We start from the raw sequence: 144,179 nt of genomic DNA, 5'->3' as shown, positions 1-144,179 counted from the left end.
CGATTAATCGTTCTTTTTCATTGTATTACTTTTGTAAATAACAAAATATATTTTTTAGTTTTCAATTTCTTTTTATATCGAACCATTTTCAACGTAATGTTTACACCACTGATAATGTCTCGTATGTGTCGATACTAGCCTTAATTGAAACATAAGTACTAATACAACACCTCTAATCTTATAAATTACAAAAAATTACAGATTAACATCCTGAAAATACTCTCTGAACATGCCTATGAAGGCATTTTAGCTTATTCTTCATGAAAAAAAAAACCAAGGTTTAGAACAATTTTCAACTCAATTTTTTCTCCGCTTACAATGTCCTGTATGTGTCGATATTACACTTGATTGAAAGATAAGTTATGATACTACGTCTCTAATCTTATAATTTATTAAAAAATTAGACTAACTACCCAAAAACCCCTTTGAATATGTCTATCAAACCATTTTAGCCTTTTTTAATGCACAAAACAAGCTTTGGTACATTTTTCAACGCAATTTTTAAACCGCTTACAATATTTACCATGTGTTGATATTAGCCTAAACTAAAAGATAAATTTGAATAATACGCCTCTAATCTTATAAATAACAAAACAAATTAGATTAACCACTCGAAAATACCCCTCGAACATGCCTATAAGGCTATAAACACTTGCAATGTGGGCTAGAAATGCATAAACCTTGCATTATGTATGACACGATGTTTCATAATACAATCCGCGATAAATTGCTCAGCTCAGACAGTTCATTTTAATGTGGACTTCGCGCTTAGCATAACACGAGATTATTTATCCAAATATTAAATTGTGTTCTCTAAAAGGTGTTTCTATGTCAGACGGGATTTGTGCCCTAGCGAGATCCTTTTACGCGTTATGCATAGCGCGAAGTAGTAATACATGGATATTTTGAGGGTATTTTTCCTAATAATTCCCGGTGGAGATCATTTTCCTAATAAATAAATTTTTAGGTTTTTTAATACAAACGCCGAAAACTAGGGATATGGGTTTTTAGATATTATTTAGAAAATGGGATAATTTTATTATAATTTTCAAAGTCGTTGAGATTGAAATAAAAATTCATACAAAAAGTTGTTAAAATTATATCTGTTGTAGTTTCTATAACACGTTTTAACACAAATACAAATTGAATAATAATTATATATATATTATTTTTAATTATTTAATAAAATATATTTTTGATTCAAAAAAATAAATGTACTTTTAAAATATTATATTTAAATATTTAAAAAATAAATAATGCAAGGTTTAATATTGTAAAGTTATAATTTTATAAAATCATATTACAGAAAATAAAATCGTGTATTCTTATATATATATATATAGTAACTTCACTATCATATTACAGAAAATAAATTATGAGATCATCTATTAGGTGTAGTAACATTGCAATCTCGTGTCATATAGTCTTCCTTTGAATGGTATCCATAAAGAAAAAAGAAAACCCTCAAAATGGTAGCTATCCTGCATTGACAAATAAAGGGGAAACAGCAGCAATGTGCCTGAAGCCGGCCTACCTAAGCTAGGGTAAACCAAACTGCACCTATTCCAAAAATCACGCTTTAGGGCCTGGCAACTCATGGGGAAAACAATGAATGGTATTGCCGGCAACCCCCTTTTTCCTTATTACCAAAAGTCACCATTTTCACCTCATTTAATAATCAATCCAAGCAGATTTTAAATTAACTCATAGGCTATATATATATAAGAAATGGGTATAAATTAAATTTTAAAATGGAAGCTATCAATAAAATGAGTTATTTACGTAAAAAAATAAATTTTAACTTGTATAACATGAACGGATGCGTTAAGCCCCAAAAAAGCAAGTGCATCCTCATTAATTTTTAATTTTTTTATATAATTAATTTAGTATATTAAGGGGAGGAGAAAGAAAAGAAAATTTACATGCTAATATTTTTTAAGAAAGACTTCTAAGTTTGTTAGTCATAAGGGTGCTAATAAAGTTTAAAATCAATTTGGGTTGAACTATTTTCTCTAATCCAAATTACAAGTATCTTCAACCTAAGACTAGAGTCGGGATGAAGTTTCACTGAAGTCATAAATCATAACAAATTGAGTGTTCAAATATAGTTATAGAGGTCTATATTTCAATTTTAAAAATTAAGGGGTCCAATTTAATTTGCTTTAATTTTAAAATTTATGGAGAAGTATTTAAACTAAAATAACGGTAGAGCATAGTTTAATTTGCCTAGTTTCAAAATTAAAAAGAATCTATAAAGCAATTTGACCCTAAAAATAGTTGGGAACCAAGACTTAATTTACCTAGTTTTAAAATTGACATGACCTGGAAAACAATTAAACCTAAAAATTTGAGAGTAAAGACTTAATTTACCCAACTCCAAAATTAAGAGGGGCTAAAACGTAATTGTCCCCTCTCAATAAACATACGCCTCAACCTTTGGGCGTTCTTCCCGAAAAATCACTGGTGACCGGTATATTTACTGATCTAACACCGGTCAGATTATATTTCTCGATCTAACACCCTTAGCAACAAAGTGCGTCCCCTGCACCGTGCTATATGCTGATTTGGCGCCACGTGGGGTAAGGCGCGCCCCCTGAACCGCACCTTATGCTGACATGGATACACGTGGATAAAGCGCGGGGTGGGTGTGTAATTACACCTAAGGCGCGGGGCAGGGGCCGCGCCTTCCTTGTGAATCTGACACGCGTCAGGAAGGCGCGCCGCAGGTGTAATTACACAACTACCCCAATTTTAATACCCCAAACCTCCCTATAAATTACTCCATCCTCAATCACTTTCATCACACCAAATTCTCTCAACTACTCTCAAATACTCTTATAATCTCTTCTAAGGTATATTTTCTTATATTTTTAATATTTTGTATTTAATTTATTTAAGTATTTAATTTATTTAATTTTTTTGCAGATATAAAATAGCAGACGATTTACTTCGCTTGGATGCAAATCATATATCTCGACACTTTGCTGATACGGTAACATTTTAACTTTTTAATTTAATTTAAATTATTAGTGATAATTTGTTGATTTATTTAATGCATGATTATTAGATTAAGAATTAATATTTGTAATTATTTAATTTTAGGAGAAGGACCGTGTATTAGATCCTTTTATTAGGAATCTTAAGTTAGTGATACCTAGCTGTGTCTTGTCGTATTTAGTAGAGGTTGGATTCGGTTATATAGGTAGATATCAGGGTCACTGTAAGATAGAGCCATACCTGATTTCTGCCTTAGTAGAGCGGTGGAGGCCGGAGACCCACACATTTCATCTTCCGTGCGTAGAGTGCAAGATTACACTTGAGCATGTTTCTATGTACCTGGGGCTTCCGGTGGATGGAGATGTGATATCGGGGATCGCAGATGGTTCCTAGAGTGCTTTGTTTGGGATAATCTAGGACGTGTCCCGGAAAATTTTAACGGTGGTCGGATATCGTTAAATTGGTTTGATTTGAGCGAGGACGTGTCTGAGAATGAAGTTAAAATGTATGCACGAGCATGCATACTGCAGCTGATAGGAGGGTTGTTGATGCCGGATAAATTGCACAACCAAGTTCACTGTATGTGGTTGCGACACCTTGGTGACTTTCATCTGGCCGGATCACTCAGTTGGGGCTCAGTAGTTTTGGATTTCCTATACAAAGAGATGTGTCGAGCCACTAACTACAGGCGTAATGCTAACAGCGGATGTCTCCTGCTGCTGCAGTCTTGGGTATGGTATTGATTGTCCTTTTTATGTTTTGTTGTCAAGAACCCATTCGTATTTCCACTACTATTGTGGTAATTGTAAAACTGATTTCGTATATTAATCATTTTATACAAAGTATAATAATTTTTTTCCTCGAATAGGTGGTCTACTGATAGGAAAATTCATCAGGTAGCTCATGATGATTTAGAAAAAATTAGGGTGCTCATCGATCAGCAGGCTGGCACACAGGTATGAATTTTAATGTTTAAAAATCGATTTTAGATTATAGTTATATAATTAGATTATTATTTTGATACAAATTATATATATTTGTTTTAGTTTGAATGGGTGCCATAGTCTACTGATGCATCGGTGCATAAAAGGTATTCGATGTATTATTATTGCTGAGATGCATCGATGCACTCCTTATGCATCGATGCACCAATTGCATTCGATGTTTTTATTTTAAAATAGTGCATCGATGCATTACTAATGCATCGATATACATTCAAACAATTTCTGGGTTTTAACCTTGATGCATCGATGTACTATGAATATGCATCGATGCACTCTGCCCAGAATCCTCTTTTTGAACCCGAAAATTCTTTCATTTTGGATTAAATCCTTCATGTTTAATCCTCTTTTTTCATTCTTAACTATAGTACACATCCTTAAACCAAATTATACTCATTTATTTCATCTTAAACCTTCAAATACTATCCTTCATATGTAATTCAAGAATTACATTAATAAATCAACATGTTTGAATTCCGCTTTTAACACTTCGTATATCTTAACTAGATTGATGACAAGTCAAATATAACTTTCAATTCTAGTTATGAACTCTATTCCAAGATTTCATTTAAGAACTTCAAATCTTAAATCTCTCCTAACTCAATCATCATTTGATGTTAAGATAACTTAAGCTTTCCTTAACCTTAGTTATCATCTAATAATCAAAACCCAATATTAAATTTAATAAGAAACTCAATAATCAAAAATCTTACCTTTGTTTTGGTTCACACGCACAAGGAAGAAAGAAGAAGAAGAAGATAACTCTGGAAGCCTTTGTTGTTCTCTCATTTTCAACCCACTTGTACTCATATATATCCTTATCCTTTCTTTAATTAATTTTCCTTGCAAATGACTCTTTTGCCCTTCCATTCCTTCTTCCTTTCAATTAAATCCTACACAATCATTTACATATAAATCTTTATACTATTCATTCATTCTATTTTAATCACCAAAATCTGAAACTTTCCAATTTAGTCACTAACCCGGTATTGAGGATGTTACAACTCTCCCCCTTAAGAAAATTCATCCTCAATTTTTCATTATGCAAAGAGGTAGGGGTACTTAATCCTCATGTCCTCTTCACATTCCCATGTTGCTTCCTCTACTTTGTGATTCCTCCACAAGACCTTAACCAATGGAATAGTCTTGTTCCTTAGTTGTTTGACTTCGTGAGCTAATATTTGAACAGGTTCTTCCTTATAAGTTAAATCTGGTCGGACTTCAATTTCTTCAGGAGTCACAATGTGAGATGGATCAGATCTATATTTCCCAAGCATTGAGACATGAAAAACATTGTGTATCTTTTCCATTTCATGTGGTAAAACTAACTGATATGCTACTGATCCTACCCTCTTAGTAATCTCATAAGGTCCAATGAACCGAGGACTCAACTTTCCTTTACGCCCAAACCTCAATACTTTCTTCCACGGAGATACTTTCAAGAACACTTTATCTCCGACTTGAAATTCAATTTCTTTCCTTTTTAAATCAGCTGCAGCTTTCAGATTATTCTGAATTACTTGAATTTTCTCTTCCGTATTCTGAATCAACTCAGGACCAATAACTTCTCGATCCTTAAGTTCATACCAGTTCAAGGGCGTATGACATCTTCTTCCGTATAGAGCTTTATAGGGAGCCATTTTGATGCTTGACTGATAACTATTGTTGCATGCAAATTCAAACAAGTGGTAAATACCTTTCCCACGATCCTTAGAATTCAATAACACAAGCTCTTAGCATATCCTCCAGAATTTGAATAGTTCGCTCGGATTGACCATCAGTTTGAGGATGAAACGCTGTACTGAAGTTTAACCGAGTTCCCAATGCTCTATGTAATGACTTCCAAAACATTGATGTGAATCTAGGATCCCGATCAGAAACTATGGAAATAGGTATACCATGCAACCGTATAATCTCTCTAATATACAACTCAGCATACCTATCCATGGAGAAATTAGTTCGTACTAGAATAAAATGGGCTGACTTAATCAATCTATCCACGATTACCCAGATTGAATCTTTTTTGTTTGGAGTTAAATGCAAACCCGTCACAAAATCCATCGTTATGTTTTCCCATTTCCATTAAGGAATTGAAATTGGTTGTAACAATCCTGACGGAACTTGATGTTCATCTTTGACTTGTTGACAAGTCAAACACTTTGATACAAATTCCGTAATGTCTTTCTTCATTTCCGGCCACCAATATCGACTCTTGAGATCCATATACATTCTGTTCCCTCCCGTATGAATTGTCAATGGACTACAATGAGCTTCCGTTAACAAATCATTCTTTAATTCATCATCATCTGGAATTACTAATCTTTCTTGATAATACAAGTTCTCATCAGACTTAATCTCATAATCCGTACCCTCTCCATTCTTTATCTGTTGTATCCTCTTTAAACACTTTCATCTTTAACTTGCAATTCTTTAATTCAATTTAGCAATACGGGCTTGACCGTCAGTTCTGTACAAATTGCACCATCTTCTCTTAACGATAATCTAGCATCAAGAGTTCGTAAAGCTGCAAACGTCTTTCGACTCAAGGCATCAGCTACCACATTTGTCTTTCCAGGATGGAAATCAATCACCACATCATAATCCTTGAGAAATTTACACCCATCTTCTTTGTCTTAAATTTAACTCTTTCTGAGTCATCAAGTATTTTAAGCTCTTATGATCCGTATACAAGTAGCACTTTTCACCATACAAGTAGTGATGCTATATCTTTAAAGCAAACACTACTGACACCATCTCTAGGTCGTGTGTTGGATAATTTTTCTCGTGCGGTTTTAGTTGTCTCGAAGCATAGGCCACCACTTTGCCTTCTTGCATTAATACGCATCCCAAACCACTATGAGACGCATCACTATACACTATAAAGTTCTTTTCAGACTCGGGTAGAACTAACACTGGAGCTTCTGTAAGAATCTTCTTTAACTTTTCAAAACTCTCTTGACATTCTTGAGTCCAAACAAATTTTACTTCCTTTTTCAACCGTTTAGTCATGGGTAATGCTATAATCGAAAAGTTTTTAACAAACCTTCGATAATAACCAGCTAACCCCAAAAAACTTATAACTTCCGATATATTCTTTGGAACTTCCCACTCCATAATAGCTTTAATCTTTTGGGGATCCACTCGAACTCCTTCTGCAGAAATTATATATCCAAGGAATGCCACTTCATTCAACTAGAATTCACATTTAGAAAATTTAGCATAAAGCTTCTTGTCTCGTAAAATCTGTAAAACAATCTGTAAGTGTGAACTATGCTCTTCTTCTGACTTTGAATATATTAAAATATCATCAATAAACACCACAGCAAACTGATCTAAATACGGTTTGAAAATTCTATTCATTAAATCCATAAAAGCAGCTGGTGCATTCGTAACTCCAAACGGCATCACGATAAATTCATAGTGACCATATCTTATTCTAAACGCCGTTTTTGAAATGTCTTTTTCTTGAATCTTTAATTGATGATAACCCGAACGTAGATCAATTTTTTGAGAACACTGAAGCTTCCTTTAATTGATCAAATAAATCGTTGATTCGGGAAGTGGATACTTGTTCTTGATGGTCACTTAATTAAGTTGTCTGTAATCGATACAAAGACGCATTGATCCATCTTTCTTCTTAACAAATAGAACTGGAGCTCCCCAAGGTGATACACTTGGTCTAATAAACCTTTGTCCAATAACTCCTTTAATTGAATCTTTAATTCTTGCAATTCCTTTGGAGCCATTCTGTATGGTGTCATTGCAATGGGCGTTGTTCCTGGTATTATCTCAATCTGGAATTCTACCTCTCTGTCAGGAGGTAAACCTAACAACTCTTCAGGAAATACATTGAGAAACTCTCTGACTATAGGAATCTCTTCAATCCTTTTCTCCTTGGTTCTAACATCCAGTACATTAGCAATAAACCCTTGACATCCCTTTAGCAGTAACTTCTTTGCAGTCATCACTGAAATCACATTTAGTAATAGATTACATCTTTCACTAAATACAATAACTTCTATTCCTTCGGAACTTCTCAATGTCACTCTTTTCAGTCTACAATCGACATCAGCGTAATAACGATATAACCAATCCATCCCCAGTATCACTTCAATTCATCAAAAGGTAATTCCATCAAATTAGCAGGGAATTCAATTCCCTGAATCCGTATGGGACACCTCGGCTCACCATATTTACCCGAGTACTGTGCCCTAATGGATTCGTCACTATTACTTCATTGCTAGTAGTTTCTAAAGGAATGTTCAATTCTCTTACTAACGTACTAGTAATATATGAATATGTAGACCCCGGATCAATCAATACAATAATACCTTTGTCACACAATAGAAAGGTACCTGTTATAATATATGGGTCATCATAATCCTCATTGGTCTTGAGGTTGTACACTCGAGCAGTGGAGTGTATCTCCTGTTGAGTAGAGGACTTTGACTGACTTCTTTCTCTGCCTCTACCTCTTCCCCTCTGGGCTACAGAAACATACCTCTCTGGCTGTACAGATTCATTGGTTGACATTGGACAATCTCGAACGAAATGTCTGGCGTCTCCACATCTAAAGCAGACTCCAGAAATCATCCGGCATACCCCTAAATGATTATTTCCACAATACGAGCATTGTCTGGCTTGACTCTGATTAGTTCTCCCAGTTCCAGATTCCACTGACTGAGCATTGACTGTCCCCTTTTTGATGGGGCGGAACTCGAAGAAACACCGTTCTTTTGACTGTCTGAGCTCTTGAATTTTCAAACCTCTCGTTCTGAGCTCTTTCCAGAGCCTTGGCACGGTTAACTACTTCTTGAAATGATGATAAATGACAATCAATATTTCTTTTAACCGAGGACGTAAACCCTCTACGAACCACTCATAAGCATCCTTTTCAGTAGAACTAGCTCGGCAGCAAAGCAGCTCAACTTATTGAATTCACACTCGTACTCATATACAGTGTGATTCCATTGCTTCAAATTCATGAACTCTTGCTTCATTTGACGAAAAAATTAATCTCCAATGTACTTATGCTTGAATTCTTCTAAAAATAATGACCAAGTAACAAATAATGACTAACAAATTGATCTTCAAATTCAACTCTTTCGCAACATTCATTTTTGGAGTTGAAGTAACAGGAGGTTGGAAACGCGTCAATACCGCGTCTAACGTTCTAAAGAATATATCTTGATCATTGACAGGCATTCCAGAGGATGTCTGTTCTTCACTCTGCCTGGCCAGGGCAGGTGAATTACTGCTTTCAGCGGGTTTATCGTCTCTCGCTTCATTTCTAAATCTACTTTGTCCGGACATCTATAAAAATACAACCATATAGTTCTATTAGAAAAACAACATACTTACTATTCCATCAGATAAGAAGTTTCCACTATTTTGTTGGCATGTATACCTTATAAGACACTCTAGACTTCGGTTTATGCCGAGAATCGACTAAACCGTAGCTCTGATACCATTAAATGTAACACCCTTAACTCATATCCAACCCGAATACAAGTCTGAGGTGTCACATTGACATTTCAAACTTTGACTCTTATAGAAAATCCCGAGAATTTTTAAAACTTTCATTAAAACGAAATACATTAATTTACATAAGACCATAAAATACAAAATCGATCAGAGTATTCGTAATTAACACTTATTACATGCCAACACTCTATACATAACCAAGTGCATACTTTGTCAATTACTTCTGATCTGATCTCTTAGTAGTATTGTTGTCCGTGCTACTTCTATTTCCACTTTTCCTGATTCTTGGTACCTACGTGTAAATCACTTACACGCTAAGTCATAGACTTAGTGAGGCAATAAATGAATATGCAACAATAAACTTATGAATGTTCATACTTACCATTGGATCATGACATTTCAATATGCATGTATCTATCGCACGATAACATATAATACACATACAAAACTTACCTTCTTGTATCACTTTCACTGTAAATCGGTATTTCAATTGCTGTTGTTGTTGCCCATGTATATTATTGAGAATAGAGGTATGTGAGTACATTGAGGTTGTGCACTAATGCTGTCACCACAGCTCGTATCAATTCTCTCATGGGGCACCGAACCTTAGTTTAGTATTCGTCCCGTAGGACAATTATCTATGTCCCGTAGGACCACTACATCCAGAAGAACTACATCCCGAAGGACTATTATACCCTCGACTCTTGGCATGCCAATTACACATATAGTTCTCATATCATATACTATGGACATTATTCTTATATTTCATATGTTCATGTACTCATATCATTTCTCTTGTGATCATGTATCTCATATCACTTCATATCATGTTCTCATATCACATGTCATATCACATATCATATCACATGAACACATATATGTCTTATGCATGTATCACAATAATTATCATGTATGCATGTTCACAACTATTGTATTATAAAATCAACATAGGGATTAGACTTATCACAAGTCTTATTCCATTATAATATACATATAGTATGCACCTTAGCTTTGCTTTGATTCGATTTTAATCCTTTGATCGTTCAGGAATAAGCTTACTTTTAGTATCTACATAATCACACATGGATTTATATCAGTATTATAACTAATATACTATAATGGTTCACTCTTTAGACTAAGAGAAAAGTCAATTTCATATTTTAATGAAGGTATGCATCGATGCACTACTGATGCATCGGTGCATAAAAGGTATTCGATGTATTATTATTGCTGGGACGCATCGATGCACTCCTTATGCATCGATGCACCAATTGCATTCGATGTTTTTATTTTAAAAGAGTGCATCGATGCATTACTAATGCATCGATACACATTCAAACGATTTCTGGGTTTTAACCTTGATGCATCGATGCACTATGAATATGCATCGATACACTCTACCCAGAATCCTCTTTTTGAACCCAAAATTCATTCATTTTGGATTAAATCCTTCATGTTTAATCTTCTTTTTTCATTCTTAACTATAGTACACATCCTTAAACCAAATTATACTCATTTATTTCATCTTAAACCTTCAAATCATATCCTTCATATGTAATTCAAGAATTACATTAATAAATCAACATGTTTGAATTCCGTTTTTAACACTTCGTATATCTTAACTAGATTGATAACAAGTCAAATATAACTTTCAATTCTAGTTATGAACTCTATTCCAAGATTTCATTTAAGAACTTCAAATCTTAAATCCCTCCTAACACAATAATCCTTTGATGTTAAGATAACTTAAGCTTTTCTTAAGCTTAGTTATCATCTAATAATCAAAACCCAATATTAAATTTAACAAGAAACTCAATAATCAGAAATCTTACCTTTGCTTTGGTTCACACGCACAAGGAAGAAAGAAGAAGAAGAAGAGAACTCTGGAAGCCTTTGTTGTTCTCTCATTTTCAACCCACTTGTACTCATATATATCCTTATCCCTTCTTTAATTAATTTTCCTTGCAAATGACTCTTTTGCCCTTCCATTCATTCTTCCTTTCAATTAAATCCTACACAATCATTTACATATAAATCTTTATACATTCATTCATTCTATTTTAATCACCAAAATCTGAAACTTTCCAATTTAGTCACTAACCCAGTATTGAGGATGTTACAGCCGCCACCATCACAAATGACCCCTCCTGGAGGCTACTATGGGTATATATTTGCAGATCTAACTTGGGGTTTATATGCTGGATATTTGGCGGGTTCAGCCTCATCACTCATGGCCGCAGTACAGACACCTCCTGTACAGTTTTCACACTCAGCGATGTATGGGTTTTATGAGTTTTCCCAGTTTTCGCAGGCCGGTGGGATAGTCAGTCATACACCTCTAGGGTCCTTATTTTATGGAGGTACTTCATCGTCATCAGCTCCTCATGTACCTACTCAAGACGACGACGACGACGATGATGGTGATGATGATGAGAGCGAGGAGACACAACCAGTGATACGAAGAAATCCTCCTCGAGACCGAAAGCCACCGCCCTGCGGAACACATTCGCATCACATGCATCGATAGATTTTATTTTTTATTATATTTGTATTTAGTTTATTGGATTTTTTAATTGTAATTTTTTATTATTTCTCATTTAATACTTACTTTATTTTGTTAAATTTTTTGGACTTTTTTTTAATGTATTTCAGTTAATTTTTTTTTTATCATTTAATATCAGTTATTGTAATTTGGTTATCATTTACCATTTAATACTTATTGTAAGTTTGTTGTATTTAAAATTATTTTGAAATACCAAATTGTTATCAGTTTAATAAAATTTAATGATTTTGTTTGATAACTTTCTTAAGTTTGTCACTTATTATCTCTTTTATTATAATCACATATAACGCAATCGTCCAATCTCGTATTATTGTATCGTTTTTTTAATCTTCATCAGCGATTATCGAATGACATTAACTTGAAGTAAATGCAAATTAAAGTACAAGAATTATTATTTAATAAACAAATACATCATTTCCTCATCAATTGCTACTTGATGGCAACAGAAGTGGACATGTTTTTCTAATGTGTCCTAGGTTTCTACAATGCCCACATCTTCTGTCTTGTCTAGATCTTTCTCGAATATCCATATCGCAATGAATTCGACTGGATTTTGGACGACCACGCTCCCTCAATAAACTTGGATTTGGTACAATCGGAAGCCAATCTTGAACCTCATCAGGGTCTTTGTCATTACCTATGGGGGAAACTCAAATTTGTATACCTAAAAAACTTCAGATACTAGGTATACGGGATCCACAAAATGGTTATAGTCTTGGCGTGTATGCGAGTAAGTTGTTATCACATGAGAGCATGGATACTTAAGAGCTTGAAAAAATCCCGTTGTCGCACGTTCTGTCCCTTAGATTTACTCTTAACGACACAGTTTCAATCCCTTAAAGAGGTCGCGGCAACACTGCGACACGAAATATTTAATGCCTTCTAGAGAAGCTTGTTACAGACATTCCATTTGATGCATAATTTTTTTCTGTAGATTTGCAACTAATCTAGGGTGATAGACATGACCGCCTTACATCCAGGTTTGAGCTTGTCCCCCGAGCTTCGCAAAAAGCACCCCAAACAAAAATATATAGTCTTACCAAAGTCGCTACTGGTAAGTGACGTGCACCCTTTAAAGTTGAATTGATTGCCTCTGCTAAGTTGGTCGTCATGTGTCCATATCGATATCCACCATCATATGCATTCGTTCACATTTCTTTATCGATGAGGTTGATGTAATCGTATATTTCCTCGTTCTTCGCCCGTAAATCTTGAAGCATTGATTCAAACGTTCAAGGAAGTAGTTCGTAACCTGATCAAAAAATATATAACTTACTAACTTGTTTTCTTTGCAAAATTAAAACGATCGAAAGAAAACAAACTACATCAGTTTCACTTACCCATACGCACAATTAATTGACGCTCATCATTATTCTTGTACCTTCTATGGTAGTTCGCAACAATGTGTCGGAGATAATACATATGTTGGAAAAAGGGTGGTTGTCACATTGGACCCAAAGACTCCATTGCTGCTTTGATCCCAGCTCTGCGATCTGAAATGACACAGATGTTTTCCCTCGTGATAACACGTGCACGTAAATTTCGGAGGAAAAAAGCAAAAGAATCTGTATTTTCTCCTTCGACAAGAGCAAAAGCAACTGGAAGAATGTTGCGATTGCCATCTTGGACAACTGCCAATAATAAAACTTGCTTGTATTTTCCATACAAGAAAGTCTCGTCGATTTGGACCACAGGCTTTCAGTATTTGACAGCATTAACGCACTGTGGGTAAGTCCAAAAATCGGTAGAATTGGCATCGATCGTGGAGAACTCGATCATTATGGTATGCATAGGAGGTTTCAAAGTCCACAATTATCCCAGGATTCAACCTCCGCACCAGTCTAGAAGTTCGTTGTAAGATGCATCTCATTCGCCATACAGTTTGACAATGACATTTTGTTTTGCCAACCAAGTTTTTTTATAGGAGACAGTGTACCCATACTGTGATTGTATAGCTGAAATCAACACAGCAATAGCTATTTGAGAGCTTGCTTTTACCATTGGCATTATGGCTTAGCATATCACTTCAGAGTCCAAGTTGGGATGATCTTGGTTGACCCCTCCAACACAACATGTGTGAGGACCGTTGTATATTGTTAGTTCCCATATGTTGTTTTTTCTCTTCCTTTTCGATACGTGAACCATCCAATTGCATCCGTTTTCGGGTCGGGCATAGTAGCATACATATTTTTTGGTCGTGGATCGGTTGCCTCTGGACTGAACAGAATTACAGATATTGTAATTTTATAGCCATCACCGCTTCTTCTTTGCTTGAAAACTCCTTGCCTACAAATAACTCACCATTATTTATTGATGAATAATATCTATAGTCACCGAGATGAGGCATATACACAGATTCTAGCCCGTATATTGCACCATAATCAGCTTCATACATGTGTGCATGAGGGTCAGTTTGTGCCACATTTCCTGGAACTTTATCATCATCGGATTTAAATTACAGTGATTCTGGGTGAATGAATAGTCCAGTCTCAGCACCATCCGCACCAGGCTCACGAAGCGGTTCTTCTAGTGGAGATGATGATTCCTCCATGCGCTCCACATTTAGGTCGAAGAACCTACTACTTGCACGCCTTCCCCTTGAACTAGAAAGCATATCGACATTGAGATCGAAAAAGCTCGCAGTCGAATGCCTCCCCCTAGAGCTTGAAATCATCGTGTCAAATGGAAACTGCACAGATGGTTGCGTTGATAACATCTCCATATTAATGTCAAACGGATTTGTAGATGAATGTCTTCCCCTTGAACTGGACGCGATGTTGCCATACGGATTATTCGTCGACCCACCTCGGTACATATCGTAAGGAGTTACGGATGAATGTCTCCCCATTATGGCATTAAAATCATTACACATTACTGTCGTCGGGCTATCAACTTGTTCAGCCAGCCCATAGTGGAAGCTTAATGATTGATCTCGAACGGCACACACTTGAATTAAATTTGCATATATCTCAATATCGGCGTCTGAATAATTACTTTGAGCTTCAACCATCATTTTAACATCATCATTGTTCAAAAGTTCGAACGCTGTATAAGTTAATGGCAACAATGATGTTGGAAATCTGTACTGTAACGACGACATTCTTCTACTACTTCCAACATGAATCTTCCTCGAAATCTTTGTTATCAGCTCCTCAAGAGTTATGTTTCTCTTCAATGATATTTTAACACGCTCATTTGATACGAAAACAACGCCAGTTTCATCTTCTCGAATTTCACCATCATAATAAACAATAGCTGAAAGTCGCGCCATTCTTTGAGTTTAAAACTGAAGCAATATTATATATGCAAAAAAAAACAACTGAAACAATGCTGATTAAATAAATAATATATGAACGAAAATACAACATAATAAAATTTTTACACATAAACGTAAATAATTTAAATAATATAATTTTATATTATTACTTGTATCGCAAAACTATTTCGACGTATATTTCCGCTTTCTAATTTTACAAACACAGAAATTAATTGACAACAATTAGTATAATATTTTTTCAAATAATCATAATAAACAATAAATATAATAAAAAGTTATCACAAAATTACCTTATAACGAAAAATCGAACAAACTTCTGAATAAAATATGAGAAATTGTCTGAATTATTGACTCGTTGACGGAATTGTTGTATTAATTTATAAGTTGAGAGGAGAGATGTGAGGAACTTAATCGGGGAGAAGGGTATTTATAGCCGATCTTCATTATTTTGAGTTTAGTTATTTTATTTTATTTTGAGTTTAGTCATTATATTCTTTGTAAGATTATTTTATTTTATTTTGAATTTAATACAAAATTTATAATATTTATTTTGTAAACATATTTTACAATGTTAAATATGAAGATGCATAAATTAGAGAAATTATATTTGAATTCAGCAATTAAATAAAGGGAAACTAATTGTTTAGTACCTAAAGTATCACTTATGTTCCGTTTTAGTACCTAAACTTTTAATTTTTTCAAAATCATATCTAATGTTTACTTTTTGTTTCATTTTAGTACCCATTGTTAACTTTTTGTTTCATTTTAGTACCTAAATTTTTAACGGCGAGGTACTAAAATAAATAAAAAGTAAATTTTATGTATGATTTGAAAAAAAAATAGAAGTTTATGTACCAAAATGAAGTAAAAGTGATAGTTTAGATACTAAATATGTAGTATACCCTTAAATAAAATTAAAAAATTTATTTAAAAACATGTTATTTTAGTAAGAAAAAAATCAATTTTTTTGATGGAACCTACTCATCATCACGTAATCCTTAGTCTTAGTAGATGAGAGATACGACTTTTAAAATAAATTATAAATAACTACTCGTTTCTTATTTACACTAACAAAGAAAAATAAAGATTGATCTTGAAAAAATTAATATAAAAAATATTATTAATTAAAACTTCTAATAAATTTTCCCACTACTGATGTTAATGAAACATGTGAAGATCCCAACACGCAAACGGTGTGTGATTCTTTTTCCTCTAGCACTTTACCCACTCCCACCGTCGATACTTAAACAATGCACCTTCGTCATCAGCGTCACCATTGTTGCCTGACTCAGGAGGCCGTCATTTCAACGTCCAAACACCCCCCACGCGCTCCCTCTACGGAGATTGGAGAGATAAGAACTTTCTGGGACCCACACGCTCGCTACAAGAATCTGTCGGCAGCCATCGCGTTATAGCAAATCTTAAACGGTTCCTTTTGTGGTTTTCTTTTCCTGGTTTTCTGTTTTTATGTTTCTTGTCGTACTGATAGAAACTCCGTGATCCTGTCGCGGACGGCGGCGGAGGCCGTTCAACGTTGTCTGTTTTCTTTCATTGTAATTCATGTTTTATTACTCGAACGATTCTTTATCTAGTGTTTCGCATGATTAATTTAAGGGTAAAGTATACCATAGGGCGTTGAGTTTGGTTATTTAACTTTCACAAAATATAAAATTATTAAATTATGATAAAATAATCGCTAAAACGAATTATAATTATAAGCGTTCAATTATAAAATAAATATAATGATGCGTTTGACGATTAAAAAATCATTTAAATATTATTAGTGACTTTCCGTCTTAATTAATTTATTATTAATACCGCCGTTAGTTTTGGTGTGTTTTCTTGGACGGTGGCTAATTCCGTGGTCCCGATGTAGAAAACGCAAAATAGACGTTGCCTTCCAATGGAATAATACATCTTGGCAAGTTTCCTATAAAAAATACAAAAATCCTATACATGTATGAGAGCAGACAAAACAATTCATTCCATGCATTACCCATAACATGAAGGATCGTGGCGCCCATGACGATGAATTTTCCTGGAAAAAAACGGGGATAGAATGGTGGGTTATTTGAGTCCCTCCGGAAGTTGCCTTGTAGGGTCGGGTTCTTTAACCTGACATTGAGAGGTTCTACGTTATCAAAAAAAATATTTAAACCAAAAGAGAGGAGATAAAAGAATCTTGTAAATATTGACTTTAGATAATTTCACATCTTATTATAATTGTCAAACAATGTAGAATTATGTTTGAAGCCAATGTAACATAACCAAGGCAAATATCAGTGGTTTAGTGTGTAATTAAATATATTGAATCTTAATAACATAAATTGGATAACATAATTCAGATGATATTTGTATAATAAACTCCTCCATTACATAATTTAAGATGTATTTTTTTATGCAATAACTTAAGACGTATTTAAATCTAAACAATGAGAATATGATTTATTTTGTTTAATTTCGAAAGTAATTGTTTAATTTATAATTAATACAATTAAAAAGTAATTAAACTTAGAAATGTGGACCTCGTTGTTTTATTTACGTAGTTTCAAAAACTAATAATATTAAGAAATACAGTTTAGAAAACTAATAAGATTAAGACATTATTGAACCAAAAAAACTAAAAACCATAATTTAATTTATTTAATTTCAAAATTAACATAAATCTAAGAAGTAATTGAACTCGTTCCATCTATGGTTTCACACGTGGACTAATCGGAGGCTTTAGAGGATGATATTTACCATTGATTAACGTAATTGATATCTATATTTGTACAAATTGATCAAGAGTTGTGGATTAGATTGTATTTAGATATGATTGATTAAAATGATTTCGATAGATAAATCTGTACGTGGCCCAATAATACGTCGTGGAGGGAAGTTAGGCATGTTAATCTCACCAAATAATTTCTGGACATATAATAACATTAGCCAATTAGAGAGAGAGAGAGAGAGAATTAATTTTTTATTTAAAAGAAAGTTGTCACCTCATAGGAAACGAATTAATGGCAATATTATATATAATGCAAAGCCGGCAGCCGCCCCACACTCTTCAACCTAACCTGACCTTTCCTTATTGCTATCCTTTTATTTGGGCCCCACATTCCACTATTTTTTTATTTTATCAATTTTATATTATTTATTTCAGAAAAAATATAGTATTCATATACACTTTATCCTGCAGCGAGAAACGTGGCGCAACATGAGGCATTGATAATAATGACGGTGGGAAAACGTAAAGAAAAGGAGGTCCCACCGGCACCCACAGCTTTTAACGCTAAGTCGCAAATGCCCCCGACCCGCCGTCGTAGATGTCTTGTTACAACACGTCACCGTTCCTCATGTCTTTATAATATTCACTTAAAATATGAATTAATATTTCATAATATTCTTAAACTAATAAGATTATTTTTTTATAAATCTAATCCAAATTTATTTTAAACCTAATCGTTCAACTTTCTTCCTTTCATTTTATTTTCTATCAAATCAAGTCAAACTTTTACTCCAAAACAAATAATTAGATTAACAAAAAATTTAATTAAAATTATATTAATATCCAATTTTAAAATGTAACTCTAGTTTCTAGAAAGATAACGTGGATGCATAGTACACTTTGATTATTTTTTAAAATTATATATAACGTAAAGTTTTATTTTGTTCTAATTATTTATTGTTAAAAAATTAATAACAATGATAATGTGATATTTTTATAATACTTTTAATTTTTACATCATTATATTTATTATCGGTTGAATAAAATCAATTAAAAACAATAAAAGAAGAATGCTATATAAATATAAAAACAAAAAACATATTTAAAGATCAGTGAAATTTTTTAATGAGAAATGATTAGAATAAAAACAAATAATAGTATTAAATATGATTTAAAACATAATTAAAATATCAAAAGATAAGCTTAAAAAGAATGAATGATTAAATACGTAATTTACCCTATTTTATTGTTTATGATCAATAAAATGAACGTAAGCCGTATGGCATAATCGAGTATATATTAGTAATAAAGAAAATATTTTATTATAAAAAATCAATAATTGTGGGAAAGCGAAATCTTTGACTATGAGCCTTATAGGCATCGATGACCGAAGACCGGACCCACAGAGAAAATGCGGCAGCCGCGCTTCCACACTTCCCACTAACAGCGGTGGCTCCCTCGTGGGACCCGGTCTTGTCTCCTTTTGATTTTTTTTTCTCATTACAATGATTAGTGTTTTGGATAGCGGTAGACATACGGATTCAAAAGGATCGGACGGTAACACGTGCAGTTAATCACGGATCTCGAGTTCTTTATTCCGATAATAATTTATGGATTAAATTTTTTAATATTTTAGATTCAAATGAATTTTAGTTTGATTATTAAATTAATTTTTACGGATCTACTTTTTTTTTTAATTTTTATTAATCGATTGTTGCGTAAATTTTAATGTTGGTTATCGACCGTCGATTTTTTTAATAATAATAATTATATCTTTGTACCATATTTATTCCTATATGTGTGATACGTATATCTCTATCTTTGAGACATGTTTATTTTTATCTTTGAGACATGTTTATTTTTATCTTTGTGACACGTTCATTTTTTTCGTTCGTTTTTTGATCTTTTATTTATATTTTATCATGATTAGATTTGACGACGACACAGTTTGATAAAGATGCTTTTTTGGGTAGTTTCTAATGATATTTGACTCTGATTTGTAGTTCTCGATAGTCTTTTAATAGCTTAATTTTCTTTTATACTTCATTCGGTGATGCATCAAATTTGTTCGTATCTACATTTTTTGAGTTTTTTATTGATTTTTTTTTTCATTTTTCCTGAATTGTCATTATATGATTTATAATTGTTAGTTTCCATGTTATAATAAAATGTCCAAATTACGTATTTAATTTACGATGATATTTGTAAACTTTTATTGTAATTTTAGGTATTTTAACCTTTTAATAATATTAGCAGGCCTAATGCTCCCTCAGAGTTTCCTCCTCGTTTATGATCCTGGTTCGTTCTTGCTTGCTTTTAAGTTCTCTGGTTTTCGTTTTCTGTTTTCTTTGCATGGATTTACGGTGTTCGAGTCTCGATTGGAAGAAGTTGTTCGTGGGTTCAAAGGAGCAATCCCTTGATTTTTTCCCTCCCGAGTCTAGAGATGGGGTGACCACTGTTATTCCTCCGCCTGAGGTGATCGATGAAGGCATTGCGGATTGGAATCACGCTTTGGTAGGTCAATTTATTGGCCCTGCTCCAAGTTATGGCTCTATGCAACGAATCATTGAATCAATTTGGGGGAATTCTTCACAAGTCAAGGTTAGTGTAGCCGGCCCTAACCTATTCATTTTTCATTCCTATATTCTGATTTGAAGGAATGGGTGCTGGATAATAGACCTTGGCATGTCCATAACAAACCATTAGTTTTGCGTAAATGGGTTCCTGGATTGCAGAAGCTAAGTTTCGATCTGTCTTGTATGCCAGTCTGGGTGCAGCTTCATAATGTTCTCCTAGAGCTTTTTTCTCAAAAGGGGTTAAGCTATATAGCTAGTGCAATAGGTAGGCCTTTGTACATGGACACCATAACGGCCTCCAGACAGAAGCTTGAATTCGCTAAGGCCTGCGTGGAAATAGAAGTTGGAGGCATTATTCCTGACTCTATTTCTGTTATTTTAAATGATGGGTCACCAGTGATCATCAGGGTGTTTGTGCCCTGGCTTCCTCAGGGTTGTACTGTTTGCAAAACTTTTGGTCATCATGCTAACTCATGTACTGAGGCTCAACTGTCTACTCAAAAGCCTAAGGAGATCCAAGTTTGGAGGAAAAATGAGTTGGCTTCTTTGGTTACTGGTACTAAGAAAATTCAAGCAAGTGCCAATGTTTCTAATGCTGAACTTAAAATTGCTAATAAGAAGGTGCATTTTAGTTCTGATACTCATTCTGCCAATGGTCAGTCAATTGAATTGGCACAATATGTGGATTTTCAGGTCGGTACTGCTATGGAGGCTTCAGTTAAAGACTTGCAGGAGGGCAGTGAGGTAATTGTGGAGACTTCGGATAATGCCTTGCAAGAGGGTAGTGGGGCAATTGTGGGAATGCCACCTGACAATCCTGCTCAATTCCTGCAGAATGAATCTATTCCTCAGAATGAATCTGTTTCTTGCCTGACTGAGATTAGCTCTAGAATTAATCCCTCGCATGATGCTCTTCCTGGTGATTTTCCTTCTCTTCAGGATTCTTTGAAGAAGAAAACAAAAGGGAGAAAGAAGGAAACTGTGGATTCCTTTAGTAAACTGTAGGGTGTTGCAGAGGGGCCTAGGAAAACTAGAACTGCTTCCTTGGGGGTGGCTATGTTGCTAAATGAGATAAAGACAAAAAAGAAGGATCACTTGGAAAAAGCTAAGAGTACTATAGTGAATTCGAGTGTGGGTGGTCTCGTGTATTCCATTCATTCTCAATGATTATAGGGTTTTGGATATGAGGGGGATAAACAATTCCCTCAAACAGCTGAAAGTGCTTAGAAGATTGGATAAAGCTGGGGTGGATGTTATGTGTTTGATGGAGACTCGTATTCGGAGGGAAAATGATGATATTTTCTCTTCTTCTTTGATTGCTGACTGGAATTTTGCTGAGAATTATGACTTTATTGATGGGGGTCGAATTTGGATATTTTGGAGGAAACACTTGACGTTTTATGTGTTGCGGAAACATGATCAAGTTGTTACTATTTGGGGGATAGTTGATGGGCATAGGACAGCTATTACGGCTGTTTATGCCAATAACATTGGAGTTGCTAGAAAGGGACTTTGGGAACACCTAACCTTTGTTGGGAATGAGGTTGGAACTTTCTCATGGGTAATTGGGGGGGACTTCAATATTATTGCAAAAGCAGAGGAGAGCTCTGATTTTGATATTATGGGTATTCACTGCACCCCTGACATGAAAGACTTTCAGGATTGCTTGGAGAATCTTGACCTCATGGACCATCCGTTTATTGGGCCATTATTTACATGGTCGAACAAGCAGGATGAATCTTATTTAGCTCGTAAATTAGATAGGATGTTAGTCAATGATCAGTGGCTGCTTGATCACCCTGATTCTTTTGCTGAATTTGCTGCCCAGGGAGTTTTTGACCACTGCCTTGGTTTACTCTGGTCACACAAGGATGGCATGACCAAGAGACCTCGCCCTTTTAAATTCTTTAATTGCTGGACCAGGCATGAGCAATTCTTGGGTATTGTTAGAGATGCTTGGTATGGACAGAGTGGGGATAATTCCATGAGCTGCTTGTTCCTCAAGTTGAAAAGGCTCAAGCCCCGTCTAAAGGAATTGAATAAGGAGTACTTTTTTGATATCTCTAGCAGGGTAAGTAGCAAAAAGGATGAATTAGAATTGGCTCAAATTTTTAATCTGGCTCACCCAGAGCAGCGAAAAGTTGATGATGAGAGGAGGATTCAAGCTGAGCTAGTGGATTTGGAGATTGTAGAATCTATTTTCTACAAGCAAAAAGCAAAAGCTCACTGGCTTAGGGAAGGTGATTTAAACACCAGATTCTTTCATCAGAGGACACAAGTAAATCAGAAAAAGAATACAATCAGATTAGTTATGGGTGAGGATGGACAGATATATGATACCTTTGATGGTATGGCTGCAGAGTTAGTGAAGTTCTTCACTAATCTTATTGGCTCCACTGACCCTTTGGTTAAGGGTTCCCCTATTGAGAGTTTGAAAGATTTACTGAGGTATTCTCTGCATGATGGAGCTGTTTCTTTTCTCACTAAGGAGGTTAATAATTTGGAGATTAAAGAGGCTTTATTTAGGCAAGGGAATGACAAAGCCCCGGGTCCAGATGGCTTTACTTCTGGTTTTTTCAAAGTTGCCTGGGAAATTGTGGGCAGTGACTTTATTTGTGCCGTGAGGTATTACTTCCAAACTTCTTTCTTGCTGCCTACTTTTAATGCTACAACTTTAGTGTTGGTTCCAAAGTCCTCAAATGCTTGCTTTGCAAAAGATTTTAGACCGATATCTTGTTGTTCTGTAGTCTATAAAACTATAACTAGAATCCTTGTGGATAGACTTGTTCCCTACTTTCCTGAAATGATTTCCAAGAATCAGACAGCTTTTGTTAAGGGCAGGAATATAGTGGATAACACTTTGTTGGCTCAGGAAGTGGTTAGAGGATATTCTAGGAAAAATCTTTCTCCTCGGTGTGCTATTAAAATAGACCTCCAGAAGGCTTTTGACTCTGTTAATTGGGATTTTTTGCTGAACATTCTTAGAGCAATGGGTCTTCCTGAAATGTTTTGCAATTGGATCAGTGGTTGCATTACTACTCCTATGTATTCTATTTCTTTGAATGACAGCCTGGTGGGGTTCTTTAAGGGTGCAAGGGGGATTAGGTAGGGTGACCCATTTTCACCCTATCTTTTTGTTATAGTGATGAATGTGTTGTCTTCTCTCTTGAATATTGCTGCTATGAAGGGTGTTTTTAAGTATCATCCCAAATGCAAACGAATCCAACTCACCCATCTTTGTTTTGCGGATGATCTATTGGTCTTTTTTCATGGTTCCTTTGAATCTGTGCTTGGAGTCCAAAGTACTTTGGAAATGTTTTATGAACTTTCAGGGCTTAAGTTAAATGTCTTGAAAACTGAATTCTTTGCTTGTGGCTTGAGTTAAAACACCCTTGATCAGATCCGGTTAGCTACTGGCTTTAGAGTGGCTCAGCTTCCAGTTTGGTATCTTGGGGTTCCCCTAGTCACTCGAAAGCTCACTGGTAAGGACTGCACTGCTCTGCTTGAAAGAATTAAGGACAAGTTGAGCCAATGGTCCACCAAAAAACTTAGTTTTGGAGGGAGATTGCAGCTTGTTAAGTCGGTCCTCTTCAGCATTTTTAATTTTTGGTGTAGGCAGCTTATCATACCTAAAGGGATCATTAGGGATGTTAAGAGGCTTTGTATGCGGTTTTTTTGGAAGGGTTGTGACGCCTCGGCTAGAAGAGCCCGTGTAGGCTAGAACCAAATTTGCTCCCTTAAGTCTGAGGGTGGTTTGGGACTTAGGGATCTTTCTCTTTGGAGAAAATCTTGTTGTCTGTTGCTTATAAGAAATATCTTAGCGGAGGAAGGCTCATTGTGGATCGCCTGGGTGAAAGCTTATTGTTTCCAATCTGCGAATTATTGGGAAGCAGTCTGTAAACCCCACTACAGCTGGATTTTGGCTAAACTTTTGAGTCTGCGAGATCTTGCGAGTAATCTGTTTCATCCTGGTACTAATTTGCGCCTTATTAATGGCAAATGGGTATGTGACTGTATTAAAGTTAGAAGGGAGAAGGTGAGTTGGCATAAGCTTATTTGGTTCCCGTCCCATATTCCCAAGTTCTCCTTAATCTCGTGGATGGCCATCCTCGATCGGTTGCCAACTAAAGACAGGCTTTCCCGTTTTGGTTTAGCTGTTGATGCTGCTTGTTTGGTATGTGGTTCAGACTCTGAATCAAGGGATCACTTATTTGTTGCTTGTCCTTTTGCTATGGATGTTTGGAACACTGTTCTAAGCCTTTGTGGTACTCGTTGTGCTGCTCTTATCTGGGATCAGCGCCTTAGCTGGATGGTTGGAAACATGAAGGGCAAAACTTTTCGGGTACGGATTCTAAAACTTGCTTGGACTGGTTTTTTGTATTATACTTGGGAAGAGCGTAACTATAGGCATTTTAGAGGCATCTCAAGCTCAAGTGAGGTAATTGTAAAAAGAATTAAGGAGGCAGTGAAAGCAAAATTGTATAGCCTTAGTTTACATAGAGTAGATGATGGTAATAGATTCTTGTACATAAACTGGGAACTGTTTTAGTTCATGACAGTTCATTTTGTAGCAGCTAAGCTGTGGTTTTTTTGAATGGAATATAATTTACTTATCCAAAAAAAATATTAGCTACTTTTATTCTAGAAAAAAGAGAGAAACAAATTAATTAAATATTTTTTTATTAAATATATAATTGGGGTAGAGAATAAGGGCTAGATATGAATTCTAAATTTAATGAGTTATGATGTAATATAATTTAATAATTTGTTTTGATTTTTTTTAAGTTAAGTTTAATATTTTTAAGGTGAATATTATTGATTCGGTCTGATTTAATTTTATATTATAATTATAATTATTATATATGTTATGTAGATTCTTATCTTATCTAATAAAAATAAGATTATATATATTTTTATATAAGATGGATTAGAATGTAATTGTAAATTTTATCTTAAAATTCGAGTTTATAAGATTATTTATATATTTTAGGAGATTGAACCTCCTTAATTTTAGATTATATTAAATGATAAATGAAAAAAAGTAAATTTCAGGTGGATTGAAAATTTATCCTGACCTATTTCATTATCCCTACAAGGCTTTCGAAGGTTTTATAAAGGGAAATTAAGTACCATTATATATAAATGTCCGAAGAAATTGATCTTACATTAACTCATCGGAAATTAAAAATACAGGAAATAGTTAAAAACAACAGACAATATCTAACATTTCTCTGTTGCAAAAAAGGGGAGATCAACTTCATCTACGTATTTAAGGTCGCTCTCGCGTAATTTTTAACATTCTGCGGGGTTTTTTTTCATAAATAAAAGTGGTTTTGTGGGGGCTAAAAAGATTAATAATTTCAACGCATCAAAAGGAAAATTAGTGCTTTCCGGCTCTAGACATCGGCGATGGCAGGCTGGTTAAGATCTATATCGAGAAGCGGACGCCGTTTGATCTCGTCGTGGTTTAGATCAACGATGGACGATGAATACGAGTCGCTCTGTACCTCACCACCGTTGAACGTCTCATGATAATCACGATGATCGAATCTCAACAGTTGGAATTGCTGTCCTTTCACAACATTAGGCCGAGCCAACGCATCGAAGTAAAAAACTTGGGGACTCGCCATGACAGCCGGAACGCCGTTGTCGAAAACACCAACGACCGGCGAAAAAGGGAACCGAACGGCGGGAGATCCGTACCCGGAAACCGCCCCGCGTCTGAGGTTGAGATCCAATGGGGAACAATCGAGCTTGAGTGACGTCGGCTCACGGCTTGATGACTCCACCGTGCTACTCTGGCTAGAGCTCTGATTGTTGTTATTATCATTATTGTTATAATTACTTTCAATGTTGAGAATTTCACCGGGGAGGGGGAAATTAGTCTTCGCCTTGGCGCCGCGGAACTCCCTGGCGGCGGCGTCGTAGGCTCTGGCGGCTTCCTCAGCCGTATCGAAAGTTCCTAGCCAAACACGGCTCTTTTTCCCTGGATCTCTGATCTCAGCTGCGTAACGACCCCATGGACGCTTACGTACACCTCTGAAATGAGCCTCTTTACTATCTCCGTTGCCGTTTCCCTTTACGTCCGCCGTTTTTTCCCTCGGCGCCATTAACGTATTCCGATTACCCCGTTTTAAGAAAGAAAGTGACGAAATTTGTTTGTGCTTTGTAACGAAGGGCGGGAGGGCGAGTTTTTATAGAGTGGGAGGACGAATCGGCGAGGAATTGAAGGAAGCGAGGTGGCACAGTCAACTAATAGATTTGACTGACTGATGGCAGTTTTGTAAATTTAAGCAAACGTATATTACGTGGCTTGTGGGTTGTCTTGAAGACAGCATACCTATCTGTCTCTATCATCATTATTATCATCTAACGGCAGTTATACTACGGTTGATTGTGTGCGGTGGTATGGGCTCCTCTCATTCTCTCAACCGGCGTGTCCATTCAACACTCTACTTTTCTAAAAAATTGTATCCGAAACATTCATCCAATAAATATATCTATATTGTAAAAAATTAATTTAACTCAGTTTTCATAAATTGTTATCATACTTATCGACATAATATTATTGACTACGAATATTATAAATAAAAAGCATTATATTATTGAAATTTATGTAATTTTTAATTTATACTGCTGAAATAAAATTAAAAAATATTTATATAAATGCAGAAAACAAATTTTATATTTATAATTAATTTCAAATTCATGTATTTCATTGTATGTACTTTTAAAATTTTAATGATATTGGAAAAAAGGTAAACTATCTTATTAATCACTACATCAATTTTGATTATTAAGTTTTTCAATAAAATCATCACTGATATAATAAATATTCTTTTATTAAGTAATGCACCAAAAGCAAATTTTAGTGGTTAATAATTTAGTGATCAGTAGAATAATTTTCTATTGTAAAAATGAAGCGCGTGAGACATTGAGGTGAAAGTGACAAAAGGAAGTTGAAAAGTTGTCGGCATGTTTCGCTAAGGCGCCGTGCGACTTTAAAGCTAAAGCCACGCCATCATTTAAATTCCCCCTGTTGAACCGCTCGCAACGAACGAATGATGTTCTCACACCGCCCAATCAAATCTCGACATGTTACTTCCGTTCAAATTGATGGGCAGTCTAAAAGCCACATGAGCAGACTCGGACATCTAGTATTGATCTCACCCGACAGGCATCTTCCCCCATTCCCTTCATTCTTTGAGTGTAGTACACGCTCTTCATTAAGCAAAATTACTCCACTACCCATCTTAATGGTTTCAAATAGGCTTTTGGGTCAAAGTTGTGTATGATCAAATTGTTAGAGGATATCAATAGTGCTAATGCAGTGTGCTTTTAAAAGCATCATTTAAATGAAGTTTGGTGATCAACGTGTGTGCGCGACTAAAAATGTGGATAATTTTACAAAATTTCAGGGACTAAAAGTTTTTTTAAAAACATATAAAAAAATTTAAAATATATTTTTTGGAAAGGGGATGATTCTGCTACCTCAGGAGCTTGGGGGTTAGTTGGGGACAGGTTTGCACTCTTCGTTCTAAGGGAGGACGTAGGCTTAGGGACACTAGGAGTTGGAATAAGGCTTGTTCTCTTTTCTTAATTCGAAAAATTCTGGCTGGTGAAGGGATTTTATGGGTGACTTGACTAAATGCTTATGTTTTTAAAAGAGTGGACTTTTGGCATGTTCAGGGGAAGCCGAATGTGAGTTGGATTATCAAGAAGTTCTGTTTTGAAAATTGGACCAGATCGGTCGGTTTAACCGGCTCAATCGAGAACCTTTGCTTAGTCCGGTTCAATCTAAACCGGTTGAATCGCTATTAGTGAACCGGTCAGAACCGTTGAACCGTTCGAACCGGACCGGCTGAAAACTGAAAAAAACCGGGAAAAATCGAGATTTTTGTTTTTTTTTTAAAAAAAATTAAACCAAACAACATCGTTTGTTAAACGAGCCAAGTCGAACTCGAGTATTGCTGAGCTCGACTCGAACTTGAAAACTTTAAAAGTAAACTCAACTCAACTCAAACTCACAAGCTAAAAATTATCAAGTTCAACTCAAACTCGAAATATAATATCGAAACTTAAACTCAAAAAGGTTTGAACTCAAAAAAAAATTAGAAGCTCGATTGAAGCCTAAAATTCGAGTTTGATTGAAGTGAAAGAATAGTTCACTCAATGCTCACCAAAAGGCTCCATGATTTTGAATGCCAAATTATCTCTATTATTTATAGAAGTTAGTTGTGATGCGCTTCTATGTTTCTTAGTAATGTGAGATTGTTTTGTTCTCATATTTTTACTCTTTAAACTTTTAGGATGCTCTTCTATGTTTCTTAGTCATGTTGGATTGTTTAAAAAAAAAAATTAAACCAAACAATATCATTTTGTTATGATTTTTAACCCCAAATTTGTTTTTTAATTATAGTTTTTATAATTATATTTATTATTTAATATGTTTTATCTTAAATATTATGTTGTAGTTAATTTGAATCATTTTGTTTCACTTGATTTTATGGTTTTTAACTTATATATGTTATGACTTGTGATATAAAAAATTATTTTTATTAAATATTTTTGTATTTTTATTTAATTTTTTAAATAATTATGACGTCGTCCGGTTATTCCGACCGGTCGAACCGATTCGACCTGTTGAATCAGTAAATCTGTAGCATGACCAGTTCGCTAATCGGTCCGGTTCTGAAAACCATTTACTTGACTAGAATTGAAGCTCGTCCCTCTTTGAATCTGCTTCTAATTTTGATTCTATTATTGTTAGTTGGATTTGGTTGACGATTAGAGAGGCGGGGGCTAAGGTGCCTTGGCATAAGGCAGTGTGGTTCCCTATCACATCTCTAAATATGCAATTATTGGTTGGATGTCAATCTTGGACAGACTCCCACCAAGGACAGGCTGTTGCATATGGGAATTGAGGTGGACGTAAAGTGTGTTTTTTTGTGATGATGCAGAGACCATAGATCATCTCTTCTTGTTTGCCCTTTCTCAATAGGTGTTTGAGAAGCTATTTTGGCAAAAGTGTAATCTTGCCCGTCGTGCTGGGATGCGGAGCTAAACTGGGCTGTTGCTTGTCTTATGGGTAAATCTCTACTCGATTTATCCTTAAGTTGGTTAGGAGTGCTTGAGTTTACTTTGTTTGGGATGAAAGAAACAAAATGTTATTTAAGGGTGTTTGTATGGATGCCACTACGATCTTGATACTGTTGAATTAAACTTCGTCATACTTGTATAGATACGAATGATGGTGTAAATAGGGATTTATGTTCAAGTTGGAGGAATACTTGTAGGGTTTAAGGTGTTTTTGTTTGTTGGTTTCTTTGTATTTTGTAGCAGTTTTTACTGTTTTCTTAGATAAATAAACACACTTTTCCGCACAAAAAAAAATATCTAAAATATATGATGATTTTTAATTTTTAAGATGAAGGTGATTATCCATGTTCGTCCCATTTGATCCATCCCCGAACATAAAAATTTCAATTTTAACTTAAAAAATTGTGTTATTAATGAGTTTTTCAATTATAATTATTTTTATTTTTTTAATTTTATATTAACCTATTATTTTAGGCTCCACATGTTGAAGTATTATGCATCGTACGATGTAAAAGGGCCACGTGACATACGACTGCCAAATGCATGGATGAAGGGATATAGACATTTTCAAATTTTGATGCCATTTTTGAATCCATAGAGTTTCACTAATTTAATTGTCAACCCGATTTGTTTTGATGTTGCAACTGTTGGGGAAATTGGGTTATTTATCACATGAATATAGTTTTAAAATTGACCTAAAACGTCAAGATTAAAACTACTAAAATTGCACGACGGACTAACCCGTCAAACTATTGAATATTGAAATATAATAGAAAAACCCAATAAAAATAATAGAGAGAACACACCAAATTTACGAGGTTCAACGAAAATATCATCTACTCCTCAGACACCACCAACAGATGATAACTTCACTATCAACAAAATATTACAAAAATGGAATTCCATAAAATTCCCAAAATATTACAATGGCATAATAAAGAAAACAAATGGGAGGGAGAACTTGTTGGGATGCTTTCAAGTGAAAGTGCTTCGACCTATTTATAGTTGAGTTTTAAAGACCAACCTTGCAAATAACCTAATCGTTTAGGGACCAAAGGATAATTTCCCATGTACACAAGTTGGCAACTTGCCAACTTATCCACTTGCAAATACCTGGTGTCCATCCAAACCACTTGTCAACTTGTACCAAAATCAAACTTGAATTCTTTAGTGGTAATAAATTTAAATTCTTTGATGTTTATAAAATCGAACTTAAATTCATGTCAATTTTAACTACCATTTGAACTTTATCCAACTTGTATATATATAGGCCACACATAACATCAAATTCATAAATAGGGTTCACCAGTCATTTTAATTTCGAAGTATTTTAACATCAATGCCTTAGGCTTGTTTTGACATGCATGCTTCGTTTCCTATCCCTCCTACTTCCATAAACAGCACATTCCGAATATATACAAAATAAAAATGGAAATTAGGAAATGGGGTTGGGTGGGGGATGCTGTCCGGGTAAGATACCAGGACTATTGCACGACGAACATGGAGGAGTTGCTCGACGGCGATAATCTACATGTGTTTCGGTTGGTTAATGCATGCCGAGAGACTCACTACTTGAAATTGGGCCATGCCATATGCAAAAACAAACCAATCTAAGTGGCCGCCTAATTTAAAGAAGTTGCAATTTAATTTTAGGTTTTTTTGTTTAATAGGACAAACAATTTAATTAATTAGTACAATAGATCATATAAAAATTTATTTATAAATATACTACATTTATTTCAGTAACTTGGAACTCGTCTTCCAATAAAATTATTTGTCACGATGTGATAAAATTTAATAAAAAAATTATAACTTTTTAAAACTCATCACTTTGATGTAATTTTTAAAACTCATCACTTTGATGTAATAAGTTTAAATAAAAAAAATATTTTTTATTAAAACTCATCACATTGAATCTCCCGAATATTGTAACAAATATCGTAGGTCTCAAAATAAATTTCTATATGCCATATTTTCTCAAATAATTTACCCGTTTACCATGTTGGTAAAAAAAACCTTAATCTTCTTCAGTTGGGTCCTCCACCACCGCCTAAAATGTTCGATTTAAGTTGACAATTGCAAGTTTGGTGACACTTCAATCCTATGTAATGAAAACCTTGTTCCACCAAAATCTCCTTATAGAAATAATGTTAGTTTAAGGGTACACTAAATCACTTATTCCAAGTTTTGCAACATTTCCTCTGCTTCGATTCGATCATCATCACAATATCACCTTCCACACGGATGAACCGACCGAGACTGACAAGTCCATCGTCTATTCAAAATTTAAATTTTTTATATATTTTCTTTTAATAATTTGTTAACGTTCTCAACAAAATAATTTATAGATGATCTGTAAATATCACTTTCAGCCCAGTCGAGAAGATTGGATCTCAAACAGGACGTCTTCATCATGTACGAATTTATTCAAAAACAGGAAATCAGACGAACAACAGTAAAATAGGTTGGATGCCATCATTTCGTTTCAACGATACGTAATTATCACCACATTCATATGCTACAAAATCCAAGTTATAATCAAATATTTACAAAGCACGATCCACATTGAAAACTTGCATGGAGAGAAATGAATCCTCTTCCAAACTCTGGTTTCCCCCTTTGTTCTACCACCCAACAAATCCCAAGAAACTGGAAAAGAGGAGAAAAGAGCCAAACAAAATCATAAATGAAAACATCAGAATCAATAAACACAACAACGACACTAAATTACTAATTGTAACGTTAGATTAAACCTTGATCTGACATAATTGCGTGACAGAATCAGATACTCGATACCCAGAGCATAGTTTTAGCAGGTGAAGCTTGTAAAATCAGAAATTTGAGATCGTTTTTCCCAGAACCTTGTTTTAAGAAATAATAGTACCAATAATTCTGGGAATTTGGAGAAAAAAAATGAACGAACCTGAGAGAACGAACAGCAAGGTGATGGGAAAGAACATGGAAGAAGAAATTGGCACCGTGAAGGAACACCACAACTCCGGTACACCCCAAGACGAACAGCTCTATCATCGTTGCAAATCAAATCACAGAACCCAAGGAAAGTCGAGATACAAAACAGAAAGAGCAGCGGCAGAGGCAAAGCACTCCCTAGATTCTTATATAATTGGACTTTGCTTGATGATCATCTAATTAAATAAAGACTGTCATAGCGTGCTATTAAATCAATTTAGGTTAATTCCATAAGAGTCCTCAAACTATAATCTATATTTTTATGTCGACCCTTAAATTTTAAAACATATCCATTGAATACTTTTATTAGCTAATCATCAGCTTAGGATTAAATTCTAATTCGGAGAAGCATACAATTTTAATTTCACAACACAAAAGAATAGGAAAGTATTTGTAGAGTTTATAAGCATTTACATTATATATTTTATCAAATATGTTTTTCAAAATAATAATAATAATAATAATTCCATAATATTTGATATTAAAACGTCTCTTTAACTATTTGGTTTTAGGTTGAGTATCCTACCAGACATAATAGATAAAATAGACGATCAAATAAAATAATTTAAATGAACAACCATAACAATGATCCATAATAAGAACATCATAAAATTAAAGGAAAGATAATACCATGTCTTAAAAAGGTGAAAAACACATAAAAATATTCCAAGTTAATTCTAGATATATTTAAATATAGTATAAACTACAAATTAATACCTAAATTACTAATTTTAGTTCTTTTAGTACATCAACTTTCAATTTTTTTGAACTCATACCAGACATTTAGTTTTTGTTTCGTTTTAGTATCTCTTCATTAAAAATTTAATGGGTGATTTGCAGCACCTTTCTATGGGTAGATTGCATAATTCATCACTCAACTATCTTCTAACTCCTATTTTGGTCACTAAACTTTAAATTTTTTAATATAATTACTTAACTTTCAAATTACTCCTAATTTAATCACTCTAACTTTCAAATTTAATAATTTTATTTTTTAATTATATGTTAATAAAATAATAAAAATGCATGTCACAAAAATTATTAAAAAAAAATTAGAGTGATTAAAATAAGAGTAATTTGAAAGTTGAGTAGTTAAATTGAAAATTTTTAAACTTTAGTACCAAACTAGGAGTGAGAAGATAGTTTGCGTGATGAATGATGTAATTTATCTATAAAAAATGCATTTTCATTAGGTTTTCAACGAGATACTAAAATGAAACAAAAACTAAAAGTTAGCTGTGATTTTGTAAAATTGAAAGTTTAGGTATTAAAACAGATCAAAAGTGATAGTATAGGTACTAAAGGCATAATTTACACTTAAAAATGGATCAAACTGTATAATATAATTGTGGTCTGCCAACAGCCATTCCGGGGGTTTAGGTCTTAGCAATAGCCACAAGCTATGATAAAGTTGTGACCGACCCGCCGCCACCAACCACTGGTGTTGCACTTCTGGCTCTGTCTACTTGGACTTTTGGTTTTCATGTGGGTTGTTGGTTTGCAAGTGGTCCCCTGTTTTACTTTATCAAGCCTTACACTTTGTATAATTGGTGGTCGAATCTTAGTTTTAGTCCTTACCATTACTCAAATTTAGAACCTAGTTCTTATACTTTAATTAGATATTGTGTCATTTTCTATCATTAATTTGTCCATTAATTATCCTGGTTAGAATATTGCCACAACTTTTTAGAAAAATCTTCATCCCAACTCATTACCTTGGAAGAGAGACGGATCCCAACTGCTTATATTCGGCGATTCGTGATATGTATTGTAGATTTACTACATACGTCAGGACTACAGTTGGCGACACCGAGGCATTTTCGGTGGAAATCGGACTCTACCAGGGGTCGGCTCTTAGCCCTTACATCTTCGCCTTGATTATGGACGATATCTATTGTGCGACACCATACGGTGTTCCATGGTGTATGCTTTTCGCTGACGACATTGTCCTAGTTGCTAAAACAAGAACTGAGCTAAATAGTAGACTGGCTACCTGGAAGACTGCTTTGGAAGAAAAAGGTCTAAGGATCAATATTGCAAATACAGAGTATTTATGTTCAAACTCCAATGGGAACCAAAGCGATGAAGATGTAGAGCTATGCATAGAATGACACATTCTCCCCTCAAAGGATTGTTTCAAGTATCTAGGGTCTATGATACATAAAGATGGGGGTGTGGATGATGACGTTACACACCGTGTAAAGGCGGGATGGCTAAAGTGGAGGGCTGCTACCGGAGTTTTGTGTGACAAGAAGGTGCCTCTAAGACTTAAGGGAAAATTTTATAGAATGGCAATAAGACCAGCGCTACTGTATGGATCAGAATGTTGGGCAATCAAGAAGGATCACGTAAGGAGGATGGAGGCCGCATAAATGAGAATGCTTCGATGGGCTAGTGGTAGGACTCTGTGGGACATGGCACCAAACTCTGCTATTAGAATGTCCTTAGGGGTGGTGCATGTATCTGAAAAATTGAGGGAGGGAAGACTACGGTGGTTTGGGCATGTCCTTAGGCGACAAACCGTCGGATGCAGTCAGGAGGGTAGAGTTGATTATAGTCGACGATGCCAGAAGGAGAGTACGACCAAGGCGGAAGTGGGAAGACTGATTGAGATCTGATTTGAAGGATTTAGCCCTTACCGAGGACATGACCTCTCATAGGAAAGTATGGAGACTTAAGACCAGGGTAGCCGAGTAGTGCGGGTCATATCCATAGGGTGTATCATCTCTGTCTTCTTTTAATGCTTAGGTAGAAATTTTCACAACTTATACTTTTTATATGTTTCTGTCATTGAAATTTATGAAGGCTTACAACTATGGTAGCGGAGAAGTGTTTGCCTTAGTTAGGTTTTAACCCATTTGACTTCATTCATTCTCGTTGCTTGCTATCGTTGACTTCTGTGTATCATTCTCTTCATGTTTCCTCTTTTTAATTTTAGTCGGGTCTTACGTTTCTGTCTATATGCAGAGCTTTTTATGCAGGGATTTATTTGCAGGGATTACTTCCCATCACAGACGCGCATATGTAGACTGCATATGAACACTGTTTCAACTATGTATTTATTTATTTATTTATACATGCATTGCATTTTATATTTATTTTTAATTTTCTGACTACCGGAGGTCTTTCACGGAAGCTGCTCTCAACCTGGCGTTAGGGGCAGCCTACTACCCTACCTCCCTCTTACCCCATTGCATATGAGAATAGGGTTTTGTTGTTGTTGTTGATACATATCAAATTGAAATACAATAAAGAGGGACCAAAACCACAATTTGACCTATAATTCATTAAATCTTTGTTAAATATGGACGTCGTTTCTTTCTGCTCCAAATAGGATATTATTGGGATGCCGAGTCATCATGATTTCAGTGAGTCTTATCCATTTATCAATTGGATAGAGCCGGGTGGATTATTATTAACCCAAACGTACGCTATGTATCGTATTTGTTTTGGAAAATTTAATTGCAGTACATCTGGATAAATATAAGATTCGAATATAATAAATTTTGACCTAGTTTAATTTTATGAGATTTTTTTTAAAAAAAAACTGAATCAAAATTATATTAGATTGTTTTTTTTAAAAATTATATAGGATCTAATTTAAATTTAAAATAATTTTAAAATTTGATTCGAAGATAATAATATAATTATCTTATATATATTTAAAAAAGATTATAATAAAATATCTCTCTATATATTTCAGGTAAATTTCTATTTTATCTAATAAAATAAATTATGTATATACCAGGTCAAGTTAAATGTGAATTTTACTTAATAATTAAATCAAATTTTGAGTTATATTTTTTTAAATCCAGATAAAATCGGGTAACATATAAAAGACAAAATACTTGAATCAATGAAAAAATTAACCTAATTCAACCTATAATTGTCCCTAGTACATAAACATACGTGACATTTAAATAATACCAGTATATCATATTTCCCTTGAAAAATTAATTGTTTTTAATCCGAACGTAGGAATAGTTAAATTGAAGTTTCATCGTTTAATTAGCACAAGTGAAGTATTGTACAATAAATAGACTTTCCCTTTGTAAAGAATATATTATTTAACGTGATGTGATTGGAATAAAACGATACAATGTTGGTGTATTAGCACAATTCTTTCATAAAGTGGGATATCATTATCATCCCCATGTTTTCCCCTTTGTGTTTTAGGCGCACCGGTATAACGTGACAACCCGGCAAACTCTTACATGCCGTATCTTGTGGGAGGAGATGCGTGGGGCTTTGGATTAGTTATTTGTTGTCGCTCAACCAATCACCAGCTATGGAAATTTCAAGTTAGAAAGAAAAAGCAATGTTTTGTTTAATGGTGGGACGAATAGCCTCAAGAGTCTTAAATAGACTGCAAAGGGACCTTATTCAAGTAATCGGAAATCAACTAAATGAGTATTAATGTAGTTGACTCTGACGCTATTGAAAATTCATGGAGATCGTACTACTCTAATATCACATTTTGCCCCCCCCCCCAAAAAAAAAAAAAACTTGACCACGTTTCACAATATTCCCACTAGATCTTTATTGTCCATAACTTGACAACTCTCCCAACTTGGTCATGGAACTTGAATCTTTAGTCCTTTTAGTGATGTGATTCAGCCATATCACTTGAAATTTTTTTCTTCAGAAAAATGTTTCTTTATCCAAGTGTCACAATATCCAAAAGTTGCCATGTTCTAAGACCAATATGGACAACAATAATGTTAGGGACCAAGTTTGGACAAAGTGCTAAAGTTCAGGGCATTACTCACTCTACATCAAGAAGATATCAACTCTACTTGAAACCAAGGATGGTGGATTTATTATTCCGTTAAGCATGCTATCCATGGGAGCACCTTTGATAATCATATAAGCTACAAATTATTCAAGGGAGAAACAGGAAGAAGAAAAAGAAACACGAAACCGGGTGATATAAGGTATTTAACTTATTCAGAGAAAAGAAAAAAATTGGTAAATTTTCCATCTGATACCTACTTCCAGATGCTCAAAGAACAAATGTTGTAATAAAATCAGATTTTCACATTCGTCCAAGAAGAATACATGCATCAAAGTCCTACAAAGTTGGTCGAATTTTCATGGAGATGAATAGCACCGCACATCCCAACCACAATCATCCATCTACAGTAGAAGAAAATAGGTGCATGGTATTAGAAATTTGTTACCATTTTATCCATACTAAAGAAGATCAACAATGATAATCGTGTTTCAACTGCATTTTATAAAGGTTCAGATCACATCTCTATTATTGACACAGAAAATGAGAGGATTTGGATACAGAGAATACAAGTTAAAAGAAAACGAAACAAGCCAATGGAAGCAGAAGATTGTATTCTAGGAAGGCTATAGGTTCAAAATCTAGGGTTTGGTACAGCCAAAGTCGATATATGCATGAAATCCAATCTGTCAAAGACAATACTCAATATGAAAAATGCTTATTTCCTTACAGCTCCTAAATATTTAGATCGGTTTATTTAGCTTTTACGGACATTAATAAAAATAACAAGATATCATCATATTCATAATCTGATCCTACTCGATGATAAGAATGTTAAATTTATGAACAGGAGAAAGTATCTAAAGACCCTACTAAAGTTTTATTCAACCACCTTGTCTTAAGAGTGCATTTATCAAAAATGTTGCCCGAACTCTCCACATTCGTCATACATCATCATTGCAATCTGGGTGAAACAACAAATCATTATTGGTTTCATATCCTACTTATACTGGCACGAATAAGAACATAAATAAGGTTTAGTTCAAGTTAAGTTGGAAAACTTATGAGTTATTAACCATCATATAACAATCTCCTCAATTATGCATAAGCAAAACCCATATCATCTCGAAGTGCTAGATTTCATGCATTTTTTTTCTTTGAAAAGTTGTAGTAAATTGCATCACCGAGAGCCTTTTATCCCTTTCCCATCCACAGAGTACGTCAAGGAGTAAGCAAGTCTAAACATTCAAAAAACAACATGGTTCACTTTTCAGAAGGTTAACAGTAATTTCGGGAACAATTAGCTTATTAATTAAAAACGTTTAACAATCTTTCATCTTATGGCTCTAAAACCATGAAATTATAGGGAATAGCATTCAAACTCTTGCCATTTCACAATTATGATCAACTGATGCACTGAAGAAAAATTCAGTAGCAGCCCCAAAAAGTTTTAAAAAGAAAAACAAATACAATTCACTCCCTCTCTGTGCCTTGTCCTTCATCTAGTCTTGTATTGGCCTACAAAACGATAAAAAACATTTACATTCTTCCACTTATTTACAAGAGAGAGAAGTGATTATTTTACCTATCCAAAAAGGGAAGAGAAGAAAAGGGAGATGAAAAGGGGAGTGCAATATGCAACATTTGGCTATTGTTTTTGAGTGGTTGATGTTCGTCTATGAAACTTCTTGTCGGCCAGCAGACGCTTATGCTTAGCAGATACAGCCTACTTTCCCTCATAAATTCTAGTTACAATAAAAAAATTCCCCTTACTGCTATTTTATTGCCAGCACCTCTTCTGGTTACAAGATATCCGATAAATAACAAACATAGCAATGAAGTACTGAAGCTTATCATTAGGGTAGTTAATCTCAATTCTGTAATTAGTGACTCTTAATTCAAGTTTCATTCAGTCATTAAGAACGCAAGCTTTCTCTATCAGAAAAATAGGCAGACTTCCTATGTACTTAAAAGTTAGAAACTTCGAATGCTTTAATACCTAATAATTTAAATTTTAAACATATCAAAACAAAAAAAAAAAGTGTAAAGAAATACCTTCAGCGGTCCAATCGGGTCTCCGGCGAGAAACAGAAAGCATGGAATTCAGCAGAGCTGAAGCAGTGGCCGTGTGATACGGCAGCATCGTTTCCACACAGCAGCTCAGCTCAATGGGTAACCTTTTTTTTTCAAATTTATAAAGAAATATTCAATTAATTTATTTCCCAGGAGATAAAAGATACGAATTTAATATCCATTACCTGAAAATACGAGCAGGGAACGGATTCTGCTTGGAGATCCGAAAGGGCGAGCAAGCGGGTCGCGTCATAGGCTTGGCAGAACCAGCGAGTCTGGTTGCCGCGGAAGCTCGCGAGGCCGCGGAACGGATGACGGACCTGGCGGCGGACATTTTTGGTGGCGGGGATTTTGGAGGTCTTCGGGTTTGTTTGTACAAGGGTTTAGGCTTTCGAGGGGTTTTGCATTTAGATGTGTTTTCTGTGTATATACTCGTATGGTAAGATTGTAGAATCTGTAAATTGATGATCTATTGGGCTTTCAAATGATGGGCAAAATACTCCTTTGGACATTTCATTGCCTTCATCAGCTAGATTCATTATTCAAATCAGGTTGTAGGTTCGAATAATAACATTTATATGTTTTTTAATTAAAATTATGATAATAGTTAGTTTAAGAGGTAAACAGCTTAATATCACTTAAGTAGGTTTCAAGTTTCAGTTATTGTGTATGTATAAAATCCTTGTTGGGAGAAAATTCTTGTTGGGAGACTCGTCCACTATGCGACGAGAGTCGGTTTGGATTAGACAGTGCTAAGCTTTAGAATCTGTAATGTTCCGAATTCTGAGTTAGTAGTTTAGGTCAACTAGAAACCCATATTTTGAGTTCAAATGACCCATTATAATAGTTTGGACCAAGTTAAGTGACAGTGGGCTTGGGTTGGGCCCAAGAGAGTTAAATAAAGGTGATGAATATTTTATGAAATAAAAGAAGAGGGACCAAAAGTGCAATTTACTCATTATTCAAATTGAAAGCTAAAACCCCCTATTTTATGTCTTTTTACGTGAACCACTCCCCCTATCAGTTTATCAAACACTCTTCTCTTCATCTCATCTCATCTCATCTTTCTTCTCTCCTCCTCCTCCCTTCAAGTGAAAGTTTCAAGTATTTCAACCCTAGTTGAGTTTAGATAAGGTAAGCATGATAATCTTCAATCAAAGAGTTTCAATTTAAGCTCCATTTATCAAGTTTTACACTTAGTTTCCAAAAATGAGTTTTTGGGAGGTTTAAGAGAATCTATGGATTCTAGCTTGTTTTTAATAGATTCAAGTTATAGGAAGTGTTCTTAACTTTAATCCAACCACTTAGTTAAGTTAGTAATTAATTTCCTTACCTTTGATTAGTGAAAGAAATGGTTCAAGGGCAAGAGAAAAAGAAAAGTTATCTCTTGGGTGATTTGAGGGCATTTATAGCAGGTAACACATTTACAATTTATTCATACCAATTGTAGGTCACCAGTAACGCATTCTAACTTAAGAGCTGAGTTGAAGCATGTTGAATAGTTTCATGGTAAATTCTATGTTTTAGTGTTTATAGCATGTTTCAAACCCTTATTTATGACCCCTTAATATCACATAAAACAATAATAATGATTGGGAACCTCAATAGAACAATTTGGGTGATTTTAAGTGCAAACTTCGAGTACAAGTAGGACATTTTCGAGTAAGGGTATCGCTACTATGAGATTGGTACGATACCCATGGGTGGTATCGATACTAGGATTGCAAACCAAATTCCAGAATAATTTGGTGTTGATACCCTGGTCAATATCAATACCTTAGCTTAGGAGTATCGATACTGGGATGGGAGTATCGATACTACCCCTCCTTATTCCTTAGTTAAAAACATCTAATGAGTATCGATACCTTAGGTGCATTATTGATACTCTAGAGTTAATATCAATACGGAGGTGATTAATATCGATACTAGCCAGTCGAGAAACATTTTGGAGCAGTCAAGATCCAGACCGAGCTGCTGAGCATAGTACATTTCGAGTTATTTCTTTAGAGGACATGTATATTTGTAGACCCCTTTTTGTATATTCAAGTCATAGCTTTTTGTATATATTTTCAAAATATATTTTTTCATATTGTTAATAATAAATTTTAAATAATAATGATTCAAATTTAAAAAAATCAATAGGTAACAATTTAAGTGGGATAGATGGAGTATTTTTTGGTACAACTTAATAATTAATATTTATAGGGTAAACTACATGTTAAGTACTTATGTTCATTTTGGTACATGAATTTTATTTTATGTTTTAAAATATTACCTAACATTTAATTTAGGTTTCACTTTGGTACATCGTCATTAAAAATTTAACGTTGATGTTAACGTGTCACCATAAAGTAATGTCACATCATAATTGAAAAAGTAAAAAATATCACATCAACAATTCTAATAATTTTTTTAACGGGGGATAACAAATTGAAACATAAACTAAACATTAGAAAAAGTAAAGTTTAAACATCCAAACAAAATAAAAATAATAATTTAATACTAAACATGTAGTTTACCCTTTTACATATATTATATATAGATATGTTTTTATTTTTTTAAAATTTTTTAGGGGGCCATGGCCCAACTAGTCCTTAAAAGTTTCGTTGCCTAGAACCAAGAGGATATTGGTTAACGGATAAAATACTTGCTCAATTCATTGACCAAAGTTATAATAATCATTGATCAATTAATTAAATTAATTCAATTAGATCGATTAATTTAATTAAATCAAAATATACACACCCAAAATGTCAAAATGCAAACAATAGCCAATACATGGGCCTTCAACAAAATCCCCTGATTTTATGCCAAGGTCATAGTCTTAATATTGGTGTAAATGAACACGTTATTTGATGACATGTTTATATAAACATTCGTTTATATTCACTTTTTAAACAAGTGAAAATGAATAGATGTGTTTCGATTCATTTGTATTCACGAATAAACTTGTTTAAAAGCTGATTCATCTGTTCATTTATCAACTCGTTTACTCATTTCTCATTTTATTTTTATATTTTAAATACTGGTGAATGTAGATATTGAATTGAATACACAGTAAACTTTGGAATTCAAATTGAAAGCTTAAGGAGTTTAAGGACTATTGTGTAATTTCACCATTTTTCTATACATAAAAGCGATCATGTTCAAAAAAAATAAATAAACACGTTGGCGAACGTTAGACAAACATATTGATGAATACATAAACGAATATGTTCGCAAACATTAAGTAACATGTTCGTCAATATTAAATGAATCGAACACGAACACATCGAAAAAAATAAACGAATATAAATCAAACATAAATACTTTTAAAGTTAAACAAACAAAAACGAACACGACTTCAAGTCGGGTTGATTTACACCCCTTACACCCCTAGTATTCGGCAATGGATCTTGCTTCTCCAACCAGCCTGGCAACAAGTTGCAGCACTTTCTTCCCAGCGAGGTGGAATAATTGGATAAGATAAAAAGAGAGTAGGTGATAACATTAAATCCCATAATAATATTCTACCTCATTCTTGTCCCTGCTAACTTCCATTTCAAGCAAAGCAGCCCATTTGATCATAAATTAATTTTATTTCATAACATTAATCAAATCGAACCAAACACACTTCTAAAAACCGTTGGATAACTGCTAAAATAGATAGTATTATGAAAAGAAAAAGAAAATTTATATTCAAATTTCAGTGATTATAATAGATAATTCAATATTTTAAACATAAATCATAATATTAAGGACCGACATAATAGAAGTAAATAATAATCTAAAACCAGATAAAAATAAACTATATAAGAAAATTGTTAAATACATGCTTCCAAAAGAGCATTAAATTATTTAATGGGATTAAAGAAAATAAACTGATTTCAAAACCAAAAAAAAAAAAAAATACACATATTTTAAAAAAGTAAAAGGTTAATAATCAAGTTATAATAAAGGGTCTTAAAAATATAAAGATTTTGACCCTATATCTATTCAAAGTGGTCCATTTTTTTATGTACTTTTATTTTGTTAATTTTCATTTTTAACCGTCCGATTGAATCTCCAGCATCATGATTACTCCCACAATCATATGCTCCTATTTCTTTGGATAAATATCAAAATTACACACAAATTTTGATCAAATATATAAGATGATACCTAAACTTTGAATCTGATTTAATATTACACATATAAAAAAGCAACGCACTCACTCCTTTTTTTATATTGGATACATATAATTATTTATTTATATATAATATTTAAATATAAAATGAAGTTACATTGATAATAATTTATTAAAATTCAAGAATCATATTATACATTTTGCAAAAGTTTATATGTAATTATATTATTTATCCATTTCCTTTACATTGGGTTCCATACATTCATTGAAACAGTACTGGTCCCAAAATAATTACTTAGCCTCACAATTTAAAGTTTAAATCAATTTTTTTTTATAAATATATAAAAGGTCAGAACCTACCCTAATAAAAAGTATAGTATGAACATTAAATCCACAGATCCCATATGTTATATAATAATGGACCTGCAGAAACATTAGTATTTAAATTGTTACAAGTTCATATGTTAAGTCAACAAAGGCAGAGGACCAAAGCGAGTAAAGTTGTAAAGGAAAAAAACAATACATCCGCCATTCACGGAGAAGATAACCAAATGGAAATGGATGATTTTTCACTTTCTCTTATTTAGTTATTTACTTTTCCTTTTTTAAATTTTGGAACTATATACGTTTTTTTTAAATTCTTTAGTTTCCTGCTTTTACTATGATGGGTTAAAACCCTAATTTTGGATCCTCTGGGCTATTATTATTTCATTGTTTAATTTAGGACCACATGCAGGTTGACTAAGGATGATGGAGGGTAACAGTTTGAGAAGGGAACGATGTTTGCTTTTTCTAGTCTTGGCTTTGAAAGTCTTAACAAAATCAACAAACCTCACCTAAGTATAGTTTGTGTGGACAAAACAATTAATGTACTAAGACTTTCGAGGTTCGAAATATAAATTTCCAGTTTGATAAAATATATTTCGATTTTTGGGTGCAAGTTGGACACAAATCAAAGTGGGCTGGTGTCAAAGGCATGCACATGCATCAATATTCAGCTATTGAGTGGAGTGCCCGAGAAAGCACTATCAATAAATTACCACTAGTCTTATTCATACATGGTTGTATTTGAGTTTAATTTCTAAGTGCTCTACTGTTGATGTAAACCATGTTACTCGTCAAGCGAGAAGAAGTCAAATTCGAGTTTTACATATGAGGATGTGGGGATTTCTTAAACAATAACAGATACAGAAATGTCACTCATCAGATATTCATGAAAGATTAAGATTTTGGCAAGATTATGCTTGATGACAATCATGAACCATCACTGTCGATTTGACTTTAGATTGGCTCGATTCAGAATATAATTCGATTTAGATTGAAAAGTTGAAGAACAATAGCATTGAAACATACTTACATTTTTATTCAATACATTGTTTCATAAAGTAAAAGAAATAAGAAGCATATAAGTCTCTCATATAATATCTTTTAGCATATCTACCTCAAAGGCAAATGTTGCAAACCCTGAAAATAACAAAGATGACAAAGCAAAACACAAGACCCAATAAATACTCTTCAGTCTTCTTTACTAGTAAAGTTTCATACTTTTAAAGAAAAAACCAAGCAGTTCCCTTCCTTTCATGGCTCGAACTCTTCATCGTTCTCCTCGAACTCCTCTTGGTTCTGGTTGTTCCTTCCCATGTTGTTGTAACGGTTCTCATTGAACTCGTTCCTGGAAGCGAATTTCCTCGAGTTCTCGAACTGGTTCGGATAGTAATTGTTCCCGTTTCTAATATCGTGGAAATACTTACCGTTCTCAAAGAATCGAGTATCGCTCATGCCTTGCTTCTCACCATTGTACCCATTGTTGCCATTGTAGTGGTAGTTGTTGTTGTTGTTGTTCTCCTTGGTGCTCCATCCTTTCTCTGTGAACATGGCTTCTCCATAGGCATTCTTGTTGTACTCATTGTTGCCATTGTAGTAGTTGTTGTTCTTCTCCTTGGTGCTCCATCCTTTCTCAGTGAAAGTGTCCTCTTCATTGTTTCCATTGTAATAGTTGTTGTTGTTGTTCTGATTTTGTTCGGTGCTCCATCCTTCCTCGGTGAACCGAGTTTCGCCGAGATTTTCCTTCTGGGTGCTCTCGACGGCGCTCTTGCTGTGGAAGTAACCGTCTTTGTTGTTGTTTGTGGATTCAGGGATCATATTGTAGGGCTCATCGGGGTGGAACTTAACCGGCGTGACATAGGGTTGATAGGTTCCTCTGTTGTTGGTATTGCGGCCGTAAAGGCCGTAGCCATTCTGGGTCTGGGGAGTGAACCTCGGCTCTTGCTGCTCTTCTTTGACGGTGGGCTGTTTTCATTGTTGTTTCCCTTGGGATTTTGCTGAAGAACTCTCTGGCATGGATCTGGATGGAGAAGAGGGAAAGGAGGAAGATGATAGAGAGGCGTTTTGGTGTGGAAGCCATGGCTGAGGAGGAAAGCTGAGTAATGAGGGGAAGGTGATGATGATAAAATGGTTTATATAGAAAGGGGAATGGGTTTGTTTTCATCCGGTTGTTCAAAATTTTCTACTCAATTAGCTGCAGATGGGACGGGCAGATGGTGATGATTGTGGCCCCTTCCATGAGAGAGGGAGAGAGAAAACCTTATCAAAGGAGGGCCATCACTTTGTGGTTGCTACTTTTAATATCATAGGAGTTAATTACATTAAATTTCTTTAAATTATAATTTTTATTCTAAATTGATCATTAAATTTTAAAATATTTTATTATCAATTCTTATATTATGATTTCATTTTAAATTGATCTTTAAATTTTAAAACATTATATCCATCCTCATATTATCAATATTATTCCATTTTGATCATTTCATTAACATAACATTATCTCTATTCGATTTTTTAAGTTCATGAGAATTGAACTTATATCATTCTAAAATAAATTATTACATTTTTTAATATCTTGAAAATTGAACTCATTACCTTCTAAAAATATTAATTTGTTTTCGAAGGTTCTAAGAATTTTTTAGAAGTTCATGATTTCAATTCTTGATATTGATAGTTTGAGGATTGACATAAAATCTTTTAAAGTTCATGGATCAATTTAGAATATAATATAATTTAGGGATCAAAATTAGGGATGGATATGGATTGAGTTTTCGGTCAACCTGACTTGACTCGACCCAACACAAATATATTTATACTTTTTTTAATTTTATTAGATAAAATAGGGATCTAATTGAAAATATATATAGAGAGGGGTGTTATTACAATTATCCCTAAATATATAAAGTATAATTACATTATTTTTCAAGTCGAATCGAGTATTTTTCACCTTAAATTTGAACCCGATCAGATCAAACTTATTCTCTAAAATATTTGACTCGATTAGACCTGAACTTAATTTAAAAAAATAACCCAAAAAAATATAGTTGTATCAAAACTCATCGAATTTGAGTCATGTGTCCATCCCTAATCGGTATAGACTATTGTAAAACATATATACTAATTTATATAGTCCTAATTTACAAACATCATGGGCAATTATCTCATGTTTTAAATTAGGGTATAACTTTGGATCAAGGTGTACATTAATAAACGCTCACAATAATCAAAGATAAATTCCTATTAAGTTATGATAATATTATATTGTAAACTAGCCGTATTGCCGTGTCTATTTTTATGGTCCATGCTATGATGTTTGTCATTCATCGTGGACAATAATATTTGTTTGTATTCAGTATTTACCTGAACTATTCGATTGAATTTTAAATTTTTATATGAACCATTTTATTTTTAAATGACTAGTTCATATACTTCTATAATTTAGAGGAATATTCAATATATATAATTAATTTACACTTATTATTTAGAAAGTGATTTCAAAAATCAATTCAAATTCAGATTCTTTATAATTCCATCTCCTCGTTGTTGTAAAATGTGTAAGCTTTTCCACTTAAAGATTCCCTCGTGTGACTAGGGTTGTAAAATCGGGTAATCGTTCAGGTTTCAGTCGGATCCTGGTAGGTCGGGTAAAATCAGATATAGGTCAAGTCAGGTAAATTTGACACCAGATCCAGATCGGGTTCAGGTCAGGTCAAATCAGTTCGGGTTATTTTCATGTTGATTTGACACCAGATCCAGATCGGGTTCAGGTCAGGTCATTTTCAGTTTGGATCGTTGTCAGTTCAGGTCCGAATCAGTTAAAAAGCAGGTTAATTCAGGTTCGGATAGACTTCAGGCGGATCTCGTTCAGATCGGGTCACATCATTGGCAGATAAAATTCAGGTTTTAGACTTTTGATTTTGCGACTTGAAGGACATGATCGGCTGTGGATGTCAAAACCCACCACTTTCCATTATGTAGAAATGAAGGTGCTTTTTGCTCGATATCCTTTGTTCTATTATAATCCGGCTTTTTGTTGGGTTGTAATGTAAATAGTACATGATGGAGCTCGAAGAGAAACATCTATTTTCAGGGGCAAGGATCTAGGGTTAGTTAATGGAAATCAATAAGTTGGAACAACTTCGTAAGTCTATTTTTGATATAGAAATAGAAATCGAAAGGCTCCGCTTCAAACTATTTTCAAATCAAAAAGTAAATTGTTGGAATTGGTAAAACTCTTTCGATCAAAAGTGTATCGTGCGGGAATTAATCGTTCATATGATTCTTTGATAGAAAGAAAAAAGAGAGAAAAAAAAAGGGCATGTTGCTGCCATTTTTGAAATGATTAAATATTGTCGAAGTAATGTCTAAACCCAATGATTCAAGAAAAAGATAAAAGATCCTAGAACAAGGAAATACCCTTTTCAATTTTCTCAACAACTAGATTAAAATGAAGAATCAAAATAGATTCTAAGCGAGACAAACAAAAAAGGGGTTAGAGACCACTCAATAAAAGAATGCCCAAGGATTTTTTTGGGGCATTTTGAGAGTTATTTGACTTGAGTTATGAGAGTACGAATGCTTTTTTCTTCTTTTTTTGTTTGCTAAAAAAAAGGCAGTTTAACGGTTGAAATGTCTAATTGATTTGCTGGTTTATGGATCTTTTTGACATTCTAATTCCATACATAGACATAACTTTAAAATTAATAATTAATCATTTTTTTCTCGAGCATTTATAACACGACCCAAATAAGCTTCACTCACTAAATAAGCTGAAATTTCACCCCGACCGTCAATAGGCTTAGCCAGGGCATTTATAACACGACCCAAATAAGCTTCACTCACTGGTATCTGAGCAATTTTTCTTGTTGCTTTTACAGAACTTCCCTCTTGTATCATCAAACCGTCACCCATTAATATAACACCAACATTATTTGATTCCAAGTTCAGGGCAATCCCTATTGTACCTTCTTCAAATTCTACTAATTCACCTGCCATTACTTCATCAAGACCATGAATACAAGCAATGCCGTCGCGCACTTGAAGTACGGTACCAGTATTTACAATCTTTACTTCTCTATTATATTGCTCAATACGTTCACGGATAATATTACTAATTTCGTCGGCTCTAATAGTTACCATGACTATTTCCTAATTTTTTTTTGGAAGAAAAAAAATAATGCCTACAATAAGTAAAAGGTAAAAAAAGGGCTAATCAGTTATTTCTTTCATCACCCCAAACAAGCCAATATTAGCGCTAATGGTACGTAAATGTAACTCGTTGTTTAAAGAACTATTCAGAGTTCCTAGAGCTCCTTGTAAAGCTTGTTGTAAAACCCGTTGTCGGACTTGATTAATCGCTCTTTGTTGTTCAAATAAATGGTTTCATTTTGTAATTTTCTAATTGTTCCAAATCTTATAAGTTGAATTAATCAAATTCAATTTTTCTCGTTCTATCTCAGAGTATCCATTCACTCGAAACTGATCCGCCTCTATTTCTACTTTCCGTAAGCGAGCCCGGGCCTTTTCCAGCCGTTCAATAGCCCCCTGGCAACAAGATCAAGTTGGTAAGGATTAAAATATCCCTTCATTTTTCTATTTATTTATATGATGGATGATCATAGAGGGGCCCCTTTACCATTCTGTATAAATAGGCTATTCTATTTGTACATATATGGAAGAGGGGCGCATTCAATCTTTCTTTGTCCATTAGTTTGGTTTCCTTTCATCGCGGGATAGAGCGCAGTACAACAGAGAGTTGTATGTTGCGTTCGGGAATGATGAATCGCTCCCGAAAAGGAATCTATTGATTCTCTCCCAATTGGTTGGACCATAGGTGCGATGATTTACTTCACGGGCGAGGTCTCTTGTTCAAGTCCAGATGGCCCAGCTGCGCCAAGGAAAAGAATAGAAGAAGCATCTGACTCTTAAATTATTATTTAATATTATTTAAATAATAATTAAATAATAATATATAATAATAATTAATATATAAAATTAATATATAAATAATATATATTATAAGAATTATATAATAATAAAATATATTATTATATTATTCTTAATAATATATTAATAATCTTATATATCTTAATAATACTATATAGACTTAATAATTCTATATAGAAATATAGATTTTTTTATATACAAATATAGATTTATAAATCGAAATATATTAATATAAATATTATTAATTTATATTAATTAATACTAATAACAAATATTATAAATTAATAATTGATAATAACTTGTAATCTTTGTCGATATCAATGGTGACTCATTATTTCGATGAATCATTTCTTCGGACAGAAGAAAATTATGTAAACACTTACTCGAAATCTCACTTATCAGATTCCATTGTGGAAGACATAATTTTTTCTGAAGAATTCGCCATGATATATCTGATCCATGCATAATATCATGAAAAATGGATACAAATTTTTGACTGCTACTTAGGGTGCGTTTGGTTCACGGAATGTAAGATTACCAGTGGGAATAAAAGATTACCAGGGAATAGGATTACTGGGAATGTTGTATTTTGTGTTTGGTTGGTTTAGCAGGAATGTAAGATTACCGTGTTTGGTCAAAGGAATAAAAGATTATTGGAATGTATATTTGACCAAATGTCCTTATTATATATTGTATAATATTACAAATTGTAAAATATTTATATATTTTCTTTAATAAATTAATTCATAATATTTATATAATTTTTTACAAATTAAAAATATAAAAATGTTTAATGAAAGGGTAAAAAAATTAACCCCTAAACTTCATATAAAATTTTAATTATAGACTTTTTTTGTAAATCTAAAATAATTTAAGGATAAATTTGTAATTTAACCTTCGTAGAATTTTTATTATTCAATGACAGAAGAAGGATATTTTTGAAAAAAAATAAAAATTTAAGGGCATTTTAGTCCAAAACACCGGTAATGTTACAATACCTAAGGGAATGGAGGTAATGACATTCCCAGTAATATACCCCAAAAAATTTACTATTGGTAATAAAACATTACCGGGAATGAGATTCCCAGCCAACCAAACATGGGAATGTGGGATTCCCATCCCATGGGAATCCCACATTCCTTGAACCAAACACCCCCTTAGTATCGACAAAAGGTCTGAAAAAGTATCTAAAAATATCAAATTTAGATATTTGTACCCTGTCGAAGTAAGGAACCATAGCATATATGTTTGGAATAGATTCCGTTTTAGGAGAGTTGAAAAAGCACTATCTCGTTGAAAGGTTCTATACATCCACCCTTTCTCAACGCATTTCTTTAGACAAAAACTCCGTTTTTCCGCTTTTCGGATGGTAAATATTTCTCAGAACATGGAGTGTGAATCAAACCCATGTTTGAATTGAAATTGAGATACTGATGCAAGTTCTTCTCTTCTAAATCAGATACAGATTGAGTTCAAATCGGGTTAATTTTTATTTTTGGATTAATTATTTTCGTCTTTCGCGAACGTTGAATTGCAATTTGTAATTGTATATGATTTAGAGTAAATTACTAAGAATATAATAATCATTGTTCAATTTTATGAAAATACAAATTAAGAATTAAATTGAACAAATATGAAATTGCAAATAAAAATTTAAATAAATTAAACAACACACATTGATGAGGGATCAAATCGAATAATTTTAAATTGTGATGTTGAAATTAATACAAAAAAGTACTAAATTATACCCATTTAAAAAGTTATGGGCCAATTAAAAAAATAGAATTAAGTAAAAAGTCTGGATCAATTTCATATGCAAATAAAATTTGGAGGACTAAATTGAACAAATATGAAATTACAAATAAAAATTTAAATTAATTAAACACACACATTGATGGGATCAAATCGAAATAATTTTAAATTGTGATGTTGAAATTAATACAAAAAAGTACTAAATTATACCCATTTAAAAAGTTATGGCCAATTTAAAAATAGAAATAAGTAATAAGTATGTGTCAATTTCAAATGCAAATAAAATTTGTAGGACTAAATTGAACAAATATAAAATTACAAATAAAAATTTAAATAAACTAAACAACACAAAAGGGATCAAATAGAAATAATTTTAAATTTTGAGGTTGAAATTAATACAAAAATATACTAAATTATACTCATTAAAAAGTTATGGCCAAATAATAATAGAAATAAGTAATAAGTATGGGTTAATTTCATATGCAAATAAAAAGTAGATGACTAAATTGAACAAATATGAAATTACAAATAAAAATTTAAATAAATTAAACAACACAAAAGGGATCAAATATGAAAAATATTGTAAAATGGACTAAATTGCATTCATTTTAAAAGTTGAGAAAAACATTAAAATAACTAATATATATATATATATATATATAAACTATATAGTTTATATATAAAGTATATGTATTATATATATAAACTATATAGTTTATATATATATTATGTATAAACTATATATACCATGTATAAACTATAATACTATATAGTTTATATATGAACTATTGAACTATATAGAACCTACATAGTTTATATATAAATTATATATGAATTATATAAACTATACAATTTATATTTATATATTATATAATATAAATAATATATATTGTATAAATTATATAGTTTATTAATATAAACTATATAGTTTATATATATATATATGGTTTAGGGTTTAGGGTTTAAATATTCAGGTTTAAGTATTAGGATTTAGGGTGTATATTTATATTATATAAACTACATACTATAATTTATATTTATATACTATTTATATACTATTTATATAAACTATAGTTTATATAAACTATAGTTAATATTTATATATTATATATAAAATATAGTTTACATATGAACTATATATATAATAAAGTTGATATTTATATGAACTATATTTTACATATAAACTATATAGTTTATATACTAACTATAGTTTACATATGAACTATATATATAAACTATATAGTTTACATATGACCTATATATATATATATACTATAGTTGATATTTATATACTATATAGTTTACATATGACCTATATATATATACTATAGTTTATATATATATATATTATATATATAAACTATATATACTATATAGAAACTACATAGTTTATATATAAATTATATATGAATTATATATAAACTATACAATTTATATTATATATTATGTATAATTATAAATAATATATTGTATAAATTATATAGTATATATATATATATATATATATATATAGTATATGGTTCAAGGTTTAGGGTTTATATTGATATTGATATTGATATTGTATAAACTATACAATTTATATTTATATATTATGTATAATTATAATAATATATATTGTATAAATATATAGTATATATATATATATATAAATATATTTTAGGGTTTAGGGTTTATATTTATATTGATATTGATATTGTATATAAACTATACAATTTATATTTATATATTATGTATAATTATAAATAATATATATTGTATAAATTATATAGTTTTTATATATATATATATAGTAATATGGTTTAGGGTTTAGAGTTTATATTTATATTTATATTGATATTTGTATTTGTATCTGTATCTATATCTGTATCTGCATCTGCATCTGTATTTTATTCGTATTCGTATTACAATGATGCTTGCTGAATTGATGCAATGATGCTTGTTGAATTGGTACATTGATGCTTGCCGGTTGCTACTATCTATTACTCACTAATGCCCTGTAAATTATTGTTGTTGGTCTGACTTAAATCAATTTTTGAACCTTATAAATTCTTATCTAAATAGTTACTCATGTGGAATTATGTTGGTGACATTTTGACTTTTAAAATTAGAAAGTTGCCTATAATTAAACATGTTAACATCATTTAGGTATAAAGGCTCGATGATGTTATTTCTGGTAGTATAGTTAGGCTTTTAACCTTGTAAAACCTTCACTATAAGAACTTTAACTATAAGATCTGAGAGCATTTATTCAAACATAAATTTATTTTTTTAGTTGATTTTATTGTAATTTTAGTGTTTGTAAGTGTAATAAAATTAACTTCATTTATAAATTTTTTGTTTTAGTATTTGTAATGTTATTCAAGTTTCAAATCTTTAATAAGTTCATCATTTCAACTAATATCTTTTTATTTTAAATTTCAAGTTAAGTTATACTTAAATTATTAGTCAATTTTCACATTAAAAGTAAATTAGATTTATGAATATTTTAACTAAATTTATATAATTTAATAAAATCATGTTCAATAAGAAAATATTTAAATTTAATTTAGTGATTATAAATAAAATTTATAATATAAGAATTATAAATAATATAAAGAATTTGAATTAATATAAAAATCAAATTTATAATATTCAAATTATAATGTAAGAATTATAAAAAATATAAAGAATTGTAATTAATATAAAACTAAATTTAGTTATCATAAGTTTATTATAAATTTAAAATAACATAATTATATTAATTGTAACTTATTACTTATAAGTCAGTATAATATCAAATTACTTTAACGTGTCATATCATTTACAAGTTGAGTCAATTACAGGTCAGGTTCATAACATGTCAGGTTGAAAACAGGTCGGGTAATACCAGTTATTTACCAGGTCACTCTCGGGTTCGGGTATCATATTTCCGGTTAAATTCGGGTTCAGGTCGTTTTTCAGGTCGGATGCAGGTCGGGTTCAGATCCACAATTTCCAGGTCCAACTCGGGTTCAGGTCAACACCAGTTCCGACTCAAGTCGGTTTCGGATCATCACAGCGCATGTCAAAAACAATTTTAACTCGAGTCGGTTTTACAGGTGGAGTGAGTTTTTTACACCCCTACGTGTGACATCCATTACTTGAAATCACTAGTACTGTGTGATCATGTAATTTGCATATAAAACTTTTGAGTATTTCGTATCTTCTAAGCAAAAGCTAAAAGTTCACATTATTGCAATATATTAATAGCCATTTGAATTCTGTTTGGTGCACAATTTAATATCTATTATACTTAAATTCTAGATTTAATCCCTATAATTTAATATAATTGAGTCTTTTGTTTCTATAGCATCATTAAATAGTTTAAATATGTAATATTATTAATTATTTCAAATAAAATAATAATGCGAATTTTTTTTATAAATATTAGAGTTAATTGTATATATATCTTCAAACTATGATTCTCATTTTAAATTGAACCTTCAATTCTTAATATTCTAATTTCATCTTCAAATTTTGTCTCTCATTTTAAAATAGTCCTCAAACTTTTGAATATTCCAAATTCATCTAAAAATTAGAACTCGCATTCCAAATTGGTCCCCGAACTTTTGCACACTCCAATAACATCCCCAAAATCATTCAAAAGCTTGGAGACTAATATAAAATAAAAATCATAATTTAAGGATGAATTTAAAATATTTAAAAATTTCAAGACCAAGTTAGAATAATAGTTATAATTTGAGAATGTATGGTATAACTACTCTAAACATTACATCTATAATAAAAAGATTCATGTTAGCACGAACCAAGTTGCTTCAGTGGTTAAATGAATGCTTGTTACTTCTAGAGGTCATGGGTTCGAACACAAGCGAATGCAGGGTATTTGAGCATTCATTGTCAAATGATTAAAAGTCTTTAAAACATATACCACAACTTATAAATTACCCTAAATTAATAAAAGATCTATGTCAATTTTTAATAGTCAGGGACACAACAAAAACAACAACTTAGAGTTGATGGATCATTTTATAACTTTTGATAGTCAAATGACTCAATAAAACAACATCATATAATCGTAAGATCATTTATATACTTTTCCTTTAATTGAAATAATCCATGTTTTATTTATGTAGAGTAATTAAAGACGTTACAAAAGTATATAAATCAGATTAGACCAGATTAAATATTGAAACTAGACCCTAAGATTGATCATAAAATCATGTTTGTTTGTTTTTTTGGTTCCCTCCAATTTGAAGGTTTCACCTTGACTAATCTGGATCGACCCGGGTCGTACACCTAACTTTGGTGGGTGAGCCTCCCAACAGAGATTTTCTGCATACATAAGGACTCGAACCGGAGACATTGCTTAAATAATATCAAGTTGCTTACCACTTGAACCAACCCTCTTTGGTGATCATAAAATCATGTTTTAATCGCAAAATGAACCATTTGTATATAACCCCATTTCAAAACCGTTTTCCTTTTCTCCTTCTTCGGTTATTCTCACTAAGTTGAATAGTTATAAGATTTAAATAAACTAAACAACACAAAAGGGATCAAATCAAAATAATTTTAAATTTTGAGGTTGAAATTAATACAAAAATATACTAAATTATACTCATTTAAAAAGTTATGGGCCAAATAATAAATAGAAATAAGTAATAAGTATGGGTTAATTTCATATGCAAATAAAATGTAGATGACTAAATTGAACAAATATGAAATTACAAATAAAAATTTAAATAAATTAAACAACACAAAAGGGATCAAATATGAAAAATATTGTAAAATGGACTAAATTGCATTCATTTTAAAAGTTGAGAAAAACATTAAAATAACTAATATATATATATATATATAAACTATATAGTTTATATATAAAGTATATGTATTATATATATAAACTATATAGTTTATATATATATTATGTATAAACTATATATACCATGTATAAACTATAATACTATATAGTTTATATATGAACTATTGAACTATATAGAACCTACATAGTTTATATAAATTATATATGAATTATATATAAACTATACAATTATATTTATATATATATAATTATAAATAATATATTGTATAAATTATATAGTTTATTAATATAAACTATATAGTTTATATATATATATATATATATATATATATATATATATATATATATATATATATATATATATATATATATATATGGTTTAGGGTTTAGGGTTTAAATATTCAGGTTTAAGTACTAGGATTTAGGGTGTATATTTATATTTATATAAACTACATACTATAATTTATATTTATATACTATTTATATACTATTATATAAACTATAGTTTATATTTATATATTATATATAAACTATAGTTTACATATGAACTATATATATAATAAAGTTGATATTTATATATGAACTATATTTTACATATAAACTATATAGTTTATATACTAACTATAGTTTACATATGAACTATATATATATAAACTATATAGTTTACATATGACCTATATATATATATATATATACTATAGTTGATATTTATATACTATATAGTTTACATATGACCTATATATATATACTATAGTTTATATTTATATACTATATATTATATATATAAACTATATATACTATATAGAAACTACATAGTTTATATATAAATTATATATGAATTATATATAAACTATACAATTTATATTTATATATTATGTATAATTATAAATAATATATATTGTATAAATTATAGAGTATATATATATATATAGTAATATGGTTCAAGGTTCAAGGTTTAGGGTTTATATTGATATTGATATTGATATTGATATTGTATATAAACTATACAATTTATATTTATATATTATGTATAATTATAAATAATATATATTGTATAAATTATAGAGTATATATATATATAGTAATATATTTTAGGGTTTAGGGTTTATATTTATATTGATATTGTATATAAACTATACAATTTATATTTATATATTATGTATAATTATAAATAATATATATTGTATAAATTATATAGTTTATATATATATATATATAGTAATATGATTAAGGGTTTAGAGTTTATATTTATATTGATATTTGTATTTGTATCTGTATCTATATCTGTATCTGTATCTATATTTTATTCATATTCGTATTCGTATTACAATGATGCTTGCTGAATTGATGCAATGATGCTTGTTGAATTGGTACATTGATGCTTGCCGGTTGCTACTATCTATTACTCACTAATGCCCTGTAAATTATTGTTGTTGGTCTGACTTAAATCAATTTTTGAACCTTATAAATTCTTATCTAAATAGTTACTCATGTGGAATTATGTTGTTGACATTTTGACTTTTAAAATTAGAAAGTTGCCTATAATTAAACATGTTAACATCATTTAGGTATAAAGGCTCGATGATGTTATTTCTGGTAGTATAGTTAGGCTTTTAACCTTGTAAAACCTTCACTATAAGAACTTTAACTATAAGATCTGAGAGCATTTATTCAAACATAAATTTATTTTTTTAGTTGATTTTATTGTAATTTTAGTGTTTGTAAGTGTAATAAAATTAACTTCATTTATAAATTTTTTGTTTTAGTATTTGTAATGTTATTCAAGTTTCAAATCTTTAATAAGTTCATCATTTCAACTAATATCTTTATATTTTAAATTTCAAGTTAAGTTATACTTAAATTATTAGTCAATTTTCACATTAAAAGTAAATTAGATTTATGAATATTTTAACTAAATTTATATAATTTAATAAAATCATGTTCAATAAGAAAATATTTAAATTTAATTTAGTGATTATAAATAAAATTTATAAAATAAGAATTATAAATAATATAAAGAATTTGAATTAATATAAAAATCAAATTTATAATATTCAAATTATAATGTAAGAATTATAAAAAATATAAAGAATTGTAATTAATATAAAAACTAAATTTAGTTATCATAAGTTTATTATAAATTTAAAATAACATAATTATATTAATTGTAACTTATTATTTATAAGTCAGGATAATATCAAATTACTTTAACAACGTGTCATATCATTTACAAGTTGAGTCAATTACAGGTCAGGTTCATAACATGTCAGGTTGAAAACAGATCGGGTAATATCAGTTATTTACCAGGTCACTCTCGGGTTCGGGTATCATATTTTCGGTTAAATTCGGGTTCATGTTGTTTTTCAGGTCGGATGCAGGTCGGGTTTAGATCCACAATTTCCAGGTCCAACTCGGGTTCAGGTCAACACCAGTTCCGACTCAAGTCGGTTTCGGATTATCACAGCGCATGTCAAAAACAATTTTAACTCGAGTCGGTTTTACAGGTCGAGTGAGTTTTTTACACCCCTACGTGTGACATCCATTACTTGAAATCACTAGTACTGTGTGATCATGTAATTTGCATATAAAACTATTGAGTATTTCGTATCTTCTAAGCAAAAGCTAAAAGTTCACATTATTGCAATATATTAATAGCCATTTGAATTCTGTTTGGTGCACAATTTAATATCTATTATACTTAAATTCTAGATTTAATCCCTATAATTTAATATAATTGAGTCTTTTGTTTCTATAGCATTATTAAATAGTTTAAATATGTAATATTATTAATTATTTCAAATAAAATAATAATGCGATTTTTTTTTTATAAATATTAGAGTTAATTGTATATATATCTTCAAACTATGATTCTCATTTTAAATTGAACCTTCAATTCTTAATATTCTAATTTCATCTTCAATTTTGTCTCTCATTTTAAAATAGTCCTCAAACTTTTGAATATTCCAAATTCATCTAAAAATTAGAACTCGCATTCCAAATTGGTCCCCGAACTTTTGCACACTCCAATAACATCCCCAAAATCATTCAAAAGCTTGGAGACTAATATAAAATAAAAATCATAATTTAAGGATGAATTTAAAATATTTAAAAATTTCAAGACCAAGTTAGAATAATAGTTATAATTTGAGAATGTATGGTATAACTACTCTAAACATTACATCTATAATAAAAAGATTCATGTTAGCACGAACCAAGTTGCTTCAGTGGTTAATGCTTGTTTCTTTAGAGGTCATGGGTTCGAGCAGGGTATTGAGCATTCATTGTCAAATGATTAAAAGTCTTTAAAACGTATACCACAACTTATAAATTACCCTAAATTAATAAAAGATCTATGTCAATTTTTAATAGTCAGGGACACAACAAAAACAACAACTTAGAGTTGATGGATCATTTTATAACTTTTGATAGTCAAATGACTCAATAAAACAACATCATATAATCGTAAGATCATTTATATACTTTTCCTTTAATTGAAATAATCCATGTTTTATTTATGTAGAGTAATTAAAGACGTTACAAAAGTATATAAATCAGATTAGACCAGATTAAATATTGAAACTAGACCCTAAGATTGATCATAAAATCATGTTTGTTTGTTTTTTTTGGTTCCCTCCAATTCGAAGGTTTCACCTTGACTAATCTAGATCGACCCGGGTCGTACACCTAATTTTGGTGGGTGAGCCTCCCAACAGAGATTTTCTGCATACATAAGGACTCGAACCGGAGACATTGCTTAAACAATATCAAGTTGCTTACCACTTGAACCAACCCTCTTTGGTGATCATAAAATCATGTTTTAATCGCAAAATGAACCATCTGTATATAACCCCCATTTCAAAACCGTTTTTCCTTTTCTCCTTCTTCGGTTATTCTCACTAAGTTGAATAGTTATAAGATTTAAATTCGATGTACAGATAATGTATAAAAAAATTAAATAATAATATATTATTAAAAATGAAACTGAATGTTTATTTTAATAAACAAATACTATATTATCATATAATTCATAATTTATAAAATTATACACAGTAAATCATCGAAAAATAAAAGGAAATTGTGAACAGAGGGTAGCTATAGGTTAGGAATTTTAGAGGAAATGGAACGGCGGGTGAGGATGCGAAAATTAAGGAGAAATTGGTGGGACATTGAACAATGACATTTTGCTGCTCTCTCCATGTGCTTCTCTAAATGGTCTCTACGCTCACTATCCTACTTTATGCGTTCAACAATGGTTGCTTTTATTAATCTAGCGTGATTATAAGTGATCGTGTATATTTAACCATTTAGGGGGTGTTTGGATGGGGGAATGTGGGATTCCCATGGGAATGGAATCCACATTCCCCCGTTTGGTTAGCCCGGGAATCCTATTCCCGGTAATGTAAGATTACCAATAGTGGATTTTTTTGGGTATATTACTGGGAATGTCATTACCTCTCTTTCCTTAGGTATTGTTGGATTACCGGCGTTTTGGACTAAAATGCCCTTAAATTTTTATTTTTTTTCAAAAATATATTTATTCTGTCATCGAATAATAAAATTTTTACGAAGGTTAAATTACAAATTTATCCTTAAATTATTTTAGATTTACAAAAAAAAATCTATAATTAAAATTTTATATAAAGTTCAAGGGTTAAAATAAAATTTTACCCTTTCATTAATTTTTTTTTATTTTTAATTTTGTAAAAAATATATAAATATTATGAATTTAATTTTTTTAAAGAAAATATATAAATATTTTCCAACTTGTAAATATTACACAAATATATAATTAGGACAATTTGGTCAAATATACATTCCAATAATCTTTTATTCCTTTAACCAAACACGGTAATCTTACATTCCTGCTAAGCCAACCAAACACAAAATACAACATTCCCAGTAATGCTATTCCTTGGTAATCTTACATTCCCACTGGTAATCTTATATTCCGTGAACCAAACGCACCCTTAAGGGTAAATGTTTAGGTACTCTGTAATTATTAATGCTCAAACAAATGACCTTTAGAAATAACAATCGATCTTTAATTATAGAGGTAGTTTGGTGTTTAATTATACATTATTCATTTCGTATGAATTTGTTGATCATTAAATATTGTTGATTCTTTAATATAAAAAATGTTTAGGTATTTAATTTATTGATTAATCAATCTATATTAAATATTGTAGATATTTATTATAATTTCCGTCCCACTTAAATTATCCCTTATTGACTTTTGTTGGTCATTTTTTTTCAACTTTGTCTCATTATTATTTAAAATATATTGTTAATAAAATATGAAAAAAGATATTTTACAAACATTCAATCTTGTAGTTTTGAAATATATATTTTATAAAATTTAATTCTTTAAATTATTTAAAATAATCATGGTCAAAGTTTAAAAATTTTGACGTTAAAAAATCAATAAATAATAAATTTAATTGGGTAGAGACAATATAAAAGAATTCTTTCAATCTAGTTTTATTCATTTACAACGTAAGAAACTGAATATATAATGTTACTTACATATGCATAAAAATAGAGCTTCATTCTCATTTGCATCGTTAGAGTGCAAGATTTGCAACAACATCATGAATGAGGGCAGCTTAGATATGGTTTCATCCATCCATATTCTTTAATTGTAATTCAATTTTGATTACCAAATGTTTTTAATACAATTTAAAGAGCCTCTAACTGCTGCCAAAACCAAATGCATCATTTTTTTAAAAAAAAAAAACTTAGGTGTAAGGAGGTGTAAACCTTTTTGAAAAACTCAATTAAGTCTTTAAATTTCTTTTACACTCAATTAAGTCTTCATATTTCAAAATTTCATTAATTCACCTCTTTAATCAATATTCATCGTTGAATCTAACAATTTTTTTATCAATCAGTAGTTGATATTGTTAATTGATATTTTAATAAATTTATTATTTATTAAGATTCAAAATTGATGAAAAGATTTAATTGATTCAATTTCTTGATTAGAAAGTTTAATTGATTTAATTTTTCCTTTTTGAGGGTTCAATTAAGTAGGAAAAAATTATGGATGCAATTGATCTTTTAGAAAATTTGAGGACGCTTAAAGAAAAGAAATAGAAAAAGTGAAAAGGGTTATAAAAGGAAAAGAAACTTCCGTCCATAACGATTTTGAGTCACCTCTGTGATTCACCAAGCGTTGAAAAATCAAGCAACAATGACTAAACCAATAAAGAAATCAAAACCCTAAACTAGGCAAGTGGGAAGGTTGGAGTTAACGAAGACTTAAAGTCTAGTGTAAGATAGATCTCGATTAAGACACTTTGACGTTTCTTGGACGACAAAATGAATATACATACACTTCACATTTTTAGGGTTAGATCAAATAAAATCGATAGGGTACCGAGTGCGTTTATATTCTTTTTAAAATTTAAAATCTTATATAATTTAGATATTTTTATTGTTGATTTAATTTCACGCTGTTAAAATTTTAGAAGTTTGTATTCTCGTAATTTTTATATAATATTTTAAGTTCATCTTAGCCGACATGTAGTCTTTTAATTCAATGTAAATATATTAAAATTCAAAATTAAAGGGAAAAATATGTATTTTACTATTTCCCCCCTTTTCTTTTTAGCATCAACTTTTTTTTAATGATAAATAAGAGTTATTATTAATAAATATTGCCTCAGTAACAAAGGAACCTTCTACCCTTTGATTAAGTGAAGTTTAGTAGCGTGATTTTCGGTAAACGAGCATTCAGCCATAAAAAGCATGTAATCACCGGAGCTGGCATTCGCTATCAAACTCGTATCTATTTTTGCCTAATATAATCATTGATATCTGATTTATTATTGATATATTAATTTAGATTAGATTTTACAAATATTTATTTTAAAAATATTTCTTTTCATGTAATTTTTTCATTCACAATATCAAAGTTCGAATCTCTACCATTGTTTGAGGACACTTCATATCACATACCAACTAAAAAAACCCTACAAAAAAAGCCCCCAAAGCGATTAGTGTAGTAAAATAAAAGGTAAAAATTCAAGGCAACAAGCTAAGGATTAGACAAGAAATCTCAACTAAAACCAAACACCATGAAACGTCTGGAATTAAAGTGAATGCGAAAATGGTCCTAAAATTGAGGTGAAGAAAGTCCAAGGTAGCTGCCTGGAAATTCCAACTAAACTCCCAATTCACAAAGCATATTTTCTGCCGGTGTTGTTGGGGTTTGGTAGGCTATCAAGTGAAACTTCATGGGTGAAAGTAGTTGAAAATCAAATAAATTCAAAGTTATTAGTTGGGTTCTGTGTAAATGAGGCATCCCCCATCACCTATACCAACATTTAAAATTAGAGTTGTTGTAATAAAAAGGTGGGTGAGCTTAGGTTGCTTAGCCTCTACAAAGGTCAAAATGCTACGATTTAGATTCTTTGTAATACGATAAATATTGGGGTAAGCATACTAAACGTTACTTAATATACTCAAATAATCATTCTAGTTATTGAAACTTTAAAAAAAATACAAATAATCATAGCAATGTTATAATAAGTGTACAATTTTGATAGATTTAATGATCATTTTATAATTTTTGAAAGTTCAATAATTTAAAAGATCGACCTTCAATATACTTTACCCTAAATACAGGTAGCATACATGAAAACACCATGCGACCAATGAGACAAGGATGTTTCAGTATCAAGAGAGTTTTCTAATAAGAGAGATGGGGATGGATCATATAGAATTGAATAATGGATTAATCACGTTCGAGTTTTAAATTGAATGCTCGAGTTCCATCATTCAAGAATCAAGGCTCAACTCGTTTTTAATATGTTATTTTCTTTATCTTTTATATAATATATAAATTTATACAGTTTGGAAACTAAATATACCATACTTCGGATGAAGAGGGTAGAAGCCAGTGGTCCAATATAAGGGGCTAAAAGAACACAGGATAATAATTATGAGAATAATTCGGTACGGCCCCCTTTATGATAATTGTCACAACCAAAGATAATTACCGACAGGCGACGCATGCATGCTGAAATGATTTGATCTTCTTCATTCCAGCCAAACATCTGCTCATATAGTTCATCAGTTGGTATCATTACTTTGCAGTAGTCTCTAACTGTTATGATGATGCATAAAACCAAAATCAAATACTCGCAGGGTCCAAATTCAAAAGGATTTATCTCAGATATCGATTAATTAAATAAATAAAAAATCTTAGATATCGAAATGTATTAATCCGGAACCCAATTCATGTCGTTGGCAACCGTTGATACGAGTATTATACACCAACCCGGTAAGGGAGGGTGTGCATCTGCCGACTAATCTTTCACCTATTAGTTGCAAAACCTGATCCTAAATTCCAAATGACAGTAGAGAACATAAACTGGCAACAAGCTGGGATGATTTTCACAATTTCAGGGTTAGCCACTACTATTGAATGGAAGATTTCCTCGATCTAGTTTTGCCGTGATGACAGCGCCATCCAAGCACTCAGTACAGGGAAGGTAATCAAAGCAGATGCCTGAAATTCCCACCAAAATGAATTACACGAGCAATTTAAGATCCCAGGTCCAGAATAAGACAGTAGATATGCAAGAACATACCAGAAAGAATACAAGTTCATCGTTGGCAAAGGTTGCAGTGAATTCGTTTCTTCGCATTTCTTGTTTGATGAAACCTTGCAGCTGCCAAGAAACAGACAAGAATGAAGACATTTGTTTATTCCAAAGGCAAAGGTTCCCAGTGAAGGTATGTGCGTGTGCGCGTGAGTGTGCATGTGCGCGTGTATCTTTGGACTTGGGCAATATTGATGCATATTAACTTGTAAAGTTGAACCTGTTTCTATCATTTTCCCCATAAATTTGCAACAAGCACAAGGAATACATAAATTGATGATATACAAATTGCCAGTAAATCTAAATCCTTAAACCGTACAGCAAACCAAATTCTGTGCTTCGGTGACGAAAACTAATCTGTTATCACTTACACAAGAATGCAGAATTCAAGTTAGAATACATGCAAAGAGATGGTTGACAGATGATTCAAATTGGATGTGAAAGACAGTTGACCCTTTCTAACAAATTATCTCGGGGATTTGGAAATTAATTTCGGCACATAGCTGAAATTGTTTGAGGCAACATTACGCAGGACTTTAATATAAAGCCAACAAAAGTTCATGATCTAAGTCATCAAGGTTCTTGTACTAATTTTGAAAAAAAAAAATTTGGCTGATTGAATCGTGATTATTGACAATCTTGTTTGCAAAACCGAGCAACACACATCAATGGTTGGAAGAGGCCAAAAGTTTCCATAGATTCAACATGTTTAAGAGTAAAAACTGGTTTAATAGAAAGAATCATGCCTTGGAGTTCACACAGAGCCACATGCAATAGTGGTCTTTCCATGGAGCATCTTTTATTGTTGGAAACTTTCACAATGTATACTATGAAGTTCACATGTAAAGACCTTCAAGAGTGACATGATTATTTTTCAGATACATCAATCCTACAAAATCCCATTGCAAAGTTAAACATACCTCATGGTGATACTTTTTAGTTGCTGAGTAAAGTCTTCTCAATTGTGGAAGAGCTTGAGACATGTAATATTTCATGGTAGACCCTAGTCCAAATGAATAATGTTCCAATGCCCCAAACATCTTTGGAAGATGTATTTCAGAAAGGTCGCTAATGAACTACATTTGCATAAAGATTAGATTTGAATAAGACACGCATGAAAGATAAGCATGCAGAGGAATATCATTTCTTTTAATTAGAAGTAACTGTCGACAGTATAGTTGTTCATAATGCTTTGATAGAAAAAATAGTTTTACTAAAAAAAAATATCAAATGTCTCAAGACAGGAATAAAAAGTGTCCGGAAGAATATGTCAGCTTAATATATTACCTTCAAGAATGTGCATCTCATATACCTTTTCCTTTGATATTGCAATGCCCTAATCTGTACAGCAAAAAACAATGATGCAAATTAAAATATTTAATATAATGGCAGGACTTTATTTTCCCTTCTTTTAAATTTCCTTACGAATTAACATATAACTGATATCACTAGCATCCAAGGAAAACAATACTTGTGCAATTTGATGTGCTTGCTCAAGATGTTGAATCTGAATCCATTGTTCTGTAACAACTTCTGCTGTCTAAAAGCAAGGGAAAGAAAATCAAAGTGAGGAAAATACAAAATAATTTCAAGATCAAGCATATCAAGAGATAACAAAATCAAAATAAAATAAATATTTTCAAGTCTTCTACACAACAATCAAGGAAAGACAAATTAGCTGCTATTGAGTTCTGACAAGAATGGTCATTTCCATTAACAAATTAATAAGAATATCTGGAGAAAAGAAACAACTTTCTGTTTAAAGATATACATCTTAAAGGCAACCAGAACCCAACACCCCCCGGCGAGGGGCATATCATAAAATTGGAACAACAATAAGATGGGTTTTAATGCATTTTTTCTGTTATCAATGAATTTGATTTTTAAAATTTATAAAGGTTTTAATACATAGAAATGCTCAGTAATTCAGAGTATTAGATGGTCACAATGTCAAACAAACTTGGAAGTGATAAAGAAGAAGTCGTCTTCATTATTCAAAAGCAGACAGTCTACACGGCAATGAAATCGGTGAAAGTAAAATGCCAACCTTCTCAACTTTTGAGGTAACAACTTTGAGCCTATCCTCAGCGTCTTGTGCTTTCAATTCCAAAACATGAAGTTCAAAGTTGTTATTTCTCGAAACATCCCAAAGCAAACGTACCTAGGAGCATGAAGCCTACAACTCACGTCAGTTGCTTATGGCAAATAAACCAAGCATTTATTACCAATCATCAATAACATCAGGCAAGGAATCCAATAGGAGAAGCAAATGGAATAGAGATTATATTTATAACAAGCCATTTAAAGCGAACCTCCTTTTGTAAAGCCTTAAGCCTTTCATCAGCAAGTAATGACTCATCCTGCAATTATATGTAAAATAAAATTTCAACTTGCAATGTCCAAACTGAATAACCCCTAGCTCAGTACACTGTACAATTCAATCTTCTATTTTCAAATTACTCATTTCCCTTTTCTAGACATCAATTGGGGAAAGACATGCAATCTGGGAACTTTTGAGATCCCCATTTCAGGATCGTAAATACGGTTATCAATCCAGATTTATTCTGATTTAAGTCTATCACAGCTCTTCTAGATTTATTCTAGCCTACATACTTTGTAATGCTTAATTCTAGTGATAGTTATTCAGACGTGTATTATATCTACTTGCAATTATACTGCACTTATAAACTAATAAAACCAAAGCTTCTTGAGAAAGAATTGAACCTTAAGACTGGACAGAACAGACTGAAGATAAGCGATCTTGTTTTCCATGTCCTCGAGAAGCTTCTCGCGTTCTTTGAGAATAAGGGTTTTAGCATCGATCCTTTCAATTGTTTCATCGATAACAGATTCTGCAATCATGTTTACAAGCATGAAGGAGTGAAGATTAATGTTTGTATTTGTTTCTAAGCTAGTATTTAGAAAAGAAATTGAAAGCGAATTTTACCCAAACGAGAGAGGTCTAGCTTGGCGTCATCCAGTTCACGGATCAAGAGATTGCGGTTGTCATCATTTAGTTGATCTTGGGACGCGAGAGAGAAGAAAAAGAAGAAGAAACAGGTGAAAATGGAGGGAAGGATAATCGGGTAAACCGCCATTGCTGCCTTGCTAACAAATCTAGTCTTGGAGATGGTAAGAGAACGATCAAGGCCCTTTCAATATTGCTAATTTATTGCTATTTTTTCGATCCAATCATCAATTACAGATCAGGGCAGAGCCCATTTCAATATTGTGCAAGTACTCTTGAAAATAGGTTTACCAATATTATTTTAAATGTTAAATTTTCCGTTAATGATGTTAATTTATCACATATGTTATAATATGATATTTTGAAATTTATTTTCTTTAAAAAATTATTATATTTATAAAAAATTAAATTCTCTTAAATTATAAAATTTTCTAAAATCCTCAAATATTAACCTTAACCTCCGTTGTCGCCTTTCCGATCATAATCATTGTCGTTAATGTAATCCCTGCTATCATTCTAATCATACGCTGCCGCATTTGTCGTTGATTGGCAGTTGAATTTGCGTTTGTCACAACACAAGGAGAGGAATTAGGGATTTCAAGTTTAGAACGGGGGATTCGATTGAAGAACTGGGAATTGAGACTGAATGAGAAGCGGTCAGGCACGTGGTTGTTATAGAGGGACCCAAAAGATCATGTGGGCTATGTCATGGATCAAAAGAACATGGTGTGGGCTGTGTAGGATTTAATGACCCATGAGCCAGATGACATCTACAAGCAGCAGCAACGGTTCAGTTATCAAGGACGTCAAACTTTCAAATAAATAATACAATCGGTACAAAATATCCAAACTATATATGCACTATAACAGACAAATGAGAATTTTATGAATGAAATAATGAATTCCTTTTCCTTCAAACCTCTTTTCTCTCTAATTTCTCAAACACTTTCTTGAATCTACAAGTCGTTCGTGACAAATTGTTAATCAGTGCAAGTTTTTTGATCCATAAGTAAGATTTTTTTTAAAGCTGGGGAACCAAAAGAAAACTTAGAAGATGGGGGAAACAAACCCAATCGATACATGTCCTTCACCCGTTGAATCTATAGAGGAGGTGATTCCAAAGTGGTAGGAAGCACAAAATGCTTGTTGGGAAGAACGTTTTACTGATTTGGAGGATAGTTCTGCTTAAACTCGTGGCTATCTCCAACGAATCTTGGCGTTGATGGCCAAGAGTGGTGAAGATGTGGAGCAGTTAACACCTAAGAGCAGTAAGAAGGTGGAAGAAAGAGCCTTTACTAAGAGTGAAGGTAAGAAACCAACTTAAGTCACTGTGCTTATTGAACATGAGAAATACTCTTTTAATCCTAATGAACTGCGGCTATTGGCTTCTAAACCATTATTATTTCAAGATAATCAACAAAGTAAATAGGGAAATACTGTGAGAGAAGTTAGTCATAGTGATTTGGTGATTGACTTTAAGCAGAATGACATAACTACATTGAATCAATCCACTGAACTTTTTTCTCCTAGACCTAAGATTGAACTACCCACGTTTAATGGTGAGAATCATAGGGAATGTTTGGGTAAATGCCATCGATATTTTTTAATTTTTGGTGTTTCTGAAGATCAAAAATTAGAAATAGATGTAATATATCTAATTGGCAAGGTTGCTACTTGGTTCGATGGATACATTTTGAAAAAACATATAGTTTTTTGGCATGAATTTGCTGCAAACATTTGCCATCTGTTTTTATAGCGAAACTATAATGATGCTATCGATGATTTTAATATATTAACCCAAAGGGTTCGGTTGATGAGTATCAAGATAAGTCTGAAGAGCTCAGATCTTTTATATTGCAATATAGCCTTTTTCTGGAGGAAAGGTATTTTGTTTCGAGCTTCTTGAGTGGATTAAAGGATGAGATTAAACAAAAAGTTAAGGCACATGCTCCTATATTTGTAGATGCCGTATTTTGATTAGCTAAGCTGTATGAGCTCACATGTGAAGTTGAAAATAGAAAGTTTAAATATTCTCTCACAACCAGTTTTCCTAATCAAAATTTTAATTCCAGGACTATTCCTATGCCAGTGCAACTTCCTTCTAGGAGAACACCTCAAGCTACACCAAGCCTAAATAGTCTTTACTGGAATTTTTAAGATGAAATACTTTGTGTTATCGATGTGGCGATAAATTCTCCCTGGATCATCAATGCAAACTTAAGCAGCTGAACTTTATGGAAGACCTCGATAATCAAGAATAGTTAGTCGCTTCTAATGAGGAACAAATTATTCAAGGCGATATTCCTTAGGTTGAACCTGATTATGAGATATTAGTTAATGCTTTAACTAGTCAAATAAGTCATAATACCTTGCGTATTTAGGGCTGTATCAAGGGTAAATCATTGAATAGTGGTAACACTGATAACCCCGTGAAAAGGCTATAATTCATGCCTTTTTACCTAGGTTATTAGTTGTTCAAAAGTTCATCTCATTGCATATAGTTACATTTAATACATTCATTCACAATTGGTGGTGTTTTGTTGACTTGGCTTTTATTTTTCTGAAATTGATGCTGCTTGAGGAAAGTTTGCTTTGTTGTGGTGATATGCTTAAGGAAACTTATGAGAAAGGACGATTATGTTGTAGTATAAGGGACAACATTTTTTGGTGCACTAGAACACAAAAGTAGATGATATTTCAATTTGGTAGCCCACATATGACACCTGCCAGCTGACATCACACGTGAAGGGTATATTCCCTTAGGGCAACATTAAAAATGAGGGCACAAAACCCTAGAAGTCCCCACTATATAAAAAATGGACACCACATTTATGAAGAGAGGGGGAGAGTGCATGAGATAAGAAAGAGAAAAAGAAGAGACAACCACTCTTCAACCTTCTCTTCTCCATCAAGGTGACCTCCATTGTTAGAGCTTCAAGGGAATAAAGCTTGTTGGACTTTGAGAGAAATAGCAGCGCTTAGGGCGACTAACAGTGTCCACTGTAGCTCTCGGCTTGGGAGTCTTATTCCTTCCTTTTGTTACTTTTATTTCCTCTATTTATTTCTGAAATGGGTTATATTAAACAAATGATTATGGATGCTTGTTACCCAGCCATGAATTATCTTAAGTTGGCTTGGGTTTACTTTGGATGACTACATTTTCCTTTTGATGAATGTAATAGAAATTTTCAATTTACCTTCATGCTTTGTTCACTATTTTATTGCTTGGATATGTAAGAGCTTTCAAGAGATAGCCTTTATCTTTGTTTGATGCTTGATTTCGAGAGAGAGTTAAGCTTAAATCTACATGAACAATGGGGTAGATCTGTTAAGTAAATCCCTAACTTGCCTTAGAGATAAGGAATAAGTTTCAATGACTAAAAGGAGTGAAGCTTAAACGATAATATCTTGTTAGGGTTTATGCTAAGAGGTATTACTTAAGCATTTTTCTGTCAGGTTTCTTACTAGAGATAGTTTAGAAACAACTTAGAAAACTCTGTCAAGCATTGTGTGGGCTGGAAATTGTTGACATTTATTAAAGGAAAGACATAGGATTCCAAGATAAACCTAGCCGTTTAGTCTTATTGATAGTTTTCGTAGTGTGAGGTTATATCGTGGTCTTGTTTCTGCATCATTTCCCAATTTACATTCTCCTGCTACAACATTTTCCTATTCATTGTTTGCCACAACAATTACTTAATTTAGACTTGTTACAACACCCAATCAATTGTTTATACTATCTTTAATTAATTTGTCAATATTTTACGTGAATAATCTTAACTTGAATTCCCTCCAATTCTTGTAGAGACAATATTTACTCATCACTTTATTGCTTATTCGATTGTGTATACTTGCACATATTTGCGTATCAAATTTAGTACACCCACAAACACAACAAGTTTTTGACGCTGTTGTCAGGGATAGATCCCGGGTCACCCGCGTGATAGTCGAGAATACTTACCACTATACTACAACGATACCTTTGAATAATCAATAAACTAGGTAAAAAACACAAATTATAGCCTTTTTATGGGGTTATCAACCACCCATAGTTTCATTACTGATAGATGGTCTAATGAGGGTATTGAATTGGAGCAAACGAACCCATTAGCAATCACTATGGAAAATAGTGAAAAGTTGTACATCACAGCTAAAAGCAGACAACTAAGGTGGGAATGCACGGATTTCAATTTGAGCATGATTTTTGTGTTTCTCTAAGGGGTAATGACATAATTCTTGGTGTAGATTGGCTAAAGAAATATAGCCCTATGTGGATGGATTTTAAACATGACTCTTACCTTTCAGAGTGCATGTCAAGAGATTACACTGAAGGGTGGACAAATTACTCCTATGGTTAAATTGATATCAGGCAGTAAGATGCAAAAATTGGTGGAGAATGATGTAGATCTTTGTGATTAAATTTGTATGTTGGAAAGTGCTATTTGTGAGATATTTATTCCTATAGGAATTCAAAAAGTATTACAAGAATATCAAATGGTCTTTAAGGAACCTATTGGCCTACCACCTTAGAGAAAACATGATCATTCTGTTATCCTGAAACCTGATGCTGAAGCAGTTAACATTAGACCTTATCTAATGTCATTTCATCAGAAAATTGAGATTGAAAACTAGTTGTTGTAATGTTATCTTCTTCTGTTATTAAGACTAGCTAGAGTTCGTTTGCCTCACCTTGTTTGCTGGTCAAGAAGAAAGATGAGAGTTGGAGAATGTGTATTGTCTACAGGAAGTTTAATGCCATAACAGTGAATAACAAATTTCCTATTCTTGTGGTAGAAGATCTATTAGACAAATTGACCAGGGCAACTTACTTCTATAAATTAGATTTGAGGTCAGGCTATTGGCAAATAAAGATTACAACGAAAGATATCCCTAAGACAACCTTTCGAACTCATCATGACCATTTTGAATTCAAAGTGATGTCCTTTGATTTAACCAATGCACTTGCAAATTTTTAGGCCCTGATGAATAACTTATTTGGTACTTATTTGAGAAAATTCATGTTGATCTTCTTTGATGATATTTTAATCTACAGTTTAGACTTACCGAGTCACGAAATGCATCTTAAGACTGTTCTAGAGATTTTTAAGAATAACCAACTTTATGAAAAAAGAGTATTTTTTTGGGAAGCTTCAAGTTGAATATTTGGGACATGCTTTTTTTCAATAAGGGTGTTGCTATAGATTTTTCCAAGCTGTAAGCAATGCAACAATGACCTTTTCTTCAAAACTTGAAGTCATTAAGGGGTTATTTGGGACTCACGGGCCAATATCGAAGGTTCATTAAAGGCTATAGGGAACTTAGTAAACCTCTATTTACCATGCTGAAGAAAGACAAGTTTATATGGTCACCTAAAGCTATGTTAGCTTTTGAAAATTTGAAGGAAGCCATGCGCAAGGCCCTACTTCTCGCTTTGCCTAACTTCACAAAGAATTTCTACCTTGAAACAGATGCTAACTCTAAAGGCATCGAACACTAAAAGTGATAACATTTATAATGTTAGATATCTAGATTGACGTCATAGAGGCTAGATGAGTAGGAAAAACACCCCTCGTGGTGGAATTGGATTGTTAAGTAGCCCTGAATGGCGTTTTTCCACTATTAAGGCAGTGGAAATGGTGGAGCGTTTTCGATGAAGTTGATATACTGTCAAGAACAATTTCAACACTGCAGTACTTCTATAATCTGAGAACGCCTAACGGGATGGCCGACCACTTAGCAAAAGAGGTATGCTCGACACTGCAGTACTTTTATATTCTGAGAACGCAAAATGGGATGGCCGACCACTTAGCAAAAGAGGCATGTTGAGAGATGTGATGTTCAAAACATGGTGGTAGTTGTTTGTGTGCTGCCATTGTGTGTGGCTTGTACTTTGAAAGCCTCGGGTCTGTTTTGGTGTTGATAACGGGTGTGGTCTTTGGGTGTTGGTAGTGTCGTCTGCAGCTATTGCTTATCATTGTATTGTGATGATTTTGCTGGTGTTGTGTGTGTTTGCTTTAGGCTGCAGTGTCGTGCTCAATTGGATGTTATGGTTGTTTGCTTTGACTGCAGCTTTTGTGCTAATGGTTTTGTAATTGCCCATGTTAGTACTATTTTCCTCGTCAAGTTTAGAAGGTTTTAACGAGGCTGTTAATTTTGGTCTACCTTAATGAAATGCTTTTTGCTGAGAAAAAAATTGAAATTGATGGGAAAAAATTTAGATACATTTTACGAAAAACGGAATAATTTATACAATTATTTTTATATTAATCCTATTTTTTTTTAAAAGGGTCGAGCGAGCAAGAGAATAAGTGCTACTTGGACAAGTTTTCCATCGATCTGACAATGAAACGACGAGTTTTCCATTGTCTTGTACGAATAAGAATACTTGAAACTTTGAATCTATTCCAGCAATCCACACCATATTTTTTTTATTCTCCAAAACATCCTAAAATCATAGTTTAATAATTGACTAAAACAAAGATAAAAAGAAAGAAACTACAAGCTTTAGGGAGAAGGACAAAGAACAAGAGAAGATGGATGTAGATTATTACAAGATTCTTCAGGTTGACAAGAATGCAACAGATGATGATTTGAGGAAGGCTTCTTTGGCTAAATTCAAACTGATCTCTGAAGCCTATGAGGTTTTTCCCTTTCTTTTTTGGCTTTTTATCTATTAATTATTTGTTAAATTTCATAGGAAAGAGTTGGGTTCCTTTGTTGACAATCACAGATTGATCATATGGTTCTCCTTCAATTCAGGCCTTAAGATTTCCCATCAACTAAAAAATTTCATCTTTTTTCCATACACAAAGCTTACATTCATAGTAAAAAGTTACCCGACTTTGATGTTTGCAGGTTTTAAGCGATCCACTGAAGAGAGCTGTCTATGATCGGTAAGGTAAAGAAGGGCTGAAAGGCCAAGTTCCACCTTCACATGGTGGTGGTGGCAGCAGAGTTCAAGGCCAAGTGCCAACCCCAGGACTGCTGATGACATTTTCGCAGAATTTTTTGGGTTTTCTATTCCCTATAGGAGAATGGGAGGAGGTGGCGGCGGCGGCGACAGTGGGATGGGAGGTGGTTCAAGGGTATTTGGTAACATATTTGGTGATGATGCATCCAGTTCCTCTGGTGGAAGTAGACCAATGGATCAAAGTACTCATAAAGCTCCTCCTGTTGAAACTACACTACCTTGTAGCCTAGAGGATTTGTATAAAGGAATCCTCAAGAAGATGAAGATTTCAAGAGAAATTTCAGATGCTAATGGGTTCGTCTCTTTTCCTAATGTTGCATTTTGTTCCCTTTTGTCTTCTGTCCCTGCCATTTGGAGGAAATCCTGCAAAATTTTGGACACGAACACATTGTTGTTTTGTGTTTGCGAAAATGATGAAAGCTTACAAAGTTTACCGTGTGGTATTGTAGGAAGACAGTAACAGCGGAGGAAATCCTGACTATTGAAATCAAACCTGGATGGAAAAAGGGGACCAAGATTACCTTCCCGGAGAAAGGAAACGTACGGCCGTATGCAATCCCTGCGGATCTGGTTTTCACAATCAACGAGAAGCCCCACAAAACATTCACACGCGACGGCGATGACCTGATCGTCACGCAGAAGATATCGCTTTCCGAGGCATTAACGGGCTACACAGTCCGTCTGACGACACTGGATGGAAGGAATTTGACCGTCCCCATCACCGATGTGATTAATCCAAGCCATGAGGAGATCGTTCCTATGGAAGGTATGCCAATATTGAGAGATCGGTCCAAGAGAGGTAATCTAAGAATCAAGATCAATATCAAATTCCCGGCGAGATTAACTGCAGAGCAGAAATCTGGAATCAAGAAGTCGTTGGCACTTGGCACCATGAGGCTGGACTCCGACGATTGATCACTAACACAATTTGGGCTTTTGATGACAATTTGATTCTAAATAGGCTAAATTAAATAGGAATAATTGCAATAATACTCGCTCCGCTATATGTTTTAATTAATTCTCTAATTTTCATATATTTATATCGGTTCACGTTGAATAAAAGTTTTTACTAAATATTTGAGCTGGATGGCTTCTGATAGAAGAAATATGCTTCCTCAAGTTGATTCGAATACAAGGTTTATGTATCTCGAATCGAATTAAATTCAAATAAATCATATATGTTTATGGGATCAAGCTAATCAAAATTCCAATCCGTTATCATATCTAGTTATGAGATGATTAAATTTGTTAAACAATTATAAAACAATTATTGAATTTATCAAATCTCTGCAATTAATATAATATTACAAAAAATCATTTAAGGTAGTTCAATGATATTTTTTTATTAAGCTAAAGTCATTATAAATTATTATTTGTTTTAAATACTCTCCACCATTTGACAATGAATGTTCAATCACTCTGCTATAGTTATTGGTGCTCGAACCCGTGATTTTTAGGAATAAAAACGATTCTTTTAAATTTATCTTAAAACATATTATACTTTATCCAATAAGAAATATACGCATAGATTATAAATAATTTCAAAACATATTTAAATTTATTTTAAAAATATATATATTATATAGCTTTGAAAATGATTTTTGAATATATATATATATATATATATATAGTTTGCAAATGTTTTTTGAAAAATATATCTAATATATAGTTTTGAAAACATTTTGAAAATGTATATAATATATAGTTTTGAAAACATTTTAAAAATATATATAATATATAGTTTTGAAAATATTTTTTGAAAAATATATAATATATACTTTTTAAAAAAGTATATATAATATAGTTTTTGAAAACATATGATATATAATTTTTAAAATATTTTATTTTCTGAAAAATAATATTATATATTTTATATATTTATTTATGATTATTTATTATTTTTATATTATTACTTATTTATTTAATTTTATTTTATTTTTTTACAGGTCCAGGTTCGGGTCTGTTGAATTATGTTTTGATATAACAATTTAAGGCAAAATGTTTTTGGACTTGAATTAAATTCACAAAATGTTTTTGGACTTAAATTGAAGTTTTAAAAGGTTTCAAAAATAATTCAAAGTCCATTAGAATTCGAATTTGAGCAAAAATGTTATAGGGTACCGATACCCCTTGTAGGGGTATCCATACCCCCTGAAGGCTCAAATTCCAGATTGCTCGAATGATATCTATACCCCCATGGTATCGATACCCCCATGGTATCGATACCCCCTAGGGTATCTATACCCCTTGGCTGCAACGACTAGTTTAATTTGAATTTTATGAAGGAGTACCGATACCCCCTATCGTGGGCAACCTTTTTGAGTAGAAAAATCATCCCCAAACGACTCTAAAACATCTCCAACGGCTATATACGACTTCAAACTCATTTCAAGCTATAAATACAAGCTGAGGACACTTGAAGAATAAAGAGAACAACTATCCAATCAATCAAACACAAGAGAAGAGTTTTTCATTCTTATTTCATCTTTCTCTTGTAAATATTTTATTTTTGTGAGCTTAATTATTGTAAACACCTAACTTAGAGAGGTTTTCTTGTTTACATTTCTTATCCTTTTAAAAAGGGGAAATATTCTAGCTTAGCCCGTGTAAAAGCTAGGGAAAGGTTCTAGTTTAGCCCGGAAAAACTAAGGAGTTGTAAGGTTATCTCTTTGTCCTCAAAAGAAAGAACAGATTAGTGAATTTGTTGGAAAATCCTTGGTGAGGAGCTAAGGTAGTGGATGTAGACTTGGTTAAGAAAGTCGAACCACTATAAATCGATGTGCAAATCTCTATCTTTCAATCTCCTTACTCCCTAAACACAAAAACCGTTATGACCCTATTACAAACAATTCCGGTTGTCAATTCGAGCTTCCGAAAATCCTAACAATTGATATCAGAGCCTAACTCGTTAAGAAGGTTTAACCACCTTGAGACGATCCTCGAAGAAGCTCTACCAATTCCCGACGTAATCGATAAAGAAATGACTTTTTCTTCCGGTGCTTATTATCTTAAAGAATATCCTATTATGGATTCACAACCGGTCAACAAGCCACCCTTCTTCAATGGAGCAAATTATGCATATTGGAAGAATAAGATGATCTACTTTATTCAATCCTACAATCTAGGAGCTTGGAACTCAATCATGGAATGTTACTCCTCTCCACCCAGTAAATACAATGATTGAAGTAGAGAAGAGCAGAAATATTTCCAGTTTAATTCTATGGCTATACATATTCTATTATGTGCTTTAGGCCCAAATGAATATGGAAGAATCTCATCTTGTTCCAATGCCAAAGAGATTTGGGATAAGCTCCAAGTCACTCATGAAGGAACCGACGAAGTGAGAGAATCAAAGAAAAGTCTTCTCAACCATAGCTACGAGAACTTCAAGATAAACCCGATGAAGACATCAAAGCTATGACGGATAGATTTTCCGTGATTGTCAACGGTCTCAAGGGATATGGAGAAGTAATCCCAAATGAGAAGCTTGTGAGGAAGATGAACTACTCTCTTCCAAAGGAGTGGAAATCGAAGAAGACGACCATTATCAAAGCAAGAAACCTAAAGTCTGTCACTCTCGACGAGCTAATTGGTTCCCTTCTCACTCATGAGATGATGGTGAAGGAAGATGAAGAAAGGGAAGAGAAGAAAAACAACAACAAGAAGAAGAAGAATGAGGAGGTAGACATTGTCTTCAAATCCACCAATGAAAGCTATCAAGATTCAAGTGATGAGGTGGATGAAGATGATGATGGACAAGAAGAAGAGATGGTCAAGCTCTTGAAGGAACTCAAGAGATTCATGATTTACAAGGAAGTGAAACATGAATCAACCAAGAAGAAGAGTCCCCTGGTGTGCTTCAATTGTCAAAGAAAGGGGCATGTCAAGTATGAATGTCCTCGTCTAAAGAAAAAGGGGAAGGAGGCATTTGTTGCATCTTGGAGCGATGAAGATGATTCCAATGATGAAGATGAAGTAGTCAACCTATGCCTCATGGCCACTCAAGAAGAATTCGAGGTATCTTCTAACTCAAATGAATTTAATTCATTTACTTTTGATGAGTTACAAGATGCTTATAATAGGTTGTATTTGGGATTTAAGACCATGAATTTCAAATATACAAAATTAATTTCAAAACTCAAAATTAAAGATAATTTGATTTTGAAAGCAAAAATTGATTTTGAAAAACAAAATGAAATTTTGAAAAATAATTTAGAGCTTTCAGAAATTAAAATAAATGATTTAGAAAAAGAAAATTTTGAGTTAGGAGTTAAGCTTGAAAGCTTAATAAAAGAAAAAGAATTAATTTCTAAAAACAACCTATTATGTTTAAATATGGAAAAATGCTCACATTGCCATTATCATGGTCATATGGAACATAATTTTCCTTTGAAGAAAGGAAAACGTTTTAAAATTAGACAAGTGTGGATTTCGAAAGGAACAAGGGGCATTGAAACTAACGTCCAAGGATCCAAAGCAATTTGGATACCAAAATCTACTTAAATGTCTCTTGTAGGTGTGTGGGACCAATGGTGATGAAAATGATGATATTCAAGATGCTTTAGTCACACATGAAAAAGGAATGGGTAATCTCTAAGCTTAATGTTTTAATTTTGGTTATTTGGTTGCTCATTTGATTTTAAGCATGCATGAGTTGTGATATTAAATGATTATGTTTTGTTTTAATCTCATGTATGTTGAAAACAATTGGTATGATGAACAATTTTAAAGTTTTAATAAATTTTCAGAATTTTTAGTTCATCATAATAAAATTTTGGTCAAAATTGGTTTTAATGCAAATGATATCTCTCTAACAATTGATATCAATTTTTTTTAAATACTTTTATTTTACAAATTTTAAATTTTTGACCTAAAGTTGAATGTTTATGCATGTGGTTTAAATGAAAATGATATCTCTCTAACAATTGATATCAAAATTTTCAAAATGCATAACATTTTTGGATAACTTTATGCATGTGCACTTAATTTTAACAATTGGTATTGATATCAAATTTCAACAATTGGTATTGCATAAAGTATTTTAGTCTTGGATATATTGAATTTCATGTGCTACTAACATGTTTGCTATTCTTTGTTGAAAATCAATTTTGTTTAAGTGCCATGATCTTAAAAGCTAAATTTTGTTTGAAATACTATTATTGAGGGGGAGCTTTGATTTTTCAAATGATTTTAAATGTCAAATTTATCACTTACTCTCCAAAGTTATTTTGAACTTCAAAGATTGAATTATTTTTTATATAACAAAAAGGGGGAGAAGTTTGGTTTGAAAAATTCAATTTCTTAATGAAACAGGGGGAGCTTAACATAATGAAAAAGGGGGAGCTTAACATTTTCATATATCTTCCAACAATTCTTAACAATTGATATCTTTTTCATTAAACAATTTATTAAGGGGGAGTTTTGCCAAAAACAATTTTTCAAATGTTTTGTTATATCAAAAAAGGGGAGATTGTTGAATTATGTTTTGATATAACAATTTAAGGCAAAATGTTTTTGGACTTGAATTGAATTTAAAAAATGTTTTTGGACTTAAATTGAAGTTTTAAAATGTTTCAAAAATAATTCAAAGTCCATTAGAATTCGAATTTGAGCAAAAATGTTATAGGGTACCGATACCCCCTGCAGGGGTATCCATAACCCCCTGAAGGCTCAAATTCCAGATTGCTCGGATGGTATCTATACTCCCCATGGTATCGATACCATGGGTATCCATACCCCCAGGGTATCTATACCCCCTGGCTGCAACGGCTAGTTTAATTTGAATTTTATGAAGGAGTACCGATACCCTATGAAGGGGTACCGATACCCCCTATCGTGGGCAGCCTTTTTGAGTAGAAAAATCATCCCCAAACGGCTCAAAAATATCCCCAATGGCTATATACGACTTCAAACTAATTTCAATCTCTAAATACAAGCTAAGGACACTTGAAGAATAAAGAGAACAACTATCTAAGGAATCAAACACAAGAGAAGAGTTTTTCATTCTTATTTCATCTTTCTCTTGTAAATATTTTGTTCTTGTGAGCTTAATTCTTGTAAACACCTACCTTAGAGAGGTTTTATTGTTTACATTTCTTATCCTTTTGTAAAGGGGAAAGGTTCTAGCTTAGCTCGTGTAAAAGCTAGGGAAAGGTTCTAGTTTAGCCCAGAAAAACTAGGGAGTTGTGTAACATCCTCAATACCGAGTTATTGATCAAATTGTAAAGTTTCAGAATTTGGTGATTAAAGTAGGATAATTGAATAGTTCAATGATTTATTGGAAATATATGATGAAGGTTATTTAGTAATTATGGAATGAATTAAAGGGTAAAATGGTCAATTGACAAGCAAGATTTTTATTCTTCCTTTATAAGATAAGGGAACCACGTGGAAGAGGAGGGATTTCTCCATAGTTCTCTTCTTCTCCTTTCTTCTTCTTTTAACGTGAAGCCATAAGCAAAGGTAAGATCTCTTGTTAGTTGATATTTAGCCAAATTTAAGATTAGATTTTGACCAGTAGATGATAATTAAGCTTAAGAAAAGCTTAATTTATCTTAAAACCATAAGATAAATGAGTCAAGAGAGATTAATATTAAAAGTTTTTAAAGGAAATCTTGAATGAAAGTTGATAAGTTAAATTAGAAGTTAAATTTGACTTGTCAAGGGTCTAAATAAGAAGTTAGAAGCCATAAAATTGGAATTAAAACATGTTGCAAAGTTGGTTTAATTCTTGAGTTACATATGAGGAATAGAATTTTGAAGTTAAAGATGGTTTATATGGATATAAATTGGTTTAAGCATTTGTTTATGAGTTAAGAACATGAAAGGGGATGAAAGATGAAGCATTTGAGTTGATTTGAGTGGATTTTCGGGCTTAAAAATGAATTCTGGGCTATGTGCACCGATGCATCAAGGGTAAATTTCCAGAAATTGTTCAGTGTGTATTGATGCACAGGAAGTGCATCGATGCACCCCTTAAAAATGGAAACATCGAATGCAATTAGTGCATCGATGCACATGTTAAGGGATGCATCGGTACACTGTAGAATGCATCGATGCACTTCAAGGGAAAATTGAAATAGACATTTCTTTTGGTCTAAGAAATGATAGATTAGAGTATATCAATGGGGTACTGATATGTATCAATGTATGGTTATGTAGATATCAAACATGAACAAGTTCCAGAACAATTATCAAGTTAAGATTTGATAGAAAGAAAGGAAATCATAAAGCAGTATTGACTAGTGAGGCTAGGTGAGTGCACATTATTTAGTATATGATGTTTAATGTGAAATAAGACTTGCGATAAGTCTATTTCCAATAGTAAAATGCATGAATTCCTAGATAGAATTATGTTGTTTGCTATGGTTCATATGTGTGCATGAGTCGATGTAGTGACATATTATTGTTTATGTTGCATGATTATATGTGTTAACATGCTTTTGTATGTAATGATATAAGAAGTATGTGCTATGTGATGTATATATATGAACATATGTGAAACTGAACAATGTGATTGCATGAGAATGATATGAGCCATATGACATGATATATGTGAACATGAGAAAACAAATTATAAGATATGAACTATGTGAAAATATGAAAAGAAGCTATGTGACTACATGTATAAGTGAAAGAAGCTATGAGCTTATAAGACATATGATATGAAAAGTGTATATGTGAAATGATACAAGTGAAAATGCCCATACTATGTGTATTGAGAACTAGAGGTATAGTTGGCATGCCAAGAGTCGATGGTCTATGCGGTCCTTCGGGACATAGTGGTCCTTCGGGACATATGTGTTATATGTAGTCCTTTGGGACATCTACGTGGTCCTTTGGGACAAATTCTACTCGCCCCTAGTGGGAATTATACGAGTTATGGTGACAGTATAGTGCACAACCTCAATAGACTCACATATCTATAGTTCTCACATGTGTACATGGGATAATAAAGAAATAACAACAAATATATTACATGTGACTTGTATGCTTTTGTGCTATGAATTGTATTATATGATTTATATGATGATAGGTGGATTGTATGATTAAATGAGTCAAATGTTGGTTAAAATGCTAGGTATAATAGGATATGTATTAAGTTATATAAATGATAATAATATTGATAATGAAATGAGGATAATTATGGAAATGAGGAGTGATGAGTATATGTGTGTATATGTTCTTACATGTAATAATATATTGCATATGTGTTATAGGGATTAGTTACATGAATAAGGCTATGAGTGATAGCAGTAATATTTCATGCATGATTACAAGTTATAGTTTACATTATATGTTTATTTGTCTCACTAAGTCATAGACTTAGCGTGTGATTGTTTCACACGTAGGTTACAGAAGTAAGAAGAGTAAAGAGCAAGGTAGAGCAAGACAGGTCAGTTACTTCTTACCGATGATCATATTAGAAAAGATACTTTGAATTAGATGTATTATGTACATTGAAAATAGTTGGCATGTAATTAAGGTTTTGAATTGTATATGCTCTGATCGGTTTTGCAAAGACATTTAAGCTCTGAATAGTTCTGGAAATATTTTGAATAAGTTACATGTATAAAATTTTTAAATTACTCACTATTTTATACAAGTAAATATTTTGAAAAGTCAATATGACACTTCAGACTCAGATCCGGGTCGGATACGGGTTGGGGTGTTACATTTAATAGTATCAGAGCTAAGGTTTAGCCGATTCTAGGCTTAAACTGAAGTCAAATAAGGTTTAAAATGTGTACATGCCAACTCAAAGTGAAAATTTCTGATATGATATTGTAAGTAGTATGTTGTCTTGCTAATAGAATAAGATTTGTTTGATATAATAGAAATTGATTATAGGATTTTTCAAAGTAAATAGATAGCTGACAAATCTGATGGTGATAGCAATTCACTTGCCCTGGCCAGACATGATGAAGAGCGAAAACCTCAGAAAGTGTCTTATAAGATTAAAGGTTGATTTCAGAAAGTTAAAATCATATCTGAATAATGATAGAAAGTTTTTCAATGTTCTGAATTGGAAAAGTGATATCGATTAGTTTTATTATTTCGTGGATACGATAGAATATGGTGAACAAGTGTCACCATAAGAACGTTAAAAGATCAAATGATGCAGTGAGAATTGGTAGAAGAGTTCAAGAATAAGTGTATCGGTGACAAGCGTATAAAGTGTATAAAGTCAGAGCTTATGAGTTCGAAACGAAAGGATAACATTGTGTATAAGCAAAAGTGTTTATATGATAAGGGTTTGCAGTTAAGACGGAAAGAGTTAGCTTTGGCTAACCAGAGTACGCGATAAAAATATACTGGAATTATAAGACTATAAGATATTGACAGGATATGATAACCAAATATGAAGTGGATTTGGATACAATTGTATATTTGGATCATAGTAATGTGGTATAGTAAAGGAAAAATGAAGTAAGGATTTATATATTGGAGTAAAGCTGAGAATTGATAAGAAGAGTTCAAGAATGAGTATATCGATGATCAGATTATAAGACAAAGGAAGTCAGAATGTTGAGTTTGAGCAACTAGAATTATAGGATGTATAGGAATAGAGGTGAAATTGACAAGTTAAGTAAATGAATTTTGAGATAATTTTGATTGGAAATGATGTATATGATTGGTTGACTAGGGCTGGTGCCCTAGATTGAACATATGTTATCGACTAGTTGTCAGAGTAAAGGTGATAGAGTTATAAGATAAAGTTTAGTGAATTGATTATGATTTTGAATCATATTTAAAGAAGATTTAAGATCGTGCTTTTGGTTAAATGAGGATGGAAAAATGAATGTGGTTATTATTATAAGGTAGTTAGAGATGGATTTATAATGTTAAGTGATGAAAATGGATGTTACTGTCTATGTAATGAGTGACATTATATGGATTTTAGAAAGGTAAAAGGAAATGCAGAATCGAAGAAGAGAAAAGATAGAAATGGATTAAAGATATTGGTTGGGGTTTAAATGATAAGTGACAGTAGATAAATGTATAGAGGAAAAAGATAGTTGAAGAAATAAATGAAGGAAATATTAAGTCATGGAAGTAGCATGAGAACAATAGAAGATATGTTCTTATTAATATGTTCAGTGAAAATTCGAGGATGAATTTTCTTTAAAGGATGGGAGATTTGTAACATCCTCAATACCGGGTTAGTGATCAAATTGTAAAGTTTTAGAATTTGGTGATTAAAGTAGGATAATTGAATAGTTTAATGATTTATTGGAAATATATGATGAAGGTTATTTAGTAATTATGGAATGAATTAAAGGGTAAAATGGTCAATTAACAAGCAAGATTTTTATTCTTCCTTTATAAGATAAGGGAACCACGTGGAAGAGGAGAGATTTCTCCAGAGTTATCTTCTTCTCTTTTCTTCTCCTTTTCGCGTGAAGCCATAAGCAAATGTAAGATCTCTTGTTGGTTGATATTTAGCCGAATTTAAGATTGGGTTTTGATCAGTAGATGATAATTAAGCTTAAGGAAAACTTAATTTATCTTAAAACCATAAGATAAAGGAGTCAAAAGAGATTAAAGATTAGAAGTTTTAAAGGAAATCTTGAATGAAAGTTGATAAGTTAAATTAGAAGTTAAATTTGACTTGTCAAGGGTCTAAGTAAGAAGTTAGAAGCCATATAATTAGAATTAAAACATGTTGCAAAGTTGGTTTAATTCTTGAGTTATATATGAGGAATAGAATTTTGAAGTTAAAGATGGTTTATATGGATATAAATTGGTTTAAGCATGTGTATATTAGTTAAGAACATGAAAGGGGATGAAAGATGAAGCATTTGAGTTGATTTGAGTTGATTTTCGGGCTTAAAAATGAATTCTGGGCTATGTGCATCGATGCACATTCAATGTGCACCGATGCATCAAGGGTAAATTTCCAGAAATTATTCAGTGTGTATCGATGCACAGGAAGTACATCAATGCACCCCTTAAAAATGGAAACATCGAATGCAATTAGTGCATCGATGCATAAGGAGTGCATCGATGCACATGTTAAGGGATGCATCGGTACACTGTAGAATGCATCGATGCACTTCAAGGGGAAATTGAAATAGACATTTCTTTTGGTCTAAGAAATGATAGATTAGAGTATATCAATGGGGTACTGATATGTATCAATGTATGGTTATGTAGATATCGAACTTGAACAAGTTCCAGAACGATTATCAAGTTAAGATTTGATCGAAAGAAAGGAAAACATAAAGCGGTATTGACTAGTGAGGCTAGGTGAGTGCACATTATTTCGTATATGATGTTTAATGGGAAATAATACTTGCGACAAGTCTATTTCCAATAGTAAAATGCATGAATTCCTAGATAGAAGTATGTTTTTGGCTATGGTTCGTATGTGTGCATGAGTCGATATGGTGAGATATTATTGTATATGTTGCATGATTATATGTGTTAACATGCTTTTATATGTAATGATATAAGAAGTATGTGCTATGTGATGTATATATATGAACATATGTGAAACTGAACTATGTGATTGCATGAGAATGATATGAGCCATATGACATGATATATGTGAACATGAGAAAACAAATTATAAGATATGAGCTATGTGATAATATGAAAAGAAGCTATGTGACTACATGTATAAGTGAAAGAAGCTATGAGCTTATATGACATATGATATGAAAAGTGTATATATGAAATGATACAAGTGAAAATGCCCATGCTATGTGTATTGAGAGCTAGAGGTATAGTTGGCATGCCAAGAGTCGAGGGTCTACGCGGTCCTTCGGGACAAATTCTACGCGCCCCTAGTGGGAATTATACGAGCTGTGGTGACAACATAGTGCACAACCTCAATAGACTCACATATCTATAGTTCTCACATGCGTACATGGGCTAATAAAGAAATAACAACAAACATATTACATGTGACTTGTATGCTTTTGTGCTATGAATTGTATTATATGATTTATATGATGATATGTGGATTTTATGATTAAATGAGTCAAATGTTGGTTAAAATGCTAGGTATAATAGGATATGTATTAAGTGATATAAATGATAATAATATTGATAATGAAATGAGGATAATGATGGAAATGAGAAGTGATGAGTATATGTGTGTATATGTTCTTACATGTAATAATATATTGCATATGTGTTACAGGGATTAGTTACATGAATAAGTGTATGAGTGATAGCAGTAATATTTCATGCATGATTACAAGTTATAGTTTACATTATATGTTTATTTGCCTCACTAAGTCATAGACTTAGCATTTGATTGTTTCACACGTAGGTTACAGAAGTGAGAAGAGTAAAGAGCAAGGTGGAGCAAGACAAGTCAGTTACTTCTTACCGAAGATCAGATCAGAAAATATGTTTTGAATTAGATGTATTCAGTACATTGAAAATAGTTGGCAGGTAATTAAGGTTGTGAATTGTATATGCTCTGATCGGTTTTGCAAAGACATTTAAGCTCTGAATAGTTTTGGAAATATTTTAAATAAGTTACATGTATAAAAATTTTAAATTACTCACTATTTTATACAAGTAAATGTTTTGAAAAGTCAATGTGACACTTCTGACTCGGATTCGGGTCGGATACGGGTTGGGGGTGTTACAAGTTGTAAGTTTATCTCTTTGTCCTCAAAAGAAAGAACAAATTAGTGAATTTTTTTGGAAAACCCTTGGTGAGGTGCTAAGGTAGTGGATGTAGACTTGGTTAAGAAAATCGAACCACCATAAATCGCTGTGCAAATCTCTATCTTTCAATCTCCTTACTCCCTAAACAGAAAAACCATTCTAACCCTATTGCAAACAATTTCAGTTGTCGATTAGAGCTTCTGAAAATCCTAACAGGGTCAAAGCCTAACCGTGCCTGCAAGCATGACCCAATAAGCAGACCCGGAGGGAGGCCCAAGCATGCAAGCCCAGCAGGAATATAGTCTATTAGGGTTTCATCTTTAAGTTAAATGCATAGCAGATTGAGGGCCGTTAGATCTGACTCACTAATCTAACGGTCTGGATTTCATCAGAGGTCCCCAACGGGCGTTTCAACTGTGCCAAGATTTTCAGCCAAGAAAATTGGGACTGACCTATCCCGAAATCCTTGGCTAATAACGAGCAGTAACCACGATAATCAGAAACGGCCACCGGTGGAGGGGATATAAATACCCCTACCGAGCCACCAAAGGAGGGGAACAGAAATTAACCGGGGAACTAGAAAAACACGAAACAACACAACAAGAAATATACCAGAGCAAACAAGCAAAAAAGGTCCAACGACACAACAATAGAACTAAGCAAGCAATATACCAAATCCAAAAAACCAAGAAAACAAGGCATTACTCGGCCAAACTCCAAAAGTGACCGAACCAAAAAACCAAAACCGAAACCAGAAGGTAAAATTTTGCCTCATCGAAGGTCGATGGGAACACCAGAGGGCCTCGTCGGAGGAGAAGAAACGTTGGAAAGCCGAGAAGACGCGTCAGAAAAGGTAAAAGTCGAAGCTTTTTATTCAGATCTACGACAACTCGGCTCGATTCAGGATAATCGAGCCTTGGATTTGCGTTCACTAGATCGGGGGGTCATTTTGAGATAAGTTTGGTTTTTCCGACCGCTGCGAGTGGTAGTTGGTGCGACGGAGAGGCCATCGGATAATGGTCAGTCATCGGGTCCGGTTGAGGGGTTGAGAGTGTTTGGGAGAGGGTTTTTGTTTTTTTTTTGTTTAGGCTTTGAATGATATTTTTTTTGGGTTTTTTGCTATTTATAGCTGGGGGACCTTTGTGCAAATAGCCAATAGTTAAATCCTTTCCGCTGTCCTCTAACTTTTGAAGTGCAATTCATTTTGGTCACATGTTTCAATTTTGTCTCTAAATTTTTAATTTATTCAATTTAATCCATGTTTACATTGTTTATATTTTGTAAATTAACCCTCTAACTTCTTATATATTTCCTTGCAATCAGTAATTAACGTCAATTAAGCGTTTAGTTTTTTTTTCAATTTAATCCTTTAATTTGAATTTTCATTTTCATTTTTTCCTTTTTATTTTATTTTATTTTCATTATTATTTTATTATCCCTTTTAATTATTTTTTATTTTATTATTTTTTAAAACCCTTTTTTAACATTTTTCTCCTTTTATTTGATATTTCTTTATTTATTTTTATTTTTCAATTTAACATTTTTTTACTTTTTTTAGTAATAATCTCAATCGATCAAAGGTAAACAATTCGAATTGAATTTTTAAATTTCGATTTAAATTTTAATTTTCACTATTAAGACAACCGATAAATTATTTAATACCAAAAGGGCAATACAAGGGTGCTAATCATTCATCGACTGTAACCGACTCCCGAATCCGACACATTTATGGTAAAATGCAGATCAGGTAAGATGGTGTATAATTGGCCTAAATATTTTTTTAAAAAGATCGGTGGCGACTCTAATATTTTTTCAAGTCGAAGCCCAATTCCATGCCCACACGAAAGATGACTGCGACACTAATAAATCTACTTATACATTATTGTTAAATTACATTAGGTTAATATTTATTATTAAGGTTTATTAATTAAGATTAAATAATTTTTATATGTTAATATATTTAATTTTTTTAATTAGTTCAAAAAAGTTATGTAACACAAATTAAAAATATTTCATTGACGTATAAATGCATTATTTATTGAATATGATTAATTAAATCTATAATTTAAGTTGAATTTAATATAAAAATATGAAGAAAAAAATATTGTTTGGTACCATAAACATGTAAGATGTGAGGTTTACATAATTTAAGATATGAGGGAAATAAAAATTTATCTATGGTTCGATCATACACAAGAGGTGGTTCAAGGCCAAGTGTCAACCCCAGGACTGCTGAAGACATTTTCGCAGAATTTTTTGGGTTTTCTAGTCCCTCTGGGGGAATGGGAGGAGGTGGCGGCGGCGGCGGCGGTGGCGACAGTGGGATGGGAGGTGGTTCAAGGGTATTTGGTAGCATATTTGGTGATGATGCATCCAGTTCCTCTGGTGGAAGTAGACCAATGGATCAAAGTACTCATAAAGCTCCTCCTGTTGAAACTACACTACCTTGTAGCCTAGAGGATTTGTATAAAGGAATCCCCAAGAAGGTGAAGATTTCAAGAGAAATTTCAGATGCTAATGGGTTCGTCTCTTTTCCTAATGTTGCATTTTGTTCCCTTTTGTCTTGTGTCCCTGCCATTTGGAGGAAATCCTGCAAAATTTTGGACACGAACACATTGTTGTTTTGTGTTTGCGAAAATGATGAAAGCTTACAAAGTTTACCGTGTGGTATTGTAGGAAGACAGTAACAGCGGAGGAAATCCTGACTATTGAAATCAAACCTGGATGGAAAAAGGGGACCAAGATTACCTTCCCGGAGAAAGGAAACGTACGGCCGTATGCAATCCCTGCGGATCTGGTTTTCATAATCGACGAGAAGCCCCACAAAACATTCACACGCGACGGCGATGACCTGATCGTCACGCAGAAGATATCGCTTTCCGAGGCATTAACGGGCTACACAGTCCGTCTGACGACACTGGATGGAAGGAATTTGACCGTCCCCATCACCGATGTGATTAATCCAAGCCATGAGGAGATCGTTCCTATGGAAGGTATGCCGATATCGAGAGATCGGTCCAAGAGAGGCAACCTAAGAATCAAGATCATTATCAAATTCCCGGCGAGGTTAACTGCAGAGCAGAAATCTGGAATCAAGAAGTCGTTGGCACTTGGCACTTGGCACCGTGAGGCTGGACTCCGACGATTGATCACTAACAAAATTTGGGCTTTTGATGACAATTTGATTCTAAATAGGCTAAATTAGATAGGAATAATTACTATAATACTTATTCTCTCTATATGTTTTAATTAAGTCTCTAATTTTTATATATTTATATCGGATCACGTTGAATATAAATTTTTATCATTTTGTCTAGCACTTGGTTTGGCCGAATCATATTTGGAACCAGAACCTCTGCCACTGTCTACCGAATCCTTATTCAAGACTCCCTCTTCCCCGTTTATAGTTGTTGCAAAGTTTTCTCCTTTCACGGACGCCTCGTGGTTTAGTTCTTTTGACTCTTCTTTATTCTTGATGAAAAATGAGGTTCTTGAAGGAAGCTTCTGCATATTTGACATAGATGGTTAGCTTGCATTTCACAAATTAAATAGCAGAGTAAGCTGCAAGAGCATGATATAATGACATTTGAAGTAAGACCTAGATCGGAACTAAAAGTAAAGATTGGTCTGTCTAACGTTTAAACTACCACTACCTTTTATATTCCCTTTCTTTTTCATAATAATCCTTGAGTGAACAAAATTGTAAAAATAAAAGCAGAAAAGAAAGGTTGGTATGTCTCAGCATTTTATTTTTTTCTGGTAAGAACGATTGGTCGGTCCACGCTGAAGCTGCCCAGTCCCTATGATGAAAATCTACCATTCAATCCAAATCAACCTATTATATTCCCCTTCTTTTTGAAATGCGTGATACAAGAAATCTCTTCTACCATTACTCGAATCTTGATCATTCCACACCAATGTATTCCGTCTCGGCTTCCACCACAACGGGTATCTGAGTATATATCGGATTATTCATACTATTACATGGCTGCATTGTGCTTTCTGTTGGCTAACATGAGGCGGGAGACATACAAATTTCATTGTGTATGATTGTATTAAGGCATTGTCTGTGGAGGAAATTCTGAAAATTAAAATCAAGCCTGGTTTGGTTGGGAGAAGAACAGAATGAACGTAACCCCCGCGGATGTCATCTTCATAATTGACGAGAAGCCTCACGGCAGCAATGACCTGATTGTCACGCACAAGATATCACTTGCTGAAGCATTAATGGGCTACACACCATCTCACAACATTGGATGGAAGGAACTTGACGATACCAACTACGAGGAAGTTGTCCCGAAGGTATGCCAATACCCAAAAATTCTTCCAAGAGAGGCAACTTGAGAATCAAGTTCAATATCCTTCCAAGAGAGGTAACTTGAGAATCGAGTTCAATATAAAACTCCCAACGAGATTAACCGCAGAGCAGAAATCCAGAATCAAGAAGATGTTGGCGCCATAAACTTGATGGTGATGGACATGGCAAAGTGATTTGTAATACTTTGTTTTGTGGTTTTTTCTGCAATGCATCTGGTGTTTAGAAGAATAAAAGTTGTAATCCATCTAGCATTGCAAACAAGGCGAAGTTGGGTAATGTTAAACTATTTTGTATTGCTACCCCATATTTATAAGGTTTCATAAATTAATACCTTATTAATAAAAATTCAGTTATACAATGAGCCATAACATTTTCTAATCAACAGTAGCATTTGAGATATAAATTAATCTCTAATTTTCTACAACTACTTAAACATTAGGGTGTGAGGGGAAGGGGTCTACTGACTCTCCCTGATACAGTCGGGCTTCAACGCTCATGCATCAGCAGCTCTCAATCGCTAGAGTCGTCGGAAACTGCCGAGTCTGAACCTTCATCATTTCTAGTTCTGTCTGCGACTCGTTCATCTGATGCATCACTCATCCCTAGATCACCGTCTGAATCTTCATCGTCTTCCTCTATCAGCTGTTCAAAGCCATTACCACCATCATAATCAACGACATATTTGTCGCTAGCTACAGCCAGTTCCCTGTCCCACCCATTGTTAGCTACTTCCGGTTCCCTGTTCCACCCATTAGAGGCACCGTTATTATAATCCAACTCCCAGTTTCCTTGCTCGTATCCCTCGTCTTGTACATTGTCATCAGACTCCTCAGCACTGTTACTATCAGGAGGATTTGCCATTGGCATAGTTCTTAAGCTGAACCTCCATTCTTCATCCATGTCTCTCACAGACACAGCACTGGTATTAGATTTAACAACATTAGCCATACAAGCCGCCGTCATATTATCAGCATCTCTCCTACCTGATCTCTTTCTAACCGTTCGTCGGCCATGTCCAGAACTCTGACCATTTGTTCTTTGGCCTTGCTGTTTGAGATGGAGGGTTAAATTATTTTTCTGTCTAGCACTTCGTTTGCCCGAATCATATTTGGAGCCAGAACCTCTCCTCTGCCACTGTCTACCGGATCCTTGTTCACGACTCCCTCTTCCCCGTTTATAGTTGTTGCTCCTACTGTTGGCCACGTCTGGGAATTTTTCTCCTTTAACGGACACTTCATGGTTTAGTTCCTCTAGTTGTTTGTTCTTGATGACAAAAGGGGTTCTTGAAGGAAGCTTCTGCATATTTGACATAGATGATTAGCTTGCATTTCACAAATTGAGAGTAGTTTTAACTATTTTTAAGTCACATTAAATTATACCCACAAACCATGGAGGATTAGTCAATTAATAGATTGGACACAGATGGTTATACCAAAAAAAAATACTCACTATATATGCCCTAGCTTCTTTGTTCTCGGAAGGTTCTACTTTCACCGGCTTTACATACATGATGGACACGTCAAGCTCCAAAAGTCGTAAAGCCACAGCAGCAGTGGTTTGGGGTATCCATGGAAGGACAGAATCAGTAGCATCACTCTCTGATTGAAGAGTAGAACCTAATAATTCCTTCATCGTCTCAAAGTTAGATGATAAGTAATCTCGCTTTACAGCGCTCTCAAAGTGAGAGACCATCTGCAACACCAACATGACATTTGAAGTAAGACCTAGATCGGAACTATATCTAGAAAATGTATTTAACCAATGACCGACTCGTTAGCATCAAATGAATCATGATTTTAGGAACATGTAAAATAGCTATAGCATCTGCTAGGAGAAAGCCGAATCATAATAAAAACTGCACAGAAAGTTGAAATAAATGAAAACCTTTAGGAGTTCACCCACAGAAGAAGACGCATTCAGCTTACTGCCCCAAATCTTTCTATGGCCTTCTGTCCAAATTGATTCAAGGGCTTCAGGTGGAACACATACCTGTCATGTAGGGGAAAATGTAACAAAAAGATCAAGACATATCTTAAGACAACGAAGACAAAAAGGAAATAAATAACAATAATTTATACAGGAAATTCATTAGTGAGTTGCAGCAGGCTCACCTCAACTAGAGCACAAAAGAACTTTATCAAGTTGATTCCCGAGGGATGAGAGGAATCGAGAGTAACCTTGGTGTCCAAATTCCGGTTTTCTTTGCACTGAATTTCATGTTCTGAGAAATCGAAACAATTGTTAATGGATCCAACATTCTGGTGGCAGTAACCACAGTGCATCTCCTCTGGGATATGGGAGCCAAGACAAGCATCGCAAACAGTCAACAGCTCCTCGCATCTCTTCTTCCCATATTTCATTGCAAACAAAGTTGAGGAATTATAACATTCTTTCCACATCCAATTCTGGAAATCTAGGTACCTCTTCAGGGCAGACTTCTTCTCATTTTCGTTTCTCCCAAGCTGAATTTTGAAAGAAGATAATGTCTCTGATGCATCAGAGTTCAATCTACAGATCACACTACTAGGACCGTCAGAACTGGCAGGAAAGTCGGGACTGGAATCGACTTCTGAAGCTTCATTTTCAGTAGAGCTTCCACTTCGGCCAATAGCTCGGGTACCCTGCAAACTCCTGTGAGCGTTTTCTTTGAAGGAAGATTCAATCTTGTGCAACATTATCCGTAAATGTGATTCCCTGATTCCTCGTGTATCTAAAGATGCCAAAAGAGCATCAAAGGCCTACAAAGCAGTTGATTGAATACATAAGGAAAAACAATCAGATGTAAGATAGAATGTTAGAGCATTTGTCCTAGTAGTCTAATAATTCATCCCAACATATATCCCCAGGGTTCTCTTTCTAAATAGCAAGGCATACCTCTTCAGTATCAATCAGCCTCCAACGTCCATCATGCAATTCGACAAATATCCGGCCAGAACAAGGATCATTTTTAGAAGCACAAGCAACAAATTGCCAATATCTATTACGTTTACGATCTTGGCCAAGAGGTAAAGACCTGTAGACATACATCTCTTCTGCTCTGTGGGCAATGTATGATTTCAACTGTGAGCGTGATCTCTTTGAAGCATATCCATGCTGCTGAGCAAAGAAGTTATCTGGACCCACAGAAGCCTCGTGAAATACCAAGGCCCTCTCAGCTGGATAAATATTGAGGTCATTCTGAACGTTCTGTGAACATAGCAAGGGTTTTTTGTCTTCTGTAATGCTCAGAGATGCCTCATCGTTTTTATTATCAGCAGTAGGAAATGGACTTGGGCTGACTTCCAAGGCAGAAGTGGGCAGTTGAGCTTCGGCCTTGGTTTCCATCACAGACTGAAAGTCCATTTGAATAATGATTTCTTCCTTCAGATGACTTTTATCCAGCTGAGCCTCGGTCCACATTTGCTTTTTAAGAGCATTTGCTGCTTCCAAACGATCCTGTGAATTCATAAATCAAATTAGGAGGAAAATGAAGGTTGCCTTTATGATCAAAGGAACATCAAAATCAGACAAAACTGCATTTTATAAATTACCTCAAGCACAGCACGAATAGAGTTGCCTTCATTTGCAATACCAATTAAGGTAACAAGAGCATTGAGGCGTTCCTCAACACTAAGATGAGAATATTCACCTTCTGAAAGACCCTGAATCCATGACTCACCAGACTCACTTTCATTGATTTCAAGATTCTGTTGATCAGGATTGCCTGTCCCATTCTCGTCACTAGCAACATATTGCCCACTGCTACTTGGATCATTGGCATCCTTCATGGTATTTGAAGGGAAAGATGGAAAATCCTCATCAAATTCATCTGTAGCACCAGGTGCAGCGTTAGTAGAGGTGCGAACTTTTTCACTTCCGGAATAAGTGTTTACTCCATCCTTAGGATAATCAGTGTCTTTGTTAGCATTTGAGGGAGTAGCTATATCATCAACTTCAGGGTCCTCGTCGAGATCACATTCAGAATCTTCATCTCTTTCAACATCATCTTTTTCCATATCATCCCTTTCAACTTCGTCGGTGTCTTCACCTAAAATCCCATTTTCAAACTGCCGGATCTTTTTCCTTGCTTCTGCAAGTATAGCCTCAGCATCAGCAGGATCTCTCCTATAAGCAGGTCGTACACAATAAGTTGAAGGAGCTATTCTTTCAAAAAGCTTTGTATCCCTTGTCAAAGCAACAGAAATAGAAGCCTCTGGTGTCCTGCTGGTTGAAAGGTCCCGAAGTCCAGATTTCTTATAGGAAACACATATATTAGGAAGATGCAAGTAAAATATACAAACCAAATTGACACCTAATAGAAACACAATCCAAACTCACCTGAATTTTATCTGCAAGTTCCAATACTGTTAATCCTTCGCCTCCCTCAAGTGAAAGAACATGAAAAGCTGCAAATTTTACAGTTCCAGGTGTTAAACGATGCCTTGATCTTCTTGGATGTAAGAGACCTTTTTCTCGCATCAATGCAAATGCATTCTCAGCTGCAGAACCATTTCGTAGTGTAGAAACAACATTTTCACAACCTGTACCCTGCAGGTTTGACTACAATAAGCAAATATCAATCAGCCGTGTTTCCTGACACCAAGCTGATCGAAAATATCATGGGCCCATAAAGATGCAATTCAAACTCATTTTAAAGCACCATTGCGAGAAATATAACCCAAATAATCTTAATTAAAAGTATTTCCTATTCTATCACTTATTAGCAATCTTTTATGCTCAACATCTTAACAATGGGATTAATTATCAGGAACCATGGGCATACTTATTCTGAAGAGGGGAGCTCCAAGTAACATATCTAGCCTTTAAAGCATTCCCATTATTACATATATAATATTACATACACATGCACACTAGATACTATCATGGGAGAAAGAAATTGTTTATCAGTGCAGAACAGAGAAATGCCAACAAACCTCATCATTATCACCCATGTATGTCCGGCCAGCAGTTAATTTCTTTAACTTTGGTCCAAAGCCAGCAGATATTGCTAATTGCCGGAAAATTTCAGGCCATGTTAATGGATTCAAGTGATGCTGCCAATTTCGAATGTCAAAACCCCAGGAATATGCCTGGAAAATATCAAATGCAAAAGGGTTCAGCAATAACAAAAAACAAGCACCACAACAAAGCTATAACACCACTTACCCCTTCAACGATTTGAGGGTGTCCACCTTCGGGGTTAGCAGCAGAGTACTGATTCATCCCCGATCCAGTCACTGGTGTTCTAGCAACATCTTCAATGTCTTTTATGATTGCTTTCAAAAGAGCAACATGTATCTCACCCAACAACCTTGAATCCTAATGTCAACATGATACGAATATTAAAACTAGAAAGCTGAATGAAAAATGAGATTAGAAAACAAAATGTTCCAATAGAAACTCACATAGTCGTGAAAACCTTGGATAAACTCATCGAGTGTAAAAGGCCATAGTGAAAGAACATCAGCAAAAGTAATCAAAAATCTCCATGCCTGATAAAGGAAATTGTGTTATTGGATCTTTTACCCTTTGAAATAAAGTACATTAGGTATATTTTACCTTTAATCATTTAGAAAACAAACTGCAAATTTTAATCATGAGAAGAAAAAAACATAAGACTTGTAATTTAAAGAAGAGGAAAGTGTTTCATACCATGAAAAGATTCCCAACATTCTCCTCAGAATCAACCCACGGTTGAATGGAAAATATTCTTTTCAATTGCACAGATTTGGGGGGGAACAAGCTTAAAGAGCCTAACACAGAAATATTAATGTTATTATCAGCTCCAAGGTGCTACAAAGTCAATATTGATGGCAAAAGGACATGACCCATAACACAATGAAAGATCAAAAAAGATTTATGGAAAAACTAACATAAACAGTAAGAGAAACATAAGTTTGCAACTTCAAGCAAAAGAAATAATATTAATACACCCACAATCATATCCTCCTAACTAAGAATAAATCGAAGTTAATTAAAGAGTTCAAAAATCTTTTTCCAACCAATCATATTCAAAATTTCATAATGTTGGTGACATCCAGTAGTTTTACCAAAATGGTTGAATTTCAAGGGGAAAGGGAGGATAAAGGCTCAAGAGAATCCAAAAATATATATATATATTTTTCAAATGTGAAACAACTTAACATAACTAGTTCCAGTTAGACCCTATTGTTTTCAGAAAAGTAATGTCAAAAGTTAAGGGTTTTTTCTCTCAAGTCCGAAAGCTCACAATAAAAGAATAATTTATATAAACACAATCAGACAAATACAAAGTTCAAGAGACATACTTCTAAATGACTCGAGATTTTGCAAACTCTCGTGATCAAGATGAATAGTCGAGGATATTCCCTTGCTAGCAGCAGCAAATTCCATGAGTTCTAGTTGCTCATCATCGAGGAGATCCATAGATTCCTTGGCAATTTTCCGTGCAGCTGCTTTCTCTCTGGCAACTCTGCGTCTCTCTTCCTCTTTCTCTCTACGAAGCTCTTCCTTTTGTCTCTTCTTCTCAGCCTATAAGGTACCCCAAAGTTAAAACCAAGGAACCAAGAACTAGAAGAAAAAGAGAGTTCTCATGATTTTTATTAGTCACAACATTTTATACTCAAAATAACTCAGATTAATGGGTTCTCAAAACTAACTCGTAAATATTCTTTCTGCAAAAACTTTTCTCTTCTTTCCATTTCACGTCTTTGCTCACGCTGCATTCTCTCTTCTTCTCGCTGCTTCTCACGTAATAACCTCTCTTCTTCCTTCCTTCTTTCACGTTCATGTCTTTCCATTTCTTTCCTTATTCTTTCTTCACTCTGAGAAAAACAATTTTTAAATATGAATGAAAACGATGGTTCTTCAGGTCAATCTTTCAAAGAAAATTAAAAAAAGAAATAAACCTTCCGCCTTTTATTATCTAGTTTCTCAAGCTCTTTACGAATTCTGTTCTCATGTGCTTCAGCCTCTCTTGCAATTCTAATTTCATCACTCTACAAAGACGAAATATGACACAAAATTAGAAATCCTGAATGTAGATAACATGCAACATATTAAAGTAAGCTAGGCACCTTGCGCTTCCTATCATTTCGTAAATCAGCATCATTATTCAAGGTTTGCCCAGCAGACAACATATATGAATCTTCATGTCCCAAAACCAGATGGGAACTAGACTGAGCAGTTATTCTGCCATTTGTAAATGGTTCCCTTTCAGCAAGGGAATCCTCAACCACTTGAGATGGTGAAGGAATAATTGCAGTCTTGTCTTGTTGAGGTAAAACATGAACTCGAGTTCCATGACCTTGGATACCATGAACCCTGGACAATGGCTCCTCTCCATGGGCAAATGATGCAACTCTACCCCTTGCACCATCGACGGGGGATTCATGAAAAAGAGATTGAGTAACTTGTCCATATGCATCAGATCTAAGACTCGAATGCTCTGGAAGAAACTGATAATCATGAAAAGCCCTTGAAGCAGCCTGAGGTCATGATTCATATGATATCAATAAAGCATAACATAGCATCAAAATTCTAAACAAAATAAAAATTATTCATAATTAGTTTTTTTAAGTTTTAAATATAGCATAACATCAAGGTCAATAAATAAAAGATCAAAGATAATCATCCCAGCAGCATGACACTTTAAGCATGCTAGATTGATAAACCAACTATATATATAACAGCCAGCATGACGAAGAGGCTACATGGAGACATCCAAAAACCAACCTGTCATAGTGAAGAGAAAACTAGCATCATAAAAGTGAGAGTTCACAAATATGTATAATTGAGAAATTTCAATCAAATGATTCGGAAAAGTTGGAGTACTCATCCTGCCACCAAGAAATTGTTACAACTACATACAATGTAACAATTTCTTCAACCACACATACTATTTTAATATCTAAGTATACCGGAAGTTAGATGAAAAAGGAGTTTTGAGAAACCAACTTTGTTTGAGCGGCTATCATGTAGCTCATAAACCTTGTTCTCATAAGGCTGCACAGACCTCTTCTGTGGCTCGGGAATTGCTGTTCACAAAAGAAAAAAAAACAAATCAAAACATGTATTTCCATTCTCACCCACCAGTATTAGGCCTAGAGCAAAATAACGCTACACTAACTATCAAAATGTAAAATAAACTAAACAACATCTAATTTCATAACTCCGTGAATGAAAGAGCGGATTCACAAACTAAGAACTCTATGGAAGCAAAATTATACCTCCGAATGCATCCGGAGGCAATGGATCAAACTCTAGTCCCAGAATAGGACCATCATCCCTCAATGGTTCCCCCAACTGCGCCTCCACACAAGCAATTGATCTTAGCTCCATTATCGACTGCTGTGACTCATAGTACCTCCTCATCGTAGGCGGCACATCATCCACCATGCCCCGAGAATAACCTCCCGCCAATTTCCTCTCCATGCAAGGACTGGATCCATAACCCGACCCAAACTCATTTTCTGGATCCGGCCCCCCCCGTGACTCATCCATTGGAGATCCTGGTGGTAAGGCAGCACCTTTTCGAGGTTTTTTCGTAGGAGTATCCTTCTTTTCTTTCAGTCTTCGGTGACAAAACCACATCTGTAACTGCCGATCTGTTAATCCTAATTTCTCAGATAATTCAGCTCGCGTCGCTTCAGATGGATACGTTTCCACTAAGGGAAGAAAACAGAAAAATCACCAAAAATTTCCAAAAGAGAAAAAAAAAAGCTAATGAATCCAAAAAAAGAGGTTAACACAGAGATGAATAAACATACGAGCATATGCTGTTTCGAGAGTTTCAAGCTGAAACGGAGTCTTCATCTGTCGTTTAGGCTTAGCGTTACCTTCATTGGAACTATTACCAGTTTTGTTCGGATTTTTCACCTGATCGTTTTCTCCTTCGGAACCAGGCTCCATTCGAAGAAGACCCAGAAATCAAAGACCACGAATTTAGGGTTTAAACAAAAAAAAAAGGGTTAATTGTCCCCTATTTTCTTCTTCCACTGCTCCTTATTCTTGCCTTTCTCTCTCTAAAATCACGAAATATCGTGAAAGACAAGAAAGGGAAAGGGTGAGAATTGTTCTCAAAGAAGAACAATGAATTAAAAGAAACTAAAAATAATAATAATTCTATTAAGAAAACAAAAGGGAATGATAAAGTGAAATTAGGAACAGAACAATAACATAAACGTAGACAATAACAACAACAGTCCTTTCTCATCAGGCCAATTACAAATTCCATAATAAATTTCTTTTTCTTTTTTCGGCGCTGACAATTAATCCTTTTCTTTTTCAATTTTCGATTTTTTTTTTGAATTTGATGTGGGATTGTTGAGGTAAGCAAAATAAATATTTTTTTTTTAAAAAAAATGGGATTTTGGTGCAATTTCAAGTCTTTAATTTCCCTTTTGGTTTTTCTGTCTCTAATTAAATGTTTAGTACTTCTCTTTTGAGTGTGTTCGTGGTGTGGGTGGCTGAAAGGAATCTCTTGTGGTTCGGCAATCGAGCTTTAGGCTAAGGCTGTTCATCTATGTTGTTGCGGGACCCCCTTCCATTGGGCTCGGGGATTAGTCTATTCTGCCTATGAATTTGGGCTAAAAAGTTGAACTAATTTTGAATTAGTTATAGTTATATTTTAAACTATAATTCAATTTTTAAATTGTAAAGTATTTTGATTGAATTTTGCAAAGCATTGCAAGTCACTTAATCAGTCTAAATAAGTATTACGAATCCATTAAAGAATTTAAATGGTAAAAGAAAATATTATTTTTTTCTAAAAATTATGAATTTAAATAGTTACGTTTGCAGTATGTGCATGTAGTTAATGATTAAATTTTTTTTGAACATGTATATCATATAATCACTCTAAACTATTTTAAAAATATTAAAATAGTATCTTAAATTTAGCAGAAACTATTATCTAATATATGGGTAACTTACATCTAATGTGTTGTAATAAAATAAATATTTTTTAAACTTTTATTATACTTTGTTCTTTTAACGTGTTTGATGTAAAATGATTATACTTAATATATATTCACAGTTTAATTTATATATTTTATATGTATTACATGTAAAATATAAGTTAATATTTTAATATTTAAATTGACGGCTAAATTACCATAATATTTTGATTATAGTAATATTTCAAAGATTTAATCAAAATGTTTTAGAATTTAAAAATTAAATTAAAACTGAAACCATGATTTACATGTATGTGTGCGTGTGTGAAATTATGGGGAGCATCTACTTTCAAATATTGGAAGTCGAATATAATAAGTAAAGTCGATCAAAATATTAATGCAAGCAGCGAAAAAATAGGTAAAATATTGATGGTATAATCTTAGATTAGGTATGATAGCAAGCATGTCTAATTGTCTATACGTGCGGCGGTAATTTTTTTTTAGTAAACTATATATTTAGTATTTAAATTATTAGTTTTGATTCGTTTTAGTACTTAAACTTTTGTTTTTTTAAAAAAAAATCATGTCTAACGTTTAGTTTTTGTTACGTAAGGACTTTGAAAAATTAAAAGTTTATGTATTAAAACAAAACAAAACCGATACCTTAGATACTAAACGCATAATTTAACATTTCTTTTATAGAAAAAGTTATTCGTACTTATATAAATAATTTATTATTGCATTAATGATCAACCAATATGTAGAAAAATAATTAAATTGTAAAAAATGGTAGTAATTAAATCTTATTTCAAATCTTCATTCAATTAAAATAGTCTCTCAACTTCTAATTCGAAATTTAAAGCCTTAAAAGACATCTTGTCTGCATGCTGAAAATACAAATTCCATTCACATATATATATATATATATATATATATATATATATATTATTTTTGGCAAATATTATGCTAAACTCCCAATTTAAAAAGCTTTTGATGAAATAAAGCTTAATTTGAGAGAATTTATAAGCAATGATAGTACACGTTATTATCAGTCAACACAGGCTGATCCAAAGTTACAAATGATTTGTCTCTGAAATTAAAAAAAAAATGATGTTGGGAAAAGAGGGGGGGGGGGGAACTCCACAATAACCAAATTTAATCTCCAACTCCAGGACTTCATTTCCATGCCTCTTTCTTTTCTTCTCATGCTGCTTTCGCTTGCTGCAAACATAGAATCACATTTGGCGTTGTTGCAACATATCATGTCATCGCTGGAAAAACGACACAACCTCTGCCGACTTTAAAGAAAGCCTAAGATGCCTCTTCAACTTTCTAAAGAGCGAGAGCGTGTATGATGGTTTGAACCTAGGACCTTGGGTTCAAACCATCCATGCATGTACAATCCTCTCGCTATTCAGTAACTTAAAAAGTATTTTTGAGACAATTAAGACAATTCTCGACTTGTGTATTGTACTCACTCGTTTCTCTTCTTCCATGCTGCCATTGATGAACGAGTAGGCTGCCACCCCAGCGATTGCTATGGCTGTTCCAATACCTGTATGAGTTGAAATCTTGTTTCCTGCACCAATTATGGTTTGTTAGATATGATTGTATCGAGAAATGAAGACGAAAACCATGGAGTCTGCAGAATTATAGACTTACCAAAGACCAGGATTGAGAAGCCAATGACAAACACACGTTTCAGCACATTACCGACTGCATGAGTAAGTGGTGCCACCCGCTCCAGTGTGTTGGTAGCCAACTGAATCACCAAAAAAGAATGAGAAATTCATCAGCTTCTACATATTAGTAAAAGAAACCTCTAACCTCTTAATCGAATCCGTGTCGAATAACATAGCTTGAAACACTAAAAATGGAGAAAATTAATAATTTACCTGGTTATAGAGATGGTAGAACATTCCCACCCAGAAAAGATCTGAGATGAACTTAGTCAGACCCACTTTAGCAATAGCATCATTGAACCCATGCTTCATCAATTGAGGACCCTCCAACTGCAACAGGCATATAGGGGAACATTGAAGGCTTTAAACAGGCTGTGTGCTTAAGCTTTTAACCGTCTAAAAACACTACAGCTAGCTGCATGCCTTTGGAACAATTGTTTTACTTACAATGATGGCTGGAGGAATACAGACGAAGAGAGCAATGATGGAAATATAAATGGAAAACCAACAATTATTAGAATTCTAAGTTCTGCACAAACTGAAAAGTATGCGAAGAAAGGGGGAGAGTTTCAAACGAAGGTCACCATGGCTTTCTTGGAATAGATGCTCCTGTAAGTGGAGGAGATGTTGGAAATCATTGCACTAATGAAACCCGTCCAGTTAAATGACAGCTCAGTCAGGGATGCCATGGATACACCTGCATTCGGCTTGCAAATAATTAATGACTCCCAAACATGGTGAAATTTTAACAATTGAATTCAACGTGCCAATGTAAATTACAGAGCTTGTAGTTTGGTGTATATGCACATAGAGCTAGAGAAAACTAAGAGAATACAATTAACACTTTGAATTGGCTTTGAATAAGGTGATCAAACAGAGAATAAAGAAATTACCAATAACAACAGGAGCAAGAGACAGCCATGGAGTGATTGGTATTGATTGCCCAAGTATGAACCGGGAAGCAGCAGCGTAGAAGAAGGCTCGAGAGTTGAAAAACAAACAAATTGTGCCTTATGAGCCTAATAAGCAATATTGCACTTAAACAATGGATATACATATATATATAATATGCATCCCAAGAGAATAGATTCATGATGCCATTACCTTTGATTGTGTGGGTAAAAGAGACAGCAACAGCTGCAAAGGAGACATTGTTAGTTACATGGCCCAGTGCATGACAAACAGCAACAGGGATCAACAACTTCAGTAGGTTTACATCAATAGGCTACGGGCATAAAAAACAACAATTGCGTAGTATTAATCAGGGTAAAATTGCAGTGAAATTCTCGCGTTTTCTTCAAAAGGAAGCAGATAACAATCTTAGGACACCATACTAAGGAAAAAGTATTTACTCTAAAAGTTACATTTTTTCCCTGAAAGAAAACTACTGCTCATGGACACTTCCCATAACCACGGGTTTCTTACACCATTTGCTCTTTAATAAGAGCCAATGCCATATGGCAATAAAGTTATCTCATGCAGCGGTTAATCACACATTTTCCCATGTAAGCAATCAAATGCAAGGATTTAAATTGCAGTTTTGTTTTCAATTGTGTTGTGTTTATTGTGATTGCCACATTAACAGGTGCTATTGCCACAATAACAGGTGCTATTGCGAGTATCAAGGTTGTACTATAACAGTTTTGGATGACACCTTTACCGCTGTACAATGATAGCTATACCGATAGCATACTGTTATTTAAATTCCTGATCAAATGTTAAAAACTTATATTTTATATATAATTATTCGATATATTAGGATGATTGATTTTAATTATCTTAAAAAACAAACAAAGATTAAGAAATCATCGCACACAGTTATATGATTAATATACTAGATAATTAATTGATGTATATTTTTAGAATTATAAACTGCAGGGTAATAAATATTAATGATTATATAAATATATAGTAGCAAAAAGAAACAGTAAGATTCGAGATAGTAGGGGTGAGGGTTTCGCTTACAGCCCGCTTAGGGAGGCCTACAGCCCAGCTCACCAAACAGTAAACCACCCCCAACGAACAAGTGAATGAGCGATACAAAACTGCACCAAAGTGCCATGAAAAATGAAAATACTCCTTCACAATAAAACCATGCTATAAGCAAGGATTAAGAATAAAAATAGATGTAAACGAGAGAACTCAAGTACTCACAAAGGATAAGGGAAGTAATTGTAAATCTTCTTGTTAAGAATGTTAAATATCACATTCAAGAAGTTCCTGGAATCAAAAGTAAAAAAAAATGGATATGATCGATCATGTAATTTCAAGAAAATAGAAGTAAAGTTTGTAAACTCAGACCGAATTGAAGTGTATTGTCGAAATGGTCTTAAAAACTCACAACCTGAAGAAGAAAAAACCAGTAACAAGTGCAGGATATTTCTCGAAGAATCCAACCGGAGCGATCTTCTATAAAGATGGTAATATTATTATATAACATATACATTTTATTCCACTTAACATAAACTTACAAAAGAATGTATTTATACAAAGCTAAGCAGCTAACTACCTAATCAATTTACAAAAAATTAAGTAACAAACTAACTACTAATCTCAACACTCCCCTTAAATTAGAGGAAGAAAAATATTTTCCATCCCCAACTTGGAAGAAAGTTTATCATGCTGCTGTGAACTTAAAGCTTTTGTCATAATATCTGCAAACTGTTCAGCAAATGGCACGAACTCAGTTTGTATAAGTCCTTCTTGAATCTTTTCTCTTATAAAATGGCAATCTATTTCAATGTGTTTGGTGCGCTCATGATACACTGGATTGGATTAGCATCAATTTGTAATGTTGCTTTATTGTCACAAAATAGTAGAGCTGGTTCAACTTTATTGCCAATTTCTTCAAGCAAACTTTTCAAACAAACTAGTTCAGAAGTTGTCATGGCCATGCTTTTGTATTCTTCCTCAGCTGATGACCTGGCGATTGTATTTTGCTTCTTTGATTTCCAAGAAACAAGAGAATCTCCAATCTTGATACAAAACCCTGTGACAGACTTCCTTGACATGGGACAAGCAGCCCAATCAGCATCACAGTAGGCTATAATCTTATCATTACCTGCAGCCTTGAACAAAAGATCCTTTCCTGGATCCTTCTTGATGTATCCTACAGTTCTAAGTGCAACATTATTGAGTTAATCGATTGACTGAATCGGTCAAGAGGGGGGGTGAATTGGCAATAAAATTTTGGTAGAAGCTTTTGCAGAAAATTGAAAGAAATTGCACAGCGATTTAGAGTGGTTCGACTTTATCAACCAAAGTCTACGTCCACTACCTTAGCTATCCACACTAAGGATTTTCCAACAAATTCACTAATTTATTCTTTCTTTTGAGGCCAAATAGATAACCTTACAACTCCCTCAAGAATATACCCCAATTCTTGAGAACACTCTTTTCTCAAAGATAAATACAAATTTGCAAACTTACAAGAAAAACCTCACAAGGCAAATATGTTTGCACATTCTAGAACAAAGAAAGAACACTCAAGAATAAATACAATTGAGCACAATAAGTGTTCTTGAAAGCAAATGAATATTGAATGAAAATAGGCTTGAAATGCTCAAACTTGAGGTTTGATGCTTTCTCTTTGATTCTCTCTTGATTCTAATTGCTTGATGTTTCTTATTGTTGATCAATGGCTTCTAAGCTTGCTTAAATACACCTTGAATCACTTATGAACGTTGGGGATAATTAGAGAAAATAATATAGCCATTTTAGTGTGAAAACAATTAATAAAACAGTTTGGAGCGTGGGGGGAATCGATACCCCCTATGGGGAATCGGTTCCCTAAGTGTAAAATTCAAATATTCGACCGTTATACAAGGGGGAATCGGTACCCTGGGGGGGAATCGGTTCCCTCCGAGCATACTGGAATTCTCGGAGCCAAACCATTCAGGGGGGAATCGGTACCCCCTTAGGGGAGAATCGGTTCCCTCTAAGCAATCTGGAATTTTTTAGCTTTGAAATAGTTCGAAATACTTTGTAAAATTATTTTGAAATTGTTTTAAGGTTAAAACTTAATTTTACACTTTGAGTAAGGATTAAAAATGATCTTTGAAAGATTTGGAGTAATGTTTTGATATTCGAATAATTCTATCGAATATACTTATAAAATCATTTGGAAAATCTTAAAATTCATTTAACTTAATTTGTTATATCGAAATATCAAAATGTTTTCAACAAACATCCATGTGACAGTACCATGAACAGTACTATGAACAGTGAAATATTTCGATTATCAACTACAGTAACTTCGGTAAAATATGTATAAATTCATAAAATCCAAATTTTCGTTTGTATAAAATTACCATATACATATACACATTTAAAAACATTACAAAACTCTATCATATGATTTTAACAAAACTGATTAAAACATATCGTATTCAAACCTTTATTTACATGCCAACCACTACCCTATTACAAAATATATACTATTTAATTCTTTTTTGATCTGATCTTTGGAAAGGAGAACTGACATGTCTTGCATAACTTTTATCAATCTTCCTCTTCTCGAAACCTACGTGTGAAACAATCACACTCTAAGTCGACTTAGTGAGGCATTAAAACATACTAACATGATCACAATATTGCTTCCTTTCTTTCTTATAATCTAGCTTGTTTTAAACATAACCAACAGCTAACAGTGTAACACCCCAACCCGTATCCGACCCGAATACGAGTCTGAGATGTCACATTGACTTTTTAAAATTATTTCCTTACAAAATAATTGAACATTTGAACTTATAATAATAAAATACAATAAAATACTATTAAATTATGCTTCATTATAAAAATCTATGTATTTATGAACAATAATATACGCATGAACAGTACCATGAACAGTACTATGAACAGTGAAATATTTGATTATCAACTACTACAGTAACTTCGGTAAAATATGTATAAATTCATAAAAATCCAAATTTTCGTTTGTATAAAATTACCATATACATATACACATATAAAAACATTACAAAACTCTATCATATGATTTTAACAAAACTGATTAAAACATATCGTATTCAAACCTTTATTTACATGCCAACCACTACCCTATTACAAAATATATACTATTTAATTCTTTTTTGATCTGATCTTTGGAAAGGAGAACTGACATGTCTTGCATAACTTTTATCAATCTTCCTCTTCTCGAAACCTACGTGTGAAACAATCACACTCTAAGTCGTTGACTTAGTGAGGCATATAAAACATATAAATAAAATAATGCATTTCATATCCATATGAACATATCATCTACTCATTCAATCATGTCACATACGATTCCATGTAAATAATAATAGCATGATAACATGTAATAATGCAAGAACTTTTATACCTTTTTGTAAGCCCATGTATATTACTGAGAACTCAAGGTATTCGAGTACATTGAGATTGTGCACTATTGCTGTCACCACAGTTCGTATGGGGTCCCACTAGGGGCTATGAAATTTGTCCCGAAAGACCTATGTACTGTATTTGTCCCGAAGGACCACTCCTTAAGAACCATATACATATTCCAATGGATCACATATGTGTCTCACAAGACCCTGTAAATGTTCCAAAGAATATATATATGTCCCGAAGGACCACGTAGAACCCTCAACTCTTGGCATACCAACTATAACTATAGCTCTCGTATCATATACCATGGGCATTATTCTTGTTTTTCATATGTTCATGTACTCATGTCATTTCTCTTGTGATCACATATACCTTTTCTTCTATCACATACCACATGTATGTGTAAACATATATCTCATATATCACAAGTGTATGTATTCACGTAGATCATTTCATATGGCTTTTATCATTTCTCATTTGTTCATATAAACTCACATGTCATATCATATAACATATATCACATATTGCATTTTCACTTAATCATGTAAATCATGTAACATATAATAACACACATCAATTTCTATGTACTAATGCACAAATCATAATCACATAACATTTTAGAAATTACTTCTTACCATAGTAACTCCGTCACTGGCTTATCGCAAGCCAATGTTTGTTCTATAAGCACAAATTAAATTGCACTCACCTTAGCCTTGCTTTGATTCTATCCTAATTCTTTGATTGTTCCAAAACTTGTTTAGGCTCAACATCTACATAAACATAATTTCGAGACGATTTTCAGAAGCCTAAACCTTATAACTTGATATTACTAACTTAGGCTAATTTAATGAACCAAAAATTCACTTTTCCTTTAGGAGTGTATCGATGCACTATGAGTGCATCTGTACACAAAATAGCTTCGAAATATCTATGCATCGATGCACCCCTTAATGTATCGATGCACATTCAAAAATTGTCTTAGTGCATCGGTACACACTCATAGTGCATCGATGCACCTATCCAGAATAGTTTATTTTCACCCGAAATTCATCAATACTTCACCCAAATTTTCATGTATAAAATCCTTATTATGCTACTAAACTCATCTATAACAACTTTAACTCATTTCTATCATTCCAACACTTTATAATCTCTCATATTGCATCCAAATTCTTAAAGCTAAGAATCATACCAAATTTTCCATGTTATCCAAACTTAATTCTAACACTTCCAACTTCTTATTCTCATAGATGACAAGTCAAATTCATCCTCCAAATTCATTTAAACATTCTTATTCAAAATTTCACTTAAAACCCCATTTTCTTTAATCTATCATAACTCCTTTATCTTTTGATTTTAAGATAACTTAAGTTTCCTTAAGCTTAGTTGTCATCTAATGATCAAACCCCAACCTTTAAATCAACAAATAATCAACTAATTAAAAAAACTTCCTTTGCAAGCTTGGCTCCCTTTCTCTCGTATGATGAAGAAAAAGAAGATAAAGAGAGAAAATATCTCTCCATCCTTATCCCCACATGCCTATATATCATTTTTTCATTTCCAAGTCAAATGACCCTTTTGCCCTTTCATTCTTTTAATAATTACTAATACTTTCAAGAAATATCTCCACATAAATCATTGAACTATTCAACTATTCTACTTTTATCCCTAAATTCTAAATTTTTACAATTTAATCACTAACCCAGTATTGAGGATGTTACAAACAGGGCCTCTAATAGCTTCACATTCCATTGTATTGAAGCTTGCTTTAGGCTATAAAAAGACTTTTGCAGTCTACCTACCATTTTTCCCCTGACTATAAAATCCTTCAGGTAATGTCATATAAACCTCCTCATGCAAATCAACTTTGAGGAAAGCATTAAATACATCCATCTGGAAAATAGACCAAACATGATAAGAGACAAGAACAAGGATGGTTCTAACTGTGACCATTTTGACAACGGGAGAAAAAGTATCCAAATAATCAAAATGTCATATTGTTGATTGTACCTCTTAACAACCAACCTATCTTTAGAAACCTTCCCAGCAGGTAGAAAAACAATTGACCATGTCTTATTAGACACAAAGCCTGAATTTTTTCTTGCATTGCTTTGACCCAAACAGGATTTTGACTAGCTTCAACATTAGTTTTTGATTCAATGATAGAAGCGGAATTAAGAAAAACTTGAGTCTTAAAAGGAAAATGGTCATAAATGAGCATAGAAAAACAAAATCCTTCATCCATCCTGGAGGATGAGAAGTTCGATAAGACCTTCTAGGGGTAACCAAAGGAACAATATCAAATGACTCAAAAGAATGAACAAGAGAATTATTAATAGGCGAGATAGACAAATCCTGACCAGAATTACTTGCTGAAACAGGGAAGAATCAGAAGGAGAAACAGTAGCATGATTAAGAAACATGAAAAAATAAAAATCAGAAACGGAGGCAGTAGGAAAAAAATTAGAAGACTCGAAAATAGGAAACTTAAAAGGAAATATATGCTCATGAAACAAGACATCCATGTTAACAAAAATTTTACGAGTGATCAAATTGAGAAGAGTATAGCCTTTTTGAGTATAAGAATAACCCAAAAACACAGAGGGAACAACTCTTGGTGAAAACTTATCAGATTCATAAGGTACAGTGGCATAACAAAGGCAACCAAATATTCTAATATAGGACAAATTAGGAATTTTATAAAAAAAGAACTTCAAATGGAGTTTTCCAGTCTAATACAGAGGATGACAACCTATTAATAATGTGACAGGCAGTCTCAAGACAGTCTCCCCAGAACTTTATAGGCACATTTGAATAGAACTTTAGGTCTCTAGCTACCTCAAGCAAATGCTTATGTTTTCTTTCAACAATACCATTTTGTTGAGGTGTTTAGACACAAGAAGATTGATGAGTAATACTTAAAGAACTAAAAAGAGCAGAACATTCAATACTGAAGAATTTTGAGCCATTGTCACTTCTAATAGTATGAACTTGAGCAGCAAAATGAGTATTATGTAAGAAAAAACAGACTTTAGATGAAGGATAGCATCAGATTTAAGTTTCAGCAAGTAAATTCAAGCATCCTAGTGTGATCATCAACTATTGTGAGAAAAAACCTATGACCAGAATGAGTAGACACTCTATAAGACCCCATAAGTCAATATGTATAAGATGAAAAGGTTTATCATACATATAGGAACTAGAAGGTATGTTGTTTAGCTTGAGGACAAATAGTACAATCATACACTCAAGTTTTGTCAAGTTTAGAAGCAGAAAACATAGGCAATTTATGTATTTTTAGTAAAAGTTGCATGCCCCAATCGAACATGCCAAGTGTCAGTTTTATTATCAGAAGAAAATGACATACAAACAGAATCAATAAGTGAAGAACAACAGGAATTCAAAATAGATGATGAAACAAAGAACTCAAAAAAATACATACCACCAACAGCCCTACAAATCCCCTAAATCTTATCATTGGAGAGGTCCTGTAAAAGGAAAAAATTGGGGTAGAATCAATTGAACAATGAAAATATTTGGATAATTTTAACACTGACAATAAATTATGAGTGAAATGAGGTACATATAAAACATGTTGCAACTCATGAGTAGAATCTAAGAAAATAGAACTCATATGTGTAATAAAAGATGTTTTACCATTGGGAAGATGAACAAGACGTTGAATAGAAGTACAATCAATAGGATTATTCAAGAATTGAGGATCAGATAAGACATGATTAGTTGCTCTAGAATCTAAAATCTAGGTAAGAGACCTAACAGTTGCAGAGTGCTTACCATCAACACCAGCCATGTTGACAACAGATGGCTTGTTAAGAAGCTCCAAAATCTGACGATATTGATTTTGAGTGAAGACTGAAACCAAAGGTGCTACAGACACGAGAGCATGAGGAGCTGAAGAACCAGAAGTAGAATTAGATTGTGAACCCTCCAAATTAACATTCAAGGCAGTAGGAGCATTTTTTATGGCCGAACTTAAAATCAGTAGGAAAAACGATCAAACGGTAACATTGGTCACATTTGGGACCTTTGATCCCACAATGATTGTAATTGCCTTAAAAAACGCCTACGAGATCCCGAAGAAATCTGATTAACAGAAGAAACAGCCGAAGAACCGAAAAACATCGCAGATGAATCACAAATGGAGAAACGCCAGAAAGATGACGACGTTGCGACTCTTCTTGAATAAAAAAAAAGAATATGCATGATTAACAAATGTGACCAATGAAAATAGATGATGAAACAAAGAACTCAAACAAATACATACCACCAACAACCCTACCAATCCCCTAAATCTTGTCATTAGAGAGATCCTGTAAAAGGCAAAAATTGAGGTAGAATCAACTGAACAATGAAAATATTTGGATAATTTTAACACTGACAATAAATTATGAGTGAAATGAGGTACATATAAAACATGCTGCAACTCATGAGTAGAATCTAAGAAAATAGAACTCATATGTGTAATAAAAGATGTTTTACCATTGGGAAGATGAACAAGACGTTGAATAGAAGTACAATCAATAGGATTATTCAAGAATTGAGGATCAGATAAGACATGATTAGTTGCTCTAGAATCTAAAATCTAGGTAAGAGACCTAACAGTTGCAGAGTGCTTACCATCAACACCAGCCATGTTGACAACAGATGGCTTGTTAAGAAGCTCCAAAATATGACGATATTGATTTTGAGTGAAGACTGAAACCAAAGGTGCTACAGACACGAGAGCAGGAGGAGCTGAAGAACCAGAAGTAGAATTAGATTGTGAACCCTCCAAATTAACATTCAAGGCAGTAGGAGCATTCTTCTTATGGTCGAACTTAAAATCAGAAGGAAAAATTATCAAACGGTAACATTGGTCACATTTGGGACCTTTGATCCCACAATGATCGTAATTGCCTGAAAAAATGCCTACGAGATCCCAAAGAAGTCTGATTAACAGAAGAAACAACTGAAGAACCGAAAAACATCGCAGATGAATCACAAATGGAGAAACGCCAGAAAGATGACGACGTTGCGACTCTTCTTGAATCAAAAAAAGAATACGCATGATTAACAAATGATAATGGTTGACTGAGCAACAAATGGCTCTGAATGGCTGAATAAGTGTCATTCAAGCCCATAAGGAATTAGAAGAGGTGTTGGTGCTGAATGTGCTGAAGAACTTGTTGCGAATTTCCACAATCACAGGAAAGAATAGGAACTAGGGCAGGATATTCATCCCAAAGCAACTCAATCGAGTAAAATAAGTTGAGATAGACGAATCGCCCTGAAATAATCGAGTAATTTCTTGATGCAAAAAATATATCCGAGATCCATCCACTTTATGAAACCGCTCCTTCAAATCCTTCCAGACAAGAGCGGCACTACAGGCAAAAACGATGCCAGCCGAAAGCTCATTGCCCACAAAATTAAGGATCCAAGAGAGAACAATTGCGTCACAACGATCCCACTAAGGATGCAAAATCGGCTCGAAACTATCTTTGGAACAGTCAACATCAATGAATCCAAGCTTATTCTTCACAATGAGAGTGATGCACAGAGAACGACTTCAAATCGTGTAGTTCTAAATCCCAATCAACTGATGAGAGATAAGCGGGGTACTACGTAAAGATTGTAATATTATTATAAAACTGATACCATGTAAAGACTGTAATATTATTATAAAACATATACATTTTATTCCACTTAACATAAACTTACAAAAGAAGGTATTTATACAAAGCTAAGCAACTAACTACCTAACCAATTTACAAACAGTTAAGTAACAAACTAACTACTAATCTCAACATCTTCGCATCCCTACAATAACACTGAGTCAGTGAGACAGTGATCGGAGCGTGAACGAGCTGACTGAGTTAGAACGGAGGAAATGGACCACACCAGGCGAAATCGTCGGCGGCTGAAACCGGCTTCAAAACCTCTCGCTTAGTAACTAAGGAGCTCTCGAGTAGCAAGGCGGGCCTCAGTTGCCTTCCCCAAATGACGTTCCCACCTTCACTGACGACTCCGATCGGCTCCACTGAAGCGAATGACACATTGACTCTCCCTTGCGAAAGCTTCGATCTGAGATGAGGTAAGCCGGCGAAAACGGAAGCGCGTGACAACACTCGCGACTCTATTGCTAGAGAAAGACAGAGCGAGAGAGAACAAAATGTGTGTATGTTAGCAAGAGCGAGCTCTTAATGGATGGAGCGAAATTAAAGATTTAACTTCCATTTTTTACTTTTTGTGGTTATCAAGTTTCAAACAATTACATCATTTTATTCCACTTACAACGAAGCTCAGGACATTATAATGCGACCTCTTAGTTGATCACGTTAACCAAGATTATAACATGAAGGGGATTATTGATCAACGGTGTAGAATCAAATATGCTTGGATGCAGCGTAGGCATCTCAACTCTGAACAGGCTAATATTTTGAATTTTTATTTTGACAAATAATTTTTTTTATACCTGAATCAATTTTATTTAATCAAAAAATATAAATAAATCACATTAACATTAGATTGAATATCTAAAACTTTTGTAGAATTGAAATTTAAATTACTCAAATTTTAAAATAGAATTGTGAGAAGACAAAATGATATTGGAACTTGATGATGATGTTATAATATGAGTGCTTATAAATACAGGTTTAACAATAATGACTTTGATGTTGTGTGTGTGTGTTTTCTTTAAGATGATTCGAGGGTGACATTGACATCAAGTTTGTGATAGTGCAAAATTTGTTAGATACATCAACTTCATAGATCTTCTAATGAAATTCTTAGAAATATTTCAAGAGAGAATAGTTTCCTATTTAATCAATAAAATCACTCAAATAAATTCTATTTTTTTAACATGTTTAAATATAGAATTCGAGTTTGGATTTGATACCAACAAGCTTAAACTTCACACTAAATTTTGATTAAAAAGATATTCAAGGTCAGCTACACTAAATTTGTCTAATTAAGGAACCTATTTTACCTAATAAAGTTTAGGGGCCAAATTAACCATACTCACCAAGTTTAAGCATCATTTTGTGTTTTAAGCTTTTTGGTTACCTTCTTTACCAAGAAATGTTATATGAATTTACGTTTGTTGTACGGAATATGAAGAATGAAGAATGAAGAATGAAGAATGAAGAATGAAGAATGAAGAATGAAGAATGAAGAATGAAGAATGAAGAATGAAGAATGAAGAATGAAGAAATTGGTAGTTTTTGTTTGATTAAAGGATCTATTTCACTTAAAAAAGGTTTAGGGGCAAAAAATTCATCATATTCATCGAGTTTAAGGATATATTATATGAATTTATGTTTGTTGAATGGAATAGTAAGAATGTAGAATGATAATAAAGACTATATGTACTTTAATATAGGGAAGGATGAATTTATAAAATTTTAAAAATAGAAATAAATTATTAATAAAAATATAAATATAATAATTAAATTATATAAAAAATTAAAAATTTAATGACTACCTCCATCCATCCGTGAATGATAAAAAGTAGTTTTTAGGCATGGAAACATAGGAATATATACGTATACATAAGCATGTATAGTTGTTCTATTCACATGTATATCATAATGAAAGGTGTGGGGTGGGGGGAGCGGAATGGCTAATTCGCTGACAGGGGAAACCCAATTCCATGGCGTGTAGTAGGAAAAACAACAAACAACATACTCCCCAAAACCCCTATCCCAACAGGCAACGCCGTGAGTATCTCTCGAGCCTCACTCGACTGCACCGGATAAAAGCAACTCACCACATTCTGATCAAACAGCGCCACCGCCGCAAACACCATTATCGACATGAAAGCATGGACGAAATCGATGAACCTTAGCTTATATTTCGCCGTGGATTCAGGCGGGAGCGTGGCCGAACCATCGATCACCCACAGACCCTTGATCGTGGCCAAACCGTAGCACACATTCCCATCCTTGTCCCTGAAACTATCCGTGAAGTTGGAAACGAAACACGACAGACCGCAAAGGAATACGAGGGCGGCCGTCATGGACCGCCCCACGTAGTCGCAGTCGCCTTGGTTGGTGAAGATCGGCGAGAGGAGTTGGAAAGCGAGGACGGTGCCGGTGGGTAAAAGATTAGCCAAATGTGCTGTGCTTTGGAACGTCTGACTTATCGCTTGCTGTATGAGCGTTTTCCTTTCGGTTTCTGGTGTTTCTGCCAAATTTCGCAGAAGGGGTGTTTTGTGTTCGCCGTGTTCGTGGGTCGACTCATCACCTTGGAACTTAATCTCCATAGCTGAAAACCTTCTAAATTTCTTTGATTTTCTGAGAGACTTCTGTTGAATTACTGTATATATAGATTATTATTATTATTACAAGAGGTTTAAGACTTGAAGTAGATATGTTTTTGAGTATGGGTAAAGGGAGGGAAGAGAAATAGAAGCAATGCCTTGCAAGGAAAAGAAACCAAAATATATTATAGATAATGTAATCACTTTAATTGAACGTTTCAACAAAATTTTATTTGGATCTCTTTAATATTTTGTGTTTTTTATTGGATTGAATAGGATATTTACTTCTAAATCGAAGCGTTATGAAATAAAAAGCTTGTGGGACAATGTAAACGAAGACAAGGGATTCTCGTGTTGGGTTGCAATGGACCGACTTTATAACGAACAAGATCTTTGGGTTTCCAACGAGAATTGTGTTGCTTAGGGTAATGTCAGCGTAACGTAACATTTTGTTGCCGAGACGCAATATACGTGAACAGGCTAATCTTCTATAGGGAACTTTCCTGTTTGCTATTCCTTTTTAATGCTTGTTATAGAGGCTATATCTGCAATTGTAAAGATGCTTATTTCAAATATTTGTCATGGTATTTGCCCAAAATCTATTTGCAAAAAATGGAAATGAATATAGTCATCGCTTGCACGTTTTACTTGTAGATCAATGGGGGGCTCGGGTGGACGCCATTTTCCTGCCTAATGTGATTCTAACCGATCCATAACAAATGTGTTAAAAAATACATTATAGTAAGGTACAAAATAAATGCACAAACTATAGCGTTTTATACAAATAGGTGTCTAAAGTATTTTTTGACTCATCTCGGTGCCCAAAGTTACCACTTTAGGTGTCCGGATTGTCAACGGTGTTAATTTCCACGTTAAGTGACACATGTCACATTCTAGTGATTTTAAAAAATTTATTTAAAATTAAAACAATTAAAATTATATGCTTTAAAAAAACATAAAAATTTTGAATAATCTCAAGACTTTGAAAACCTTCATTTCAACCCCTAAACCCACGTCGACTGTCGCCATTTGCCATCGACAAAGCTCTATATGACCTCACCCCCGACGAGTAAAACTCCTATGAAATCGTGACCGATCGACAACGAATCAACGTTTTATACCCCACAAACCCTATGATGAAAATCGCGATCTCATACGATTCTGACGACCAATTGGCGGCAACTACAATGGTGTATGCCTAGAAGGATGGAAGGACTACGTCGGCAATGATGGTCATGGCCGAAAAGGTGAACGGGGTTAAGGTTAGGATTTAAGGGTTTTAGGGGTATGGTTTTTTTTAATAGTTTAAGAGAAATTAGTGGTTTTTTTAATCAATTTAATAATGTTTTTAATATTTTTAAAAAATAAATTTCAAAATCACTAGATTTTGACACGTGTCACTTAACGAAAGAAAATTAACACCGTTGATGGCTTAGACACCTAAAATGACAATGTTTGTAACGCTAGGCATCAAGATGAGTAAAAAAAATACTTTTGATACCTATTTGTAAAAATCGGTATAATTTGAACATTTATTTCATATTTAAGTCTTATATTAAATATCATTAATTTTTAAATTTTATATTATCATATTTGTATTATTTTAAATTTTGCATTGAATTATAATTTCGGGTTCAGACTGTTAAATCGATAACGATGTGATCATGTTACAATTAGGATAGTTTGCTTCTAGATTTCAAATTTTCATAATTGTATTTGATAATTTAAAGATAAAAATCTCGTCCTTCTTTATTTACTTTTTGTTTTAAGCTTCAAGCAAAGCAAGGAATTGCTTAAAAAGTATGCAGATGAGCAAAATTTTTCATTTTTGGATTAACTTAGAAGTCTATTTTGCGTTGTTGGTCTCCATCGAGTTCCAACTTTAAAAACATAAATACAAACCAACAGAAACTGGGTTGCCCATTTACAAGATGCAACTCAACAATGACCAAACCCAGCCCATACTGCAATATATACACTTGTCCTGAGTAGAGATGGTAAAAAAACTTATGCCCATACATTTTGATCCGATTCGATCTAATATAATTATGTTCTTTTTGTTGGAATTTGGGTTTTAGGACGGTTTGGATTTAATATTTTTCTTTAAGTTTAGCCAGTTTGGGGTCGGTTTCAAATTTAGGAAGAATCCTCCAAAGTTTTTAGAAATTATAATTAAACGTCTAAAATTTTTGAAAATTTTAAGTAAATCCCTCAAACTATATTATCAAGATCAGTCACTATCTATGACACTCGACACCGTCATATGAACCGTCCCAAATATGGTTGGTCTTCTCAGTTGTATACTAACAACTCTAAATTGAGAGAATATAATGAAGAAGTTGATCCGAAATGGTCTTTAAGGTAGAATGTTTTTTTTTGATGCGGCATTGGCCATTGCGCAATCATTCAAATGTTGAGTTCAAAGTTAAATTTAAGTTTTACCCACGGGCACTTGATTTTGTGGGATGAGACACTAGATTTCTTAAATAAAGTCAAGGGTTCGAATCCTAACAATTGTAAATGAAGTAAAATTTAGTTGTGAGTAGGGGTGTTCAAAACTGGGTACCCGGTATTCAGGTACTAAAATGCCAGCCCATGACATTCGGGTACCCGTAAAACCTGGGTATCAAGTTCATAATTTTTTTTTATTTTTTAAATTATATTATTTTTTAATATATATATATAATTCTAAAATTTAAAATTTAAAATTGTATAATATATAATTCATACATAAAATTCAAAAATTCAAATTACATAATTGAAAAAAAAATATTAAATAAAAAAATAATTAAATTTTAAGTGTTTTGAAGTTAAAATAAATATTTTTAAAAAATAATTTAGAATGTTAATGTGAAATAATTAAAGAAATTAGGAATTTAGAATGTTAGAGTGAAATAATTTGAAAATTATAAATAAACATTTAATATAAAATAAAAATAAAAAGATATATAATAAATCGGGTACCAGGTCGACGGATACCCAGTTAAGTAACATTTTGTGACCCGGGCCCGACCCAAAAACCCAGAAAATTTAACGAGTCGGGTACTCAGCCCGGAAAATCGAGTATTTTCTAAATAAATACTCGATATTTTTTAACTGAGTCAGCGGGTAGTCGGATCGGGTCGGATATTTTTTAACACCCTTAGTTGTGAGAGTCGCCCTTATCTCTATAATATCTAATCTAAATTAGTTGATCAATAGATTAAATATCGATAATTATACTTAATTTTAAAATTATGTTTATATTAGCAACCTTTCATAGTCCACATCCACCTTTAATATACCTTTTCATTTCATATGATCCACCACGTGACTATTGGTAACATGATGATGCCCATGCATGTCTAAATTTCACATCCCGATAACAACACGCCTCATTGGGGATTCAAATACACACTTTTCTCTTTTTAAAAGGACTGATTTTAAATACGTATACTTGTTGAGGCTGGAACTAAGAAAGCTTAAAACTCCATGCTCTGGACAAAGAACCTCACACAAGGGGGGAGTCCCTCGTAATGCCTAGTCATGCATGCAAAAACATTAAGATTTGCATGGGATTCCTCATTGAGATAAATTATCTTTCGATCACATTATATAACACGTATCGAAACCTCTCGATTACTCAAATTACATCTCATTTATATAGAATGCCTATCTAGCGATGGTCTTATTATAGAAGATATAAATAATCTTAAATCCTAAACCTTAATTTCTTTCGACGACGACTTGAGTGAGAGAAGAGAGAGAGTTTGAAAAGGCTAGTTTTGTGATGACGTTCAACGTTGTGAGCTTAAAGGAAATGACTCAAATGAGAATGGTGGTAAAGGAATTAATTTCTTTTACTTTTACAGCCCCATCCACTACTCCCACCTTAAATCCAATGGGTGAAACCCTAAAAGCCACTTCATCCAAGGTGGGCCTCCTCCATCGCCAACCGGTTCAGATATATGCACCTTTTTCCCTCAAACTGCATGCTTGGGAAAAGTCGCAATGATGACCAAACCATTACCTCACTTTTTTTTTACAAAGGCTAAACAAATTTGTTGAATGAGGTCTATAATTCAAGATTATGACATTCTTGTAGATTGTATTGCAATCATGAACACCTCTTACATATTAAGACGTCATCTATTAAATGATTGCTCTATAAACTATGAACCTTATTTTATTCTCTTAGTTATATCATACACATTTTGAACAAATCAATTATAAACTAAGTAGTTTGTTCTTAGTCAACTACCTTATACATATAGGAATGAATCTAGGATTAGATATTGGGATAGAGCAATCTGAGCGACCGTTCAGGGTCTTCAATTTTTTTGTATTTATAATTAGGGCTTTCAATTTTTATATTTATAATTAAGGCCCTTGATTTTTATAATTTCATATTTTTTTAGTTTTTGACCCTCTTATTCCATTTCTCTTATTAATTTATCCAGTTTTGGATTAAATTAACCAATTTTTATATTTATAATTAGGATTCCTAATTTTTATAATTTCATAAAATATTTAGTTCTTGACCCTCTTTTTTCAATTTATCTTATTTACTCATTCGATTTAATCATTTTTCTCTTTTTTTCAAATCTTACTCTTCAGTTTATCAAATATACTTCAATTTGCAGTCTTCTTCATTCTCAATCCAGCAATAAAATAAAATATATATTTTTTATTATTCAAAATCAATCTATGTATCATACATACATTCATATATATATATATATATATATATATATGAAAAATAATTCATATAAAAAATGCTTGAAACTCGTTAAATAAAGTTTGCAATTAGAGTACGTGAATGGAGAGTATAACACTAGAGAAGATTATCTACCGATATAAAATTTAATTCAATTTAACTCTAAAATTAATTGAAAGTCTTTGCAACTTTTTGACGCAACATATGCAAAAGTTTATTTTTAGATAAAAAAAAATTAAAAGTTAAGGAAAGGTGTGAATGGGAGAAATGTAAAAATGAAGCATACGACGACAATTATGAGTGTGAGCCACCATTGATCTTTTAGTACTTTTTTTCACCTTTTATCAACCTTAGTATAATGAAGGAAAGCATATGCTTCCCTCAAAGTTTGTAAAAGAGCATGATTTTTAGACCCACTCAAAACTTGGCTAATGGGGCTTATCTTTTATGAAGTGGTGTGGGTTGTCATGGGGTTGCCTACAACAGTTCTAGCACTAGCTGTGTACTTACTTTTTTTAGCTTTTAATCCCCAGACAAAACTTTTAGTCTTGATTTTTTTAGTTTTTTAATAATATATATAGTTTAATAATTTTTTTATTGAGTGATTAAAAATAATATTTTCTCGTAAATTATTATCATTGTCATTTGATCGGGCCTTGCATGCTTTTTTGGCTTTATCATTTTATTGTTATCCGTTTTTATCTTCTCGTCATCTTTATTATTCTCTTAATTTTTTTCTTTCGATTTTTGAATATTTTTTGACAGTCAGTAGAAATAATTGTTGATAAAAAATAAAAATGAAAATTTTATTACATACTCTTTGTTGGAAGTTTATTATTTAAGTATCATAAATGAGGGCTTACACACAGAGTAGAGTATTTGATGACAGCTAAAGGATTGTTGGAAGGTTATTATTACATGCTCTTTGTTGTGTTTTTAACAACTCCCAACAAAGTATTGAATAAAATTGTTCTGCATTTTAATGCATGGTAAATGGTGTATTGATGTGTGGACTAGCGAAAAACACTGATAGCCTCTTTTAACAACGTGACCACCACTCACATGGGCCCTCGTCCCCTTAATCAATATTTGATAAAATACCTTATATGATATATCCTAATTGAATAAAATTTCAAATGGCTATGGATTGATATGTCTTCGCATTCACATGTGTTATATATATATATATTTCCATAGAAGTAGTTAATTTTATTAAAAATAAAAAATATTTAAATTACAATGAAGATTTATAATTACAGTCGTAAATTAAACACATAATAAATATATTTTCCTAAACACGAAAAAAGTGATCACTTTAAGATCACAAAGAAAATGTTAAAAATCCTAACTAAATAAATTCGAATAAAAGATAGATTCCATCAGATCTAACTGTATCGATAAACATACTACAAAAGGGGATAGGATTATTGAAAGGTCACTGACAAATCGTAAAATCAGAATTTAGCGACATTAAAATACTATCCACAAATGCCAACTGTGTATCCAAATCTAATCCGAGGATCCAAAGCAAATAAGATCAACATAATAACAAATAAAGCGTCATATTGATCGATCGTGACGATGTCAAATCTAACCTAAAAAAATGATAAATGAGAATAACAATCAAAAGACAGAGAAAAACGTGTCATAAAAATATATTATAAATGCATAAGAAGGCGTGCTATTATGACAAGATTATTAAAAATATAAAACAATAAAAAAAATAAAGATATACTAAAATAAAATAAAGAAAAAACAATATCAATAATAAAACCGATGTTATTGTCAATTACAATGATGATGAAAAAATAAACTAACGATGACTAAAGAAAAAAATGTCATATTTTTTATTTGTCAAACAAGTTATATTGTAAATTTTTTAAATCATACTAAATAAAATTTAAATTATAAACTTTGAAAAGTAATATATATATAATATTCGAATTTAAAACGAAAAGACATTAAAGGTCTTATCATTAGGTTTATGAACCGGACAAAAGAAATATTATTTTTATCTAATAAAGATATGTCAAATCTTATCATATTAAATATGTAAAGAGAGGTGAGCAAAGTGGATAGGCTATAACTCAGACGCCCACCATGGTCGACCAGTGCACTGTTGACTTTTACATTGCTTTTCAGTAAACGTTGGTTGATAGATACGCAAGAAAGTTCAATTCAACGAGTAAATGGTACTGCTTTTCTTGTTCTCGAAGATGTTTGCGGTCGAGAATAGGACTCTAAACCGATTGTGTTCAAGTATTAATATTATTGAATTTAATTGATTCAAAAAGTTTAAAATTAGGTTAGACTTTATTTAAAAATTCGTAAACTTAAAATTATCAAGTTCGATTCGAGTTTAAAAAATTTTGAACTCAGTTTTTAATTTTAACTTCAACAATATAATTCGAGCCGATTCGAATTTGAATATTGTTAAATTTTGTCTTGCTTAAAATTCTAACAGAACTCGATTTAAATATATCAAAAGTTTATGTAATTATCGAACATGAAATATTTGAACAAGAAAAAAAAAATAACTTTGGTGTCCATTCCGCCGAGATGAAAAACAGAGCAGCTATAATTGCTGGAGCCATTAAATAGAATCACGGTTCTCATGTTACCTGATTCATCCGTCACATTTATTCTGACCTCAAAATGACCCAACATGAAGGGCAGTAACTCTTAATTTTTCTTTTTTCCAGCTGAAGTTATTAGAATGAAAATGATATCTTGGGTCCACTATTTATAATTGAGATTATTGTGTAAGATATCTTTAAATTATAATCATTATTTTGAATTGGTATTTAAATTTTAAAATATTCTACATCAACTTCTAAACTATAATTCATTTTAAATCGATCCTTAAAAATTATATATTAATTCTCAAACCATCAATATCATTATAGGCTAAATATAAAATAAGTGCTCAAATAGGTGCATAAGCTATTTTTTGAATGATCCCGATGTCTAACGTTACAAATATTATCACTTTAGGTGTCCAGGTCATCAACGACATTAATTTCCTTAATTAAGTGACACATGTCACATCATGATATTTTTGAAATTTATTTTTTAAAAATTTAAAAATATATTTTAAAAAACCTTAATTTCTTTAAAATTACAAAAAAAAATCCAAATCCTATTACTATTACTGGCTGTCCCGACCACTGCCTTCGTCGTCGACCACCGTCTCCGTCATCGGCCATCCACCCTTTGTTGATCTCCTTTGATATCTTTCATCTCACTTTTCATTGAATTGCAATAAACCCTAAAAGCCAAAAATCATGATGCCACTCAACCACCTCACCCTCGTTCACCAATTCTTCCATGGTTTTTCTGTATATTATTGGTTCAAGTTGACACGGTATTTAGAAAGAAGAAAATTATTGGCGCAAATTCCCAATCCTCCCTTGAGATTACTTAAACATTTAAAAACAAGGGAGTTGATGAATTAGATTTTGTAATAATTATTGTGACTTCTACTTTTTATACGTTTTTGTTATTTTAATTGATGAAGACTTAAAATTAAAGTAGCGAAGTAGTGTTGTCTTAGTGTTAGGGGTGTGCAAATCCGGGTACCCGATTTCCGGGTACCCGGAAATTCCGGATCGACGATTTCTCGACCCGTGTCCCGACCTGGATGTTACAGGTACCCGGATTTTGCTGGTACCCGATACCCGGTTTTTAATTTTTTATTTTCAAATTATTAATTTTAAAAAATATATACACAAATTTAAATGTTCGAAACTTCAAATTACATACTCTAATATCCGAACATAAAATTTAAAAGTTCAAAATACAAAATATAATAATCCATAATATAAATAATTTATTATATTTTATATAATTGTATATAAAAAATAAAAACTAACCGTGTATTCGGGTAACTGGGTACCCGGAAAAACTAGATTTTGTAACCCGGACCCGTCCCGGGAAATGGCGGGCCGGGTATCCGACCCGGTCGGGTAATTTTTTTAGAGAATTACCTGGTTTTTTTAGATCCGGGTCGGGTCAACCGGGTCGGGTAATTTTGCACACCCCTACTTAGTGTAGGTTTCTTCTTTTTAAATTTAGCTGGGTCTTACGTTTCTGTCTATATGTATAGATTTTTACGCATAGATTTATTTGCAGGGATTACTTCCTATTTCAGACGCGCATATGAAGACTGCATATGAAGAATGTTCAACTATATATTTATTTATTTATACATGCATTGCATTTTATCTTTATTTTTAATTTTTCTGACTGCCGGAGGTCTTACACGGAAGTTGCTCTCAACTTTACGTTAAAGCCATCCTACTGCACCACCTCCCCTTAACCCATTGCATATGAGAATATGATTTTATTGTTGTTGTTGTTGTGGAGTTGGTGAAGGAGACTCTTCTGCAACTATTTTTATTTTCTCATTGCAACATTGGAATAAAAGAAGGAAAATAGGGGGGCTGGAGAATACAATATAGGGATGGTCGACAGTAAGGTCTAATGACAGAGGGTGAATATTTGGCGGCAACGACAATGCTCGACCTTGAAATAGGGATTTTTTTTATATTTTAAATAAATTGAGGGGTTTAAAATAATAATAATAATAATAATAATAATTTAAGTGGGTTAGAGATTGGAATTAGGATTTTCAAAGTTTTGGGGTTTTTTATATAAAAATTTCAATATTTTTGGGTTTCCTTTTTAAAAATATAATTTTAACACTTAATGAAAGAAATTAACATCGTTGACAGCATGGATACCTAAAATGATAACATTAGGCATCAGAATCATTAAAAAATAGTTTAGGCACATATTCATGAACAACCTTATAGTTTAGGCACTTATTCTATGTTTAAGCCATCATTATATTTTGATCCTTTCATTAATGTGACGTTGATTCTACTGGTTAAAAGATTAATCTATTTTTAATTTCATAAGAATTAATCGTGTGACCTTCTAAAAAAAATCTCAAACCTTCTAAAAAATAAAATAGATTTATTTTAGAATTTCACATGTTCAATTCTCAATATATTAAAAAATAAATAGTTTTCTCATGGCTTTCCAAAACTAGTAGAATTAACATCATGTTAACAGAATGTTCAAAACGAAATGATATTGATACTTTGAGAATTGATATATAAAATATTTTAAAATTGAAGAACTAATTTAGAATGAGGTCATAATTTGAGGATTGATATAGAATATTTTAAAGTTTAGAGACTAATTTAGTATAAGGGTTATAGTTTAGGACTGATATGAAATGTTTTAAAATGTATGGACCAATTTAAAATGAGATTCATAATTTAAGGATATATTGTATAATTATCTCTTTGTAATTGTAATGTTTAAGAACATATAATAAAAAGGTAATAAAATTTGCGATCAATATGAAATAATTCACATGAAAAGTAGATTTAATGTGATTTTACGTTTCTTAATTCAACAAACGAAATAATTAAATAATTTATTATAAACATAAAAATTTCAAAGAATATGTAATATTCGATAATGGATTTGATGAATACACCGTGTATATTCTAAATAACATAACATCATTTAAATAATATTCTAAATAATATATTTTAGGGTAAACTATACCAGAGACCACCCAACTATAATCTTTTTTTATTTTGACCACTATTTTTGAATTCTTGTCAATCAGGCCACCCAACTTTAAATGCAATCAATCATGTCACTTTCCGTTAACATTTAACGAAAGTGTTGATGTGGTAGTTAATAAAATTGGTATAATTACATATTTGGTCACGGTTACTTATATATCACATCAATTTGGTCCTAAATTAAGTAAATTAAAATAAATTTAATATTTGAATCAGAACATACCATGTGTTACTAATACCAAATATCATGACACGTGTTGCCACCCGATTGAAGGATTTAATTTATTTTAATTTAATATATTTAGTTTTCAACAAGTGGAAAGAAAACCATTGTGGAAGAAGGGAGAAGCAACACCGCTAGGTCAAAGTTCATTTTTTAGTTTAAAGTAGACTACATATTGTATATATATTGTTTCCTAGTATAATATTAAATTCTTAACTATAAAATATTTTTTTAAATCTTAACTTAAATATTTAAATTTTTTTATAATATTTTAAAATATATATTCAATAAAATAAGAATAAAAAAAATATTTTATAGTTAGGAATTTGAATATATATTTTAAATATATATTATTAACTTAAATAATAAACTTGGCCTACTTTAAACCAAAAAATATATATTCGATAAATTAAGAAAAAATAAAATATATATTTTTATAGTTAATAATTTAAATATTTTAAATATATATTCTTACCTCAAATAATAAAATTGGCCTAATTTAAACCAAAAAAATAAATTTTATAAATTAAGAAATAATAATAATAATAATATATATTTATAGCTAAGAATTTAAATATTTTAAAATATTTTTAATATATATTTTTACCTCAAATAATAAACTTAGCCTACTTTAAACCAAAAAACTTATATTCGATAAATTAAGAAAAAATAATATAATATATATTTTTATAATTAAAAATTTAAGATTATACTAGGAAACAATATATATACATATGTAGTCTTCTTTAAACCAAAAATTGAACTTGGCCTAATGGTTGGGCTTCTCCCTTATCCCCCAATGGTTGCTAGTTTGAATCTTATGTGCCCCATTATCACTGGGTGACACGTGTCATCATCTGGTTGGTGAAAATTAAATTAATTTTAATTTATTAAAGTTAGGACCAAATTGAGATAATATATAAATAAGACCAAATGTGTAATTATATCAATTTTATTAACTGCCACATCAACACTTGCCGTTAAAATGTTAATGGCAAGTGGCCTGATTGACAAGAATTCAAAAATGGTGGTTAAAATGAAAAGAGACTATAGTTGGGTGGTCTATGGTATAGTTTACCTTATTTTTTATTTTAGAATTATAGGGACTGAATGAAATCCATGCTATAGTATAGGGACCTGGAAAATAGTTTTACCGTAGTTTCTCTTTGGATCTAAGCTGAATCATACAACTGTTGTCCGGCTCTGAACAGTGAAGTGTATTTACTGACCTTGTCGCCAACTCCTTCGGCCACTTGTATTCAATTCTTTCAAAGCTCATTCCTCAAAAAAATTGATGAAGATTCTTGGAAGGTGGATGAGGGAAGACCCAAGCATTTATTCAACATTTCGCATTTATATTAAAATATCATAATTTAAAAAATGACATAGACATTACAAGGATCTAAATAAATATCATATTAATGCTGTCGCCACTTTTAATGAACAAAAATAAAATATAATTTTAAAAAAGCAATTCAAGGATTAAAACATTAATACAAGAATAATGGATGGTCAAATAAGTAATTTACCCAAATATTTATAGAGTACTAATTAATTATTTTTTCGTATAACAACTTATATTCAACTCATTAGATGACTAATTCTAATATGCTACTATAAAGCCTAATTCTAATATGGTAGTACAAAGCTTCAGTATGAATAGATCTTTTTGATACATTTTTTTCATTTGCAACATTAATATTTAAATTCTTAATTTTATTTTTAAAGACTTTATATCTCATCGTATTCAGAACTTGCACTATCTCTATCTCACTAAAAATATTTTTTATTGATTTTTTAAAAATTAAAATCTTTAAATTTTGACCATAATTATTTTAAAAAAATAAATATTATTAAATATACACTTCAATACTACTTGATTAGAAAAAATTAAATTTTATTTCTTTATATTTTTATTAATAATAAATTTTAAATAATAAAAAGTCAATAATAGACGCGAAAGATGGTTTAATTAACATGAAATTGGAGAAAGATTTTGCTCTTACTTCAAGTTAACTTCAAATTTGTAATTACATTGGGGTGTTTCCACTTCAGGATGAAACGTTTTGATAGCTACTTATTTGAAACCTTTTAAATGTTGACTGTGTGAACATTTTTTTTGATGGAAAATTGAGTAGCCTAATAATTGGGTTTATCGTATTATTAATTATTAAATATATTAATACTTTTTTCCAGAGTAGACAACAATAAAAATGTCCACATCATAAGACTGCCCACTCTTTCTTCTCGATAATCATCCCTCCCTCATGCTCATTCATTGCTGCAATTTTCATTCATTCCATGTCTCTGTAATGGCAGAACACAGCCCCATTCGCTCAAATTCAAATATATTCACACCAAAAAATACCCCATTTCCCTTAACCCACAATAAAAATATGTTTCTCCTTTTCTTCTCCTTTCTCCTCTCCACTTTCCCTCCACTTTCGCTTTCACTCAACCAAGAAGGTCTTTACCTTCTGGAACTCAAATCCTCCTTTTCCGACCCCGACTCAGCCCTTTCTTCGTGGAACTCACGTGATCCAACCCCATGCAACTGGCGCGGCGTTTCATGCGACGGCGCCACCGGTTCAGTCACATCCCTCGACTTCTCCAACGCCAACCTCGCCGGCCCTTTCCCTTCAGTCCTTTGTCGGCTCCAGAACCTTTCTTACGTTAGCTTCTACTACAACAACGTCAATTCCACCATACCCGATATCTCCACGTGTCGAAATCTCGTTCACCTTGATATCTCCCAGAATCTCCTCACCGGCGAACTCCCCCACACTTTGGCTGACCTCCCTAATTTGAAATACCTCGATTTAACCGGTAATAATATCTCCGGCGACTTTCCGGCGTCGTTTGGTGGGTTCCAGACTCTCGAGGTTTTGTCTCTTGTGTACAATCTCCTTGATGGGACAATCCCTGCTTTTTTGGGTAACATTACTACGCTGAAAATGCTGAATTTGTCGTACAACCCGTTTAGTCCGGGTCGGATCCCGCCGGAGCTTGGAAACTTGACGAACTTGGAGATTTTGTGGCTGACCGAGTGTAATTTAGTCGGGGAGATTCCTGAATCCCTGGGGCGACTCAAGAAACTCGCTGATTTAGACTTGGCACTTAACCATTTAGTGGGGAGCATACCGAGTTCACTCACTGAGTCGGTTAGTCTAGTTCAGATTGAGCTGTACAACAACTCGCTGACCGGCGAGTTACCTCGGGGGTTCTCCAATTTGACTAATCTGAGACTCCTCGACGCGTCGATGAACCGGTTAACTGGAAAGATTCCGGACGAGTTGACTCGGCTGCCACTTGAAAGTCTCAACCTGTACTCCAACAAATTTGAAGGAACATTACCACCGAGTATTGCTGACTCACCAGCTCTGTACGAGCTCAGAATCTTTCAGAACCGACTCAACGGTGACTTACCACAGAATCTCGGCAAAAACTCACCGCTGAGATGGTTCGATGTCTCCAGCAACCAATTCACCGGTCCAATCCCACCCAGTTTATGCGAGAAAGGGAGACTGGAAGATATGCTAATGATATACAACTCGTTTTCGGGTCAAATACCACCGAGTTTAGCGCATTGTCGAAGCCTGAACCGGATCCGACTCGGTTACAACAAATTATCCGGCGAAATACCAACCCGATTTTGGGGCCTTCCCCATGTTTATTTACTCGATCTCGCTAATAACTCATTCTCTGGGAAGATAGGGAAATCCATTGCAAATGCCAAGAATTTGTCGCTTTTGATTATATCTAAGAACCAGTTTAATGGATCATTGCCTGAAGAAATTGGTTTAGTTGGAAACTTAGCTAAGCTTTCTGCTAGTGACAACAAATTCAATGGGGTGTTGCCTAAAAGTATGGTGAAGCTTGATGAACTAGGGGTTCTTGATCTTCATGGGAATGAGCTCAAAGGTGAACTGCCTAGCGGGATCGAATCTTTGAAGAAGCTAAACGAGTTGAACTTAGCCGCTAATAAGTTTTCCGGGGAAATTCCTGATGGAATAGCGAGTTTATCAGTGTTAAATTATCTTGATTTGTCTGGTAATCGGTTAACAGGACGAATTCCGATTGGCCTGCAGAATTTGAAGCTTAATCAGCTTAACCTCTCGAATAACTTGTTATCTGGTGAGTTACCGCCTCTGTTCGATAAAGGCATGTACAATAACAGCTTCCTGGGGAACCCTGATTTGTGTGGTAATTTCAGTGTTTCATGTGCTAGGAGGGATGAAGATAAGCATGAAGGCTATGTTTGGTTGCTTAGATCCATTTTTGTTCTAGCTGCATTGGTTTTTGTTGTTGGTGTGGTTTGGTTTTACTTGAAATACAGGAACTACAAGAAAGCTAAGGCTATTGATAAATCGAAGTGGACATTGATGTCATTCCACAAACTGGGTTTTAGTGAATATGAGATATTGGATTGTCTTGATGAGGATAATGTGATAGGTAAAGGTGCATCCGGGAAAGTTTACAAGGTCGTGCTTAGTAACGGCTATGCTGTAGCTGTTAAGAAGCTTTGGGGAAGAGTGAAAAAGGGTTGTGACAGTGTCGATCTCGAGAAAGGTCAGGCTCAGGCCGAGTCTCCGGTTCATGACGATGGGTTCCAAGCTGAGGTTGAGACGTTGGGGAAGATTAGGCACAAGAATATTGTCAAGTTATGGTGTTCTTGTACTACTCGAGATTGCAAGCTTTTGGTGTATGAGTACATGCCGAATGGTAGCTTGGGAGATTTGTTGCATAGCTGCAAAAGTGGTTTGCTCGATTGGCCTACAAGATACAAGATTATCGTGGATGCGGCCGAGGGGCTTTCGTATTTGCATCATGATTGTGTGCCTCCGATCGTGCATAGAGATGTCAAGTCCAATAATATCTTATTAGATGGGGATTTTGGCGCTAGAGTGGCGGATTTCGGAGTGGCCAAGGTTGTCGATGCAGCCGGAAAGGTTGCTAAGTCGATGTCTGTCATTGCAGGATCATGTGGCTACATTGCTCCAGGTTTGTTGATAACCTTTATTATCGGTCTAGTGATCAAATGTATTAGTTATGTTAATCTTCACAAAATCTAATCTGTCTATGAAAACTTTTGGTGCAGAGTATGCATATACTCTTCGGGTGAACGAGAAGAGTGACATATACAGTTTCGGAGTAGTGATACTCGAGTTGGTCACAGGTAGACTCCCGATCGACCCGGAGTTCGGGGAGAAGGACCTCGTAAAGTGGGTCTGCACCGCCCTGGATCAGAAAGAAGTGGACTATGTTCTTGATTCCAAACTAGATCCGTGCTTCAAAGAAGAAATATACAAGGTACTCAACATCGGCCTCCTCTGTACAAGTCCACTCCCAATCAACCGCCCGACAATGAGAAGGGTGGTGAAGATGCTGCAAGAAGCCGGTGCCGATAACCAGCTGAAGGGTACTAAAAAGGATGGGAAATTGACTCCTTATTACTACGAAGACTCCTCGGATCAAGGAAGCGTAGCTTGAGACTGATAGCTTGTTGCAGAAACAATACCACAAACTGCAACGCACCCTTTTTGCTCTCAAAGTTTTGCCTTCTCAACCATTCTGTTTAGTGGGGAGGAAAAAGGAGTAGGATATGAAATGATCAAAGGAGAGGCAGATGACACTGTAAAATCTGGGGTTGGAGTCTTGTGAAGGGAGAAAACAATATTAGGAGAGTTTGTATTTGTTTAAAGGTCCGACAAAACTCGATTTGATGCGTAATTACTACTACTAGTTAGGTAAGGTTGGTTCACCAAGGGCCGTATAAACCATTTACTCATCCATCCATGAATTTGGAAAGTGGGAGAGGACAAGAACCATAGTTTCAGATCATTGCCTTCAAAGATTTGTTTCCATGTTGTCGCCTTCCATTGGTTGTTTTTGTTCATCTCATTAAGTTTTTACATATTCATATTTATTGCACCCACAAAGCATAGCATCTTCCAACATTTGACAGTTTACTGCAGACATTAAAACCAACGCTTTCACTTTGTGCAATTTAACTTCAACTACAAATTGGTCCATTGAGATAAACCAAAAATTCCCAGCATAATGGGCCACTACTAATAATACACTTAGCTTTGTTGCTTTGTTTCCGAGTTAGGCCAAGTTTTGCTTTCAAACATGATTTAGATAGCTCTGCATGTTCTCTTGTCTACGGATAGTGAAAATGATAGAAAAATTGGTAATCAGGAGCAGACATAGAATTTTATATTATGTACGTGAACAAATAAAATTTTAAGGAAACTAAAATAAGTCATCAATAAAAACTTTCTAAATTATACGAGAAATTGGAATTTTCAAGAAAAACAATTATTCCGTCAACCCCTCGGTTGATCCCAAGTTGTAACGAGGCGTATTAGACATTAATACTCGATTATTGAATTACGAACTCTACAAAGTAGTGTAATGGTCAGCATTTCTCTCATCTGTTTTTTTAAATAACTAAAATAATCACTAAGTTTATTTTATAAAATGATGTCAAATAAATTCCATTTTATTTTATAAAATGATGTCAAATAAATTCCATTTTTACTTATATATTGTGGATTTGAGAGTAATTAAAACCTTAGAGTGAGTTGCTTTTAGCAGCTGTGATGAGTGCACGAGTGGCTTAAGCTAAATGGGTCTGAAATGAAGGTCTCCATGTCCCTAACACTGCTGAAACACGTTGAATGCAGCAAGAGAGGGACCATAATAGTTTGAATGGAGTGCCAAAATCTATAGAAAATTTCCTATCTTCCACCCCTTTTCCCTTCATGGTCTCAACTCTAAAATATCACAATTTAAAACCCCATTTCAAGCCATTTATGAAGTTTTTTTAATAACCGAAGATGATTATAAGGTTATATCATGTTCAAAATTTTTCTCAAGTTAACCCTGCTGGCGCATAGGTTCAAAATCAGAACCTCTAACGAGAACAAAACTCTTTTTAATCATTATCAAACTTGTATTACCAACTAAGTATTAACTCGTAGAGATAGAATAAAAAAATTTGGATTATAGTGTCAAAATTCAAAAAATGAATATTTTTAATTTTTTTTATAAATTTATATAAAAATTAAAAATATTTAATGTGTGAATTGATATTCCAGTCGTAAACATAACTCTGTATATACGAACTCGTACTCGATTATTACAATAAGTTAAAGAATGTAAATTAGTAAGTCAATTGTCAAGCTCATGAAGCCCATATGGGTGGAGAAAGTCTATTTTATGTTGGGCCATGTAGGTAATCGAATTTTGATCCAAAGAAATATATAAGAACTAAGATCTACACAAGTCATTTGGATTAGGGTTAAGTTCACTAAATGCCCATAAACTATCTCTTAGATTTCTAAATTAATTTATAAACCTTAAAATGTTATAATTAAATCTTTAAAATGTCAATATTGTAATCAGCTAAGTCTTTCTTCCTATCTAGTAATCAATTTAGGACTTAAATGTCATTTCAAATACAAATGAAATTAATTATTATGTTACCAATTATATTAAATGTTGATATTTTCAAATTTTTAGACCCTTGATCATTCACCTTCTTGTAATGCTCTTTTATGATTATAATTTTAGTCCTATAAATAATGGCTTTGTAACTCATAATACACAAGTAATTAAAAGAATCAATAAATAATAACACTTATATCTTTTTTACTTTTAATATATCTTATACTTTTTACACATATCAGAATAATTTTTTTGAGAGGTCCAACAGGGAGAACCCTTGCAATGGAATCCAGCACCTCTCTTACATTGGAATCATGGTTGTTTGAGAGGTCGGGGTAAGAGGATCACTGCCTTCAATAATGGTGTTTTGTGTTACCATATCAGAGCTTCTTCCTCCTACTCGTTGACTGAGTTTGCCTTTATGGCTAACTCGGCATAGAACCCAATCGTTCAACTAAAACAAGATGATTACACAAAGAGATTGAAGTTAAGAAACTCCGCTTATAAGTGTTGAATCGACGAGGAAGAAAGTAACTTACTTCCATGGATCCTTTAGGCCTATGAGATACAAAGTAACCATCGACAAGTCTATACTCGGTCATCATCCAATCCGTTTTTACACCTTTCGTTGGACGCCCTTTGTAAAACACAAGAGCTTTCTTCATTCCTAGACATTGTGATTGCGAACCAACGCCAACAGAGGTGATAATCGGTTTATCAGTCCCACTGGCTTTCCAGAAACCGGACGCGGCCGCTCGATTCGGACGCGTTCCGTTCGGATACTTCCGTTCTCTCGGACTGAAGAAAAACCACTCGTTCTCCCCGAAACAGGCCTTATCTGTAAAACATGAGACAAAGTATACGTAGACGCCATGAATGTACATAAGATATCAATACATGTTGTAACAGATGACAAGCAAAAGAGTACTACCGGGAAGTTCCCATGGATCGAACTTGTAGATATCGACATCGGCAATAATGGGGATCAGCTGATGACTCGAGGAAGGTGAAACCTTCGGCTTTAGATAATGACTGATGATCTCTTCATCTGTAGGATGGAATCTGAAGCCTAGTGGGAGGTCCATTTTCCTTGGACAGTGGGAGTAGGTATTTCGAATGATTTGCTTGAAATTTATACCAGAATTTGTACAATTTGTGGTGAATAAGACCAAAATTATAATTTGGTGCTGATATTGAAGAAACCACCGTATATAATAATCATAAACAAATTAATACTTTTTGAATAGAATCGGGAAAATAACATCTTATCTTAGAGGTTATAAATTAATACTCGATAAATTAATAGTCTCTCTAAAATAATAATTTTTCTCATTCCTGATTTGGACCCTAGGTCTAAATTCATAATTTCTATAAATTAAAAGATTATAATTTTATGGAAGATCATTATATAAATTTATGGTCCCTTCAATATTATAAATTAATAATTCTATAAAATTACAAATATAAATAGGAGAACTTAGTAAAATATAATTATATTGTTGTTTGTTTGTTTTTTTAAATTTAAATCTAGTTTTATTTCGTCTCTAACTTTTCTTATTGCTTTCAAAAGTTTAGGTATTTTGTTCTCATACTGCAACAATTTTTTGAAGAGTTGTTGTCACTACGAGTGCTTCCTTCCATGTAATTAAAGAAAAGGCATTGTATCATCTTCAGTTTATTACTCAATATAATTTTTCAATAACACTAGCTACAATTTCTTTTAAACTTTGGACATATGATTTTGGATATCTAAACATGTATCATTTTCACTCGGGTAATCCAATAGGTGATTGACATCTATTTTGTTGCGGTACCCAATACCATTAATTATCGTATCAAGTTCATGAATGCCTTCTTCAATAGTTCCTTCATTTAAATTTCTTAAGGCTACTTCATTCTGTGATCGAATTTTACAGTGTCGAAAATAATTTGCTATTGTCACTTGTCAAACATTTATCATGCAAGTTGAAACTGCAAAATTGATGACATCTAAAACATTAATCTTTTCTAGATCAGATTCTCCCAACTCATAGCACTTTAATGCCTTACGGTAAAATCTCCTGCGAGAGTGCATCTTGAAAGTTCTTACTACCCTGCATCATATAGTTGGGTTTATGATGTCATGTTGGGTGGAAAAACAATACAACCAAATATTATGTAGCCCTTAAATATTGTTTAGATGATTTGGGCAATTATCTATCACCAAAAAAATCTTCTACCATGCATTTTCTGATCCAGTCGACGAACATATTCATCAAAAGACACACTAGTCATCCATGCTCTTGTGTTGGAATGATATTTTGACAATTCAAGTGGTTCATGTAGCCATTTTTGAAGCTACATAACTTTGTGTAATTTCCAATAACCCATAAAAGAATTTTTTCAGTGTCATTCGCATTACAGCAAATAAACAAAGGTTTTTTTTCTTTGTTTTCTTCTTTTAAATTATTTCGTTGTAAAAGAATGATCAACTTATAATCTGTAACATAAATCAGTTTCATCCATATTAAAAACATCCTTCATAGGATATTGGTTTATTTTTTCCCTTATATCCACCAAATTGTTCTCCATGTCTTCTATGTCAACAAAATCACTCTCCAAAGCGACGGAATAACCTATTATCTTGTATTAATTTTAACTTCTCAAGCCAACCATGAAAAAATTTGAGCGATTCATGAGGTTATTGAGGGTATAGAAGTTTCATCGTCTCTTTTATCTTCTCTAAAATTAACTTTTTGAACATGTTTACATGCTCTTGGTTTTGGAGAAACCACACATAAAGAACTTTCTCCATCTCTGGATATTTTGTTGGTTTGTGTCTCTTGGTATCTCCTCTTTTTTTAAGTTAGTCGAAAGGTATTCAAATGATCACATGAGTATATTCGTTATTGTACCTTGACTAACTTTCAAATGAAAATTTTCATCAATCCATTGTTATAATTTTTTTTCCGGATATATTTTAGATATGATGCTATGGTTGGTTGGTTTTAATTTAAATTGAGTAATTAAAAATCATGGTAATTAAGTTATATGATAAATCATGTTTGATATCTTACTTATTTAATATTTCAACCTAATAAAACTTCAATAAATCAAAAGCATTTTTATTATATAACTTAATTTGTCTTGAGATTTATTTTATAATGTTATTGAATTTTAAGGGAATTGTATGTATATATATATATATATTTAAAACTTATGAAAATATTTTTATATATATTTCAAAACTTTGAAAATTAATTTGAATATTTTGTTAAGATGAATTGATTTATTTATTTTCAAAATTGACAATTACCCAAATGAATATATACACTAATTTATTAATATATTTTTCGAATATTCAAATTGAGAAAATTTAATTTGACTCGAACTTAAAAAAAACAAAAGAAGTATTCAAATTGATCAGAAAAATTAAATAATTTAATTTAATTAACTCGAATAATTTACAACAGTATTAATGAGAATTCGTAATTGAATAAGTAATTCAACACAATAAATTTGGGTAATTAAACTCTATAGTATTGTCTTCATCTTTCTACTACTGCAGAAAATATCTTCAACTTATTCCGATAATTGTCCTCGGCAGTAGGGTTTGGAGCCAAATAAACGAATCCCTTGCGCAGTCGGCCTGCATATTTGGCAGACTCTTAATATTATTTTTAAAACTCGAATTTAAATTCTTTCCACATGTCTAATATTTAAAATATATGTTATTTTTTAAAAATCTTAGATTCAAACAACTATATATATATATATATATATATATATAAAGGGGTGTTCAAATTTTCGAACTAATTCGATTAACAGACCGAATCGAATTAGTTCGGTTAATTCGGTCAGCCATCGAATTAGTTCGGTCGATTAACAGTTAATGATTTTTTGAATATTCGGTTAACGGTTAATTCGGTTCGAAATCGGTTAATTAACCGAATTAACCTTTAAATATTTTTTAATATTTTTTTTACCCCATAATATGCTGCTCTCCACTTCATTCATGTGCTCATCGGATATCAATTATTTTCTGCCTTGATTTGTGTAAGGTATGGGCAGGTGGAGCATGGACAAAAGTGTATAGTGGAGTGGAGCATAGGTGAGGGCGTGAGGCAACATCATTACATTCTAAAAAGCATTACTAAATCCAGGTTATATAGGCTATTCTTTAGCTAACAACAGAATTAATTCATGCCCTCGGATGAACATTTCAACCCAAAACAAATATGTATGTATTTTTATATATACCTAAGTAACTAAATCTGCATATGCACCAAGTCCCTGTTCGACGAGGCATTGCTTTAGCTTGTATAATGCCTTGCTCTCCAGTTGCCTCACCCTTTCCTTCGACAATCCGAGCATGTTTCCAACCTCGGACAGAGAATTCTCTCTACTCTCTTTGATACCAAACCGTAGCCTGATTATCTTCCTCTCTCTTGGGTTGAGAACACGGAGAAGGTTGCGCACATGCTGGCGCATTAGTTTCTTCACCACACTAACATCCGGGATCTATCTGGTGTTACCTCCTACATTGCAAGTTAAGAACATAAGAATTGGTTTCTTTGATGGTTTATAATTTGTACGTGTAGCCATTGTTTCCCAAGAATTGTTTTTCCAACCATTTGCATGAATATTTGCCTGCCTGCAGGCCATTCATATGGAAATGGAGCTAAATAGAGGCAGTACCTGAAAGGTGGTATCCTGGTCTGACCATACGGATTGTTGCTGGAGGAATATTTAAGAACCTTAACTACTGACGTTAGATAGGACACCAAGAAAGTGTAGCTTGTTAGGATTAAGTAAAGAAATTCCTATGTTGCATTAGGTCTTTCTTCATTGTGTATCTTGTAGAATTATAGGGTAGTGGATAAATGCAAATGTTTGAATCAAAACTAAATGCAAATGTTTGAATCAAAACTAAATGCAAATGTTTGAATCAAAACTAAATGCAAATGTTTGAATCAAAACTAAATGCAAATGTTTGAATCAAATTAATTAGATATTATTTATAATTAGATATTATTTAAATTAATTGTAAATTATTTTTTTAATTAAAAAATATTAAATTCTAAAAAAATTCGGTTAATTCGAAAATTAACCGAATTAACCGAAATTTATTCGGTTCAATTAATAATTTCAAAAAAAAGTTTGGTTCGGTTAACGGTTAAAAAAAAAAGTTTGTTTAATTCGACTAAAGGTATTTCTATTCGGTCGGCCACCGTTTTAACCGAATGAACACCATATATATATATATATATATATATATATATAATATTATCCATGATTAATAAAATTTCTAAATTAAAAATTAAAAAAAATCTCTTTATATATATATATATATATATATTTTGCTCGACAAAATATTTTTTATTAATGATATGTCACTTAGGAATATATTCAGAGCTGATGAATTTTTTTTTTGAAAATTTAATTTTTTTATATAATTAAAATATTTATATTTTTTAAAATTTTATAAATCTGTATTTTTAATATAAAATCGTGTGTTTATTATTAATGAAAGTCTAAGAACTAGCAAGGATAAGCCAGTGCCACTCTTTAGGGTCAATTAGTGATCCTAAATCCTAATTAGTGCGAACTAACTAAAAATTAAAATAAAAGTCAACAGCCTCCCTACTGAAATGATGGACCAATAAATTACTTACAGGTTAATTACTTATCTAAGATACCTTTTTTTTATTGTTCGGCTGTCGTTATGCCCAAACTAGTGGATAAGAATGAGCTGTTTCTTTTTATTATATTTGTAAATCACTCCTTATGCTATAACGACTATGTGACACGCCAAGTGTCCTTAAATTGTGATTTATCCATTATAAATAATCAATATTTAACAAATATATATGTATACATGACCGTGGAACATGTGACCTGCCTCACACCTTTCGGCTAAGGTGATGTGTGATTACGTCTTATAAAATATTTAATTGATCTATTCAATGTGTCGATTTTCACGATGGTCTAATCAAATTATTCATTTTCAGGGTATGGGTAGTAAAAAATATAATTAAAAATTAATTATTATTTGATATTGTAAAATAAGATGTTAAATCATTTAAATAAAATAAAATTTTAAATTTTAATATTATAAAAAAAATAAATTAAATTGAGAGTAACGTTCTTATATTAAATTGTTACAATATTCAATTTAGTTGAATTCATTAGTGATTTAAATAAAAGTAAAAGTAGGAAAAGAGAAAAAGAAAATTAAAATAAAAAGAGAATAGAAAAAGTTTGAGTAATTGAGTTAAAATTTTACTCAATTTAGAGTGTCATTATTCAAATTTTTTATCTTATTTAAATGTTTCATCTTACTAGTTCAACATGATTCTTTGTTAGTTAAATAGATAAATTTAAGCGACTTACTTTTATTAATTCTTTATATAAAAATGATTAAAATACATTTTTAATAGTTGAAGTAATTATAATATACTATATATTTAGATTTTTTTTATAACGTGTACACATCCCCTAAAGATATAACCACTCAAATCCAAATCTCTTCAGAATTAAAACATTTTTTATTTTTAATACTGAGGCTACTTCATGATTTTAAAATATTAATTTCCAATTTTACATTTTAATGGCTAAATATAATTTTATTCAATTTAAATAAAACCTCGATTTTCATAAAGTATGAGAATTATATTCTGATAAACTAAAATAATTAAGTTTCTTAATATTTTCAAAGTAAAAGGGCTCATAATTAAACCTACATTTATATAGGCAACATGACAATAACTTTTTCTTGGTCAAATCAACAAAAGTTTTCTTAATATTTGCATACGTTAGGTAATAATTTTGCATAATTGGACAAACTTATGGGTCGTTCTGCGGTGCGGCGCCTAAAAAACGGCTAATATACGGCGTGACCGGTTAAACAAGTGACCGGTTAAAATTTAGACCGGTTATGTTATATTATTTAACCGGAAATATTATAAAGTACAATAACATACTAGGTAGCGCTTATATAATGTAATAGGTAGCGCTTATATTTACCTATTTTATAAGTAAACCAGTATATTTATACCGATAGCATTGCAAATTTACCTATTACATTATATTATATTGAAAGTGTCCATACTTTTTATAAAAAGGATCGATACTTTAACAGTGTTTCATGTTTTCCACCTACAATATTGATTTAATAATTTCATTTGCACAAAAAATTATTTGATTGTTTTGATATTTTATAAAATATTATTTAGAATTTTTAATTTAATAATAATATATACCGTAACGTAAAAAATAAATCATTAGACGCCTATAATTACTAAATTAATATCTTAAAACTCACTCAAAAGATAACCTTAAATTAATGTTTTCCACAGTGAAAAAAGTATGGACACTTTTATAAAAAGGATAGACACTTTACAATATAACCACTACCTATTGCTTGGCATCATATGAGATTTGGATTTTGATTTCCTTTTGCTTGGCACCAAATGAGCTTTGGATTTTGATGAGCATCGGAAGTATTTCAGACTTATGATTTGGGTGGTACTCAACTTATGATTTTAGTTGCTATTTGTTACATTTCTTGTATACCACCCAGATCATACGCCCGAAACGTTTCTGACGCTTTAAAGTTGACCAAAAAATAAAATGGTCGGGATTTCCCTCGCGTTTATACGTTGGAAAAAAAACAATGGAAATTAGGATAATCAATGATAACATGCATATTGGCTTGGGCTAATATTTATAGTGGAGCCGAAATATATATTGAAATTCAAACTCAAATTGAAATTTAAATTCAAACTCCAATTACATATGAAATGAATTTGAAATGCAGTGTTAAATTGAACATGAAAATTGCATAATTGATTCATACTGTTCAAGTAACATGCTTTATGAACCATCAAGCTAAAAGACAATATTGATTGAGTTCAAAGCTGAGTTGTGAGTTGATGGAGTTGTCACACTTGTCACATGGTTGGAATAAAGTACTCACATGCGAGATAGATACCTATTACATTATATAAACGATACCTATTACATTATATAAGGGCTACCTATTACATCATATGTTTACCTATTATATTGAAAGTGTCCATACTTTTTATAAAAAGGATCGATACTTTTTTTAAAACTTATGTAATTTATGTTTCAATTTTTTAACAGTGTTTCATGTTTTCCACCTACAATATTGATTTAATAATTTCATTTGCACAAAAAATTATTTGATTGTTTTTATATTTTATAAAATATTATTTAGAATTTTAAATTTAATAATAATATATACCGTAACGTAAAAAATAAATCATTAGACGCCTATAATTACTAAATTAATATCTTAAAACTCACTCAAAAGATAACCTTAAATTAATGTTTTCCACAGTGAAAAAAGTATGGACACTTTTATAAAAAGGATAGACACTTTACAATATAACCATTACCTATTACATTATATAAACGATACCTATTACATTATATAAGGGCTACCTATTACATCATATGTTTACCTATTATATTGAAAGTGTCCATACTTTTTATAAAAAGGATCGATACTTTTTTTAAAACTTATGTAATTTATGTTTCAATTTTTTTAACAGTGTTTCATGTTTTCCACCTACAATATTGATTTAATAATTTCATTTGCACAAAAAATTATTTGATTGTTTTTATATTTTATAAAATATTATTTAGAATTTTTAATTTAATAATAATATATACCGTAACGTAAAAAATAAATCATTAGACGCCTATAATTACTAAATTAATATCTTAAAACTCACTCAAAAGATAACCTTAAATTAATGTTTTCCACAGTGAAAAAAGTATGGACACTTTTATAAAAAGGATAGACACTGCAACGGTGAGGGGCATAACAAACTAACATGTCCTCAAGTCAAGCTTAGTTTGAGTACAAGCACACAGCCTACATCAACTGATTTTTTCGAAGACGGAATGGAATGACAACGATCTCCATATAATATATCGTAAGTATCAACATCACTCCTATTGTATGTACATATAAATATTTTGAATGAAGGAAGAAAAACCGCGTTACTTCAAATTACCGACACTTTTTTAAATGGTATGGACATAAAGTACCGACACAATATTATAAAGTGTCGATATAGGTTGTAGACCTATTCGCTCATAAAACCGGTATATTTATACCGGTTATATTACAAAATTATCTATTACATTAT

At 32.8% G+C, this 144,179-nt stretch overlaps 10 protein-coding genes, 2 long non-coding RNA genes and 2 pseudogenes across 15 annotated transcripts; 4 read left to right on the top strand and 10 right to left on the bottom strand.

Moving 5' to 3' along the window:
• Positions 1 to 20,387: 20,387 nt before the first annotated feature.
• LOC120214646 lies at positions 20,388 to 21,616 on the top strand. The gene is made up of 2 exons (XM_039212484.1): positions 20,388 to 20,636; positions 20,693 to 21,616. The coding sequence occupies exons 1-2, from the start codon at positions 20,388 to 20,390 to the stop codon at positions 21,614 to 21,616; spliced, it is 1,173 nt and encodes a 390-aa protein (XP_039068415.1).
• A 4,335-nt stretch (positions 21,617 to 25,951) lies between these two features.
• Positions 25,952 to 26,799, bottom strand: LOC120214640 (ethylene-responsive transcription factor 4-like). The gene has a single exon (XM_039212481.1). It carries the CDS (start codon positions 26,719 to 26,721, stop codon positions 26,008 to 26,010), a length of 714 nt encoding a protein of 237 aa, XP_039068412.1. The 5' UTR covers positions 26,722 to 26,799; the 3' UTR covers positions 25,952 to 26,007.
• A 5,372-nt stretch (positions 26,800 to 32,171) lies between these two features.
• LOC120214639 lies at positions 32,172 to 32,827 on the bottom strand. The gene is made up of 2 exons (XR_005524890.1): positions 32,634 to 32,827; positions 32,172 to 32,359 (listed from the first exon to the last, which is right to left on the bottom strand). It is a non-coding gene; the product is annotated as an uncharacterized LOC120214639 (long non-coding RNA).
• Positions 32,828 to 37,605: 4,778 nt separating this feature from the next.
• Positions 37,606 to 39,898, bottom strand: LOC120214638 (protein NUCLEAR FUSION DEFECTIVE 6, mitochondrial-like). Of its 3 annotated transcripts, XR_005524889.1 has the most exons (4): positions 39,671 to 39,898; positions 39,468 to 39,589; positions 38,305 to 38,376; positions 37,606 to 37,816 (listed from the first exon to the last, which is right to left on the bottom strand). XR_005524889.1 is itself a non-coding variant. In XM_039212480.1 (3 exons), exons 1-3 carry the CDS (start codon positions 39,817 to 39,819, stop codon positions 37,809 to 37,811), a joined length of 279 nt encoding a protein of 92 aa, XP_039068411.1. In that variant the 5' UTR covers positions 39,820 to 39,898; the 3' UTR covers positions 37,606 to 37,808. The 3 variants fall into 3 exon arrangements, 2 of the variants coding, with proteins under 2 accessions (XP_039068411.1, XP_039068410.1); XM_039212480.1 differs by lacking the exon at positions 38,305 to 38,376; XM_039212479.1 differs by lacking the exons at positions 37,606 to 37,816; positions 38,305 to 38,376 and adding an exon at positions 38,383 to 38,930.
• Positions 39,899 to 43,802: 3,904 nt separating this feature from the next.
• Positions 43,803 to 46,027, bottom strand: LOC120214636 (annotated as a pseudogene).
• Positions 46,028 to 48,621: 2,594 nt separating this feature from the next.
• LOC120214645 (ATP synthase subunit alpha, chloroplastic-like) lies at positions 48,622 to 49,466 on the bottom strand. Its single transcript, XM_039212483.1, has one exon. The coding sequence runs from the start codon at positions 49,051 to 49,053 to the stop codon at positions 48,622 to 48,624; it is 432 nt and encodes a 143-aa protein (XP_039068414.1). The 5' UTR covers positions 49,054 to 49,466.
• A 15,145-nt stretch (positions 49,467 to 64,611) lies between these two features.
• On the bottom strand, positions 64,612 to 68,165 carry LOC120214637. Its single transcript, XM_039212478.1, has 9 exons — positions 67,967 to 68,165; positions 67,744 to 67,871; positions 67,332 to 67,379; positions 67,067 to 67,180; positions 66,491 to 66,559; positions 66,307 to 66,360; positions 65,940 to 66,095; positions 65,008 to 65,088; positions 64,612 to 64,925 (listed from the first exon to the last, which is right to left on the bottom strand). The coding sequence occupies exons 1-9, from the start codon at positions 68,115 to 68,117 to the stop codon at positions 64,860 to 64,862; spliced, it is 867 nt and encodes a 288-aa protein (XP_039068409.1). The 5' UTR covers positions 68,118 to 68,165; the 3' UTR covers positions 64,612 to 64,859.
• A 6,310-nt stretch (positions 68,166 to 74,475) lies between these two features.
• On the top strand, positions 74,476 to 75,952 carry LOC120214627 (annotated as a pseudogene).
• On the bottom strand, positions 74,763 to 75,567 carry LOC120214642. Its single transcript, XR_005524891.1, has 2 exons — positions 75,479 to 75,567; positions 74,763 to 75,320 (listed from the first exon to the last, which is right to left on the bottom strand). It is a non-coding gene; the product is annotated as an uncharacterized LOC120214642 (long non-coding RNA).
• Positions 75,953 to 89,761: 13,809 nt separating the features above from the next.
• LOC120214643 (protein psi1-like) lies at positions 89,762 to 90,860 on the top strand. The gene is made up of 2 exons (XM_039212482.1): positions 89,762 to 90,105; positions 90,261 to 90,860. Exons 1-2 carry the CDS (start codon positions 89,762 to 89,764, stop codon positions 90,787 to 90,789), a joined length of 873 nt encoding a protein of 290 aa, XP_039068413.1. The 3' UTR covers positions 90,790 to 90,860.
• Positions 90,861 to 92,082: 1,222 nt separating this feature from the next.
• LOC120214635 (homeobox-DDT domain protein RLT1-like) lies at positions 92,083 to 101,119 on the bottom strand. Of its 2 annotated transcripts, none has more exons than XM_039212476.1 (18): positions 100,629 to 101,119; positions 100,089 to 100,526; positions 99,817 to 99,896; positions 98,937 to 99,347; positions 98,769 to 98,858; positions 98,520 to 98,684; positions 98,169 to 98,391; positions 97,534 to 97,634; positions 97,287 to 97,373; positions 97,048 to 97,200; positions 96,816 to 96,971; positions 96,220 to 96,441; positions 95,433 to 96,134; positions 94,777 to 95,337; positions 94,014 to 94,640; positions 93,787 to 93,891; positions 93,352 to 93,594; positions 92,083 to 93,198 (listed from the first exon to the last, which is right to left on the bottom strand). In XM_039212476.1, exons 1-18 carry the CDS (start codon positions 100,768 to 100,770, stop codon positions 92,413 to 92,415), a joined length of 5,292 nt encoding a protein of 1,763 aa, XP_039068407.1. In that variant the 5' UTR covers positions 100,771 to 101,119; the 3' UTR covers positions 92,083 to 92,412. The 2 variants fall into 2 exon arrangements, with proteins under 2 accessions (XP_039068407.1, XP_039068408.1); XM_039212477.1 differs by having other exon boundaries at positions 96,220 to 96,429.
• A 15,161-nt stretch (positions 101,120 to 116,280) lies between these two features.
• LOC120214633 (protein DMP4-like) lies at positions 116,281 to 117,078 on the bottom strand. Its single transcript, XM_039212475.1, has one exon. The coding sequence runs from the start codon at positions 117,045 to 117,047 to the stop codon at positions 116,406 to 116,408; it is 642 nt and encodes a 213-aa protein (XP_039068406.1). The 5' UTR covers positions 117,048 to 117,078; the 3' UTR covers positions 116,281 to 116,405.
• Positions 117,079 to 129,846: 12,768 nt separating this feature from the next.
• Positions 129,847 to 133,428, top strand: LOC120214632 (receptor-like protein kinase HSL1). Its single transcript, XM_039212474.1, has 2 exons — positions 129,847 to 132,567; positions 132,665 to 133,428. The coding sequence occupies exons 1-2, from the start codon at positions 129,879 to 129,881 to the stop codon at positions 133,054 to 133,056; spliced, it is 3,081 nt and encodes a 1,026-aa protein (XP_039068405.1). The 5' UTR covers positions 129,847 to 129,878; the 3' UTR covers positions 133,057 to 133,428.
• Positions 133,429 to 135,319: 1,891 nt separating this feature from the next.
• LOC120214628 (NAC transcription factor 56-like) lies at positions 135,320 to 136,103 on the bottom strand. The gene is made up of 3 exons (XM_039212472.1): positions 135,950 to 136,103; positions 135,558 to 135,856; positions 135,320 to 135,472 (listed from the first exon to the last, which is right to left on the bottom strand). The coding sequence occupies exons 1-3, from the start codon at positions 136,101 to 136,103 to the stop codon at positions 135,320 to 135,322; spliced, it is 606 nt and encodes a 201-aa protein (XP_039068403.1).
• Positions 136,104 to 144,179: the final 8,076 nt, after the last annotated feature.

Source organism: Hibiscus syriacus, unplaced genomic scaffold (assembly GCF_006381635.1).
Source record: "Hibiscus syriacus cultivar Baekdansim isolate YM2019G1 unplaced genomic scaffold, ASM638163v2 tig00110082_pilon, whole genome shotgun sequence".
Lineage (NCBI taxonomy): Eukaryota > Viridiplantae > Streptophyta > Magnoliopsida > Malvales > Malvaceae > Hibiscus > Hibiscus syriacus.
This window is presented reverse-complemented; position numbering and strand designations above follow the sequence as displayed.

Bases quoted from the DNA above. Each gene is read 5' to 3' on its own strand.
- LOC120214628 (XM_039212472.1), bottom strand. From the start codon at position 136,103: ATGGACCTCCCACTAGGCTTCAGATTCCATCCTACAGATGAAGAGATC. The intron at 135,857-135,949 runs GTAGTACTCTTT...CATGTTTTACAG, and splicing joins CGATCCATGGGAACTTCCCG to ATAAGGCCTGTTTCGGGGAG. The intron at 135,473-135,557 runs GTAAGTTACTTT...ATCTTGTTTTAG, and splicing joins GGCCTAAAGGATCCATGGAA to TTGAACGATTGGGTTCTATG.
- LOC120214633 (XM_039212475.1), bottom strand. From the start codon at position 117,047: ATGGAGATTAAGTTCCAAGGTGATGAGTCGACCCACGAACACGGCGAA.
- LOC120214632 (XM_039212474.1), top strand. From the start codon at position 129,879: ATGGCAGAACACAGCCCCATTCGCTCAAATTCAAATATATTCACACCA. The intron at 132,568-132,664 runs GTTTGTTGATAA...CTTTTGGTGCAG, and splicing joins ATGTGGCTACATTGCTCCAG to AGTATGCATATACTCTTCGG.
- LOC120214638 (XM_039212479.1), bottom strand. From the start codon at position 39,819: ATGTCCGCCGCCAGGTCCGTCATCCGTTCCGCGGCCTCGCGAGCTTCC. The intron at 39,590-39,670 runs GTAATGGATATT...TGAAAAAAAAAG, and splicing joins TTCCCTGCTCGTATTTTCAG to GTTACCCATTGAGCTGAGCT. The intron at 38,931-39,467 runs GTATTTCTTTAC...ATCGTTTTGTAG, and splicing joins ACCCGATTGGACCGCTGAAG to GCCAATACAAGACTAGATGA.
- LOC120214646 (XM_039212484.1), top strand. From the start codon at position 20,388: ATGGATTTACGGTGTTCGAGTCTCGATTGGAAGAAGTTGTTCGTGGGT. The intron at 20,637-20,692 runs GTTAGTGTAGCC...TCTGATTTGAAG, and splicing joins GGAATTCTTCACAAGTCAAG to GAATGGGTGCTGGATAATAG.
- LOC120214637 (XM_039212478.1), bottom strand. From the start codon at position 68,117: ATGGCGGTTTACCCGATTATCCTTCCCTCCATTTTCACCTGTTTCTTC. The intron at 67,872-67,966 runs GTAAAATTCGCT...ACATGATTGCAG, and splicing joins GCTAGACCTCTCTCGTTTGG to AATCTGTTATCGATGAAACA. The intron at 64,926-65,007 runs GTATGTTCTTGC...TGGGAATTTCAG, and splicing joins ATGAACTTGTATTCTTTCTG to GCATCTGCTTTGATTACCTT.
- LOC120214643 (XM_039212482.1), top strand. From the start codon at position 89,762: ATGGTTCGATCATACACAAGAGGTGGTTCAAGGCCAAGTGTCAACCCC. The intron at 90,106-90,260 runs GTTCGTCTCTTT...GTGGTATTGTAG, and splicing joins GAAATTTCAGATGCTAATGG to GAAGACAGTAACAGCGGAGG.
- LOC120214645 (XM_039212483.1), bottom strand. From the start codon at position 49,053: ATGGTAACTATTAGAGCCGACGAAATTAGTAATATTATCCGTGAACGT.
- LOC120214640 (XM_039212481.1), bottom strand. From the start codon at position 26,721: ATGGCGCCGAGGGAAAAAACGGCGGACGTAAAGGGAAACGGCAACGGA.
- LOC120214635 (XM_039212476.1), bottom strand. From the start codon at position 100,770: ATGGAGCCTGGTTCCGAAGGAGAAAACGATCAGGTGAAAAATCCGAAC. The intron at 99,897-100,088 runs GTATAATTTTGC...TTTTGTGAACAG, and splicing joins GCCTCCGGATGCATTCGGAG to CAATTCCCGAGCCACAGAAG. The intron at 93,199-93,351 runs GTGAGTATTTTT...TCAAATATGCAG, and splicing joins AAGAAGCTAGGGCATATATA to AAGCTTCCTTCAAGAACCCC.